The sequence below is a fragment of the Trichomycterus rosablanca genome, chromosome 21 (assembly GCF_030014385.1).
Source record: "Trichomycterus rosablanca isolate fTriRos1 chromosome 21, fTriRos1.hap1, whole genome shotgun sequence".
Classification (NCBI taxonomy): Eukaryota; Metazoa; Chordata; class Actinopteri; order Siluriformes; family Trichomycteridae; genus Trichomycterus; species Trichomycterus rosablanca.
The window spans coordinates 15,927,157-16,071,335 of NC_086008.1; the positions used below are offsets into that span (position 1 = coordinate 15,927,157).

At 38.0% G+C, this 144,179-nt stretch overlaps 3 protein-coding genes, 1 long non-coding RNA gene and 1 pseudogene across 7 annotated transcripts; 2 read left to right on the top strand and 3 right to left on the bottom strand.

Annotated features, from left to right (window-relative positions):
- Positions 1-5,456: 5,456 nt before the first annotated feature.
- Positions 5,457-34,669, bottom strand: LOC134335473 (acyl-CoA dehydrogenase family member 10-like). The gene is made up of 12 exons (XM_063018010.1): positions 34,594-34,669; positions 33,084-33,232; positions 31,866-32,054; positions 29,342-29,500; positions 19,664-19,823; positions 16,378-16,501; positions 16,220-16,288; positions 13,087-13,265; positions 12,094-12,244; positions 10,397-10,539; positions 8,002-8,166; positions 5,457-5,997 (listed from the first exon to the last, which is right to left on the bottom strand). The coding sequence occupies exons 1-12, from the start codon at positions 34,634-34,636 to the stop codon at positions 5,888-5,890; spliced, it is 1,641 nt and encodes a 546-aa protein (XP_062874080.1). The 5' UTR covers positions 34,637-34,669; the 3' UTR covers positions 5,457-5,887.
- Positions 34,670-48,790: 14,121 nt separating this feature from the next.
- Positions 48,791-73,136, bottom strand: tmem116 (transmembrane protein 116). The gene is made up of 7 exons (XM_063018327.1): positions 73,071-73,136; positions 72,472-72,518; positions 63,093-63,156; positions 59,291-59,416; positions 59,192-59,207; positions 49,111-49,190; positions 48,791-48,973 (listed from the first exon to the last, which is right to left on the bottom strand). Exons 1-7 carry the CDS (start codon positions 73,134-73,136, stop codon positions 48,791-48,793), a joined length of 582 nt encoding a protein of 193 aa, XP_062874397.1.
- A 12,415-nt stretch (positions 73,137-85,551) lies between these two features.
- Positions 85,552-88,679, bottom strand: zgc:153044 (uncharacterized protein LOC751678 homolog). 4 transcript variants are annotated; one of them, XM_063017868.1, is made up of 3 exons: positions 88,658-88,678; positions 88,214-88,416; positions 86,828-86,941 (listed from the first exon to the last, which is right to left on the bottom strand). In XM_063017868.1, the coding sequence occupies exons 1-3, from the start codon at positions 88,665-88,667 to the stop codon at positions 86,912-86,914; spliced, it is 243 nt and encodes an 80-aa protein (XP_062873938.1). In that variant the 5' UTR covers positions 88,668-88,678; the 3' UTR covers positions 86,828-86,911. The 4 variants fall into 4 exon arrangements, with proteins under 4 accessions (XP_062873935.1, XP_062873938.1, XP_062873937.1 ...); XM_063017865.1 differs by lacking the exon at positions 88,658-88,678 and having other exon boundaries at positions 85,552-86,941; positions 88,214-88,301; XM_063017867.1 differs by lacking the exon at positions 86,828-86,941 and having other exon boundaries at positions 87,805-88,416; positions 88,613-88,679.
- A 6,250-nt stretch (positions 88,680-94,929) lies between these two features.
- On the top strand, positions 94,930-96,326 carry LOC134335733 (uncharacterized; annotated as a pseudogene).
- A 21,680-nt stretch (positions 96,327-118,006) lies between these two features.
- LOC134335532 (uncharacterized) lies at positions 118,007-118,932 on the top strand. The gene is made up of 2 exons (XR_010015610.1): positions 118,007-118,247; positions 118,534-118,932. It is a non-coding gene; the product is annotated as an uncharacterized LOC134335532 (long non-coding RNA).
- The last annotated feature ends 25,247 nt before the right edge of the window (positions 118,933-144,179 follow it).

Sequence of the window (144,179 nt, forward strand, 5' to 3'; positions counted from 1 at the left end):
TTTTTGTTTTTATTTTCCCATCTAAACAATTTCAGTGTGTTTTTAACTGAACTGCACTCTTCCTAACAATGTCTTGCTGGCCATGATGGGCCACAGGCTAGCACATGCCTCCGGTGACATGCATGAAGCTGCTGGCCATAGTGAACTTCTACAGAGAACCTCAATACGTATGCACCACTACTGCCTCTGCATTTATCAACAATCAAGATGACCAGATGAGTACCTAAGCAGGTGCCACACTAAGATTTTATAAAATATCTTGTCAAAACTGGTAAGGTTACATAAGAGCAAGGGTGGCTAACCAATCAGACATGTGAAGCCAATCAAAAAGAGCTACGAGATATGCATGTATGCACACTGTTGACCACACAATGTGTGTAAATTTCCCTTAACAATAATGTCTATTAAAACAAAAGAGGCGATTAAAGCATGGTTATTACTAGGGCTGGCTCGATACCACTTTTTTATGTCCGATACCGATAGTGCAAATTGAGTATCTGCCAATACCGATTTCTCCTCTCAAACAACTAAGCAGTAATACACTGCCTGGCCAAAAAAAAGGTCACCACCTGGATTTAACTAAGCAAATAGGCAAGAGCCTCCCATTGGATAATTACTGCATGGGTGATTGTTTCAGCTGGCAACAAGTTATTTAACCCTAACTGATGCAGTGAGTAGCTTCTCATTTGTTAAACAACCATGTCGAAAGACACATCCTGTGGTCATGGAAAAGATGTGAATCTGTTTCAGAAGGGTCAAATTATTGGCATGCATCAAGCAGAGAAAACATCTAAGGAGATTGCTGAAACTACTAAAATCGGGTTAAGAACTGTCCAACGCATTATTAAAAAGTGGAAGGACAGTGGTAAAACATCATCTTCGAGAAAGGAATGTGGTCGGAAAAAAATCTTGAATGATCGTGATCGGCGATCACTTAAACGTTTGGTGAAATCAAATCGTAAAAAAACTACAGCAGAACTCAGGGATATGTTTAATAGTGAAAGTAAGAGCATTTCCACTAACACAATGTGAAGTGAACTCAAGGGATTGGGACTAAACAGCTGTGTAGCCTTAAGAAAACCACTTGTCAGTGAGGCTAACCGGCAAAAACGGCTTCAATTTGCTAGGGAGCATAAAGATTGGACTCTGGAGCAATGGAAGAAGGTCATGTGGTCTGATGAGTCCAGATTTACCCTGTTCCAGAGTGATGGGCGCATCAGGGTTAGAAGAGAGGCGGCTGAAGTGATGCACCCATCATGCCTAGTGCCTACCGTACAAGCCTGTGGGGGCAGTGCTATGATCTGGAGTTGCAGCAGTTGGTCAGGTCTAGGTTCAGCAACGCTATGTGCCCAAAGAATGAGGTCAGCTGACTACCTGAATATACTGAACGACCAGGTTATTCCATTAATGGATTTTTTCTTCCCTGATGGCATGGGCATATTCCAAGATGACAATGCCAGGATTCATCGGGCTCAAATTGTGAAAGAGTGGTTCAGGGAGCATGAGACATCATTTTCACACATGGATTGGCCACCACAGAGTCCAGACCTGAACCCCATTGAGAATCTTTGGGATGTGCTGGAGAAAACTTTGCGCAGTGGTCAAAATCTCCCATTATCAATACAAGAGCTTGGGGAAAAATTAATGCAACTCTGGACAGAAATAAATGTTGTGACATTGCAGAAGCTTGAGGAAACGATGCCACAGCGAATGCGTGCCGTAATCAAAGCTAAAGTCGGTCCAACTAAATATTAGACTGTATGACCTTTTTTTGGCCAGGCAGTGTAATACGTCGCAATGCACCATGGTTAAACTAGTTATCTAAATAACAACGCTCAGACTGTGAAACAAATATTCTAAAGCAGGCATGTCCAGAGTCCGGCCCGTGGGCCAATCGCGGCCCGCGATCGGATTTTATACGGCCCACGTCTTCTGTCTTAAATTGTATTACTTGTGGCCCGCCAGCACAGTCAAACAGAAAAAAAAATTAGCGTCGCTGTCTGATTAAAACACTTTTAGTGGTTTTCACTTTTTTTACACGTGTTGATTTTGGTATAAATCTCTGTCTGTCCATAGCAGCGAATATCAAAATGATTAATGAAAAGATGAATGAAATCACTCAATCTTTTTAACGAGTATATCCATTGGCTGCTAGACCTGTCCATCAAACCGCTTATCTCCTCCTCCCTCCCCTCCCGCTACTGTTTGAGAAAGAAGCGAAACTCGTTTGCTCTCTACAGTTTATTCAGGTTATTCAATCACATGGTTGTAAACATGATTTATATTTGTGATGTTTGTAGTTTTTTAAAAACACATTTGTATCTGATATTTATATGGACTAAGCGTTTACACGGACTGTATTAATTAACACAATTGAACTTTTTTATAGCAGTAAATAATAATGATTTACAAAGTAAAGATATTGTCATTGTTTCAGGTATTTATAGGTATTTAAATGGTAATTTAGAACAGGATTCTATGGTTCTGTATGCCAGGAAATACTCCAAAGGTAGCCATGCATTGTTATAGTTTAAACCCAAACCATGTTTGGCACCTGAATGTTTACATTTGGTTGTTGTTCGCTGTGTGGAAAATAAAATGATTAAATAACAGCGTATTATATGCATTTCAGCCAGCAGGGGCCGCAGTCGCACCAGTTATGAGGACCTATGATCCAACTTTCTTACCCTCTAACCCTGAACAACAGTCAATCATTGTTCATACAGCCGCCCAGCCTAGTCGGAAGGCAGAGCTGAGATTCGATACGATACGATGTATTCGAAACCCCAACTCTGGTGAGCTAGCGTACTTTACCGCTGCGCCACCTGAGCGGCCTGCATATTTTATTGTTTAAAATAATGTCATCAGGGACTGTTGGCCCTCGGGCACTTTCACATTATCAAATCTGGCCCTCCTAGAAAAAAGTTTGGACACCACTGTTCTAAAGGAATAAATACAGAACCAACAACATCACACTTATGCAAAACTGCTGTTTTTATTTTAACTTTTACACACAGAACATTTAGCAGTATTTTTGGCTTGTTTAACAAAATTGGAAGATGTGGATGTCAATCAAACGCGATGGGCCAGTTAGAATTGAGTTGAGATTTTGCATTAAAGTTCTGTCACGTTTTTAGATTATTAAAAACCAAAGCACGCTTATTAAAAAACCCTGCTGGATTTTGATGAGGACATCTGTGGATAAATGGGAAACGGTGTAGTTTGTTTTATTTCATAACGCTAATGGATAAATCGTTGAGGATGTGAGAGATCTTCAAGCCGGGACAAGATTTTTTTTTATCTTAGGTGAGCGATGTATCATTTATAAAGCGATTTGTATTGTGTTTAAACAGTGTTTTTAGATGTGGCAGTAGTAGATGATTTTTTAAAATGCTAAAAGTTTAAGTAGATCAGGGAGTTTTAATTTCTGAATGGCTGTTGCAGATGAGTTGTAGATCAGTGGCACATGTTAATGATGTCATCATGAGTGAGTGGCGATAAACGGCGCTCTGTTGAAACATACTGTATCTTTCACACAAACAATGGCCTTTACATTAAGTGTTATTTACATTAAGCAACAGTATCGTATTGGATTACACGTTTTGTTCCTTCCGATATCCGATCCAGTGATTTGGGCCAATATCGGACCAATACCGATACAGAGTATCGGATTGGTGCCAGCCCTAGTTATCACAGGCAGTGGCGGCTGCTGGTCTTTCAAAGAGGGGAAGCTCATTGTCGGCTTACATCATAAAATTAGTCAATTTATATATACATAAATTCTGCCCTCCGTTCCTTTCCTCCATTCGACTGATCCTCCAATCATCTTGCAGAAGCTCAGCGTCCAAACTCTCAGCGTCTGGGGGCGGGACAAAATCGTGGCATTTATCCAATGACCAGCGAGTTTCGAAGCAATGAAAAAAACTTTTTCACGCAGTCCCATTGAAGTGAATAGACTTCTACAGGCAAATGCATTGACGCTGCGAGAATGTATGAGAAGTTCGAGTCAGTCGATTTGTGATAAGTATCTGATTCTGAACGAACTCGTCTTTGAGATGAACGTGTTCTAACGCATTTGTAGTCAATGAAATGTTAACACAACTGTACATATTTGACCATTTAATTTTTTACATTTTAAGGGAAGCTGAGCATCCCTTGCAGTCTTAGAGAAATCGCCACTGATACAGGTATAGTATAATCAAACAATACTCACCCAGCCACTATAGAACAACTGTTCACCTGCTTCATGTAATTATCCAGCCAATCATGTAGCAGCAGCACATTTATACAATGTTGTACGTGTATGACAACATTTCAACAATAATTGAATAAAAAAAATCTCCTTTCCTTCTTCTTAATATATAATTATTTTCTGTAATTTTGTCCAGTACCAGTTTTTATTTGACAATTACAGGCTCACCCAAAATGCTTAAAAGGATAAAGTTATTTATTCCCAAAAATAAATACAGTATCATCATTGTAGAACATATCATTTATTCTTCTTAAAACTTACTAGATTTCACAAACAATAATAATGTAATCCAAACTTTTATTCAAACCTTTTGCCTATTGTCTGTTTAATCCAGAGCTCTTTCTGACAATATACACTGATCAGCCATAACATTAAAACCATCTCCTTGTTTCTACACTCACTGTCCATTTTATCAGCTCCACTTACCATATAGAAGCACTTTGTAGTTTTACAATTACTGACTGTAGTCTATCAGTTACTCTGCATAATTTTTTAGCCTGCTTTCACCCTGTTCTTCAATGGTCAGGACCCCCACAGGACCACCACAGAGCAGGTATTATTTAGGTGGTCATCATTCTCAGCATTGCAGTCACACTAACATGGTGGTGGTGTGTCAGTGTGTGTTGTGCTGGTATGAGTGGATCAGACACAGCAGCGCTGCTGGAGTTTTTCAATACCGTGTCCACTCACTGTCCGCTCTATTAGACACTCCTTCCTAGTTGGTTCACCTTGTAGATGTAAAGTCAGAGACGATCGCCCATCTATTGCTGCTGTTTGAGTTGGTCATCTTCTAGACCTTCATCAGTGGTCACAGGACGCTGCCCACGGGGCTCTGTTGGCTGGATATTTTTGGTTGGTGGACTATTCTCAGTCCCGCAGTGACAGTGAGGTGTTTAAAAACTCCATCAGCACTCCTGTGTCTGATCCACTCATACCAGCACAACACACACTAACACACCAACACCATGTCAGTGTCACTGCAGTGCTGAGAATGACCCACCACCCAAATAATACCTACTCTCTAGTGGTCCTGGGAGAGTCCTGACCATTAAAGAACAGCATAAAAGGGGCTAACAAAGCATGCAGAGAAACAGATGGACTACAGTCAGTAATTGTAGAACTACAAAGTGAAGCTAATAAAATGGACAATGTGTGTAGAAACAAGGAGGTGGTTTTAATGTTATGGCTGATCAGTGTATATCTCAAACCTTTTTTAACCTAAATAGTAAATAAAACACAAGAACTATGAGGAAACTCATGTCTACATTAAAAAAAATCAGATAAGGTTTTCTTTAAAAATCTGGAAGTGGACATACTGTAACAGAAAAAAAAATGTCAGTCACATTTTAAACACCCAAGAGTCCATAATTTTTCCTCAATCTTTTCTCACAAATAAAAACATGACAGACTTTCTTGTTAAATTATTAGTATCTTTTGATACTATGGTTGCAAAAACACAAAGTGCTTTTGAAGTTTACCATGTAATCAGCATAGTCAAAATTCTACCTCATGTAACTATAATGATCGCTACACAAAATTCCTTTTACCCGACAGATGCGCAATACATTTTCTTAAACTGTTTTTATAGAATTAAGTGTCATGTTAAATGTGAATATATTGAATGTAGTTCATATCTTAGGTACTTGCTGCTTTGGGCAAAGCATTGAAGATACGAAAGCCCTCCATAGTGGCAAAGTCCCATGCCTGTTTCAGCAGGTGTTCTATGTGACTTTTGCTTGCAATACCTTGACAAACAAGAAATAAAAACAAAAAAACCATAGTTTAAACAAAAGCAATTATTTATATTTAAAATCAATACAGCTATCACAGTCCAACATATTGCTATTATAAAGCACCCCTGAACAGGTTATTTAAAGCCAGCATAGTTAAACCGATCAACCATAACATTAAAACCACCTCCTTGTTTCTACACTCACTGTCCATTTTACAGAAGCACGTTGTAGTTCTACAATTACTGACTGTAGTCCATCTGTTTCTATTCATGCTTTGTTAGCCCCTTTTCATGCTGTTCTTCAATGGTCAGGACTCTCCCAGGACCACCACAGAGCAGGTATTATTTGGGTGGTGGGTCATTCTCAGCACTGCAGTGACACTGACATGGTGGTGGTGTATTAGTTTGTGTTGTGCTGGTATGTGTGGATAAGACACAGCAGTGCTGATGGAGTTTTAAATCACCTGTCACTGCTGGACTGAGAATAGTCCACCAACCAAAAATTATCCATCCAACAGTGCCCCGTGGGCAGTGTCCTGTGACCACTGATGAAGGCCTAGAAGATGACCAACTCAAACAGCAGCAGTAGATAAGCGATTGCCTCTGACTTTACATCTACAAGGTGGACCAACTAGGTAGGAGTGTCTAATAGAGTGGACAGTGAGTGGACACAGTATTTAAAAACTACAGCAGCGCTGCTGTGTCTGATCCACTCATACCAGCACAACACACACTAACACACCACCACCATGTCATTGTCACTGCAGTGCTGAGAATCATCCACCACCTAAATAATACCTGCCCTGTGGTGGCCCTGTGGGGGTCCTGACCATTGAAGAACAGCATGAAAGGGGGCTAACAAAGCATGCAGAGAAACAGATGGACTACAGTCAGTAATTGTAGAACTACAAAGTGCTTCCATATGGTAATTGGAGCTGATAACATGGACTGTGAGTGTAGAAACAAGGTGGTTTTAATGTTATGGCTGATCGGTGTATAGCTGCAATAGAAAAATAATACTTAAATGTACCATGTTGATGTGTAAAAAAATTAAATCAAAAGAATTAACAAAAGTCTAAGTTAACAGAAAGAATATTTATTAATACATACAAGCAATTGAGAGGTTAAATGAAAAACATCTTGACAAATATGTATGTGCACTGTTATTTAACCCCAGTACTTAGTACTTGTTGGAACATCATTTTACCTTGATAACCTCTAAAAAGCAAATTCCCCTGCAAAAAGCTTCCAACTCACTGTATGGCTTTTGTGCTGCGACTGCTTTAAATCCCACAAAAATGTACTTTGAGATTTAATACTGAAAGCTAAGAGGGCCATTTCAGGATATTCTAGAACTGATTCCTGAACAAATTGGTTGACTTTGAAGTTTGGGATCATTGTTTTCCTGGAAAAGCCTGGTTCCAGTCTTTATCAGGTCTTTGTCCTGATGAGATTGCTAAGGCCTCTGGATGAAATTCTGGACTTTCTCCCACACCCATCTTATCTCTCAGCTTTTGTGACAGCTCCTTAGTTTTCACCATGTTTGCAATACATCTAAGGGTGTTGCTTGTATAATACATCACAACTACAGCAAATTTAGGGTGGTTATTAAGTTCCCAATGGTTTCATGTTTTCACTCAACTTTATTGACTAGCAGCTTTATTGACTAGCAGCTGGTTTTAAGTCATGACACTAATAACAAATTATACAGCTACACTAAAATAAATCATTTTATTTGCTGTATCGCCTAAGTGATAAAGACTTAATTCAAGGGAAAACTATGTAGAAAAAGTTTAAATTATTTTTTTACTGGGAGGTTAAATATTTCACAAAGAGAGAGAGAGACAGAGAGAGAGAAAAATCTTTTTTAAAATATACAGTACGTTCTCTATAATCTGGGAGTGCTCTGCAAGTCCCATATTAAAAATCATGTTTAAGCTGTGCTGACTAATTTGCATTAGAACAATGATATCTAAGTAACAAAGATGACTATTTACCATTTATTTTAATATATTACCTTTGAGAAAAGTTGTATGATTTGTCTGTAACATAGCAGCCTGTTGGAATAAGCAGAAGGCCATGTAGAACTGCCAGTTCGGGATATTCTCCAATCCCATGGTCTTGCTGTACAACTCAAATATTTCCTGTGTGTTGGGAATGCCCATCAGGTCAAGTTTGTTCCCTAAAAAAAATTTAAACAACAGTTATTGTACGATTATCTGATAAAAGTGTCTGTCTGATCTCTTGCTCATAATACACCATTTGATTAACTCTTATTAAATGAAAGAGGAATGTCAGCCCCCTGTCTCTCAGGAAGTGGATACATATTTTTAAATACTGCTTTAAATACAATGAGAGATGGTGGTGCTGGTGGGAAACGAGTATTTTAACCACTTTTTTATTTAACTTAATTCCAGGGCATACAATTGCAATCTATGTCATATCAACATAATACATTTTGTACAACCCCAAATCAGAAAAAGTTGGGACAGAATGGAAAATGCAAATAATAAAAAAACACAGAGTTTCTTACATTTACTTTGACTTTTATTTCACTGCAGACAGTGAAATACCTTAGATATTTCATTTATTAATAAACATCCATTCCTGCATTTCAGGCCTGCAACACATTCCAAAAAAAGGTTGGGACAGTAAAGCATTTACCACTTTGTAATGTTGCCATTCCTTTTCACCACACTTAAAAGACGTTTTGGCACTGAGGATACCAAGCGATTTAGTGTTTCAGGTTTTATTTTGTCCCATTCTTCCTGCACGTCTTAAGACGTGCATCAGCACGGGGTCGTCGTTGTTGCATTTTTTGTTTCAAAATTCTCCACACATTCTCTATTGGAGACAGGTCAGGACTGCAGGCAGGCCAGTCCAGTACCCGTACCCTCTGCTTCCACAGCCATGACTTTGTAATGTGTGCAGCATGTGGTTTTGCATTGTCTTGTTGAAAAATCCATGGACGTCCCTGGAAAAGATGACGTCTTGAAGGCAGCATATGTTGCTCTAAGATCTCAACGTACTTTTTTGCATTAATGCTGCCATCACAGAAGTGTAAATTACCTTTGCCAAGGGCACTGACACAGCCCCATACCATGACAGACCCTGGCTTTTGGACTGTTGCTAATAACAAGTCTGGATGGTCCTTTTCGTCTTTGGTCCGGAGCACACGGCGTCCATTTTTTCCAAAAAAGACCTGAAATGCTGTTTCATCTGACCACAATACACGTTTCCACTGTGTGATGGTCCATCCTAGATTCCTCGGAGCCCAAAGAAGTCGACGCCGCTTCTGGACATGGTTAACATAAGGCTTCTTTTTTTTGCACAGTAAAGTTTTAAGTGGCATTTGTGCACGTAACTCCATATTGTAGTGCTTGACAAAGGTTTAACAAAGTAATCCCTTGCCTATGTGATTATACCAGCTGTTGTTGAGTGGCGGTTCTTGATGCAGTGCCGTCTGAGGGATCGAAGATCACAGGCGTTTAGCTTAAACTTGCGGCCTTGGCCTTTACGCACTGAAATTCCTCCCAATTGATTTAATAATTTCATGATATTATGCACTGTAGAGGGAGAAATATGCAAATCCCTTCCAATCTTTCTTTGAGGTACATTGTTTTTAAACATTTCAATAATTTTCTCATGCATTTGTGGACAAACTGGAGGTCCTCTAGCCATCTTTGCTCATCAAAGGCTCAACCTTTCCTGGATGCTGATTTTGTACCAAACCATGATAACAATCACCTGTTGATATCACCAGTTTGGAATGACATCATGATGTTGTTTTTCCACCTCATTACTAGCCCTAAATTGCCCCTGTCCCAACTTGGGTTCAAACTGTCTGAAATCAAATAAAAGTCAAAGTAAATGTAAGGAACACTGCATTTTTATTTTATTTGCATTTTCCATACTGTCCCAACTTTTTCTGATTTGGGGTTGTATTTCTGTATATGCAGAATTTTGACATTGTACTTATAAATAAACAAAAACGATGTACAGTTGTGGTAAACATTGTTCGCACACCTATATATTAAATGTTAAAAACTCCTGAAATTAAGTGTTTAGTAAGATTGCTTGGGTTTAGTGCAACTAACTATTAAGGAAACGTGTGATGTAGTATTTTAGAAGAGCAGTATATCTCAGACATTAAGTGATCCCAAGACCAAAGCAGCTTCAACAATTTTGAAATGGCACAACCTTGAGCCTTCCTAGAGTTAGCATCCACTCAAACTTTGGGCCACTCTTGGCTTTGGGCCAAGAAGCACCTTCATAAGGTAGTTAAAAGAATTCAATGATCATCTTAAAAAAAATCTAAGATCTAAGAACCTGTTGGTCAGACAACATTTTTTGCAACACTCATAATTCATAAGTCAGGCTTTTTTGGCAAAGTGGCAAGATAGAACTTTTACCTTGTTGTTCAGAAGAAGGAGTCCAGTAGAAGGGGATACAACAGGAGGCAACATCCACAAGGGGATCTCCAACAGTGGAACAACTCCAGCCCAAAACTGCCTTCACGTCAAGGGTTTCCGAGTCAAAAACCAGCTTGTTAAGGCTGTAGGATATTAAGAGAGAGAACAACCAATGAGATTATGGGTGTGATTGTATGATGGTACAATGGCAAATGTTTTTGGGTAAACATATGCTAGAAATCAGCTAAATTTTTGCTATTGGCTGTTTGGAATATTTTAAAGGGTACAAATAAAGGCTGTTGTATAGTTATGCATGATAGTGCTTGATAGTTGCCTATTACGTTTGATTTAGTAGTTTGTTTAATTTCATGTTATTTAAACCATTGGACTTCACCCACTCCACTGCATAAATAGAGTGACTATCCATTGCAGTGCAATAACTGACATACTCACGTAGGCCATTCTAAAGTCTAGGTATCACCTCTTGACCGATGCTGAAGTTAATAATTAAAATCTCTGCAAGATATGGAGGTGCTTGACAGAGACATTTTCATGTTTTTTAAATGTCAGAATTAGATTATTCAAAACTACAGCTAAATTTTGGATTAAACTATTAAAAAAAATACAAAAAAAGTACATTTCCGAAAAGATGGGACATTTCATAAAATGCAACAAAAACATGAATTTCTGATTTGTATTTAGCTGACAGACCTTTAATGTTTTGGTTGACCAACTTGATTGTATTTTGTGAAGATAACCACATTTTGAATTTGAGGCCTGCAGGGTTGGCATAGTTCAAAAAAACATTTTTCAATGCAATATTGCAAAAAACATCTACCATCAATAGACTGTGAACAGATTCTGAGAATCCAGACAAATCTCATTCTGTGTACAGAAATTACAAAATACACTGCTAAATGTGTGTGACCTTTGAGTATTCACGTGGCATTGCATGAGAAACCATCATGGTACTGTGATAAATATAGCCACATGGGCTTGGAAGTTCTTGGAAAACCAGTTAGTGCAGTCCTTAATGCATTAAAAAAATGCAACCTGAAACTATATTAGGCAAAGTGAAGGCCCCATGTCAATTGATTGCAAAAACACCACTAAATGCTTTGGGCCCAAGCTCATCTCAGATAGACTGAAAGACAGTGAAATGTGTGCTGTGGTCAGATGAGTACCTATTTCAACTAAATAACTAACTAAAAACATTGTTTTTATTGCATTAATTACAATTTCTAAATATTTTGGGATATTAAGTTTGTGCAAGACAGGAGAAGCGTCTGACCAGAATAATAATATTCCCATGGTTAAGCATGGAGGTAAATAGGTGATACAGTGGGGATGTTTTTGCTGCTGCAGTAACTGGCAATCTTGACAGTGTGAATTGAATCATGGTTTTACAGAAACATCAAGGCATTTTTAGGGGAATGTAATGCACTTTGTGGTGAAATTGAACCTTTGGTTAATAATTACACTTTCCTGCAAGACAATGATCCCAAGCATACTTGATTAAGGAATCAGTTCTGAAATATCCTGGAGTGGCCTTCTCCAAACTCCAGATTTAATGCCCACTGAACATTTTTGGTGAGGTTTAAAGGAAGCAGATGCAGCACAAACCATCATGTCTAGTACAACTGCAAAGTAAATATTTAGACATATTTTGTCTATAAGTTTATCTATAAGTATCAAACCTAAAGTTTCCATGTAGAAATGTCATTCTCTGCTGTTTAGGAAGATGTAAGAGGAGCCACTCTATTAGTCGGTCCATGACTGGAAGGGGCTGAACTTCTAAAGCCTTCAACTGCTTTGCCAATTTCTTTACTTCAGATTCCATGAAGTCACCTAAAATACAAGGCAATCAAATATTTTAGTGAATCTAAAATAAACAGTAGAGTTCGTGGAAATAACTTTAAAAATAGCTGAATACATTTATTTACAGGATGGAACAATGCATGCACAACACATGTTTTAGAATAATGCTGTTGTGATATGTTATTCCACAACACACCAAGCACTTTTGCATTGTTTTTTTAAATATTTTGTTTATGCATTTTCTCCCCTTTTAGCGCATCCAATTGCCCGATTGCGTCATGCTTCCTCTCCACCAATGCCGATCCCCGCTCTGATTGAGGAGAATGAAGCTAACCCATGCCCCCTCCGACACGTGGGCAGCAGCCGTATGCATTTTGTCACCTCCACTTTGACGAGTGCAATGCGGATCAACACTGTGTACACCCTGACAGCACTCTTTTCCCATCTCTGTGCAGGCGCCATCAATCAGCCAGCAGTCGTAATTGCATTAGTTATGAGAGAGTCCCTATCCAGCTTTAATATCCCACCCATATCCCATCCCACAACAGGCCAATTGTTCATGTGGCTGCTCAGCCCAGGCGGCAGGCAGAGCTGAGATTCGATACGATGTATTCGAGATCCCAGCTCTGGTGTTTAGTGTGTGTTTTATTGCTGCGCCACCTGAGAGGCCACTTTCGCATTGTTATTCTAGGTAAAAAACACAATTTTCATGTCTTTGTATAACGTAGCATTAAAATTTTACATTTATGAAACTCAGGGGCCCAGCCCAAACCATCTAAAGCCCCAGGCCAATATTTATATTTCACACACTTTATTTTGGACTATGGTAACAAACTTTAGCACTATACACTCCACACCACATCATGTCCTACCTGACTTTATGAGGTCCTCTAGACCTGTGGTTTTTAGATCAACACTGTGTATTTGGCAAAGAGTTTTTATCATGGTCTCATATACACATCTTTTTTTATCAGGAATTACACCTGAAAGCATGGGGTCAAACACCCGACCATCACAATAAGATGTCACATAAAATGGGCTGTTGAGGACACTGCTTAAAAAATGGGGAAAAAATAGAAATCAGTGACAATACATTGTAAAGAAGTATTCTATTTACACAACACACAAGGTTTATGAATCAAGCCTAAGAGGCTAAAAGAGAATGTATAATAAGTAAAAGTGTGTTTTGTCTTTTAAACATAAGAACATTTGACAAAAAAAGTTTTTGATTTTTTAATGTCTTACTTCAAAAATGATTTTTGAAAACTTTTGAAACTGCCATTTACCAACCCACAAAAAACTTGACTAATTAAAAAAGTGTTCACAAATATAGTGAATAAAATAAAAAACAACCGAGTAGGTGCTTTGGTAGCGCAGCAGTAATACATGCTAGCCCACAAGTACTGAGAGCTTAAAATCTCGAGTTCGAATCTCAGTTATGTTATTAGCTGGCTGGGTGCCTACATAGACTCCATAGTTATCAGCATTACTAACCATGTTTGTATTCCTAAAAAATAAACCAAAAATCTGTTTACATTTCCTTTAATAAATAAGACTACATGATGGAACTACATGATGCAACTACAAGACTACATAATTATCTCTTCAACCTAAGTCTCAAACAAAAACTGGTACCAGTGATGTGGAAAACATCTTGCCTGGTTCCTGTTCCTAAGACGTCACATACTTCCTCACTAAATGACTTCAGACCAGTGGCCCTCACATCCCATGTCATGAAGGTCCTGGAAAGACTAGTGCTGTCACATCTGAGACCTCAGGTCAGCACCTTCCTAGACCCTCTGCAGTTTGCTTATCAACAGCAGGTAGGTGTGGATGATGCTGTAATCTACTTACTACAGAGGGCTTATTCCCATCTGGACCAGAACAACACCACAGTAACTTTCTTTGACTTCTCCAGTGCATTCAATACAATCCAACCTTTCATGCTGGGGGAGAAGATGGAGAACATGCGGGTGGACAAAGCCATGATCGACTGGGTCTTGGACTACCTGTCTGGAAGACCCCAGTATGTGCAACTTGGGACCTACCAGTCTGATCGCCTGGTGAGTAACATTGGAGCACCACAGGGAACTGTGCTCTCCCCTTTCCTCTTCTCCCTGTACACCACCGACTTCCAGTACAGGTCAGACCTCTGCCACCTTCAGAAATTTCTGATGATTGTGTGGTGGTCGGGTGTATCAGGGATGGGCAGGAAGGTGAATACAGGGACCTTGTGGACGGCTTTGTCCAGTGGTGCGTTAAGCACCATCTGCTCCTGAATGTCTCCAAAACTAAGGAGATGTCTGTGGACTTCAGGAGGAAGAGGATTGTGACCACTCTGTTACCATCATGGGTCAGAATGTTAAACTGATGGACACGTACAAGTACTTGGGTGTCTGGCTTGACAACAGACTGGACTGGAGGGCCAACACAGAGGCTGTGTACAGGAAAGGCATGAGCAGACTCTACCTTCTGAGAAAGCTCAGGTCCTTTAATGTGTGCAGCAAGATGCTGACTATTTTCTACCAGTCTGTTGTTGCGGGGCTTGTCTTATTTGCAGCAGTGTTGGGCTGCTCACTGGAAGGCTTCGAGTTGGTGGTCGAAAGGAGGTCTTTAAACAAACTCATTTCCATACCGGACAATTCATCACACCCCTTCCATGACCTTCTAGTCAGACTGTGAAGCACCTTCAGTAACAGACTCATTCAGCTTCGCTGTAAGAAGGAACAATACAGGAAATCGTTTGTACCAACAGCGATCTCACTGTGTAACTCATCCCCACTGTGCCGGGACATCATTGCTCACTGAGGTAATACCAGGACTATCAGGACAGACTCATGAAGCATGATCTGTCACTCTGTTTATGCCATTGCACATCTATGGATATTTAATGCCAAAACACTTTTGCAATTTTTCTATTATATTACATATTGTATATACTGTATATTTATTACATACCAACACTGTAATGCAATACTTACTTAATATTTCTTACGCACCTTGAGCCTATTCATTTAATAATTTTTATTAAGTCTTTTACTTACTTAATTTTTTTTCTGATGTACCTTGAGCTGTTGTAATACTTGACTTTCCCTCTGGGATTAATAAAGTGATCTCTCTCTCTGTGTTTTAGGAGTTAGATCACAGACTTATGACCAAACATTCTTCAAGAATTTTTGAGAGAGCGCAGAATTTATGGCCTTTATACCTTTATGGCATTTATACCTTGTCTGAGAAGTATGAGGCCTGCAGTTCACTACTGTTCCAAGCTTTTTTTCAATTATTTTTTATAAATTTTTCTCCTATTTTCTCCCAATTTTAGTGTAGTCAATTTGTCTTCCGCCTCTGGGGGATCCCCGATTGCAGTCGAGGTGGGTATATTTCTGCTCACGCCTCCTCCGACCCGCACGCAGCCCTTAACAGAACCCTTTTTCACCCATGCATTCTGCACAGGCGCCTCTATATCTGCCAATCAGGGTCCTTACACAGCGTTTGAAGACCCCACCCACATAGTCCGGTCGTCCCGCCCTAGCAGAACCATGTCTGCTGCAGGCACTGGCAATTATGCCCGCTAGATGGCACCCAGCCGACCGGTGGCAACGTCGAGTTTCTAACCGAGGAGTTCAGAATCTCGGCACTGGTGTGCTAGCGGAATATCTCACTGCGCCACCTGGGCGCATTCCAAGCTTTTCACTTTTAAATATAATGTCTCCTACTGTAGTATACCTAGAGTAGTCCTAGAGAAATCACTGTATAAAAATTTTGCTTTTTACTGTGATTCACTTTCTTTCACATCTCTTCTGGATTTTTATAGCAGTTCAATGTGCTGCTAGTTAAGAACATTAAGATAATTAACACCGCTAAAAATGTATTTAAGTGATGTTTGGATCCTACAGGACTGGCAGTAATTAAACATGGTTGTTTGGGTCTAACTATACCTGATTATGAATAAAAAAAAAACTGATTATTTGCTTAAAGCATTGGCACATGTAAAAATGTGTCTACCTAGGCATTTCAGACTGGGCTTTGACATCTGGTACAGGCACTCCTGCTTCTTTAAGAGCCTTGAGAAGCCTGCAGGAAAAAAAATTAAAAACACAATTTTATATTGGTTCATGTCTCTCAAAACCTTTGTAAGCTATGAGACATCTATTGAAGATAACCTGCACTCCTTTGTCAGTGCTGCATTATTTATTATTTTCTTCAGGATGAAACGTTGCTCTCCACAGCTCAGGAGGTATGTGGATTCTTGTAAGTGGCAGTGGTTGTAATGCATTGTAATGTTCTCTAAATGAAATATGAACAGTAAGCATCAAGAACATCAGATTTCAATCAAGTGTGATATATATATATACTCTTAAGCCATAACATTAAAACCACCTCCTTGTTTCTACACTCACTGTCCATTTTATCAGCTCCACTTACCATATAGAATCACTTTGTAGTTGTACAATTACTGACTGTAGTCCATCTACTTCTCTACATATCTTTTTAGCCTACTTTCACTCTGTTCTTCAACTGTCAGGACCCCCACAGGACCACCACAGAGCAGGTATTATTTGGGAGGTGGATCATTCTCAGTACTGCAGTGACAATGACATGGTGGTGGTGTTAGTGTCTGTTGTGCTGGTATGACTGGATCAGACACAGCAGCACTGCTGGAGTTTTTAAATACCATGTACACTCACTGTCCACTCTATTAGACACTCCCACCTAGTTGGTCCACCTTGTAGATGTAAAATCAGAGATGATCTATTGCTGCTGTTTGAGTTGGTCATCTTCATTACAGCCAGTAATGGTAGAACTACAAAGTGATTCTATATGGTATAAGTGTAAGTGTAAGTATAAGTGGAGCTGATACTTGATGGATAGATGGTGGACAGTGTCTGAAGAAACAAGGAGGTGGTTTTAATGTTATGGTTGATGGTTGTATATATACAGTATATATATATATACAGGGGTTGGACAATGAAACTGAAACACCTGGTTTTAGACCACAATAATTTATTAGTATGGTGTAGGGCCTCCTTTTGCGGCCAATACAGCATTAATTCGTCTTGGAAATGACATATACAAGTCCTGCACAGTGGTCAGAGGGATTTTAAGCCATTCTTCTTGCAGGATAGTGGCCAGGTCACTACGTGATGCTGGTGGAGGAAAACGTTTCCTGACTCGCTTCTCCAAAACACCCCAAAGTGGCTCAATAATATTTAGATCTGGTGACTGTGCAGGCCATGGGAGATGTTCAACTTCACTTTCATGTTCATCAAACCAATCTTTCACCAGTCTTGCTGTGTGTATTGGTGCATTGTCATCCTGATACACGGCACCGCCTTCAGGATACAATGTTTGAACCATTGGATGCACATGGTCCTGCAGAATGGTTCGGTAGTCCTTGGCAGTGACGCGCCCATCTAGCACAAGTATTGGGCCAAGGGAATGCCATGATATGGCAGCCCAAACCATCACTGATCCACCCCCATGCTTCACTCTGGGCATGCAACAGTCTGGGTGGTACGCTTCTTTGGGGCTTCTCCACACCGTAACTCTCCCGGATGTGGGGAAAACAGTAAAGGTGGACTCATCAGAGAACAATACATGTTTCACATTGTCCACAGCCCAAGATTTGCGCTCCTTGCACCATTGAAACCGACGTTTGGCATTGGCACGAGTGACCAAAGGTTTGGCTATAGCAGCCCGGCCGTGTATATTGACCCTGTGGAGCTCCCGACGGACAGTTCTGGTGGAAACAGGAGAGTTGAGGTGCACATTTAATTCTGCCGTGATTTGGGCAGCCGTGGTTTTATGTTTTTTGGATACAATCCGGGTTAGCACCCGAACATCCCTTTCAGACAGCTTCCTCTTGCGTCCACAGTTAATCCTGTTGGATGTGGTTTGTCCTTCTTGGTGGTATGCTGACATTACCCTGGATACCGTGGCTCTTGATACATCACAAAGACTTGCTGTCTTGGTCACAGATGCGCCAGCAAGACGTGCACCAACAATTTGTCCTCTTTTGAACTCTGGTATGTCACCCATAATGTTGTGTGCATTGCAATATTTTGAGCAAAACTGTGCTCTTACCCTGCTAATTGAACCTTCACACTCTGCTCTTACTGGTGCAATGTACAATTAATGAAGATTGGCCACCAGACTGGTCCAATTTAGCCATGAAACCTCCCACACTAAAATGACAGGTGTTTCAGTTTCATTGTCCAACCCCTGTATATATAATATAATATTATATATAATTTTTATTTATTATACTTTGTACATTTGGGAATTTACATTTACCAGTAATGTACCCAGAAAATGATTAAATATTAACATAAAACATTGTTAAAATCTCGACTGTGACCTAATGCAATTCCCATTTAATGTTAAATGAATGGGCCATTTCTGTGATGTGTTTGCTCTTCTGTCCCCTAAGCCAATCACATGCATTTAATCCAAGAACATGGCATAGTTTAATTTACTAATTTACTGTATCATTTTGTCAGATGTGAAGGTGATGGCTCAGTGGTAGTGACTGTGCAACTATATATACTGTAAGAGCAATGCAATTTTTTCCAAATTATTTTAGCCATTAACTAAATGTCTATAGTCAATAGTTAACCTAAATAGTAACCAATAAAAAAAACACATCAATAGGTTTTATGTCATTGTGCCCTAACAGCCATTATTCAATTAGATTTCAGTTCAAATTTAAGCTGTGTATCAATCGGCAAAACACATACACAGACACAATTGGCTACATCTGTCGGGAGGAATGGTGGAAGTGATTCCTCATTTTTGTTGCAATTGCAGCATCTGTATCATGCATGGAGATGGTGAATAGGGGAGGACAGGAGAAAAGAAATGGTTGGCAACTTTGTGTCACAGGAGGCCGTGTTAGTGTCCCCCTCGATCATGGTAAGGGTCTGCAGAAGTGGAGGATACAACCTGGTAACTGGATGTAGTTCATTACAGCTAAACATGCTAATTAACATGCAACTAAATCTACTTTTCAGTAGAGCTCCACATTAATATAAATTAATTAATCCAAATTAATTATAAATGCTTTTTCTTTTATGCTTTTAAATTGGGACATAGTAATATTGAAAATGAATTTATCCCACCTAAATAACAGCTTATAGCAATAATTTTTTATGGTTATCAGTTAATCGTAATCATTACTAGATTAGTAGTCCCACCATCACCAAGCCACAGATGTTGAGTCTTTAGACATGGCTCATTAAATGCTTGAGCTGTAAACATTTCCAAGTAAAACATCCACCAAATGAGTAAATGTATGAATAATGCATCCCTGTAACAGGCAAATATGAATGCTGGAAAAGCAGAACATAACTGATATACTGGTAATCTTTAAAGTTGTGGGTCTAAAATAAGCTATTGCCATATAATAGATTCCAGTATGTTTAGCACTTAATTTTTAAGTTTCTAGTGTACCTGTATATGGAAGTTGAATAGCTTTGTTGAGATATTGGGTAAGCTGGTTCATAGGGAGCTGCGAACTCAGTCTGACAGAAATAGTTTCAGGAAAAGTTTCAGATAATGATACCTTCAGCACCTGTTCAAGCTCCTTTACAGCGAATGCAGGGTCTTTGACCTAAAAAGACAGATTATGTAGTAAATACTACAAAACTGACTAAAAAACAAAACTAAACTCTAAATGAATGAACATTTTGTACAAAAAGCAAGTGAGGTTTAGCTTAAACGCTACAAAAACAGCAACAATGAATCAACATGTCTTGCTTTCCATTTTGTAACTTCAACAAATGTATTTCACATTAAGTCAAATGTAGGCATAGTATTGTTCATTATTTATTACTTACTTTAATTGACACTGGACAAAAATGACAAAGTATGCAAGTATGCAAAATAGTAATCCTAATACAAGTAGAAAGCACCTAAAAAGTAACATTGGTCATAAAACTGGATTGCAAATGACCATCACCTGACTTTTAATTACAATATACACTGATCAGCCATAACATTAAAACCACCTCCTTGTTTCTACACTCACTGTCCATTTTATCAGCTCCACTTACCATATACAGTGGGACCAAAAAGTATTTAGTCAGCCACTGATTGTGCAAGTTCTCCTACTTAGAAAGATGAGAGAGGTCTGTAATTTTCATCATAGATACACTTCAACTATGAGAGACAAAATGAGAAAAAAAAATCCAGGAAATCACATTGTAGGATTTTTAAAGAACTTATTTGTAAATTATGGTGGAAAATAAGTATTTGGTCAATAACAAAAGTTCAACTCAATACTTTGTAACATAACCTTTGTTGGCAATAACAAGAGGTCAAACGTTTCCTGTAAGTCTTCACCAGGTTTGCACACACTGTAGCTGGTATTTTGGCCCATTCCTCCATGCAGATCTCCTCTAGAGCAGTGATGTTTTGGGGCTGTCGCTGGGCAACACGGACTCCACAAATTTTCTATGGGGTTGAGGTCTGGAGACTGGCTAGGCCACTCCAGGACCTTGAAATGCTTTTTACGGAGCCACTCCTTCATTGCCCGAGCGGTGTGTTTGGGATCATTGTCATGCTGGAAGACCCAGCCACATTCCATCTTCAATGCTCTCACTGATGGAAGGAGGTTTTGGCTTAAAATCTCACGATACATGGCCCCGTTCATTCTTCCCTTAACACGGATCAGTCGTCCTGTCCCCTTTGCAGAAAAACAGCCCCAAAGCATGATGTTTCCACCCCCATGCTTCACAGTAGGTATGGTGTTCTTGGGTTTTTCTTCTTCCTCCAAACACGACGAGTTGAGTTTTTACCAAAAAGTTCCATTTTGGTTTCACCTGACCACATGATATTCTCCCAATCCTCTTCTGGATCATCCATATGCTCTCTGGCAAACTTCCGACGGGCCTGGACATGTACTGGCTTAAGCAGGGGGACACGCCTGGCACTGCAGGATTTGAGTCCCTCTCGGCGTAGTGTGTTACTGATGGTAACCTTTGTTATTTTGGTCCCAGCTCTCTGCAGGTCATTCATCAGGTCCCTCCGTGTAGTTCTGGGATTTTTGCTTACCGTTCTCATGATCATTTTGACCCCACGGGATGAGATCTTGACCCCAAGGGAGATTATCAATGGTCTTGTATGTCTTCCATTTTCTTACAATTGCTCCCACAGTTGATTTATTCACACCAACCTGCTTGCCTATTGTAGATTCACTCTTCCCAGCCTGGTGCAGGCATGGCTGGATTACTGACCGGGCCAGTGGGGCCAGCGCCCAGGGGCCCTTGAGGTCAGGGGGCCCCGGGGGGGCCCTGGCCCAAAACATTTTGCGATGCCTATCAACATTTATGATACAATATATTTTTATTTCCGAGGGCCCTCCATTTTAAGGATCCTCTGACTATTAGGGACTTTGACCCCAGGGCCTCTTCGGGGCCCTAGCCATGCTTTTGGGGCCCCTAGCCATGCTTTTGGGCCCTAGCCATGCTTTTGGGGGCCCTAGCCACGCTTTTGGGCCCTAGCCATGCTTTTGGGCCCCTTATGAAAATGGATGAGGCGTTGTGGCACTGCTCTGACTTTGACTTCTGGCTATTAGGGGTCCTAGGAAAGAGGGGGGCATATTTTTAGAGGGCCCTGGTTATGAGAGCCCCTACCAGGGGGCCCTAAAGAAGAGCAGGGCATACCATTAGAGGGCCCTTGATCACGAGGGCCCCTGCTATGGGGTCCTTGACTTCCATAGAAGTCGTTTACCATGGCTCCTTGACTTTCTAGGGACCTACAAATTGCCAGGCAAGCTACCATATTTCATAACAGACGTTTTGTTGCAAAAATGCAATTCAGGCCCTTACTTAATGTTTCTGAATTTGTATTGTTTCAAAATTATGATGTTCAATTTCTCTTAAGCGCAGAGACACAAATTAATTTAGCAATTTTGCAATTATTTAAATTTAAGACAAGCAATTTGTCTGATGAATGCTATCTTTGACACCGATTAAATTGAGTGAATTTGGCCAAGGGTGTGATTTCACTTATGTGAAAACAAGCCATTTGACTAGTTTCATGTTTCCCCTTTAATAAACAACAGTAAAGAGACCAGTGGTCACTCTAGCTCTAAAGGAATGCATGAAAGGAAAAGTGCCTTTTCATACAACAGAACTGCAAGCTAATTTTACTGAGTAGCACAATTTTGGTTTGGTGACAGATGATGAAACAGCAAGTGGTTTTGTTGTAGTAGCTGTGGCTGCGTATGCGTGTAACCCTGATATTTTGTTTGAGGATTATTTATTGGAAAACATATTTTATTCAGCTTGTTATTCAATGACTATTCAATGACAGTTTGACATGACTTGACATGTTTCAAGGCAGTGTGAAGGGGTCTCGACAATAATTAAACTTGATTTAATATCATTAACACAGCATTTTTAATATACTCAAAACCTTCCCCGTGTCCCTCTCCATGCCTCTCTCACACACACACACACACACACACACACACACACACACACACACACACACACACACACACACACACACACACACACGCATTTTTTTGTAGTAGATAGTGGCTGCCCCTCCCCCACTCTCTCACTCAGTGGTGAAAAATTGTTACATTGCCCTAAATTCCCACGGGGGCTGAGCCAATCAGGTGTCAAAACTCCTCACATTCAGACAGTTCAGCTTGCGTTCGAACTTGCTCTGTGCTTTTACTACAACTTTTACCTTGCTATTACCAGATCAGCAACCAACAGCCTTTTTAAAGGCTCATTGCCCTTTATACTGCATTATATTATTTTATAATATATATAAATATTTTTATATTATATTATACTATACAATACTATATTGCATATATTCTGTTACATTCTTTTCATAGTCTTTTCAAAGGCTTATATATTATATTATATTACATGATATAATATTATATTACTATATATAATATATTAAACTTTGAAAGGTTCACAGCCTTTTTCAAGGCTAGTGTAACGTTGCTAACTAGCAACTCACAGCTTTTTTAAAAGCTTATTGTTATTTGCATATTACATTATTGATAATAGTAGAAGTGTAAGCTTTATAATATTAGTACATACATACAATACATTTACAATAACAACAATTTATAGCTAAATAGTTATAGGTCAGCCTTTTTTTATTACATATTGTATCTGGTTCTACAATTTTGTGATTGAATTTTTTTCCTGAACATACAACATAGAAACAACATAGTAAGTATTGGATAGGAATAGGAATTTGCAAGACAAGCTTCTATATTTGCATCTTAAGAAACACTTGCCATTAATAACATGGATCCCAAACAAAAAAGTGGTGCCTCAAAAAGAAAAGCAAAAAAGATTAAGGAAGCAAATCAGGCAGATTTCATGAAAAGCGTTCCTTTGATCTCAAACTTCTTTGAGAAACCGCTGGATATGAGTGAGACAAGTATTGCTAATGTTAGCAGTGATCAGAGTTCTAGCAATGAAGATGTGATCACCACTGGCTTAGTGGCACCTGTCAGTGACTATGTACTGTACCTTTGCAGACCCAGTCAGGTGCAGAGCAGGAATGCCAGCCCTGCCAGGCTACCACAGACCAGCAGCAGAAAGACCATGAAAGGAAAGTTGCAGGTGTGTCAGACCCACAATCAGACCAGCCAGCTGCATCGTGTGAGTGTCGTTTTTCAAATGAGGAGGGCAAGGACCCCAACTCCTGGTGTGAAACGGTCAACGACCCTGCTTTATGGCCCAGTACCATTACCGACCAAGCCAAGTCGATTCTTGTTAGTAGAGGAGAATCTGCATTTCAAAACAGAAGTGCTAAGTACCCAGCCTCAGTCAGGGATAGAGGCATTGGGGGTACCAGTAGGAGCTTTACAAATGCTCTACTCAGTTGCTCTCTACCCAACGGGCAAAGTGTGACTAGGCAGTGGCTACTTTACTCTCCTTCAACTGGCTGTGTGTATTGTTTTGCTTGCAAACTGTTTTCCAGTAAGCACAATGCTTTTGTTCATGGATTTTCTGACTGGAAACATTCAGAGCGGATTGGTGAGCATGAGGGGAGTGTGGAGCATAGGGCTTGCATGCTAGCATTATATAATCACTCCAGAGGCACAGCAACAATTGATTCTGATATTGTCAAACAAATTGATGCAGAAAGACAATACTGGCGGGAAGTTTTGAAAAGAGTTGTTGCAGTCATCCAGTTTTTGGGGAGAGGGGACTTGCTTTCAGGGGAGATGATGAGCTATTAGGATCAGCCCACAATGGTAATTTTTTGGGCATCATAGAACTCTTAGCCAAATTTGACCCATTCCTAGCTGAGCACCTCCAAAGGTTTGGAGGTAAGGGAAAAGGTTCTGTGTCCTACTTATCATCGACAGTGTGTGAAGAATTTATCCATTTGATGGGACAGAGAACAAAGCAGGCAATTGTTAATGAGATCAAAGAATCAAAATACTTCTCTGTTATAGTTGACTCCACTCCAGACCTTGCTCATGTGGACCAACTTACTTTTATTTTCAGGTTTGTTAATAATGACGGACATGTAGTTGAGCGTTTTCTAGCTTTTGAGCCTATTGAAAACCATAGTGGGGACAGTTTGGCAGAGTGTGTCGTTGCTATGGTGGAGAATCTGGGCCTAGACTTATCCAACTGTAGGGGCCAGTCATATGATAATGCAAGTAACATGTCGGGAAAGTACAATGGAGTCCAAGCTCATCTTAAACAAAGAAACCCTTTGATTTGTTATGTCCCCTGTGCAGCACATTCACTGAATTTAGTTGGTGTCAATGCTGTTGACAGTAGCCCAGAAGCTGGACGTTTTTTTGACTTTGTACAGGCAATGTACACATTTTGTGCATCATCTACACACAGGTGGGGAAAGGTTTTCCGTGATACTGATATCAAACTCACACTGAAATCACTGTCAGGTACTCGATGTAGCGCACGAGCTGAGTCAACTGAGGCTCTTTGGAAATATTATGCACAACTGAGAGAGGCATTGAATGATATGTCTAAAGATATGGAGGAGAAATGTGTAACTCGAAGTGAAGCCTCTGCACTCTGTGACAAATTGGACACTTTGGAGATGGCCTTCATGGCATACTTCTGGGACACAATACTACAGAGGTTCCAAGCCACAAGCCTGCAGCTGCAGAAGCATGATATTGACATATGTACAGCTACACAACTTCTCTTGTCTTTACGAGACTTTGTGGCAGCACGGAGAGATAACTTTGAGGTGTTTGAAGGGGCAGCTTTAAATGTCACCACTGCTGTCTCCCAAGATTACAGGCATGACCTCCAGCGTACAAAGAAGCGCAAAATTATGTCTGATGATAGTGCAGAGCCAGGTGTAGCATTTAACGGAAAGGACAAGTTTCGGATCAAAACTTTCAATGTTGTCATTGACAAACTTGTGTCCTGTCTCAACCACCGTTTGAATGCATACACACACTTAACTGAGCTATTTGATGTTCTTTTCATGCCTGACAATATGTCCAACAGTGAGCTCACTTTAAAGGCTAACTCACTCGCTGCAGCATATCCTTCAGATCTGAACATGAGCCTGGCAGATTAATTGATACAATACAAATCATTCATAACAGAAAAAGAAAAATGTCCTAGTAAAATGCTCAAAACCATGATAAATTTGAATTTACAGTCAACCTTTCCAAATGTCTACATAGCACTTAGACTCTTTGCCCAGGGGCCCAGACTATCCTTAATCCGTCCTTGGGTGCAGGTCTACAATTTTCTTCCTGGTGTCCTTCGACAGCTCTTTGGTCTTGGCCATGGTTGAGTTTGGAGTCTGACTGTTTGAGGCTGTGGACAAGTGTCTTTTATACAGATAACGAGGTCAAACAGGTGCCATTAATACAGGTAACGAGTGGAGGACAGAAGAGCTTCTTAAAGAAGAAGTTACAGGTCTGTGAGAGCCAGAAATCTTGCTTGGTTGTGGGTGACCAAATACTTATTTTCCACCATAATTTACGAATAAATTCTTTAAAAATCCTACAATGTGATTTCCTGGATTTTTTTTTCTCATTTTGTCTCTCATAGTTGAAGTGTACATATGATGAAAATTACAGACCTCTCTCATCTTTCTTAGTAGGAGAACCTGCACAATAAGTGGCTGACTAAATACTTTTTGACCCCACTGTAGAAGCACTTTGTAGTTCTACAATTACTGACTGTAGTCCATCTGTTTCTCTACATACTTTTTAGCCTGCTTTCACCCTGTTCTTCAATGGTCAGGACCACCACAGGACCACCACAGAGCAAGTATTATTTAGGTGGTGGATGATTCTCAGCACTGCAGTGACAATGACATGGTGGTGGTGTGTTAGTGTGTGTTGTGCTGGTATGAGTGGATCAGACACAGGAATGCTGCTGGAGTTTTTAAATACAGTGTCCACTCACAGTCCACTCTATTAGACACTCCTACCTATTTGGTCCACCTTGTAGATGTAAAGTCAGAGACGATCGCTCATCTATTGCTGCTGTTTGAGTTGGTCATCTTCTAGACCTTCATCAGTGGTCACAGGACGCTGTTGGCTGGATATTTTTGGTTGGTGGACTATTCTCAGTCCAGCAGTGACAATGAGGTGTTTAAAAACTCCATCAGCATTGCTGTGTCTTATCCACTCATACCAGCACAACACACACTAACACACCACCAGTGTCACGGTCAGTGCTAAGAATGATCCACCACCCAAATAATACCTGCTCTGTGATGGTCCTGGGAGAGTCCTGACCACTGAAGAACAGCATGAAAGTGGGCTAACAAAGCATGCAGAGAAACAGATGTACTACAGTCAGTAATTGTAGAACTACAAAGTGCTTCTGTATGGTAAGTGGAGCTGATAAAATATACTCAACACATGGACTGGAGTATGTTTGCTTCACAGGCTACTTGTGGCTCTCACACGGATATTGACACTTACACCTCCTCTGTGCTGGACTATATCAAAACCACCACTGACAGTGTTACCACACAGAAATAGATCACCACGTACCCAAATCAGAAGCCATGGATGAATAAGGAGGTGCGTCTTCTGCTGAAAGCCCGCAACATCGCCTTCAGAACAGGTGACTCACAGGCCTACAGCACATCCAGGGCGAACCTGAGAAGGGGCATCAAAAAGGCCAAGCACTGCTACAAGCTAAAGGTAGAGGAACACTTCTCCAACTATGACCCCCGACGCATGTGGCAGCAACTCCATCCCGGTAACTACAGATGTCTCCTTCCTGAACGAGCTAAATGACTTTTATGCTCGCTTTGACAGAGACAACATGGAGATGGCTACCCAGACCAGACTCTTTGCAGACCACCAGCCCCTCTCACTCTCCTCCACAGACGTCTTCACCGCACTGAGCCAGATCAACGCACGCAAAGCTGCTGGTCCAGACGGCATTCCCGGGCGAGTGCTGAGAGCATGTGCAGAGCAGCTGACTGGAATTTTTACGGACATTTTCAACCTGTCCCTCGCCCAGGCAACTGTACCAACATGCTTCAAATCCACCTCCATCGTACCAGTGCTGAAACACTCCAGCCCGATGTGCCTGAATGACTACCGCCCTGTAGCACTCACACCCATTGTTATGAAGTGCACGTCACACGTCTGGACAATAGCAACACATACGCATGAATGCTGTTTGTTGACTTCAGCTCAGCATTTAATACTGTAATCCCTTCTAAGTTAGTCACTAAACTTGGAGATCTGGGTATTAACACCTCCCTCTGTCACTGGATCAAGGACTTTCTGACCAACAGACCTCAACGTGTTAGGTCGGGCCACACCTACTCCATCACCATCTCACTCAATACAAGGGTACCACAGGGCTGTGTGCTGAGCCCATTCCTCTACTCCCTTTTCACCCACGACTGCAGGCCTGTGCATGGATCCAATTCCATCATTAATTTTGCTGACGACACCACGGTGATTGGATGCATGACCCCATCCACATCGACGGGATAGCTGTTGAACCTGTTTCCAGCTTCAAGTTCTTTGGGACCCACATATTGGAGGACCTGTCCTGGACCACCAACACCTCCAGCTTGGCCAAGAAGGCTCACCAGCGCCTTCTTCTTCCTGAGGACACTCAGGAAACACCACCTAAATTCGGCCATCCTGGTGAACTTTTACCACTGTGCAACTAAAAGTATCCTGACCAGCTATATCACAGTCTGGTATGGGAACTGCACTGTTGCGAACCGCAAGGCACTGCAACGAGTGGTGAAAACAGCCCAGCGCATCACAGGGACTCCACTTCCACCCATTGAGGACGTCCAGGACTCCTCCCACCCTGCACACAGACTGTTTGCCCTTCTGCCTTCTGGCAGGCGCTTCAGGAGCCTCCGGACAAAGACTACTAGATTAAGCTGTTTTCCCCAAAGCTGTCTCCATATTGAACTCTGTCCCGAGCTAACCCCCCCACATCTCTCCTCCTGGCAAGGTTGCACTATAATGCTTTTTATCCCTTTTCTGCTAGGTATATCATTGGTACATACCTCATATGTACATAAATTCCATATATACCGTATACATCTGTTTACCATGTTTTATATATACATTCCTCTATCATGTCCATAGCACCTTAATCTGTATCACTTTAACCTGTATAGCACCTTAATCTCAATCTGCACCTTAATCTGTATATTGTTTTTAGCTGTATATCTTGTTTATAGTACATTCAATAATATATTTAACTTCATAGATCTTGTTCATACCACTGCTATTTACCCACTGTAAATAATGTATATCATAGATACCGTATATCCTGCACTTTCTGCTTATTGCACTTCTGGTTAGATGTTAAACTGCATTTCATTGCCTTGTACTTGTACATGTGTAATGACAATAAAGTTGAATCTAATCTAATCTAAAAAAAAAAAAATGGACAATGTGTGCATAAACAAGGAGGTGGTTTTAATGTTAAGGCTGACCTGGTATGTGCTATTCAAAAATAAAAATTGTATACACACAATGAACTGCATGTTTGTTTTAACACAAAATAAGTAATAATTTTTTGTTGAGTCATTTGTATTCTTAAATTGTAAAATATATATAGATTTGGAGTAGTAATGGTTGGCAATAAGTAAATGCATTTCTACCTGAAGACTTAAACAGTGCTCATACAGACTGGTACTCACCAAGATGCCATGCATGCCTGCTTTAACTGCAGCCTCCACATTAAAACTCAAGTCATCCAGAAAAACTGCCTCCTGAGGTGAGACTTCCAGTCTTTCAGCACACAGCTGGAAGATCCTGAGATCTGGTTTACTCAAGCCCACCTTACAAGACTCCACTATCTACAGTAAGCAAGAGAGACGAGATGTATGGAGTATGAGTGAATAAAAATGTTCTGTTTTCACATTATACATAGATCTAGTAAAAATATTATTGTAGTAAACAGAATAATTAGGGTAAATGTTGTTATAACAGAATCAAAATATTTAATTACATTTTATTACAGCATCAGTTTGAGGAGATTAAGTAAAATGTTATACAATGATGACCCAAAACATTTATGTGTAGGGCAATGTTTATTACATAATAAATAAAATTTTATACATTGTTAATGACATTGGCTAATGGTAGTGTGTGTTAAATGCAACAGATATTGGCAGACATGAATGAAAGTTACTTTGATAAGAGCCAGATAGTTATGACCAGACAACTGGGTTGAAGTATCCCCAAACAAGCAGTCAAAAAAAACAAAAAACAGCTACAAACTCCCAACAGGTTGTTGGGTTGCAAAGACTCGATTCCAAAGAACATGAAGGCTAAGGCCTGTGGTATGAATCAGGAGAAGGGTTTTTTTTTTGGCTTGGAATTGGATTTAGTGAGATGAATTGTTACAATAAACCCTTCTGTTAATGGGACTGCACAGTTGCAGACCAAAATTCCCACACAAACTTCTGTCCACCCTTAAAAAAGATCAAATGGTCTTACAAATCCTGTTTTCTCCAAGATCAGGTTGGGCACGCGTGCATTGTTTAGCTGCAAAGGAAAAGGCATCAGGATGCACTGTTGCAACGTACAAAAGCTGATGGACCGGCTGGTGATGTCCTGGTACAAGATGCAGTATTGCAGTATAGAAGATCAGCTAAATATATTATAGTACTGGTATATAAAAATTATGTGGAAAAAATATATGGTATAGCAGTATAAACTATAGTACAGGAGCATTAAGTGTAGAAACATTACAGTGTAACAGTATTTGAACAGATTGATTAAGTAAAAAGTAATTTTTTTACTGCAGTATTGCGGTATAAATACATAAAATTCTTGAAGTTATTAACATTATTTTCATTCATTAATTATTAGCATATATTGTATACATAGTAGATACAGCGATCAGCCATAACATTAAAACCACCTACTTGTTTCTACACTCACTGTCCATTTTATCAGCTCCACTTACCATATAGAAGCACTTTGTAGTTCTACAATTACTGACTGTAGTCCATCTGTTTCCCTGCATGCTTTGTAGCCCCTTTTCATGCTGTTCTTCAATGGTCAGGACTGTCCCAGGACCACTACAGAGCAGGTATTATTTGGGTGGTGGATCATTCTCTTAACTGCAGTGACAATGACATGGTGTGTTAGTGTGTGTTGTGCTGGTATGAGTGGATCAGACATAGCAGCACTGCTGGAGTTTTTAAATACCGTGTACACTCACTGTCCACTCTATTAGACACTCCTACCTAGTTGGTTCACCTTGTAGATGTAAAGTCAGAGACGATCGCTCATCTATTGCTGCTGTTTGAGTTGGTCATCTTCTAGACCTTCATCAGTATGCTGCCCACGGGGCGCTGTTGGCTGTATACTTTTGGTTGGTGGACTATTTTTAGTCCAGCAGTGACAGTGAGGTGTTTAAAAACTCCATCAGCATTGCTGTGTCATATCCACTCATACAGCACAACACACACTAACACACCACCACCATGTCAGTGTCACTGCAATGCTGAGAATGATTCACCACCCAAATAATACCTACCCTGTAGTGGTCCCGGGAGAGTCCTGACTATTGAAGAACAGCATGAACGGGGGCTAACAAAGCATGTAGAGAAACAGATGGACTACAGTCAGTAATTGTAGAACTACAACGTGATTCTATATGGCAAGTGGAGCTAATAAAATGGACACTGAGTTTAGAAACAAGGAGGTGGTTTTAATGTTATGGCTGATCGGTGTATATTAAGCACTGTAAAGAAGGAAATGTGCAAATCCATTTTAATCTTTCTTTGAGGAAAATTGTTTTTAAACATTTTAATAATTCATTAACATCTTTCAAACAAGATCTTTTGCCCATCTTTGCTCCTTAAAGACTCAGCCTTTTGGGGATACTGCTTTTGTTACAAATCATTATTACATTTACCTGTTGACATCATCTGTTAAAAATAACATCATTTGTTTTTTCTTTACTTCATTACTAGCCCTAAATTTCCTCAATCCAAATTTTTTGGGATGTGTTGCAGGCCTGAAATGCAGGAATTGATGCATAACAACAAATGAGACAAAGTTGACCAAACAAAACATTAAATACTTTGGGTTAAAACTGTCTGCAATAAAGTACAAGTTAAAATTATCTTTATTTGCATTTTTTATACTCTCCCAACTTTTTTTTCTGATTTGTGGTTGTAAAAATATACAAATATTACTTTTACCTACCACATCAAAAAGAGAGGAGTCCAGAGGAAGAAAAGATTTCCCCCCATCCAAAAGAAAGTTGTTGGTAAGAACAGCTGTTTTGTAACCTTCAGCACGCGCACACTTTACAGCCTCCATCATAACTCTAACAGGCTGTGAATCACTGCTCAAAGCCAAATGGAAGGAACCAATATGAACTTTGAAACCTGACTGAAAACATAAAAATGTGTGTGATTTTAAGATGAGTTAAAATTTAAGGAATTCACATAGATAAACTTGACTACCAATCATAAATACTGTATAACCATTATGTACACTGATCAGCCATAACATTAAAACCACCTCCTTGTTTCTACACTTACTGTCCATTTGATCAGCTCCATTTAGCATATAGAAGCACTTTGTAGTTCTACAATTACTAACTGTAGTCCATCTGTTTTTCTACATACTGTTTTTACCCTGTTCTTTAATAGTCAGGACCCCCACGGAGCAGGAATTATGTAGGTGGTGGATCATTCTCAGCACTGCAGTGACACTGCCATGGTGGTGTGTTAGTGTGTGTTGTGCTGGTATGAGTGGATCAGACACAGCAGCACTGCTGGAGTTTTTAAATACCGTGTACACTCACTGTCCACTCTATTAGACACTCCTACCTAGTTGGTCCACCTTGTAGATGTAAAGTCAGAGACGATCGCTCATCTATTGCTGCTGTTTGAGTTGATCATCTTCTAGACCTTCATCAGTGGTCATAGGACACTGCCTACGAAGCAATGTTGGCTGGATGTTTTTGGTTGGTGGACTATTCTCAGTCCAGCAGGGACAGTGAGGTGTTTAAAAACTCCATCAGTGCTGTTGTGTCTCATTCACTCATACCAGCACAACACACACTAACACACCACCACCATGTCTGTGTCACTGCAGTGCTGAGAATGACCCACCACCCAAATAATACCTACTCTGTGGTGGTCCTGTGGGGGTCTTGACCATTGAAGAACAGCACAAAAGGGGGCTAACAAAGCATGCAGAGAAACAGATGGACTACAGTCAGTAATTGTAGAACTACAAAGTGCTTCTATATGATAAGTGGAGCTGATAAAATGGACCATGAGTGTAGAAACAAGGAGGTGGTTTTAATGTTATGGCTGATCAGTGTATGCTCATAATCAGACTAGCAATGCTATTTGTTATATCTGTATCTGTTATGTATAATCTATATACAGATTGCCACAGAATACGTACAATTTGACTGCAATCTTGACTAAAGGCTTTCATGAATTCCACTGGCCCTATTTCGCCTCTCATGTACTTTTTCCAAGAGTTACCATCACCCCCTGTTTGAATAGCTTTACTTATTGTGCCAGATGGAACACCATTTTTAACTTCCCATTCTGTAACAAAAAAAGAAACAAAACAGGAAATTAAAGCTAAAAAAATCTGTTTTACTTTGTAACTATATGTCTAAAGTAATTGTTGCAAATATGTACTATATACAATATACAACTATATACAACCTGTAACATTCTACCATTGTTAAAAAAAATAAAATAAATAAATAAATAAATAAATAAAAAAAAATAAAAAATTAACTGTCTGTATAGTTATGCACATTCGGTACACAAAATGCTACCTCCGTTTGCAGTTCAACTATATGGCCAAAAGTATGTGGAAAGCCCTCCTAAGTATAGAATTTAGGCACTGCAGACAGACCTACTGCTAACAGGGAATTATCTGATCTTATCTTATAAATTATCTGATCTTTGTTGCAATAGTTTGTGGAACAAGCATTCCTGTTTCACCATGATTGCCCCAGTGCACAAAAAAAAGATGTTTTCATTTAATAACAGTGCCTGACCTCACAAGGCTTTAACAGCCTCCCTTGCTCTGGAAAGGTTACATTTACAAGTATGGAATTATGTTTATAAAAAGTCAAAAGATGTGTACAGTTTGTATGGGCAGTTATATAATGGAAATCATTTTCCAGAATTTGCTTTGTTTGGTTGTGTAAAATCAAACAAACAAAAACACATTACCAGGACGAAGTGTACAATATCTCAGTATTCCATATTGATAATGCTCACAAAAATACAGATATAAAAGCTGTCCTGTCACCAGATTTAAAACAAAAAATTACGAGGGAGTTTCGGCACTTCTATATTTTCTTTGAAAATGGTGAAGGTGGGAGGAGTAGTTGGTCATAATTGGTCATGTCTGAGAGACGCTTATAGTGTGGATTTAGTGCCATCTGATTTTCACCTTTTTGGACCGCTCAAAGAAACTTTAAGGGGTGATGATGTGAAAGCAGCAGTGCATCAGTGGCTACGCACTCAGCCAAAAACATTTTTTGCTGATGGCATTAAAAGGTTGGTACGCTGGGAAAAATGTGTCAGAAGGTGACTGTGTAGAAAAGTGATGTAATTTGTTTTTGAAATTCTTAATAGTTTTAAAAAGTGCAGAAACTTTTTGAAGAACCCTCGTAAAATATAAAGACTTTTATCATCATATAGAATCATATAGAACGCCTTTATACATTTACAGGTGTACAGTACAACGAGATTCTTTCTTCGCATATCCCAGCTGGTTTGGAAGCAGGGAGGGAGGGAGGGTTAAGGGCCTTGCTCAAGGGCCCAACAGTGGCAGCATGGCAGAGCAGAGGATTTGAACTTAACGTTTTGATTGATGACCCAACATTCTACCCACTAGGCTATCACTGTCCCATTATATTGTAGTATGAAAGAACAATACAGATTACCTTTAGCTTTAGGGAGGGGTGAAGGAATCAACACTCCAAACATATCAAATATTACAGCTTTGTGGACTGAGGAAGTCCGAACCACACTCATATGGCGATGGAAACATTTCTTCATACAAGTAAAGTGCCTCATCATTGACATATTACCTATATTAAAACCAGAACAAATGAACTCTAATTACAAACACACACAAGTTATATAAAGCAATTATATTAACATATTTAAATAAACTCTAGACAAAGCAGTGATAAACTAATTCTAAAACAGCTTGGACAGAAAATAAAATACAAACAAAATAGAAAGCAGGTAAAAACAGCACAAAGAAGAAATATTTAATGTTTTATCCTAAACATACTGATTTTGGATTACACCACATTCTTAAAAAATGTTTTTGTAGACTGATCAAAAACCTGTTAGGAAACTTTCCACAGATGCTCTCATGAGTGGGTATAAAGAAACATTATCAAATGTTAGCTCGGCTTTGCAAGAAAGTATAGGTAGAGGTTTGCCACTTTGCATAAAAACTGTCACAAAACAGTGAATTAGTTAAAAAACAATGTTTCTAAACACATTATTGAATTTAGTGAATTGAGGGATTTTACCTTCTAGATTTCATGAATTCTACAACTCCAGAGAAATCTCTCTGTTTAAAGAACAAGGCAAGCAAACAAATACGAATGCCTGTCACCTTTAATTCCTCTGAAATACCTTGGCAAACCTTTCTTAGTAAACGTACACCGATTAGCCATAACATTAAAACCTCCTCGTTTCTACATACATTGTCCATTTTATCGGCTTCACTTACCATATAGAAGCACTTTGTAGTTCTACAATGACTGACTGTAGTCCATCTGTTTCTCTGCATGCTTTGTTAGCCCCCTTTCATGCTGTTCTTTAATGGTCAGGACTCTCCCAGGACGACCACAGAGCAGGTATTATTTGGGTGGTGGGTCATTCTCAGCACTGCAGTGACACTGACATGGTGGTGATGTGTTAGTGTGTGTTGTGCTGGTATGAGTGGATAAGACACAGCAGCACTGATGGAGTTTTCAAACACCTCACTGTCCCTGCTGGACTGAGAATAGTCCACCAACCAAAAACATCCAGCCAACAGTGCCCCGTGTGTCCTGTGACCACTGCTGAAGGTCTAGAAGATGACCAACTCAAACAGCAGCAATAAATGAGCAATCGTCTCTGACTTTACATCTACAAGGTGAACCAACTAGGTAGGAGTGTCTAATAGAGTGGACACGGTATTTAAACCCACAACCACCATATGTCAGTGTCACTGCAGTGCTGAGAATCATACACCACCTAAATTATATCTGCTCTGTGGTGGTCCTGACCATTAAAGAACAGGGTGAACACAGGCTAAAAAGGTATGTAGAAAAACAGGTGGACTACAGTCAGTAATTGTAGAACTACAAAGTGCTTCTATATGATAAGTGGAGCTGATAAAATGGACAGTAAGTATAGAAACAAGGAGGTGGTCATAATGTTATACCTGATAGGTGTATATCAACAACATCCAAAAACAACTTTGGGTCAAAGCTCAGAGATGGACTAAATTAAACGCATTGGTTGCAGCATGATGAGTCGAACTTTCATATTGTTTTTGTAAATAATGGACTTTTTAGGGACATCCCTGCTTGTTTTAGCAATGCCAAACCATATAATACATGTTACAACAGTGTGGCTTCATTGCTAGTGTGTGCAGGTGCTAGACTTGACTGTCTGCATTCCACTCTATAACAAAATACCAGCCCCACTTCCAGAAAGTTGACATTATGTAAAAAGCAATAAAAACAAGAATCTGTGATTTGTAAATTCTCTTAAACATTTATGTAACTGAAAAAAGTAAAGATGTCCAATGTTTTCACTAATTATTTTATTTTGTAAATATGAACACATTTAGAATTTGATGCCTACAACACACTCCGAAAAAGTTGGGACAGAGGCATGTTTAGAACTGTGTTCTATTACCTTTTGTATTAAAGAATATTTTTAATGGTTTGGAAACTGAGGTCACTAGTTGCTGCAATTTTAAAAGGGAAATGTCTCCTCATTTTTGCTTTATAGACAACATCAGCTGCTCAACAGGCTGTTGTCGCCATTTTTCTGATTCTCCTTGTTTTACTGCGCCATACATTTCAAAAGAAGACAGATCTAAACTAAAGGCAGGCCAACTAAGCACACACTCTCCGTTTGTAAGAAGCCACGCTCATGTAGAGCCTACAAAATGACGCCTGGTACTGTCTTGCTGAAATAACCAGGGATTTCCAGGAAAAGGACATCTGACTGATGGCAGCATATCTCTCTCTAAAATGTCAATATACACCTACACTAAGTTGCCTTCATATGCAACTCACCCATGCCATGGAAATCGATGCATTCCAATAGATGTTGGCTTTTGTACTTTTTGCTGATGAGTCTGAATAGTACTTTGATGTCTGTTTTTCCTGAAAACAAGCTGAAACTTAGACTGATCATCTGACCACACATACTTTATGTGAGATGAGCAGAGAACCAGAGAATTTGAGTTTCTGAATAAAATTGTTTTTGCATAACAGTTTCAGGTTGCATTTATTGATGAGTGTTGAGTGATAACTGTTTTCTGAAGTACTCTGTGGCTGTATTTATCACAGCAGTATTATTAGCCTTGCCCTAATTTAACTAACTTTTCTCTGAATTCCATGAATCTTTCCACAATGTCATGTATGGTAGATGGTGACAGACCTAAATTGAGAAATGTTTTTTTAACTGATTGACAAAGTGCTAAACCTAAACCCATTTTTGCTTGCAAAGGCTGAGCCTTTGGTGGATCGTCTTTTTATACCCAATCATGATTTACTCAGCCGTTACCAGTTTACCTGTGGAATGTTTAAAAACACAACCAATTGTTTTGCCTCTGTCCCAACCTTTTGTGTTGCAGGCATTCAATTCTACAAAATACAATTAAGATGAAAACACTGATCAGTGAAAACACTGGGAAAACTCAAGAGAATTAACAAATCGCAAAACATACCAACTTTTCTGAAAATAGGGCTTGTACATGTGCTGCAAAATGTGTGCAATAGCACAACAACAAACGCTTACTTGATAAGAAAAGTTATATTAAGCAGTCAAAGAAAATAATCTTCACTTTTCACAACTACAACAGTTAGTATCCTTAGTTCCACATTGTTTGTTTGCATTGCCATTTACACCAATTTAACTTGTGGCAAATTGGAGTTTGACTGTGTTAGGTAACAATGATTTTCCAAAATACTCCCATGGTCATATTTATTACAGTAGCATAATAATTTCCCATGCAATGCCCCTTGAGGGCTCGGAAATTCACACACATTTGACATTGGTTTTCAGCCTTGCCCAAGATGACTAAGAATTGTCATAAATTCTCTAAATATTTTTACAATATTATTTATTATGTATGGTAGATGGTGAAAGAAATGTTCTTTTTGAACTGATTCTTTCATGAAGTGATTGGCCATGACCCATCATTGCTTGCAAAGACTGAGCCTTTGCTGGCTTTTCTTTTTATATTCAATCAAGATACCTCACCTGTGTAATTGTATAACATGAATATTCTATAGCCTTTTTACATTGTTTCCAAACATTTCTAGATTTATTTTAGCCAAATTCAACAAAAACAAAAATCTGTAATTTCTTAATTCTTTATATAAATGACAGATGTACATCAGAAATGATAACCTGGGTGACTTGATTCTATTTTGTATATATAAAACCATTTTGAATATTTTAACCCTCCACTGCACGGTGTTGCCATATGGCAACATACCATTTCTTTGCAACTTTCGAATATTTAAAAATAAACATAAACTTTGATTTGCCCTTACATGGGAGGTGAGGCATTGTTTTAACCAGTTATGTACTTGGATGGCATCACTTGACATTTATACACCCCAAAATCTTACTCTTTTCCACACTTCTAATGAGTTTGAGTCACCTGCAGAAGGGCTCCTCAAACTGCAAAGATTTCTACCAATTATGCATATATTTGCAGCATTTAAAAAAATACTTAAATAATCTGTGGTAAGTTATGATCCGTTTTTACCATGCAAATCTAGTTTATATAAAATTATTGTCTTTTTATTCAATAAATTAGGTATGTTGCCAAACAGCAACATTGTGCAACAATGGAATGGAGCCAGTGTATTCTCTAGTTACTGACACCTGAATATTTTTTAACTAATTACACAAGAGACCAAGACAGATTGATATATGAATGGAATGGTTACACTTATGTTTTTGAAATTATAAATGTATTTTTTTTGTTTAGAACATGAACCCATCAACGTTCTATAGCAAGGCTAAGAAGAGGGTGAAAAATAGGGCACATGTGGCTATTCCTCCTGATGAAAGTTAGTCTAGCTTGTTTGGCTTCAAGATAAGTGTCTGTCTTACACAGCAAAATAAGTGGTGCAGCCCAACAAACAGGAAGACCACCTCAAAGTGTTGAGTTGCACATGTATACTTTTTGGTATATTTTTAAGGACAATCAGTTCATTTTTCAATAAAATTTTTATTTTCACACGTTTGCATACTGTACAGTTTCTGATGGTTTTAACATTTTTTCCAGTGAACAAAAATAATTAAATCCATAAAAGTAAGTTGTATGATCTATAAAATTTAATGTTGTATATTAACAATACACTATATTGCCAAAAGTATTCACTCACCCATCCAAATCATTGAATTCAGGTGTTTCAATCATTTCCATGGCCACATTTGTACAAAACCAAGCACCTAGGCATGCAGACTGCTTCTACAAACATTTGTGAAAGAATGGGTCGCTCTCAGGAGCTCAGTGAATTCCACTGTGGTTCCATGATAGGATGCCACCTGTGCAACAAGTCCAGTCGTGAAATGTACTCGCTACTAAATATTCCACAGTCAACTGTCAGTGGTATTATAACAAAGTGGAAGCAATTGGGAATGACAGCAACTCAGCCAAGTGGTAGGCCACGTAAAATGACAGAGCGGGGTCAGCAGATGCTGAGGTGAATAGTGCGCAGAGGTCACCAACTTTCTGCAGAGTCAATCGCTACAGACCTCCAAACTTCATGTGGACTTCAGCTCAAGAACAGTGTGTAGAGAGCTTCATGGAATGGGTTTCCATGGCCAAGCAGCTGCATCTAAGCCTTACATCACCAAGCACAATGCAAAGCGTCAGATGCAGTGGTGTAAAGCACGCCGCCACTGGACTCTAGAGCAGTGGAGACGTGTTCTCTGGAGTGACAAATCACGCTTCTCCGTCTGACAATCCGATGGACGAGTCTGGGTTTGGCGGTTGCCAGGAGAACGGTACTTGTCTGACTGCATTGTGCCAAGTGTAAAGTTTGGTGGAGGGGAGATTATGGTGTGGGCTCGGCCCCTTAGTTCTAATGAAATGAACTCTTAATGCTTCAGCATACCAAGAGATTTTTTACAGTTTCATGCTTCCAACTTTGTGGGAACAGTTTGGAGATGACCCCTTCCTGTTTCAACATGACCTCAACCCAACAGAACACCTTTGGGATGAATTAGAGTGGAGACTGTGAGCCAGGCCTTCTCATCCAACATCAGTGCCCGACCTCACAAATGCGCTTCTGAAAGAATGGTAAAAAATTCCCATAAACACACTCCTAAACCTTATGGAAAGCCTTCCCAGAAGAGTTTAAGCTGTTATAGCTGCATAGAACGGGCCGACATCATAATAAACCCTATGGATTAAGAATGGGATGTCACTCAAGTTCATAAGTGTGTGAAGGCAGATGAGCCAATACTTTTGGCAATATAGTGTATATGACTATACCATTTCCGTTGCTGCACAATGTTACCATATGGCAACGTACCAAAAGAACCCCTTAAAATAAAATAAAAAATTAAATATGTAAATCTAGGTTAATTTTAGGTGATAAAAACACTGTATTTTTTATTCCATGACGGGAAAATAATGTGTGTAGTAGAGGGTTAATTAAAATTTTTCAACAATAAGCAGATAAATTGGTATTATGATTGAATATTAAAGGATGATTCACCAAAGGCTTAGTTTTTGCAAGCACAGATGAGCTGTGTTTCACCACCTTTAATTTACTTAAAGAATTGTCAATCAGCCTAAAATAATATTTCTCAACACATTACTCAAAGAGAAATCAATTATTTGCAAAAAGACCACTAAGTTCTCTGGGCACAAATTTATTTCTAGTTAAATAAAAGAAGTGGAAATGTGGGTAATGGTCAGATGAGTTTATGTTTCAGTTTACTTTGGGGGAGAATAGACATCCAGTTCTCTGTGCCAAATAAGAAAAGTATAGATTTTTCACTGAAAAGTGCAAAGTCAACCTCTGTCATAGTATGGGGGCGTATGTTTGGATTTTTAGAGATAAATACGCTGCCCAGAAACATCTTTTCTCAGGAAGTCTATGGTTATTTCAGCAAGTCAATATCAGGCCTCATTAATATAACAGAGCGGCTTCATAGATACAGCGTGTGAAGTCTTGTGTCAATCAAGCTGGTCATTAAAAATAATTTTTAGTCAACTCAAACAGGTGGAATAGAGGCTGATTGGGGTATATCTTTTGACTTACATATATGGCTAAAGGTATGTGGACAACCCGCTAAATCACTAAATTTAGGTGTTTTAGCCACACTCCTAGCAAATAGGTGTTTACAAATTATTAAGAGGAAATGTATTTTATGTTTGTGACTTTGTAGCAACAGTTTGACTGTGCCCTGTGCACAAAGCAAGGTTAATAAAGATCTGGTTTATTAATTTAATATGAAAGATCCTCTGTAGCCCTGACTTCAATGCTACTGAACACCCTTGGAAGAAATGACTTGAGGGCCAACACTGTACTTTATGCCCATGGATTTAAAATAGGATTGTCATGGTGTTATTTATACATACCACTAGCTAACTGTATACAAAGCAGTTGTATGTAAATACCTCAACTATCTGTGTACAACAGTTACAGTAAATAATGCTTTACCGTTACACTTCATCAGTTAGAATTTAGTTATAACCCTATAATTTTTTATGCATTTTACACCAATCAGCCTTAACATTAAAACCACCTCCTTGTTTCTACACTTACTGTCCATTTTATCAGCTCCACTTACTATATAGAAGCACTTTGTAGTTCTACAATTACTGACTGTAGTCCACCTGTTTTTCTACATACCTTTTTAGCCTGTGTTCACCCTGTTCTTTAATGGTCAGGACCACCACAGAGCAGATATAATTTAGGTGGTGTATGATTCTCAGCACTGCAGTGACAATGACATGGTGGTGGTGTGTTAGTGTGTGTTATGCTGGTATGAGTCGATCAGACACAGCAATGCTGCTGGAGTTTTTAAATACCATGTCTCACTGTCCACTATTAGACACTACTACCTAGTTGGTTCACCTTGTAGATGTAAAGTCAGAGACGATCGCTGCTGTTTGAGTTGGTCATGTTCTAGACCTGCAGCAGTGGTCACAGAACGCTGCCCACAAGGCACTGTTGGCTGGATATATCTTTGGTTGGTGGACTAGTCTCAGTCCAGCAGTGACAGTGAGGTGTTTAAAAACTCCATCAGCATTGCTGTGTCTGATCCACTCATACCAGCACAATACACACTAACACACCACCACCATGTCAGTGTCACTGCAGTGCTGAGAATGACCCACCACCCAAATAATACCTACTCTGTAGTGGTCCTGTGGGGGTCCTGACTATTAAAAAACAGCATGAAAAGGGGCTAACAAAGCATGCAGAGAAACAGATGGACTACAGTCAGTAATTGTAGAAATACAAAGTGCTCCTATATGGTAAGTGGAGCTGATAAAATGAACAGTGAGTGTAGAAACAAGGAGGTGGTTTTAATGTTATGGCTAATCGGTGTAGCTGTTAAACATAAGGTGGGTACAACACGTGTTATTCAAGCAACGTTTAGTCTCTTTACAATACAAAGCAAATATATATGTATATAAACACGTCAACTAACTACACAAAGCTTTTATATATAAATACGCTAAATAATTGTCAGGTAACTACACCAGGCAATACGTTTTATCGTTACACTCCATCAGAAAGTATTTAGTTATCTGTTATCAAAACCATTATATTTATATTAAATAACTTTTTTACGTAGTATCACTTCACACAAACCTGCTGCACATTTTTAGCTGTTATACATTCAGGTGGATACAAAACATATTATTCCGGCAGCTCGGAGTTATATGACGTGATCTTATCAAAATAAAAGTCTTCACTTTGCCGTGGTTTGGTTGTAGCTCTTTTATAAAAGTAGTTTAATTGTAGTGGTCGTTTATGTGTACACATTTTTATTCAAGTATTTTTATTAAAATTATATTGATAACCACTTACCCCAGTTGGTCAGATGGGTCAAAAAAAGTCCTGGGACTTTGCAAAAATGCAATTGGTTTCCTCAGTTCCCATATGATTAAAACTAAAATTGATAGGAAATGTGATGAAACGCAGTGGTAAAGATGTCTCTGTACCTCTTTTTTTAACCACTTTGCAGGCATCAAATTAAAAATTTTAAAGTCAAGTGAAAACATTGGAAATACTTTTTGGCTCTACTATTTCAGGCATATTGTGCCAGGTAACCTAGCAAAGAAATTTGAAGATTAATGTCTAGTTATTTTATTTAACACTCCTAGACATCTAGCTAAGTGATTCCCAATTCGTTATTGGTTAGAAACCAGCACAAAAAAAGTTGTGTGGATGTTAGATTGACCATTAATATAAAAAAAACATACAAAAGATTGAATGACTTTGTTGCACGTTATGGGTCTTTGTTGACACCAATAATCAATATCAACAGCTGAGAAATACCACCCATTCACACACACACCCCTATACCTAGCGCCTCTCCACCCCAAACACTTTCCTACATCTCCACCACAAATTTTGCAATTATTGCTATAACTGTTTCCCTTTACTGGTGCTTTTATTTTCCTTCAGTGTTGCTTAAATAATTAAATTTTTATTCTTTTTCTTTTGTTTTATTAGTGTCATGATAATAAAGCTTGATCACTGATATAAAATCTTTTTTTTTTCTCAACAATTAGAACCAGTAGGACCCAGTTTTGGCAATATGGGACTTGACCTGCAGTTTGATTAGTTTCAGCAGGTCAAAAGTCACACTAGTGTAACTTTTTCTCTGTGCTCGTTTACAAAAGAAGTAGTTTGTCTGCACCCATTTAAAAATACACAGAACAGTGGTCTTTGCCAAAATTGCTAAGAAAGCCCAAGCTTTTACCTTTTACTGACAGAAAATGTAGGTTTAAGAATCTCAGAAAAACATAATGGACTACAAAGAAGGCAATAATCTAGGCAATTATTTTTTTATTTTTTGTTTTGAAAGAAAGATCTTTACATGATGATAATTTCCAATGCCTTTATTCTTTTAAGTGCCAGTGTGTGTTGTACTTCCAGACATCTACACAATTATTGAGAATAAGGATTGTGTGAGAAAAAAAAATACCGTATGTCACTTTCTTCTACTTATTCTGATAAAACAGAGGTATTACTTGTCGGATTCAAAGCCACAAGGGACGAGTTGTTTAACTTGGTGTATAACATTGATGCTTTCTCTGTGATACCCAGCTCACTTGAAAAAAAAACCTTCTCCTTAATGCACAAATTGGTAATATGACTAGAATTTATTTCTGGGCAAAGCGAGGAACATTATCAAGGACGTTTCTCATCCTAACCATGGACTTTTCACCCTACTTCCGTCTGGCAGGCGTTACAGGAGCCTCCGCTCTCGTACCAGCAGGCTCAGGAAGAGCTTTTTTCCTGAGGCTGTAACCCTGCTAAACTCCAGCACACCATTGTAAAAATATCACTGCACTTTGTACCACATTTAACTCTGTACTTTTTACAAATGTTTCATCTTGACTTGACAGTATTTTGCAAATTTGCACATGGCACTATTGCACTGTTTACACCAGCACAATTATAATGTATATACTGTATATACTTGCTATACTTATATACTTCACTTTATTTATTCTCATTCGTTACCCATTCATGTAGCCACTTTAGTCACCTTCATTACTCTGTAAATACATATTAGTCTATTCACTGTACAATCATCATTATCTGTTTAATAGTCTTAATATTCTGTTTAATAGTCTCATTATTCTTGTATGTCTCCTTATTTCACTTATCTGGTCACTTTTGCACTTTAACTGTGTATTATATGTATATAATCTCTATCTTGCACTTCTGGTTAGATGCTACTGCATTTCGTTGGCTCTGTATTTGTATACTCTGCACAATGACAATAAAGTTGAATCTAATCTAATCTAATCTAATCATTGCTATGCCCTTCTACCAAATGGTCTGGTAGATCTATAACCAAGCCCCTGTTGGTTAAAAATGCAACAGCTCAGAAGCTCTCATGCTCTGGCTCAATTTTATTTGATATGTTGGGTCATCTGGTTGTGCCGAGTTTTGGCCCATTAGGACCATGAATGTCCATCCCAAACAAAGCTGGTCAAAGAGATTATTCTTCCCAGACTAAAATGCAGGATGATGAAATCTTATTACCTTTTTTCAACTTTTTTATTATGACTGTTGTTCTAGTTTATTTAATCTGTATTATCTGTTTATTTACTTTAGTTCTACTTCTTCCAAATATACACCGATGAGGCATAACGTTATGACCACTGACAAGTAAAGTAAATAACACTGATTATCTCTTTATCACGGCACCTGTTAGTGGGTGGGATATATTAGGCAGCAAGTGAACATTTTATCCTTAAAGTTGATGTGTTAGATGCAGGAAAAATGGGCAAGCGTAAGGATTTCAGCGAGTTTGACTAGGACCAAATTGTGATGGCTAGATGACTGGGTCAGAGCATCTCCAAACCTGCAGCTCTTGTGTGGTGTTCCCAGTCTGCAGTGGTATGTATCAAAGTGGTCCAAGGAAGGAACTGGCGACAGGGTAACTGGCGACAGGGTCATGGGCGGCCAAGGCTCACTTGATGAGCGTGGGGAGCGAAGGATCCAACAGACGAGCTACTGTAGCTCAAATACACAGTGCATTGCAGTTTGTTGCGTATGGGGTAGCAAAAGGGGGAGATACAGTGTATCACAAAAGTGAGTACACCCCTCACATTTCTGCAAATATTTCATTATATCTTTTCATGGGACAACACTATAGACATGAAACTTGGATATAACTTAGAGTAGTCAGTGTACAGCTTGTATAGCAGTGTAGATTTACTGTCTTCTGAAAATAACTCAACACACAGCCATTAATGTCTAAATAGCTGGCAACATAAGTGAGTACACCCCACAGTGAACATGTCCAAATTGTGCCCAAAGTGTCAATATTTTGTGTGACCACCATTATTATCCAGCACTGCCTTAACCCTCCTGGGCATGGAATTCACCAGAGCTGCACAGGTTGCTACTGGAATCCTCTTCCACTCCTCCATGATGACATCACGGAGCTGGTGGATGTTAGACACCTTGAACTCCTCCACCTTCCACTTGGTGTTCCAATGTGCCAAGGAACACATTGACTGGTCCAAAGAGAAATGGCTGAACATTTTGTGGACTGATGAAAGCAAAATTGTTCTATTTGGGTCTAGTGGCCGTAGACAGTATGTCAGACGACCCCCAAGCACTGAATTCAAGCCAAAGTTCACTGTGAAGACAGTAAAGCACGGTGGTACAAAATGATGATATGGGGATGTTTATCATACCATGGTGTTACGCCTATTTATCGCATACGAGGGATCATGGATCAGTTTAAATATATCAGAATACTTGAGCAGATCATGTTGCCCTATGTTGAAGAAGAAATGTCCTTAAAATGGGTGTTTCAACATGACAATGACCCAAAACATCTTGGTTACAGACAAACAAGATTGAGGTAATAGAGTGACCAGCCCAATCCCCTGACTTCAATCTCATAGAGAACTTGTGGGCTGAAATCTGAAACGTGTTTTTTTGAGGCAAAACCCAAAATTGCAGAAGAACTGTGGAATGTAGTCTAATCATCCTGGACTGGAATACCTGTTCAGAGGTGCCAGAAGTTGGTTGACTCCATGCAACACAGATCTCGGAAACAATTGTTCTGCCACTAAATATTAGTTCAGTAATTTAAAGTAAAGTGAAACCTCAAAAAAAATTTCATGTTATAGATACATTTTTTGAGTTTTTAAAGAAAAATGCTGGCACTGCTATTATTTTGAACAGCCTAATATTCATTTTTCTTAATTTTCTGTAAAGGATTGACACAAACTGACTAAATTTTGTTAATGTTTTGATTTAGAATTGAAAGTGTAGTATTTTCAGTGCATTTGCATTCATGGAAATAAAAGTTATTATAATGATTTTGTGCTTTATTCGCTTTTTTAAAATCACTATTTTTTTGAACACCACTGTGTATATATATATATATATATATATATAAGTTATTATAATGATTTTGTGCTTTATTCGCTTTTTTAAAATCACTATTTTTTTTAACACCACTGTATACTACGGTGGCGTAAGGTTGTCTAGTTGCAGGACAACCTCCATTGGCAATTCTGAAAAAAACATACATTACCTGACCTCGAACATAAGCCTTTAGGGATTCCCAGATCATAGAGAGATTTATGTCATGGGTGATATTAATATCCAGAAAACTTATAATATCTTATTCGAGAGTGCTTAAATGAAATCTTATTGAAAGTGAAAGGTTATTATATTGGCATTACAATTATATTTAAAGTGAAATGTCTGACCCAATCATTTACCATTGCTTAGGTGTCCTGTAAGAAAGCACCATGCACCCATAGACCTGCTGGATGACATAATACTCTGGTCCTGCTGAGTTGATTGTTTAAACCCCTGACATTCCAGGTTATGAAGCTGACTACACTTTCATTACCAGGTGACATAACTGAAAGTAAGGAAAGAGACTGTAGTGATACAGAATGGTTTACATACGTTCATGCCGTGACTGTTTATACATGTTTATTAAGAATAAATAAATAATAATACAGGGGGAAAATAAATAAGTTAAATAAGTTGAGGCTATGTAAAACACTTCTCTTGTCAGTTACTAAGCTACTGCTCTACAGAGGTCAGCAAAATTAACATCAGAAACATCCAAGTTAACTGCATATATTAAAATGATGTCAAGCCACATGTACCACCAGTATTAGTAAATTAATACAATAATCGAGATAATACTACTTATAAGCAACTATGGCAACAGTAACAAAAATGATTCTGGAATACATAACCATGGTAGATGTTATGCACTTTCTGAGAAAAGGCTTCATACTGATGTAGCGTATGTCTTTGTGAAATTGCACCCATATGCAAGTAACCTATCCCGTGAGCACTGATACACCATCTTACCAAAACAGATGTTGGCTTTTGCACCTTTCACTAATAACAGTCTGGATGGTCCATGATCTCTTTGGCATGGATAACTCAACATTCACTTTTTCCTAAAACATGGACTCAGCACATATTTTCACAGTCTTTTGATTCATCTGAGATGAGCTTGGCGAATGTTTCTCTCTCCCCACCATGCTTTTTTGCACCTACATTTGCCTCAACTAAATTTTTTTTGAGTCATTTGTCACCAATAAATTTCTGATCTTCCAACTAATTTAATAAAGGATAGACAACAGAAGTAAACACAAATGCAGCTTTAAAATAATAATTCCATTCATTTATGATAACAATGTACTTAAATCCTCAAGTGTATTCATGTATGAAGATGTATGTATAGCACCGATGTGAAAGAATAATTGCCCCCCACCCCCAACCTAATACCCAGTTGTGCTACCCTTGGACATAACAGCTGCAATCAAATGTTTGTAAAAACTTGCAAGTAGTCTTTTACATCATTACACATTATACAACATATAATGTTCCAATACTTTTGTCCATATAGTGTTTTTATGTATACATTTGAGTGTTCACTTAATAAAAAATAACTTTACTTGACTGATGACATTTGTGCTATTTGTTGTAGGGACCTGTGTGAGGTTCCCGGGTTTTAGGATAAAATTTACTTAGTCCGCAGTTCCCTTTAAAGGCACTTTATATATGTTTCATATGTTCAGCCTTTCTTGCTTCAACAGATAACTTCACTTCCCCTTAGGGCAAGTCATAGTACAGCTTGGCCAACAGAACGTGGGAGAAGTTTTCCATCTTCTGGTATTCTTCAGACCTGCTGCATGTGTGTACTAGAAGAGTGATGGGCGTTGTAGTTTTGCTTTTGGGAGCGCAACAATGGGGTCTGGGTGTCAGCATCTCGCACAGCAGCCCTGTTTACAGATCTAAAGTGCTGCTGGGTCCAGCCATACACAAGACAGTTTAACAGACCCTGGGAAGCAGAAGTAAATGCCTGGAGAAAAGAGAGAAAAGATAACAATAAAAATTAAGAGAAGTTTATGATACAGAAAAAAGGTGTAATAGAAAAACTGTAACTGCACCAAAAACATAAGAATAGTATGATTAATTTTAACAGCTTATTTGGATTACCTGTAGAATGTATAGGGTGACTCCCACACTTCCATCCACTTCCTCAGGTTTGATTAACATTAGAATGGCCAGGATTATTGCTATAAAAAAAGGAAAAGTCATAAACCTGTAGCTTAAAGGAAAGTTTGAAAACCATTTGATTTCAGGTCTGCAAAGCTAGTGGGCTACATGCGTGGTGTGTGTAAAAATTGTAAAACATTATATTTTTAGTGTCATGGGATCTCAGGTAACGGTAAGAGGAAATGTGTTTTGGTTGATAAAATTCCAACTTCAATTAAAACTGACATTTGGCAGTTTTCACCCTCAGTCAATTTATCTGATAACAGAGGAAACAAAGAATCAGACCTACTTAGTAGTGTTGAATAAACTAATTAACAATGTTTTATTCTAGTCCCTTTACTGCTTACATTATTACAGCCCCGTGGCCAAGTAATTTGCAAACATATTGGTAGCTTTGACTTCTTTGTTTAATATGTTATACTTTCCATTTCAACTATATTAACACAATGCAACAAGCTGTTCTGCAAGGCTGGCAATTAAAGCAACTCTCACTTCTGAAGCGCAACAACAATTAATAAGACTTCATTCAAGGAATCGACACTATGAGTCCTCTGCGCTCCCAAGCCCCCTGCTGATGCTAATAACTGGCAGGTCAGCCTGCAATTTGTGTAACCCTGCTGCTCCATATGACAGGTGGGCACGTTACACTTAATGATTTTACCCTAAACAGCACTGACTTTTTTTGGTGTACCATTGGCATTTTAATCATTTTATCTTACTTTATATCTAACTGGCAAAACATTTGTCTTGTACATGCTTTTAGAGTCTCTATATTGGAAAACTGCAACTGCTGGCTGCTCTTTCTAAATAAATAAGTCAAGCAAAAGAAGGCCTGGTTATTTTATCATAGACAGCTTTTGCAATAACCTCCATATAATGCGTAAAACCCCTTAATAGTTTATCTTTAGCTTTTTTCCAGATATCCTAAAACAGTAGAGCCTTTTCTAAGCACTTTTTTTCAGCTAAGGCATGTCAAAATTCTTAGGATCTTGCAGCTTTGCTTTTTTAATATGTTTTACTTATATGTCATTTAGTGCTATGTGTTGTTAATATTATTACTGATGGCATTAGTAGACTTTTATATAAATAAGAGTTATATTTTACTTTAAAACAAGATTAAATTACACTAATTTAATTTAACACTCTTTAGTGTTGGACAGTTGAGAATAGGTTCCTATATAAACCCTGAATTCTCTCAATTTTTATATCAGATCCCAAAATCAGGGATTTCTTGTTATGTTTGCTTTTTCCTGCTTATTAAAGGTCTAGATCCAGGTCTCTGTAAAGCTGCTTTGGGATAATGTCTATGGCTAAGAGACTATAAAGAATTGAGCTTAATTAAAATCTTCATTATGTTAGTACAAAAAGTACAATGCTACCACATTTGCTACAGTGGCAAATGTTTAATCAAACAGCTTTACTACAGTCCTTGACCTACGAATTTAATTGGTTCCAAAGGGCTGTTCTTAAGTCAAAATGTTCGTTAGTTAAACCTATTTGTCCCATAAGAAATCATGTAAATAGAATTAATCCGTGCCAGACCTCCCAAACCACCCCTTTACCTAACCTTTCTAATGTCTTAAATGATCTTTTTTTGTTATAAAACAAGTATATCTTCCCTTAAATCTTAAATTATAGAATAGACATTCCTGTAATAAGCAATAATAAACAACAACACACAGTAGTACTGTACATAAAAAACACACATTCAGTGCATGTGCTGTATCATACACCATAATAAATTTCCTTTTTTTATAAAATGTATCTTCCAGAAACAACAACTCTCATATTTCTCTATTATTTCCTTCTTTATTTCAATAGTGTTGTATTTTGTAGGTGTAATTGCACGAAAGAAAGAATACTTTACGATTTCCTTCTTCTCTCTCACTCACTGTCCCCTCTGTCTGATACACAGTGACAGCTACTGGCAGGAGTAATTATACAACACTAAATATTAAAAGATTTGTTTATTTTCTCAACACTGCACTCTCTTTGCACCTTCTTTGGGGACATTTTAATATAGAATGTTCGCTCACTGTATATATATGTATATATATATATATATATATATACAGTGCCTTGCAAAAGTATTCAGCCCCCTTGAACTTTTCAACCTTTTGCCACATTTCAGGCTTTAAACATAAAGATATGAAATTGTAATTTTTTGTGAAGAATCAACAACAAGTGGGACACAATCGTGAAGTGGAACGAAATGTATTGGATATTTTAAACTTTTTTTAGAAATAAAAAACTGAAAAGTGGGGCGTGCAATATTATTCAGCCCCCTTGCGTTAATACTTTGTAGCGCCACCTTTTGCTGCGATTACAGCTGCAAGTCGCTTGGGGTATGTCTCTATCAGTTTTGCACATCGAGAGACTGAAATTTTTGCCCATTCTTCCTTGCAAAACAGTTCGAGCTCAGTGAGGTTGGATGGAGAGCGTTTGTGAACAGCAGTTTTCAGCTCTTTCCACAGATTCTCGATGGGATTCAGGTCTGGACTTTGACTTGGCCATTCTAACACCTGGATACGTTTATTTGTGAACCATTCCATTGTAGATTTTGCTTTATGTTTTGGTTCATTGTCTTGTTGGAAGATAAATCTCCATCCCAGTCTCAGGTCTTTTGCAGACTGCAACAGGTTTTCTTCCAGAATGGTCCTGTATTTGGCTCCATCCATCTTCCCATCAATTTTAACCATCTTCCCTGTCCCTGCTGAAGAAAAGCAGGCCCAAACCATGATGCTGCCACCACCATGTTTGACAGTGGGGATGGTGTGTTCAGGGTGATGAGCTGTGTTGCTTTTACGCCAAACATAACGTTTTGCGTTGTGGCCAAAAAGTTCGATTTTGGTTTCATCTGACCAGAGCACCTTCTTCCACATGCTTGGTGTGTCTCCCAGGTGACTTTTTATAGATATCTTTGAGAAATGGCTTTCTTCTTGCCACTCTTCCATAAAGGCCAGATTTGTGCAGTGTACGACTGATTGTGTCCTATGGACAGATTCTCCCACCTCAGCTGTAGATCTCTGCAGTTCATTCAGAGTGATCATGGGCCTCTTGGCTGCATCCCTGATCAGTCTTCTCCTTGTTTGAGCTGAAAGTTTAGAGGGACGGCCGGGTCTTGGTAGATTTGCAGTGGTCTGATACTCCCTTCATTTCAATATGATCGCTTGCACAGTGCTCCTTGAGATGTTTAAAGCTTGGGAAATCTTTTTGTATCCAAATTCAGCTTTAAACTTCTCCACAACAGTATCTCGGACTTGCCTGGTGTGTTCCTTGGTCTTCATGATGCTCTCTGCGCTTTAAACAGAACTCTGAGACTATCACAGAGCAGGTGCATTTATACAGAGACTTGATTACACACAGGTGGATTCTATTTATCACCATCAGTCATTTAGGTCAACATTGGATCATTCAGAGATCCTCACTGAACTTCTGGAGTGAGTTTGCTGCACTGAAAGTAAAGGGGCTGAATAATATTGCACGCCCCACTTTTCAGGTTTTTATTTCTAAAAAAAGTTTAAAATATCCAATAAATTTCGTTCCACTTCACAATTGTGTCGCACTTGTTATTGATTGTTCACAAAAAATTACAATTTCATATCTTTATGTTTAAAGCCTGAAATGTGGCAAAAGGTTGAAAAGTTCAAGGGGGCTGAATACTTTTGCAAGGCACTGTATATATATATATATATATATATATATACAGTATATATATTTATATATATATATATATATATATATTTATATATATATATATATATATATTAGGGCTGTCGAAGTTAACGCGATAATAACGCATTAACGCAATCTCAATTTAACGAGATTTAAAAAAATAGTGCCGTTAACGCACTAATTACATTACGAGATTTTTTCACTTCTAAAACTAAAGCAATTCATTTTTCACCCACGGGAGACAGATTGAATTATTCTCACTGACCACGCTCACACGCACGTTTAATGTTCTTTAGTTCCGTTTGACAAAAAAAACCCTTAAAAATAGAGCTAACAGCGAAGATAAACCGGTTACAAAAGCAGCGACCGCTGTTTGTGTTCAATTCTCTGTTCACAGTGTCGATACAAGTGATTCAAGAATCGATTCATTGTAAGCGCAGCGTAAGTTTCTTTTCTCAGTCATCTCTCCGTGTTTACTGTTATGATGAATGATGCGGTTGTAAATAAACACCAAATACTACAGAACATTTTGTGTGACTCGCTTACCTTATAAAGCTCAGGCTTAATTATACTGGTTATTACCACAGAGCGGGAGTCGACTCAGAGTCGTTTACGATTTACCGAGGTGAACCACGAACGTGCTGATAGAATCGGCTCAGATGGGATCGGACTGTATTATCTTTTTAAAGTAAATATTTCAATCAGCAGAATCGCATCGCATGTATGCACAACGTTAATTACGTGCGTTTATTAATGAACGTTTACGTTAGCTTGTCAGAAGCTTTCTCAATAATGTCTGTGCGGTGTTTTTTTTTTTTACAATTAGTGATGGCAAGCAATTGTTCCACTGCACTATTTTACACTAAAAACTAAACTATTCCATAATGCTCCAGATTGCATCATTCTAAATAGGTATCGGCGTGTACAAAAATACATGTACTTGTACTCGGTTGGGAAAAAATGGTATCGATGCATCCCTAGTGAAAACACACTCACTTCGTGTAGAAACGTCCATCAAACCATCGTCACGATACAACCACAGAAAAGTCTGTTACAATAACTGCGCATCTGACATATATACGAAGTCAAGGTTCTCTGCTAGATAGTATTACTGCCTAATATGTGAGTGAATAAAACTCCCTTACAGTTTTCTCTTGTCCCAGCAGTTTTTAACATAAGTACATTTAGCATAAATATGTTCACCAATTTAATTGTAACATTTCACTTAAAATCCTTGTTTTCTATAACATTTACACAGATTTTTTTTAATGCGATTAATCGCGATTAACTATGTAAAATTCTGAGATTAATCGCGATTAAAAATTTTAATCGTTTGACAGCCCTAGTTTTTTGTCATTTAATCTTAATTTTGGTCTTACTTTCTGTTTTATTCCAGTGTTTTGCCAGTGCTAACTGGGCTATTAAGCTAACTGTTCACGTTACAAGCACATTAATGTTCCCTACATAGTGCACTAGATTGTGTATCGGATAACGCATTCATGTTCACTACATAGTGCACTAGACAATATATTAGACAATTGGTTATGTTCCAATTTCCCCTAAGTTACGGGTTCTCTAAAACCATAATTATAACACAAATCCAGTCCGAGTCAATTAGGAGTCAACAAAGCAAATTGCAGCTTAGTGACACTGACTACATCCCAAACCACATCCTATTGTACTAATATACTATATGTACAAAGATGGATACAACCCAATTCAATCTTAATCAGTAGGAAAGAAATTCCTTTGTTTGGAATTTTGTTTGTATATATTAAAACTATTTTGTTTAACTACAAAAAGACACACTTTGAAAAGGAAATACAAGAAAACTGGTATAGCAAACCACTGGGTTATAACTAATAACCATTAAAAGTATCTTAAATACACTGATCAGTCATAACATTAAAACCACCTCCTTGTTTCTACACTCACTGTCAATTTTATCAGCTCCACTTACCATATAGAAGCACTTTGTAGTTCTACAATTACTGACTGTAGTCCATCTGTTTCTCGGCATGCTTTGTTAGTCCCCTTTCATGCTGTTTTTCAATGGTCAGGACTGTCCCAGGACCACTAGGGAGTAGGTATTACTTGGGTGGTGGATCATTCTCAGCACTGCAGTGACACTGACATGGTGATAGGGTGTTAGTGTGTGTTGTACTGGTATGAGTGGATAAGACACAACAATGCTGATGGAGTTTTTAAACACCTCACTGAGAATAGTCCTCCAGCCAACAGTGCCCCATGGGCAGCGTCCTATGACCACTGATAAAGGTCTAGAAGATGACCAACTCAAACAGCAGCAATAGATGAGTGATTGCTTCTGACTACATCTACAAGGTGAACCAACTAGGTAGGAGTGTCTAATAGAGTGGACAGTGAGTGGACACGGTATTTAAAAACTCCAGCAGCACTGCTGTGTCTGATCCACTCATACCAGCACAACACCACTAACACCACCACCATGTCATTGTCACTGCAGTGCTGAGAATGATCCACCACCTAAATAATATCTGCTCTGTGGTGGTCCTGTGGGGGTCCTGACCATTGAAGAACAGAGTAAAATGAGGTTAAAAAAGTATGTAGAGAAATAGATGGACTACAGTCAGTAATTGTAGAACTACAAAGTGATCCTATATGGTAAGAGGAGCTGATAAAATGGACAGTGAGTGTAGAAACAAGAAGGTGGTTTTAATGTTATGGCTGATCAATGTATATGGGCAGTTGTAGCCTAACGGTTAACCCTCAATGTAAGTTGCTTTGGATAAAAGCATCTGCTAATTGCAGAAAATGTAAATGAATATTTGTAGGCCATACTTCTATATATTCCAAGAGAAAGTCCTTTTTTAAATGTATTTACTGTACAATGCCTTGGGTTTACTGACAAATAAAGAGACTCCTCATCTCTTTGCTTTTGCATGTATTTATGTGCTAGGTTAGGATGGAATGTGGGCAAATTTTCAACACACACTTGTAATCTATACATAACTTGACAATGTTATACATAAAGTGATTTTTTTCTTTGTCTGCAGGCACAGTCTGACAAGGGTTACTGACAAACAAAATCAAGACCTTTACATCCAGCTTACTTTGTCTAATATCATTAGAATGCAAAGTAATACAACTATTGATTTTCCTAATGATAGGCTTAAACAAATGTATCAATGTTTTCCTCAGCTAAATTATTTAAAGTCAAAGTTAGTCATAAAGGCAAATATATTTTTATTCCATGCAGTGCCTAATTCTACACTATATAGCCAAAGGTATGTGGACACTGCTCCTAATTAATTAGTTAGGTGTTTTAGTCATCCCCATTGCTAACATGCATATTTATTTAATTATTTATTTATTTCAAAAATGCTTCTAACTTTGTGGCAACAGTTTGGGGAAGGCCCTTTCCTATTCAAGCTGACCTATCTGCTGCCATTAAGCAAACTTCAGCACGCTCCTGTCCACCCTTTCCAACCTTGAAATTTTTGGTTCAACATAGTTTCCTACCTGGAAGAACATTCTTACCAGGTGACATGAAGGGGATCTTTCTCTGCTATATGCAGTTTTTTAAACTGAATCCCAACAGGTTCTGTACTTGAAACTGCCCTTTTTTCATACACACTTAATATGTTGGCTCACTTAATATATAAGTCACTCACTGTGTCACCCATGGCTTTTCCTAAATTATACTCAGTTTACCATTGCATTCTCCTTTAGATACCCTAGTTTCGGCTTGTATCTCTGCATGTCTGGCAGATATCTCATTGTGAATGTCAGATTCAATTCCAGCAAGACTGGGCTGATATTTATGCCTGGGGATATATCTTCATGCCAAGATTTTGTCATCTCACTTAATGACACTCACATCAAACTATCTAGGCATGTACAAAACCTTGGTGGGGTTCTGGATAGCCAGATATACTTCTCGGCTCATGTTGCTGACCTGATCCGATCTTGCCAGTTCTTCCATTACAACATCAAAAGGATTCAGCCATTCCTTCCTCTGAAAGTCACTTCATGTCCATTCTTGTCATTTTGAGGCAAGATTACTGCAAATCCCTCCTGGAAGGTTTTCCCATGTCCAAACTCTAATTCAGAATGTAGCAGCATGCCTGATTACTTTTAATCTACCCAATCTCAAAACTTATTTGTTGTTCAGTCAAGTTGTTGTTGTGTTTTTGGCAAATGATCCGTGGTTCATATGTATATCAAACCATAGGGGATGATCCATCTGGCTTACAGAGTATCCATGGCCTGTTCACTAACTAGCAGCTTGGTGGTTTAATAAAGTAAATTAGCCTTGCATTTACACAAATGTTTGACAAATTTAAACTATTAAAACAAACAAAACAGTAACAATTTCAGCAAATTTTGCTAACTTGTAGTGGAATACCAAAATGTTTACTAGGAAAGCACTTCTATCTTTAGTGTAGATAAGAGCATCTGCTATATGAAGTAAATGTAAGTAAACTCATGGTCAAGTATCCACATACTTTTGCTCATACCCATTTGCATTCCACACAACTTATGATATCGAACCACTGAATATGCTCTCCACAAAAAAAAAAAAAAAAAAAAAAAGTAAAAGTATGTCAGATTGTTTTTTATTTTTATTTTACATATCTGGACCTAATTTGCTGCTCTAATTTTTTCCTGTCTCATTTATTTGACTTTTGTGATTTTTTTTAGGGTTCATAAAAGGCTACATCAACAAAGAATTTAGTAAAAATAAAACACATCAACTACAGTACTGTCAACTTTAGCAAAAAATCTAATTATCAGTCTGATATATAACCGGTTAGAAAAGGTTAGACTCGCTCATGGTTTATTAAAAATGTAAACATAATGAAAAGCCATGAAGCAAACATGAAGACAAAAACAAAGGCCTTTTGCTCCACAACAAGTCTTTCACATCCAAACTCCAATTCTTATGTGTGCTTTCATGGCTCATTGTTTCTGCTCTGACTGTGTTAATTTAAACCATACAAAGCAGACCACAGAACACTGCAAACAAGCAGCAGCATGTAGCATTATATTGCCAAAAAGCTTACCTGACACAAACAAAACAATCCAACAGCTAAAATGATTAAAGACCCAATTCTGCAACTCAGGTTTAACTTGTAAGCGACTCAACACAGTTAAGGAACACCTTTCAAACTGCAGTGGATAAAACAAAAAGACAGCTTGGGTGGCGCAACAGTCTCAAGCTCTCAAGTTTTAATTCCCAGGCTGGGCATCCAAACCTGGTCCGGCATCCAAACAGGCACATTTGGCTGTGTTTTTGAGAAGGTGGTTGATGGGGTTTTATTGCTGCTCTACATTTGCAACCTTTTTTTCTTAAGACTCCACCACTGGCAGGTAAAAAGATGTGGCTGGCTACTGCACACATAATGAAGATGGCATGTGACAGGCTCAGCTCTCCTCTGCCAGTGTCTTTTAAAATTTGTAAGTATTTGTATGGTCAGCCAATAATGTTGAAATTAAAGGCCTGGCTTGCAACAGAAAAATGGTCAGTAGGAATGAGGTCAGAGCTGTGTACAGAGTAGTGTTTCTCTACAACAAACGTCAGTCATTATGAACCTCACTTTGTGCATAAGGGCACAGTCATGACATAAGAGACATAGGCCTTAGCAAAATGTTGCCACAAATTTGGAAATATTACATTTATTTTGATAAATGTATAGCCAGTGTTACATATGTTCATTTATTCCAAAACGTTTAAAAATATTTAAAAGTTATGATAAATTAAAACATAGCTTACAAGACACCTATTTACCTTACGCTATGTTTGAGTTACCAATTGACTATCATCCTCTAATAATAATTTGAATGTAGGCCAATTATTGGTTAATTTAGTTTAAATAGTGTCAGTGACCACCATCAGCTGCAGTCAGTGTTATTCAGTGGTATCAAAGCTTGGTGTTAAGGCCTGGCAGGTGAAAGAGTTTTAAAATTGTTTAACCTAGTCAATCAATGTATGAGAAGGTAAAAACTCTTTGAAAAAATACCAATAACAGATCAGTCACTGAAGTCATTTCTTATGTACCCAGCTATGTTTTGTAATAAGGGTTAAACAGATTTACAGCAGTGTGAAAAATATTGCTAGGCTGATATGTTTGCCTATTTTCCCAACAACTATAGCTCACTCTAGTATTTTTACGTTGTACTATTTGATGTAGTAGTTTGTGATTTTGAACAACACTGGCTATTTTTTATAAGTAGACTATTGGCACCTTGTAATTTGGCATGTTATGTTCCTTGTGTAGTAGGTATATTTATAGTTACAGAGAACTAATAGCAAAATCGTGTGATAATTACTTAGTGCTAGTTGTGAGTGTGTAACAGCCTTTACCTGATGCTGTGTGGTCCTATTCAGGGAAACAATGTCATTGGTAATAAACATCCTGTATCTTGATGAACATTATAAAGTACAGATGCTGTTACTATGTACCTGCTCCACAGTGTGGAGATTGTAGCAGATATATGAATCACAGGGGTTGCTGAAGAGGAGAGCTCCAATTAACCAGCTCAAAGCCAACAACAGGTCTGTTAAACTTAAAAAGAACAGTGGCTGAATCTGTAACACATTAGAGTATAATTTATTTAATACCAAAATCCTGGTAGTCAGTTTCAATACCAGTAAAATTTTATCATTTTCTATACAAATGCGACTCCACAACAGAAACAGAAATGCTATAAAAAGTAAAAAGTTCTTGTTTATTACCTATATCATTAAAACTATTTAAATTGAGCAACTATTATTAAATTGTGCATTAAGTCCATCACGGTACATTAAACAATAATTTTCTACTTAAACATAGGGGTAACTTACAGTGGCTAATCCACCTTCAATTATGATTAACTGACTGAGGTGGTAGGATAAGAAAAGTAGTGCCAGAAAGAAACCAACATGGAGCATGCGAAAATCCACACAGACAATAATGGAGTTCAGATTTAAACCATGAACACAGCAATATGTGGCAACAATGCTTTCTCCTGGCCATACGCCACCCAGATAAAGTATTTTTTATTTTTTATTTTTTTTATTTAGCACGTCCAATTTCGTCCCATCTATCATCCTCTCATTAGTGCGGATTCCTGCTCCTGATTGGGGGCTGACGAGGCCATTCCACGCCTCCTCCGAAACGTGCACAGCCAATCGACCGTCTTATCACCCACACTTGACGAGTGTAGCGTGGCAGAGTACTGTGCACGGAGGATCACACAACTCCGCCACACCCCCTCCCGTCTCCATACAGGCGCCACCAACCAGCCAGCAGAGGGCGCAACCGCCCCGTTCCTGAGAGAGCATCCCCTTACGGTCTTAAGTCCCGCCCCCCACCCGGACAACAGGCCAATCGTTGTCCATAGCCGCCCAGCCTCGACCGTGAAGGCAGAGCTGGATTCGAAGCGACGCTCCTTCGAAATCCAGCTCTGGTTGCAGCGCGTGTCTTTTACCGCTGCGCCACCTGAGCGGCTTTACCGGTTATTATTAATTATTTTAATTAATAATAAAGTATTAATTAAAAGCTATAAAACACATTTATGGAAAGACATGCTGTTTATAGCAGGGGTGTGTGCACAGATAAAGCAGACAAAATGAAAAGGACCATCCAGACTTTTATCAGCAAAAAGTTCAAAAACATGAGTGGCTTGCATATGTGGGAGGGTACCATTGTCACCAGCTATGTGGTATTATAGACACAGAGTGCATGTGCTTGACTGACCTGCCTAACAATATAATTACCAGTAAAACTTGATAATTTTCTATACATTTACATTTTCAGCATTTAGCAGATGCTTTTATCCAAAGCGACTAACACAATGAGCGGAACATGATGAGCAATTGAGGGTTAGGGGCCTTGCTCAGGGACCCAACAGTGGCAACTTAGTGGTGGCGGGGCTTGAACCGGCAACCTTCTGTTTGCTAGTCCAGTACCTTAACCACTGAACTTTCACTGGCCTGTGCATACTGTGTTAAGAGTAGATCAGAGAAAATATTGAAACATTAAAATGAACTCTTGTTTTTTTTTATAATTTTGAATGAATTATTTTTATTTGAGCACACACATAACCCCCTTTAAAATAATCAATAAATTAGTTTTTAGAAAAATAATCATTAGATTAAGCGATAAAAAAATTAGCAGCCATAGAATTAAATACTTACATACTTAATATATACAGTGTATCACAAAAGTGAGTACACCCCTCACATTTCTGCAGATATTTAAGTATATATTTTCATGGGACAACACTGACAAAATGACACTTTGACACAATGAAAAGTAGTCTGTGTGCAGCTTATATAACAGTGTAAATTTATTCTTCTCTCAAAATAACTCAATATACAGCCATTAATGTCTAAACCACCGGCAACAAAAGTGAGTACACCCCTAAGAGACTACACCCCTAAATGTCCAAATTGAGCACTGCTTGTCATTTTCCCTCCAAAATGTCATGTGATTTGTTAGTGTTACTAGGTCTCAGGTGTGCATAGGGAGCAGGTGTGTTCAATTTAGTAGTACAGCTCTCACACTCTCTCATACTGGTCACTGAAAGTTCCAACATGGCACCTCATGGCAAAGAACTCGCTGAGGATCTTAAAAGACGAATTGTTGCGCTACATGAAGATGGCCAAGGCTACAAGAAGATTGCCAACACCCTGAAACTGAGCTGCAGCACAGTGGCCAAGATCATCCAGCGTTTTAAAAGAGCAGGGTCCACTCAAAACAGACCTCGCGTTTGTCGTCCAAAGAAGCTGAGTGCACGTGCTCAGCGTCACATCCAACTGCTGTCTTTGAAAGATAGGCGCAGGAGTGCTGTCAGCATTGCTGCAGAGATTGAAAAGGTGGGGGGTCAGCCTGTCAGTGCTCAGACCATACGCCGCACACTACATCAAATTGGTCTGCATGGCTGTCACCCCAGAAGGAAGCCTCTTATGAAGTCTCTACACAAGAAAGCCCGCAAACAGTTTGCTGAAGACATGTCAACAAAGGACATGGATTACTGGAACCATGTCCTATGGTCTGATGAGACCAAGATTAATTTGTTTGGTTCAGATGGTCTCAAGCATGTGTGGCGGCAATCAGGTGAGGAGTACAAAGATAAGTGTGTCATGCCTACAGTCAAGCATGGTGGTGGGAATGCCATGGTCTGGGGCTGCATGGGTGCAGCAGGTGTTGGGGAGTTACATTTCATTGAGGGACACATGAACTCCAATATGTACTGTGAAATACTGAAGCAGAGCATGATCCCCTCCCTCCGGAAACTGGGTCGCAGGGCAGTGTTCCAGCATGATAATGACCCCAAACACACCTCTAAGACGACCACTGCTTTATTGAAGAGGCTGAGGGTAAAGGTGATGGACTGGCCAAGCATGTCTCCAGACCTAAACCCAATAGAACATCTTTGGGGCATCCTCAAGCGGAAGGTGGAGGAGTGCAAAGTCTCGAATATCCGCCAGCTCCGTGATGTCGTCATGGAGGAGTGGAAAAGCATTCCAGTGGCAACCTGTGAAGCTCTGGTAAACTCCATGCCCAGGAGAGTTAAGGCAGTTCTGGGAAATAATGGTGGCCACACAAAATATTGACACTTCAGGAACTTTCACTAAGGGGTGTACTCACTTTTGTTGCCGGTGGTTTAGACATTAATGGCTGTATATTGAGTTATTTTGAGGGAAGAATAAATTTACACTGTTATATAAGCTGCACACAGACTACTTTTCATTGTGTCAAAGTGTCACACTTTATAAATAACACTTTAATCTCTAGTCAGGCAAAATGTCATTTTAATTAAAATAATTTATTAATAAGTATTAAACAGGTATGGACTATGGCTTATCAGAAGTTCTGCATACCTGGAATCAAGTAGAATGACAAGCATGTATTACATTCAGAGTAAATTGGTGTAAACTAACTCTGTGTTGTCGTAGTTACGCACACAATAAGTTGCAGTAGTTGCAAATTTTTTATCCCTGCCAAGCAGAAACTATGCCCTATCCAGTGATTTTGGTCATAATCATGACTGATTAAGTTTTTAGAAGTAGCTAAAAAAACCTTGTCCTATTTCCATTAACACAAACAATAAGGGTTTGCGCTGGTCAACTCCTTAGCTCCTTAGGTCAACTTTAATTAAATATCATTAAATATTAAAAAATATTTATGCATTAACATAATACTTTAATGTTTTATTGTAGAGAGCAGTGACCATAACATATGTGGCATGATTTAATGCGATGAAACTAAAAATCTTACCTCAGATGTTCTAACAAGTTTTTGTATAACAGCATAAAAGATGATGGAACCAGAACCTAAAATACTAAAATTCAAATTTTTACCATTATTGGTATTAAAAAGATATATATACACCAATCAGCCATAACATTAAAACGACTTCCTTGTTTCTACACACATTGTCCATTTTATCGGCTTCACTTACCATATAAAAGCACTTTGTAGTTCTACAATTACTGACTGTAGTACATCTGTTTGTGGTGGTGTGTTAGTTTGTGTTGTGCTGGTATGAGTGGATCAGACACAGCAGCGCTGCTGGAGTTTTTAAATACCGTGTCCACTCACAGTCCACTCTATTAGACACTCCTACCTATTTGGTCCACCTTGTAGATGTAAAGTCAGAGACGATCGCTCATCTATTGCTGCTGTTTGAGCTGGTCATATTCTTGACCATCAGTGGTCACAGGACGCTGCCCACGGGGCGCTGTTGGCTGGATATTTTTGGTTGGTGGACTATTCTCTGTTTAAAAACTTCATCAGCATTGCTGTGTCTTATCCACTCATACCAGCACAACACACACTAACACACCACCACCATGTCAGTGTCACTGCAGTGCTGAGAATGATCCACCACCCAAATAATACCTACTCTGTGGTGGTCCTGTGGGGGTCCTGACCATTGAAGAACAGCATGAAAGGGGGCTAACAAAGCATGCAGAGAAACAGATGGACTACAATCAGTAATTGTAGAACTACAAAGTACTTCTATATGGTAAGTGGAGCTGATCAAATGGACAGTGAGTGTAGAAACAAGGAGGTGGTTTTAATGTTATGGCTGATTGGTGTATGTTAGGATGAATCTTTTGTCGAGAGGTCCTGAAGAAAGCAGTCAGAGAATCCAGAAAGTACTCTTCAAAACACTTTATTAAGTGTAAAAAATGATCTGTGGATATATGTCAGAGCTAAGCCGATCGGCGCTCTTTTCTCCTGCAATCTAGAAAAACAACAGCCAAGAAAGAGACACGGCGTCTGAGCGCGCCCTTCTTTAAAACTAGTCTAGGCTCCTCCTCCGCCGCTGCTGTTGGAGCCAATGAAATGTGCTAAAAAGCCCAGGGCTCCGCCTCCCCCCCCTCAGTAGGAGTCAGGGAGGGAGCCTGGCCGGCGCCATTTTGAACAAAGGGAGCATGGCCGGTGCCATTTTGAACAAAGGGAGCACGTGGGTGAATGCCGGAACACTTCCCATATTAAATGTACGTTTTTATGTTCCGAAAATCCTAACCTTCCCCCCTTGAAAGCATCTTAATGCATTCACATTAACTTTTAACTATAGGTTAGGGGTTTCTAGATTCCAGGAGAAAGGATAGCCGTCAGCAACCCCCAATTTAACCCCTTCTGACTACATGGCCACTGGGCTGAATTTTTACAATAAAACGTTTCTAAAAATAAAAAGGCTACCAGTTAAACTAAATGAACCGTACCTATCGCAACAGCTCCTAACCCTAAAACAAACAAACAAACAACAAAAATAATAAAAATAGGAAATCAAAAAGAGAAGAAAAAATAAAAACAATGGGTGCGTAGCTTCTACAGGAAGTCCGCTCAGGTTGTCCTCCACCGGACGGAGCTGCAGATATTCAGAAGGGGCCCATAGCTCCTGTTTCTCTGCATAGCTTCTACTGTCTCATGGATTCTCCCCTGTCGGTCTTACCTGTTTCCGCAGCGGCACAAACATTTAAACGATGAAACACAGAGAATATCTTTTCTAAAAATAGCAGAGTACCAAACATATATACATCATACACAATCCTGAGCTAACCCCTTGCGTTTTGTAGCTAAACTATGTGTGTTGTACTTAACTAGTGTTCTCAAAGATGATCTGCGTGTCTGCGAACTATATGTTTATGTTTTTCCCTCCTAGTCTAACCAAATCCTTTCTCTTCTTCTTGTTCCGGTGGCTCCTCTGGACTCGTCTTCCGCATGGTTGGTTTCGTCGGGCTTTCTGCTGTGTTTTTGTTCCCTGTAGGCAGGTCCAGTTAGTGGCACTTCTGTCCCTTGGAGTGGGTCTTCCAGTCCCCTCAGTGTCTGCCTCTGCCAGTCCTTCCAAGTCTCCTTCCTTCATCACGGTGTGTGATCAGTAGTGCTGGTCCTCTCTCCTCGTCTTGTCTGGTCGGTTATACCTTTAATTAAGCAGAGTTAGTAGCACTTATACTGCTCGAAGTGGGTCTTCCGGCCCACCTTCAAGGGTATCCTCCTCATCATCATCTACATGATATCTAGACAAATCAGCCAACATCATCTGGATAACTGGTGGATCCTGCCCCCCTCTGCTTCCTCTACTCACTATATCTATTACAAATCTTCCCATTAACACCCTGATGCACGGGACACAACAACCACATACCACTAAAATTGCCGTTCCCACGCATGCTGACATCACCAAACTCGCAATAACTCCCTCCCATGGTCCAAATATCCCTTCTAGCCACTTGACCCATCCATTGTCTATCCCTGAATTTTCCTTCCATTCTCGTGACAAAGCCCTCAATCCTTCCAAAGCTCGTGTCACACTACCATCGGGTGCAGTATTATTGGGGATGAAGGTGCAACACGATGAACCCACAATCTGGCAAACTCCACCTTTCTCTGCCAACAACATGTCCAACGCCATTCTATTCTGTATGGTCATAAGTGAAGTCTGGCCTAGCTGGTCTCTCAGTCCCTCAATGGCCTGAACACTGAAATTAACAAATCTCTGCTGATTGTAATAGAGATAGTTTATCCAGTCTACATTCTTATTGATAGTTACCCACCAAAAGAGTGCGCTTTCAAACCCTGCAGCAATCTGGTTCCTAGCCTTAAATTCATCTGGGACCCCCCTTGGGACCCCTATACCATCAATCCACACGGTCTTGTCGAAGGATCCGCCAGGTTTGACCTCTCGGGTGTTTCTTCGATGGCTGTGGTGATTGGTCAGGACGTCCCCGGCATCCTCCACTCCGTGTTGCTTGTAAATTCTAAAAGGCATATTCAGAAAGACCAACGCACACTCACCAGACCAATTCCCATGCAACCTTCGCCGGATCCTCATATCTCCACACAACCATACTAAATCCGCCCTACTGAATTTTTGTGCATTCAGCTGGCTGCCTGTATAATTCCCATCACTATCCAAGATAATGGTTTCCTTACACCATCCCTCTGAAAAATGTCCCCTGTTTATCGGTCCTGGTTTGTTGCTCCTGAAACAGGTGTAATTGTCTTTATAAGCTTTGATGTTGTTTGGGGTTGGTTCCTGAGTTAGTGGGTGAAACATGGATAAATTCTCACACCCTACTGGCTCAATCTCATTGAACAATGAGAGTAGGCATGTCCAATTTCCTGAAGTTACTGGATGTGTGGCCAAATTAGGTTTTTCAGCTGCGCAAACAAAGCAGTTATCTATCTTCACTGAAGATACTGAGTACTTGACCCATTCCAGTCAGGTATTTGTGTCATCATAACCTGTTTCTATAGTCAATTGGTCCCTCCATGCCATCTCTGATTTGACTATTACCATCATCTCTTCCTTATCTACAGACGATCTCCTTGTCCCTGTCTTGGTCATTCCTTTATTTTCTAAACATAACACCGCCATCAATCCCCACAGTACAACAATACTGTCTGGACTTGTTCCAACCTGCTGCAGTCGTATTGTCGAACTGCCAAACTACTTTGTCCCTTAAGACAACTCAATTCCACTTTACACAATTCCTTCCATTCTACCTTACTTTTTACTTTCCATTCCAACTTACTTTTTACTTTCCATTCCAACTTACTTTTTACTTTCCATTCCACTGCTTAAGTTCACCTGGACAGATTATTAAAAAATTGTTTATGTGTAACACTTAGAACAAAGACACACAAGTACAACACAAACAATACCTTCCACCCCCTTCTTATTTCAACAAACACATACGTTGTCTCATACAACACATAGACACATACAAAACATAAATCCAATAAATTCTTCAATCCAGTCACCAATCCTCAATTTTCATATATCTACGTATAGTTGGTTTTTGTATTGTTTATTAGTTGGATGCAACTTGTCCTCTCCTTCTGAGAGGCTAGTGCATTATTCACAACATTACAAACCCATCTGTCCGCACCAGGTTTCCCACGCTAAAACCTTGGTCAAAAAACTTCGAAGGGCCCAATTTTCTTCCCTGAATAAACCACCTGTTTATTCTGAATAAACCTCTTGTTTATTTTGAATAAGCCTCTTGTTTATTCTCCCGATTTACAACTCTCTATGTAAATCCAACTTACACCTCACTGTGTAAGTTCTTAAGTCTCCAGCCAACAATAAAGAATACTAAAACCTTAGCACAATTGTGGCTAATAAATCACATCCTGCTCTCCATAACTGCTGCCCCCAGCTGTGCAGCTGCGCCCAGCTGGGCTCACACACCCACCCCAATAAATGTGGTAAAATCATAAACCAGATAAAAGCCAGGAGGGAAAAATGGTTAGGACAGGTTGGTGACTAGGGATACGTGTCACTTTACGAGCATAAGGTCTTGACAAGGGGTATAAAAAACCTTTTGCATGCACAGGTCGGGGTCTGTGCTTCAACTTTCCCTGAGGGGTGAAGACTCAGAACGCTGCAGCCTGAGAGCCTGGGGAGAGCCGATTTCTTTGTAACTTTTCAATAAACCTCTTAATTAAAAAATGAGTGAGTTGACCTGATCAATTAGCTAGAAAAGATTCATCGGATACAACACAAGCATCAAATATTAACAATTGCCAATTAACAATTTCCAAAAAATATTACCAATTAAATTGAATCTTACCGAAGGAATTTTACAAGCAATTATATTTAATCTCCTGAGACCCGAGCTTTGATTTTTTCAATGCATTTTTCCTATTCCTTTTGTTTTTAACCTTATTAGTTGGGCGACACGGTGGCTCAGTGGGTAGTACCGTCGCACACTGTCACAGCAAGAAGGTCCCCCTCCGCGGAGCCCGCATGTTGTCGTGTGGGTTTCCCCCGGGTGCTCCGGTTTCCTCCCACAGTCCAAAGACATGCAAGTGAGGCGAACCAGAGACACTGAACTGTCCATGTCTGTGCCTGATACAACCTGAATCTTGTGCAATGAGCAACCACCGTTTCTGTCATAAATGTAACTAAAGTGCAAAACATAATGTCAAACAAACTTTATTAGTGTTCTAGTACTTTTGCTACCACTAGATGGCAGACAAAAAATGTCCACTAATGGGGACAATCGGTCTAGGTTTAGCAGGTCAAGGAATAAGGCATAACAAAACCAAAATGTAATGTCCTCATATGTGACCGCAGGGTCGCAAAAGGTTAATCTCACCTGAGTCCAAGCAAGCAGCAGCGCTGAGAGATACTACAGATTGCTACAACTCCCTTTTCTCTAAACAGGAGGTAAGGCTGAAGATTACCTTCACCAGGCGTCCCTGAATCTGCATGCATATCCGTAGGTCTGCCAGTCCAGCTGCCCCAGCACAATGTATCACAGGATTTAATACACAAAGCAGCATATTAAACATAAATTCTTATTCCTGCCATAGTACTCCTGCCATATTTAAACATAAACTCTCATTCCTACCATTATACTCCCCCCTTTTTTCAAATTTTACAATCAAATCTTGAAAATAAAACATTAAATAAACCTAAACGAGATCAGTGTGGAGACTCCGCATATGCAGAGACCGACCCCTCTTAACCTCTTTCCACCAGATGTGGGCAACTGAAACAAAAATAATAAAAAAAATTGACGGCAACCAAGCATTAAATCTGCATTTTTGCCTGTGTCCAATTAGAATTTTGTCCATTAAATATTTTCAATCCATGTCTTTGTAGAGTTGTCCAAACAGAATTTCAAACGGCCTAAAGGCACATTTTTTTTATGTTTATCTCATGCTCATCTGTATGAGAGTTATTATTTTCAGTGTTTGGTGCCGATTTCCCTCTTCACAGCTCCTCCAGTAGCTGGGTAATAGACACAATGTTGTCTCAGTTCAAAAGATTATTAGAGACAGGATGTCCCTCACTAGGAGCCCTTGTTGCATTTGGCAGGTTTTTATTATCTAGATTTGCATAGATTGTTTTATTGTGTCCCCCCTGTTTGACACATGGTTCTACTCATGGGTCAATTTGGTATGGTATAGTATTTTAATAAGACATGGTTTGCCCACTGGACATCTCCAAACATCAGGAGACACACAATCAGAACCTTCTAAATGTGTTTATCCTGTTGGAAAGCACAGAATTTTAAAGTTAGTTCAATCAAAGTCTGGTGTTAGCTGGACCTGTAAACAAATAATGTCGTTAGTGAGCAGTGGAAGGTGTGCAACAGCTTTGTCGGCAGTGTCACCTCTGGCATTGTCCTGTAAAATTGGAACAAAACTTTAGAATATGCACAATTTACAAAATGGCTCTCTGTTTGGGCAGCAGAATTGCATCCACAAGTTGTGCAACAAGGTATGGTGGGCGATTTCCAAATTTAAATTAGTCAAAACAAGACACTCTCCCACCAAATACAACCAATTGTTCGATTCCATATGTGAAAGTTTAGTTCATAAACATGTAAGCAGTTTTGCTTTCAGCCAGTCTAGAGGCTGTTATTAAAGCATGTAGTTCAACAGTTTAAGCCAATAAATTGAATAGGAGGGACAATGACACAAAGTATCATTTGCTAAAATTTTAACTAAGCCCACTTGTTTCCTGTCTGTTGCAGCATCTCTGGATGCAAATCCTTTCACAAACATTTCCAATTCAGGATTCCTATCAGGCCCAGAAAAAAATAGATAGAGTAATACAGTCATGATGTTCACCATCTTCCCTGTAGTGTATGAGCCACATCCAGATCCTCACCAGTAATACACCTTCTCTACAGTTACTGGCCCTAATTTTAGGCCTGACAACCGTACCTTGCATTTTACCTTGTTTTCTTCCCCTACTTGCTCTCCTCCAGCTGCTATCTTCACTTCCAATATCTTCCTCCTCTTCTTCTTCTGATTTACATTTACATTTTACAAATCCCAGAAAAACAGCCAAAAACATCAACAATGAAAGGCCTCACCTGTAAACTTCTGAACCCTGCAACAGTCTATGAAATCTCACTCTTTACAACTACACAATATTTTAGAAACAGTAACATATTAGCTTTTACCTTTTACTTGTATTCAGCATTTGTACACAGAGAAAAACACGACATCACTCTCAAATAAACACAAGCTTTGACAGTATATAATCCAATATATCAACACATGTCTTAATCAGAGGTGGAAAGAGTACCAAAAAGTGTATTCAAGTAAAAGTACTATTACTTTAATTAATCTTTACTTAATTACAAGTAAAGTTACTACTCAAAACATCTACTCAAGTAAAAAGTAGAAAGTAACTCATTTGGAATGTACTCACAGTAAACAGCAGGGGGTCTCCTCTGTGTAATGCAAACAGGAGTGGATACAAACCTTACAACAGTAGTCTTTAATTCAAATGCAATAGAAGAAACGTTGATGCAACCATTAAAACAGTTAGGGTTGTGTAATGTGTCATTTCAAATGACATAAAACTTTTTCAAATTGTATAACCACTAGCGACGTGTCGTAAAATGATTTGAATCTATGAAACGGCTCTTCTAACCGAAACAAAGGAACCGAGACAGGAGTCATTATGTAAATATACGGCTCCCTAAAAGGAACCGAGACAAAAGACTCGACTCCCCGTCGCAAAACTCACTGGATTCTTTCAGACGCCACCCACATTAAAACACACTTAATAAGGTACCATAACAAATACTTCATCTTAACTCAGTTATCTTAAGATTATAAAATTAAATTAAATTATAAAATTAACTGCAGCACTTACCCAATCCAGGCATACAAAGACAAAACGGCCGTTGGACAAACATAACACGCTGCGCACATAGAGCCAAAATGGCCGACGGACAGAAATAACACGCTGCCCATTCAGAGCCAAAATGGCGGATAGACAGAAAACCACGCTGCGTTCCCAAGACCAAAATGGCGGATAGACGGGAAACCACGCTGCGTTCCCAAGACCAAAATGGCGGATAGACAGAAAAGCACGCGCAGCGCTCCCAGAGCCAAGATGGCGCCGACGAACAAAAGCCACACGTTGCACTCCCAGAGCCAAGATGGCGGACAGATAGAAAAAATACACGTGGGCAAGATGGTTGACAAACAAAAGATAACAGATAAAGTGAACTGCTCACCCACGGTTTCACCCGCGGTTCGCAGACAAATACACACAGAAACACTGACAAACAAACTCCTGATGTACTATTTACGAACCGAATTTAGAATTTAGAATAATCAAATTATTCCAGCCCCGTTCCCAAAACAGACAGGCTAGTTAGAATTTAGAACGATCGAATTAGGCTAATTCCGTTACCGAAACAGACGAACTAGCCGAGTCCCGTTTCCAAAACAGCCAGACTCCTTTGAGATTAACAATCAAATTACCCGAATTCCGTTGCCAAAACAGACGAATTCGTTAGAATTTATTACACTCGAATTAGGTTCGCTTCGTTACCAAAACAGACAATTGTGTCCCGGGCCCAGCCGCTGCCGAACACATGGCGCCCTGTACAGTTTATTTAGACCGGTCTGGTTCAACCTCAGCAATCAGGAAACATACATTTTAGCTCTAGCATATATTCACAGTTTTAAACTATCTAATGATACTTTAGTAATTTAATCAGACACTTACGGATTCCGAGATTCACTTTTACACTCAATACGCTAAATAATAAATGCAGCTAATATATATACAGAGAACATCTGTTTACCTTGTATAGACGCGTCTTGTATTGAGTATAAAAGATCCTCAGAATCTCCGGTCTTAGCTCAATCAGCTGAATCAATTTTGCTGCTACTTCAGGTTTCTACGACCGTCCTCTGCTACCATCTGTTAGGATGAATCTTTTGTCGAGAGGTCCTGAAGAAAGCAGTCAGAGAATCCAGAAAGTACTCTTCAAAACACTTTATTAAGTGTAAAAAATGATCTGTGGATATATGTCAGAGCTAAGCCGATCGGCGCTCTTTTCTCCTGCAATCTAGAAAAACAACAGCCAAGAAAGAGACACGGCGTCTGAGCGCGCCCTTCTTTTAAACTAGTCTAGGCTCCTCCTCCGCCTCTGCTGTTGGAGCCAATGAAATGTGCTAAAAAGCCCAGCGCTCCGCCTCCCCCCCCTCAGTAGGAGTCAGGGAGGGAGCCTGGCCGGCGCCATTTTAAACAAAGGGAGCATGGCCGGCGCCATTTTGAACAAAGGGAGCACGTGGGTAAATGCCGGAACACTTCCCATATTAAATGTACGTTTTTATGTTCCGAAAATCCTAACATGTATATATCCAGGTAATTTACCTTAAAATAGCCATTGTCGTTTGAATCCATCGCACCGCTTGGTACACCTTCACAATTAAATAAAAGCATGATTAATATTATATCCCCCACCCCACCCTATACACTAATTCTTTTGCACAGTGCAGGAAGATGTTAAAAGTTGGTGGTGCTCGATACAGTAACTCACTTTTGGACCAATTCTATTGCCTTATAGTTGTTTCATAAGTGCAGCATGATATAATGTGCTTCATGGTGCTATATTATTTAAATACCTTTTCATTTGGTTACATTGTCATTTACATAACATTTAAAAAAAATTTCTCATTCCATCTCTTCGTTTAAGTTGTGGGAGAAGGTGGGCGCGCGCTTCCACCGCTGATGTTTATGATCCATTAGTTAAACTGAAAATTAGTATTTACTAACACAAGCCAAAACACATACCACAAACACAAATCTCATCTTTGGTAAAGTACCATTTCAAAACATTTACAAAGCAAAGTGTAAATACATTTATAAATACAATTATACTTAGAGGAAACAAGACTTTCACTGTCTCTCTAACATTATATACAAAATTTAAAAAGGAACATTACAACTAGAAAAGTAATTTATCTACTTACAGATGACCAGTCCTCGGTCGGTACAGTGGTATTTAGCTGAGAACTGTTAGAGAAAAGTAAATTCATCTCGCAGTAACTGTTCAAAACAAGCAACACGCAGCCAGGAACATTTACTAAAGCAATAAGCCAAGAGAGACTGTGCGTTACTGCGATTTTATCACGGGGAAGGTCGTTTTGGCACGACGCGAAGCGGAGTGTTTTAGTAAATGTTCCTGGTTCCTGGCATAACATTCACTTTTTCTTTCCAGTGGCGTATTAATATGGAATGATGTGAGGTGGTCATAGGTGTGGGTTTATCGGGGATTTTACAACAGCTTCAAACGCGGCTCAGCCAATCAGATTTTAGGACCGGAACTATCCGTTTTATAATCAACAACAACAGCAACAGCTTGTCCCTCCACACGCTAGTCCACATCCTCAACTACATAAACTCCTCCCACTGCGCGAGGCCTAAGAGCGCCATCGGTATTTCTCTCGACAGCTTTATTTAATTGCTTCGTGCATTACTGATTTAAAAAAAATCCACATTTTTAACTCTAGAGCAAACGTCTACCCCATTTCCAAAAAAGTCATGAAAATCAGGAAAATTTAAATGAAAACAATCAATTTGATACAATTTGGATGGTCCCTTTTTTTTACCCAGTAAGCATGACATCTATTATTTCCAAAAACAACTTGAAAGGTGAATTTGTCAGACCAGAACATCAGTTTACCTCAGATGAACTTGAGCCCGGAGAAGTCCGTAACTCAGTGGTGATGGTATTGGACGAGTAATCAGAAGGTTGCCAGGTTAAGCCCACCACTGTTAAGTTGCCACTTTTGGGCCTATGAGCAGGGCCCTTAACCATCTATTGCTGAAATTGTATTCAGTTATAGATGTAAGACTTTTTGGATAAGAATATCTGCTAAATACCACAAATGTTAGATGCTTTTAGTAAAATCTGAACTTTTGTAAATGCAGCAATAAACTGTGATTACTTTTTAGTCTATTCAGATTTTTCCGAACATTGTTTCAGTTCATTTGTGTTTTTAGACTGTTGTCTAGTTCTGTAGGTCAGTATTACTAAGACCACCAGCTAAATGCTATAAATGTTAATGTTTTCCAAAGTATTCCTGAGCCTATATGAATATATTCATTACAGAAGCATGTTGTTTTTTTAAATGCACTGGGCTGTAGCTGGTAAAATCCCTACATTCCTTGCAATTGTGCAGGGAAACACTGTTCTCAAACCGCTGGACTATTCATTTTTTTAAAAATCCTTGCTAGTTAACAACTGATCCTTTCATTAACACAGCCAGAATAAAAAAGAATGAGTGATTTGGTCATTCTTTTTAACCTTTATTTAACTGCCAAAAACAGGAAAGTTTTCAAATGTTTTCACTGATCAATTTCAAGGCATTTTGTAAAAAGAAAATTTAATGCCTGCAACACACTCCAAAAAATTGGGACAGGGCAAAATTAAAGATAAATAATTATAAAATATTCAAATTACAGCATTCCATAATAAGCATGTTAACTGGTAACGGATGAGGAAATCATTATTGGTATTAAAGGAAGATCCACCAGTCTTTACAAGGTATGACAGGTCATGGTTCACCACTTTGTGCTAAACTTTAGGAAAGAATTGCAGATTTGGTTAAAAAAAAGAATAGATTTCTTAATGCAAGATCGCTAATAATTTTATCTTTCATCATCCACTTTTTATTATATAATGAAAAGATTCTCTTCATGGAATTTGGATAGCTTTTAATTCATGTAAGGCAAAGTTGGAAACTACTGTTAAATGTGCGTGTCTTAGGCAGCGTTGCAGGAGACACAGTCATGCTATAAAACAGCATGGGCTTGGAAGTACTTCAAAAATCCAATGCCACCTAACGCAATCTGCCACTGCATCAAGAAATTCATTAAGCAAGGCTTCATTCTGTACATGCTACAACCGTAGACACAGACTTTGTGTGCTTGACTGGCCTGCCTCAGTCCAGATCTGTCTCCTATTGAAATCGCATGGTGCAACACGAAGGGGAGAATCAGATGACGGCAACCACAGACGGTTGAGCAGCTGAAGTCTCGTATCAAGCAAGAATGGACAAAAACTGCACTTGCAAAACTGCAACAATTAGTGTTCTCAGATACCAAAAAAAAGAACAATGTTGGAACACAGGGGTAAACAGATCTGTCCCAACTTTTTTGGAGTGTGTTGCCGGCTTAAAATTCTAAATGTGTCCATAAAGTGAAATCAATGAAAATGTTGGAAATCTTTTCTCTTTTCTTTTATCAGTAAAATAAATAATCAAGAGAATTAACAATTTTTTTTTTTTATTACAAAGCGTCCCAAGTTTTCTGGAAATTGGGTTATTTAAAGCTCACATGGTAAAATGCTAAATATCTCCTCTTTGAGCTTTTATCAATTAAACTTGTAAACCTACTATGTAAAAAAAGATTACATATACACTAGTACACAAATTCCTTTAATTTATTTATTTATTAAATATTTTAATAAAGAAATACATTTGCCTTCAGAACACCCCTACTGTGTGATAACCAAATATACATGCCACCAAGCTTCCATTTAGATTAATGACTAAGGTAATTTGACCCCTGTATCATATTTATATCCCAGAGAAACAGAAAGCCATAAAAGACCATTTAGAGCAGGAATGTCCAAAGTCCGGCCCGCGGGCCGCGATTGGCCCGCGGGCCGGACTTTGGACATTCCTGCTCTAAATCGGATTTTATATGGCCCGCGTCTTCTGTCTTAAATTGTATTACTTGTGGCCCGCCAGCACAGTCAAACAGAAAAAAAAATTATTGTCGCTGTCTGATTAAAAACACTTTTAGCGGTTTTCACTTTTTTACACGTGTTGATTTGGGTATAAATCTCTGTCTGTCCATAGCAGCGAATATCAAAATGATTAATGAAAAGATGAATGAAATCACTCAATCTCTTTAACGAGTATATCCATTGGCTGCTAGACCTGTCCATCAAACCACTTATCTCCTCCTCCCTCCCCTCCCGCTACTGTTTGAGAAAGAAGCAAAACTCGTTTGCTCTCTACAGTTTATTCAGGTTATTCAATCACATGGTTGTAAACATGATTTATATTTGTGATGTTTGTAGTTTTTTAAAAACACATTTGTATCTGATATTTATATGGACTAAGCGTTTACACGGACTGTATTAATTAACACAATTGAACTTTTTTATAGCAGTAAATAACATGATTTACAAAGTAAAGATATTGTCTGGTAACTTGATTGTTTCAGGTATTTATGGGTATTTAAATGGTAATTTAGAACAGGATTCTATGGTTCTGTATGCCAGGAAATACTCCAAAGGTAGCCATGCATTGTTATAGTTTAAACCCAATCCATGTTTGGCACCTGAATGTTTACATTTGGTTGTTGTTCGCTGTGTGAAAATAAAATGATTAAATAACAGCGTATTATATGCATTTTTTTTATTTATTTATATTTTTCAAATCTGGCCCTCCTAGAAAAAAGTTTAGACACCACTGACTTAGAGTTATAAACATTCAGGTGAACTTAATAAAGTAATAATAAATAGGCATATGCTATACCCGGAATTAAATGTAAAAAAAGTTTTATGTGGGTGAAAAATTAAGCCAAACATCCATAACCAAGTGTATTTCTTACATAATTATTAATGCTATTTAATTTAGTACATATACATCTCAGACATGTACATATACAGTCAAACCGGAAGTCTGCACACCCCTTTCACCTTCTTCACGTTTTATTATGACTCATTCTGTAATATATTAAGTTGTTTATTTTTTGCCTCAAACATCTACACACAATCACCAATAATTACGAAGTGAAAACAGGGTTTAGAAAATATGCAATTTTATTTTACTGACAAAAATGGTTTATTTAGGGGTTACATATCTATGGCTGGGCCAGTGACTGGGCCAGTGATAGCTCAGTGGTTAAGGTACTGGACTAGTAAACAGAAGGTTGCCGGTTCAAGCCCCGCCACCACCAAGTTGCCACTGTTGGGTCCCTGAGCAAGGCCCTTAACCCTCAATTGCTCATTGTGTTCCGCTCACTGTGTAAGTCGCTTTGGATAAAAGCGTCTGCTAAATGCTGAAAATGTAAATGTAAATATCTGTACACACCCTTAGCTTAATACTTGGTTGATGCACCTTTGGCAGCAATTACAGCTTCAAGGCGTCTTGGGAAAGAAGCTACGAGCTTGGCACACTTGTTTCTGGAAATTTTTGCCCATTCCTCTTGGCATATCCTTGCAAGCTCTGTCAAATTGGATGGGGAGCGTTCGTACACAGCCATCAGGTCTTGGCTCTGGCTGGGCCACTTAAGGACATTTGCAGACTTTCTCTGAAGCCACTCCTTTGTTCTATTGGCTGTGTACTTCGGGTCGTTGTCATGTTGAAAGGTAAACCTTCGCCCCAGTCTGAGGTCCAGAGCGCTCTGGAGAAGGTTTTGTCAAGGATCTTGGTGTATTTAGCGGCATTCATCTTCCCCTCTATCAGGACTAGTCACCCCAGTCTCGCTGCTGAAAAACATACCCACATCATGATGCTGCCATCGCCATGCTTCACTGTAGGGATGGCATTAGCCACATGATAAGCGGTGCCTGGATTCCTCCAGACGTGACACTTGGTATTCAGTCCAAAAAGTTCAATTTTGGTTTCATCAAACCAGAGAATCTTGTTACTCATGGTTTGAGAGTTCTCTAGGTGACTTTTGGCAAACTCCAAGCGGGCTGTCATGTGTCTTTCACTAAGCAGTGGCTGAATAATGGTGGCCACTGTGCTCTTTGGGACCTGTAAAGCTGCAGCAATTTTTCTGTACCCTTCCCCAGATCTATGCCTTGACACAATCCTGTTTCTGAGGTCTGCAGATAATCCCTTTGACCCCATGGCCTGGAGTTTGCTCTGATATAAACTGTCAACTATGGGACCTTATAAGGGTTGGCTAATAAGTGATTGGTCCCCAATCATGTCCAATCAATTGAATGAATTTACCACAGGTGGACTCCAATTAATTTGTAGAAACATCTCAAGCAGTATCAGTGAAAACAAAATGCACCTCAGCTCACTTTTGTGTGTCAAAGTGTGTGCACACATATGACATTTTACATTTTGATTTTTTATAAATTAGCACAAATGTCTAAAAACATGCTTTCACTTTGTCCTTGTGGGCTATTTTGTGTGGAATATTGTGTCAAAAATGAACTCAATCTATTATAGAATGAGTCTGTAATGTAATCAAACGTGGAGAAAGTGAAAGGGGTGTACAGACTTTCCGGCTTGACTGTCTATATTTTGCCAAAAAGATATTTTTTGTTTAATTTGACCAAAGAACATGACTCCAGTCAAATTCCTAGTAGCATTTAGGAAACTCCAGGTGTTTAGGTTTGTGGTTAGTAAAAGGAAAAGCTTTTATTGGCAAACTTTCCAAATATTCTGTTGGCATGGAAGTGTCATTTGATTGTAGTTTTGGAAACTTGGTGAACTTGGTGAAGATGCAAATTTTCTTTCTCTCCAACAGTGATACTTGGGGATTTTTTTCTTTGCTTATTTTACCATCCTTTGCACTGTGCTTGAGTGCAAAACAAACTTGGGCCTACCCTCATCCAAACAGGTTTGTCACAGTGTCAGTTGATTGGAACTTTTTAACCTGAGTCACCTTATATACTGTATACACAGATATGAAACAAGGTTACTGAAATCTACTTCTGGAAAGGGTAAGCCATTGCTAAAGCTCTCAGACTATAACAACTGTGAAAATATCCACATATGAAAAAAAAAACTTGGAACAATGGTGAACTGTTCCAAGTAGCTGGCCTACCAAGATTTCACCAATATTGCATTGATGACACATCAAGGTCACAAAAGAATTCAGACAAAAATCTAAAAAACTGTAGGAATCACTTGCCTCAGTTAATGTACATGATTTCACAATAAGAAAGACTAGGCAAAATGGCATCAATGGGAAAGCTGCAACTCACAAACCACTGCTGACCAAAAAGAACACAAAGGCTTATCTCACATTAGCCAAAAACATCTGGATGACCCCAAGACTTCTGGGATAATATTCTGTGGACGGATAAATCAAAGGTGGCATTTTTTGGAAGACAATGGGCCTGATACGTATAGCTTGAAACTAACACTCCATTTCACGTTAGGAACATAATCCCAACAGTCAAACATGGTGGTGGTAATGGTCTGGGGCTGCTTTGATTCTGCAGGACCTGGACGACGTCGTAATTAGTGGAACCATGAATTTCACTTTTCATCAAAAAATCCTGAGGAAGAATGTCTGCCTGACAGTTTTAACCCAAAGATTAAGTGCAGTTGGGATATGAAGTGGGACAATGATCTGAAGCACACAATCAAGTCAGTCTCAGAATAACTTAAAAAAATTGAATATGTCCTGGCCTGATTACAATTATGATGCTGTCGCAAGACTTTAGGCAGGTCTAATGTAGACAAAGTAAAACAATTCTGCTAAGAAGAGTGGGCCAAAATTCCTTCACAATGATGTAAAAATAAATGTTTGCAAATGTGTGATTGCAGTTGTTACTTTCAAAGCTGGCACGACAATTACTTGTGATATACACTGACAGGCATAACCTTATGACCACATTCCTAATATTGTGTTGGTCCCCCTTTTGCTGCCAAAACTGCCCTGACCCGTCGAGGCATGGACTCCACTAGAACCCTGAAGGTGTGCTGTGGTATCTGGCACCAAGATGTTTGCAGCAGACCCTTTTACTCCTGTAAGTTGCGAGGTGGGGCCTCCATGGATTGGACTTGTTTGTCCAGCACATCCCACAGATGCTCGATTGGATTGAGATCTGGGGAATTTGGAGGCCAAGTCAACACCTCAAACTCATTGTTGTGCCCCTCAAACCATTACTGAACCGTTTTTGCTTTGTGACAAGGTGCATTATCCTGTTGAAAGAGGCTACAGCTATCAGAGAACACCATTACCATGAAAGGGTGTACATGGTCTGCAACAATGCTTAGGTAGCTGGTATGTGTCAAAGTAACATCCACATGGATGGCAGGACCCAAAGTTTCCTAGCAGAACATTGCCCAAAGCATCACACTGCCTCCACCGTCTTGCTTTCTTCCAAAAGTGCATTCTGGTGCCATGTGTTCCCCAGGTAAGCGATGCACATGCACCCGGCCACGTGATGTAAAAGAAAACATAATTCATCAGACCAGGCCACCTTTCTTCCATTGCTCCGTGGTCCAGTTCCGATGCTCACATGCCCATTGTTGGAGCTTTTGGCTGTGGACAGGGGTCAGCAGCATGGGCACATCTGCGACTATGCAGCCCCATACATTGCAATAAGTTCCTCAGCAATTTCAGCTACAGTAGCTCGTCTGTTGGATCGGACCACACGGGCCAGCCTTCGCTCCCTACGTGCATCAATGAGCCTTGGCCGCCCATGACCCTGGTGCCGGTTTTGAAAGATACTGACCACTGCAGACCGGGAACACCACACAAGAGCTGCAGGTTTGGAGATGCTCTGACCCAATTGTCTAGCTATCACAATTTTGCCCTAGTCAAACTCGATAAAATGTTTATTTGCTGCCTAATATATCCCACCCACTAACAGGTGCCATGATGAAGGGGTAATCAGTGTTATTCACTTTACCTGTCAGTGGTCATAATGTTATGCCTCAAGCTTATATAACTAAACAAAAAATGTTAAAAAAATTACTTTTAAACAAGTTGTAAAATGTAATGAACAAAACTGAAATTTATTGTGAGGAAAAAGTTAGGACACCCCCACATAGTGATGGATGGATGGATGGATGGATAAATAGATAGATACTTTATTGATCCTTTGCAGGAAATTTCTTTGTTATAGCAGCTCACATCAGACAACAACTTCTTGCATACATACAACATACAACATTTACTAACAGTATAAAAACAAGCAATACAAATAAAAATTTACAATATGATTCTACCATCAGAAAGAGACTGCACAAGTTTGATTTTCATGGGATATGTGCAAGGAGGAAACCCTTGCTGTCAAAAAAACATCAGGGCAAGACTAAAGTTTGCCAGAGAACACCTAGACAAAGACCACGACTTCTGGAACAATGTGTTTTGGACAAATGAATCCAAAGTTGAATTATTTGGTCACAGTAACAGAGCAAACCAAACACAGCATTTGAGCACAAGAACCTCATACCAACTCTGAAGCATGGAAGTTGAAATGTCATGGTTTGGGGCTGACAAACTGAAGCTGAAGCGGAAGTGGACCATGCAGCATGACAATGACCCAAAACATTCCAGTAAATCCTCCAAGGAATGGCTCAAAAGAAAGAAATGAAGAGCTCTGGATTGGCCAAGTCAAAGCCTGGATCTTAATCCTATTGAGATGCTGTGGGGTGATTTAAAACCCCTCAAACCTCACACAGCTGAAGAAATTCTGCATTGAGGAGTGGGAAAATCTTTTTCCCAGTCGATGTCAGAGACTGTTAGATGGTTATATGTAACGTCTAATTGAGGTTATTTCAGCCAAAGGGGGAAATACCAGCTATTAGGGCATAGGGTGTCCTAACTTTTTCTCACAATAAATTTCCATTTTTGTTAATTGCATTTTACAACTTGAGTTTAAAAGTATTTTTTCAGTTTTATTTGTTTAGTTATATAAGCTCCATCTCTCAATACTGTTTAAATGAAGCTCAAATGCCCATTTGTTTAAATATGTTCAAAAAGACAAAGGTTCTCATGGGGTGACCTAACTTTTTCACATGACTGTATATCACTCCAGAGTTTTATTTTCATTTTTAAGAGACAATCTTAAATAAATGCCCAATGGAAGATTCATTTCACAAGCCAACTAGAGAAGCAGTGTTAACCATGTCTTAAATATCTAATGTGCGTTTACTCCTTAATGTTCTCTACGTTTGGGTTTGGTGACTTTTTCATTAACTGTGTTAAGATGTTGTACTTGTGCCCAACTTCAGTGGTATTGACAAATGGTGATCACTCAGAACCTATTGATCTCCACCGAGGAGTCAAGTCAACTTTAAGTCAAGTCAACTTTATTTATATAGCGCTTTTTACAATAGACATTGTCTCAAAGCAACTTTACAAAATCCAGGACCAACAGATACAAAAAACCCCTGTTGAGCAAGCCGAGGGCGACTGTGGCAAGGAAAAACTCCCTGAAAATTACAGGAAGAAACCTTGAGAGGAACCAGACTAAGCAGGGCCCATCCTTCTTGGGTGGCCTGGAGGATACTTTAAATAAATACACGATTTACACGGAGCATACAAACACAGAATTAAATGATCTAAAAGTTATAACTGGTAATAAATAGATAAATAGATAAATAATAATAGAGTTGTTCTTCGCTCTAGTCTTCAATAAAGTCTGTAGTGATTTCTTGTCATTCTTGGTGCAATTACTCCAGACCCGTCACATCCGGCAGGAGCAGCATAGTTATAGTTATCACGGCAGTCTCGACTTTAATCCTTAACCTCGGCGGGTAAACAGGTTTCCATCAGAATGCCTTTGGAGTAAAACAACAAAGAATGTAGTTAATAATGTACAATGCTAGTTGAGTAAAACAGTTTTACAGAGAGTTTAGACTCCGGCAGCCCTAATTATTACAGCATAACTAAAAGTGAGAGCGAGCAGGTAACAAGGTCATGAAGGCTTTCATAGGACATCAGCGCCCACCTCTCCTACCCAAACCGGAGTGATCGGACAAGAGAGGCAGAACGACAGCAACCCAACATCCCTGATCACCACAAGTTTCTATGACCAAGAACCCCCAAGCTCTGCGCCTTTGTCTATATTAATCAAAAGCCTGAGAAAATAAATATGTTTTCAGTCTAGACTTAAACATTGAGACTGTGTCCGAATCCCGAACAGAGGCAGGAAGATTATTCCAAAGTTGTGGAGCTTTGTAAGAAAATGCTCTTCCACCAGCTGTGGTCTTTTTAATTTTAGGAACTATAAGTAACCCTGCATCTTGTGAACGAAGTGGACACGCTGGGCTGTAGTGATTAATAAGTTCACTCAGATACTGTGGAGCCAGACCATGTAGCGCTTTATAGGTTAGTAAAAGTATTTTGTAATCAATGCGGAATTTAACTGGCAGCCAGTGTAGAGATGATAGAACAGGACTAATATGATCAAATTTTTTAGTTCTAGTTAGCACTCGAGCTGCTGCATTTTGAACTAACTGGAGTTTGTGTATGGATCTACCAGAGCATCCAGTTAGAAGAGCATTACAATAATCTAACCGAGAAGTTATAAACGCATGGATCAGTTTTTCAGCGTCATTAGCAGATAGTATATTTCTTATTTTAGAGATATTACGCAAATGATAGAAAGCAACTCTAGTAATATTATTAATGTGTGTATCAAAGGAAAGATCTGAATCTATTGTGACACCCAAGTTTTTTACATCTGGGCTGGGAGTAACAGAGAAAGTGTTTAGGTTAAGCACCAGGTTAGCACTTGTCTCTTGCAGTTTTAGAGCCAACAAGTAAAACCTCAGTTTTATCTGAATTAAGTAAAAGAAAATTACACGACATCCAGTTTTTTATGTCGTTTACACAATCTTCAATCTTACTGATTGTGTCAGTATCATTTGGTTTGGCTGATATATACAGCAGTGTGTCATCTGCATATAAGTGAAAATTTATGCCATGTTTATGAATAATTTCACCTAGTGGAAGCATATAGAGTGTAAATAATAGCGGTCCAAGTACCGACCCCTGTGGAACACCACACTTTACTTTTGTAGTTTCCGAGCATTTATTATTTACATAAACAAATTGAGAGCGGTCAGTCAGATATGATTGAAACCAAGAGAGTGCGAGTCCTTTAACACCTACTGTATTTTCTAGCCTCTCCAGTAAAATGTTATGATCGACCGTATCAAACGCTGCGCTAAGGTCTAACAGAACAAGAAAAGAGACACATCCATTATCAGAAGACATTAACAACTCGTTAACTACTCTAATTAATGCGGTTTCGGTACTATGATTGGGTCTAAATCCTGATTGAAATTTTTCATGAATACAATTTTCATTCAAATAAGAACATAATTGTTTGGAAACTACTTTTTCTAATATTTTAGAGACAAAAGGAAGGTTTGAAATTGGCCTATAATAAGCTAGTACATGTGGATCAAGATTAGGTTTTTTAATCAGGGGTTTAATAACGGCACTTTTAAACAATTTAGGTACATACCCAAGGCTAAGGGATGCATTGATTAATGTAAGCAGGGGCTCTACAATAGCTGGGAGTAAATCTTTAAGTAAACGAGTTGGAACAGGATCGAGTATACACGATGATGACTTTGATGATTTAATCAACACAGTTAGTTCATTTTGGGAGATTGGATTAAAGGAATTTAGTTGGATTAACTCGTTACTATTATCACCAATGCTGCTCATACTTAACATTGGCAAGTGACACACTTTGACTCTGAAGTCGTATTTTTTCTATCTTGTCATTAAAGAATTTTTAAAAATCATTGCTGGTACAGTCGGGCGGTATATTAGATTCAGTTTCATTGACGTTTTTAGTTAATTTGGACACTGTCTCAAAAAGGAATCTAGGATTGTTTTTATTTTTCTCTATTAGGGACGAATAATATAAAGATTTAGCTTTTATAAGTGCATGTTTATACTCAGTTAGAGCATCTTTCCAAGCAATCTTATACACCTCCAGTGTAGTGTGACGCCACTTGCGTTCTAATTTCCGTGCTGCTTGTTTAAGTGCGCATGTGTGGTCATTGTACCATGGAGCAAGTTTTTTCTCTCTAATCAGTTTAGTTTTGAGTGGGGCTACGTTATCTAAGGTTGTGTGCAGTACGGTCTCTAGGTTTTGAGTTGCCTGATCTAGTTCTTTAGGTTCTGATGCTGATCTATTTGGTAATTCTGGTAGGCAGTTTATGAACGCTGCTGCAGTTGCAGATGTAATAGTGCGCTTACATTTAAAACGATTTGGTTGCTGTACCTTATTGGACAGGGACACTTCATAAATTAGTAGGGAGTGATCAGAAATTAAGTCATTCTGTGGTACAATTTCCAGCTTGTCTATGTTTATACCATAAGTAAGTATTAAATCTAAGGTATGTTTACAGCAGTGAGTGGGTCCCATTACATTTTGGGTGATGCCTAAGGATTCTAAAATAGAATCAAACGCAATTTTGAGTGGATTACAATTAAAGCTTTCTTAGTTGATAAGACTAATTTAGAAAGAAAATCGGCAAATTCGTTAAGAAATTCTGAGTAAGGGCCAGGGGGTCGATAAACAGTAACCAGTTTAAACATACTAGTTTTATCAGATGAACATTTATTGGCTATGTCAGAGATAAGAACTTCAAACGAGTTTGTTATGGGAGATGATTTTACAGTAAGACCTATGTCTTTATCATAAATTGTGGCTATTCCTCCACCACGACCACTAAGACGTGGCTTATGTTCATAACTGTAACCCGGAGGAGATGCTTCATTTAAACTTAGATACTCATCAGGTCTAGCCCAGGTCTCGGTTAAACAAAGTGCACTAAGACAATTATCTGTAATTATTTCAATTGCAATTACTGTTTTGCATGCAAGTGACCTGATGTTTAGAAGTCCTAACTTTAGTTTAGCCTTACTAGGGTTTTCATGATGCTCATTTAGATTAATTTTAATTAAGTTATTATGACATACTTTTTGATTTAGTTTTGGCTTACACCTGCCACGGTAAACAGACACAGTCTCAATGGTTTGTGACCTAAGGATTCCGGGTGACGTCCGATGGCGACTCGCAGACAGTCGGTTAGGCCTGTTTGTCTGCTGCCTAGTCTTGGCTCTGGATAGTCATTTAACACTATCTGCCGCTACACTAACGCGGTGGTAAAGCCTGTCACCTATGCTGCAAGAAATGCAAGCAGAACCCTCCCACGTGGGGTGGACACCATCCCGCAGCAAAAGACCAGGCCTTCCCTCAAAGGTGGACCAGTTATCTACAAAATCAATGCAGTTTTCTGAGCACCATTTAGACATCCAGCGGTTCAGCGACAACAACCTGCTGTAGGTTTCGCCACTGGGTCGAATCGGTAAGGGGCCAGAGCACACTACTGCCTCAGACATCGACCTAGCTAACTCACACACCTCTTTAACATTACTCTTAGTAACCTCAGACTGCCGTAAGCGAACATCATTAGTGTCGACGTGGATAACAATCTTCGAAAATCTACGATTAGCATTAGCCAGCACTTTCAGATTTGCTCTGATGTCAGGCGCCCTGGCCCCCAGAATACAAGTGACTATGGTTGCTGGTGTCTCTATGGGGGTTGCAATACGCACGTGTCGGAGCTGAGAATCTCCTATAACCAGAGCACTTACATTAACAGGCTTCTCAGCGGGTGGGTCACTGAGTGGGGAAAACCTGTTGGACACGTGCAACTGAGATGGTTGGTGCTTTGCCCTACGACTATGTCGCCGAGACGTCACCCAGTCGCCCCGCTGTGAGGACTCTAATGCCGGAGTCTGGGGTTCTGTACCTGAACTGCTGGCATTCGAGACTGCTACAGCTGAAACTAAGCCCTCACTAGTAGTAGTCTGTTCTAACGCCCGAATGCGCCCTTCTAACACTGAGATCTTCTCCGTCAGACTAACAACTAATGTACACTTATCACACATAAAGTTATCACTAAACACGGAGAAGGAATAACTGAACATGTTGCACTCGGAACAGGGATATAAAGCTCCTGCTGGGGCCATAATAACAGTACTTAGCTTTAGAAGATGAGTTGAAGTTGATGTTTATGTTGGTTTCACCGGCGCTTCTGCTGGTAGTCACAGAAAAACGGCTTTAATTCCGGACGAAACAGGCGATGATGAGCTGAAATACAAAAACCAACAACCAAACAACACAAACGCGCTTCGTTCGGATAAAACGGCTGTAATTCTAAAGGAAAACGGTGTTTAGCGCTCATGTACAAGACAAATAAACAAAACGCGGTTCCTACAGACAGAAAACGGTTTTAACTCCCCACAAAACAAAGGTGTTTAAGCGCTGAACTACAAAAACAAACAAACACAAACGCGCTTTGTTTCCGGCAAAACCGGAGTGAGACGGGGGACCCTCTGTCTCCTTTACTTTTCGACATTGCCTTGGAGACATTAGTTGTTGGGATAAGGAGTCACCCACAGATCAAAGGCATTAGGCTTGGGGACTGGAGTGAAAGCTTGTCTAGAGTTCCATAATGCACTATTAACTCAAAGTATAGATTAATACAATTCAAAGTGCTTCACAGATTCTACTTTTCAAAAACCAGATTAAGTAAAATATATGCTTCTGTTTCGCCTTTGTGTGATAAATGCAAAACTGCAGAGGGCACTGTAGCTCACCTTTTTTGGTTTTGTCCTGTAATGTACAGCTTTTGGACCAATATTTTCTCACTGCTGTCAGATGCATTTAATGTTCACATTTATCCCAATGGTGAACAGCACATCCTTTCTGATTTCTATGCCTATAGCGCAGGTTATATATGTGAAAAAGATACATTTTAAGGCACTTCATCCTAAATAACATAATTACTTTTAATATCATTATTACATAATAAATTAATTACATAGTTAATAACTATCATCAATACTGATAAAAATATATTTAGGAAAATGCTATATATTATACAAACTATCGCTCATTTACCTCAGCTAATAAAATGCAGATTTAAAAAACAACATAGAGCAAATCAAATATGAAACCAACTTTAGATTTTATTATTCAGAAATTAATGTCAAATGTTCAAACTGGTGTTAAATCTCGGATTTCCTTCTCATATAAGTCTGGAATTTGTCCCAAGGGCGACGGCACCATGACTACTGAGCTGAATCCTCGTAATGAGCGCTCATAATCAATTAGCTGCTTCCAAAAACCACTGTTCGGTCTAATGATCGGTCTACATGCCTTCACCATTCTGTGTGCATCAAGCAGCGACATATCGCAGTGCTTTATAAGGTAAGCGAGACAAAGCGCTGCAGAGCGACTCACTCCGGCATTGCAGTGCACTAACACTCTACCAGACTCTTCTCTGATCTGCTTTATTTTATCTGAAACTGAATCAAAATGTTCTTGTAGCAAGGCTCCAGAAGAATCAGCCACGGGTACCTGCATATATTCAGCTGACGAAATGCGTGTCGTGCTAAATTCCTGGGTAGCGTTTATGATGCAGGTCATTTTAAAGCGGATTAAAACGGAGCTGTCTTCGGCTGTCTTCCTGCTGGCGATGAACAGATAGTCAGTTATTTGTCCGAGTCCAGCCACTCGCACTCCAGACACCGACATGATGTTTACATCCGACTGCTTGTCACCTTCAGAAAGAACAATCCGTTAGAAAATTAACTTGTACAGCTGTTAAGTGTTTGCTTTTTAGTCACGCAGAATTGTTTGTTTGGGATGATGTGAGCTAGCCAGCTAACCAAATTTACAGAGTACGTGTGCGAACACATGAGAAAATATAATGAAACGTGTAGAAAATGTGATGAAATATTTGCACAAAATACTTACTTATATGGCGTTTTAGTAGAATGACATGGTCATCATACTACTTACTTTTCGGCATCTTCTTCTTTGTGTTTTATCGCAGTTGGAAAATTATTATATTGTGCATTACTGCCACCAATCGTTAAAAAAAAGACAGGGTGGTCTTTTAAACTGCATTAAACTGCATTTACTTAAATAGTCACCTAAAGATCACATCACACAGCATTTACAGCATCATGCATGGTATAACAGGAAGTAGTTTTTTGGATTTTTGGATTTTTGGATTGCATAAATAGTGCTTGAGTTAGAGATCTCAGACACATGTCCACCACAGAGGAGAAAAAAGAAAATTGCTGGGTCTCAGGAGGATATTGCCCATATAAAGTGAACTTTATTTAAAGTGAACTATATATAATAATATAATATAATAAAATGAAATATACATTATATAATAAAAAATTATGTTATATAATAAAAAATATATCTCATGCCGACTAAAGAAGTGGTTAGGCGGCTCTGCAAATAAGGCATGGCTGCTGGTGGTCAGGTTGGTAATGTCAGTTTTAATTAAATTAAAGTCTGGAGTAAAATGATCAAGCCCTTTAGAATACTTGCATTGCTTTACTTATTATTACATATAGCTGCTATGCATTAATATACTTAAATTAAAGTATTCCCTTTACTTACCTGAAGTGCTGGGAGTATCTGTATGTACAACCCCAAATCAGAAAAAGTTGGGACAGTATGAAAAATGCAAATAAAATAAAATAATTGACTTTTATTTGATTGCAGACAGTTTGAATCCAAGATATTTCATGTTTTGTCTGCTTAACTTCATTTCATTTTTTAATATACCTCCATTCCTGCATTTTAGGCCTGCAACACATTCCAAAAAAGTTGGGACGGGGGCAATTTAGGGCTAGTACTTTGTGTTTATGCAAAATGACAACAAACGCTAAGATCACTGACAGTGATCACTGGAGTATGTAAGTGTTGAACCTTCTTTCTACCAAGAATATAGATAGTCATAATTACTGCTTTAATAAATACCTCCTCATGCATGGCACTCTCTCAACCATATAGACCTATTATCAATACAGTCAACTTTAGAATTCTATTTTATTTCTCCTATTCTAAAATATTCTGTACTCATGTTACACCTAACTTCATGTATATATACTTTTGCATTTGAGCAAAGAGGTAGCGCAGCGGTTTACATAAGATGTTGCATAGATATTGTTCACAAAAGACGCCCGACTCCTGTTAAGGTTTTCAAGCCCATTGACACACAGCAGCAGCCCCGGTTCTGGACTGCTTTGCTTGGAGGGGACAGTAAAAAATAATGGGTGGGCATGTCGTTAATCATATTTTTAAATCCAGAACTTTATTCAGGGCTTGATTTGTGGAGGGACGATGACAACAGAGCTAGTGATACTGGTTTAATTGAAATATGAGGTAAAGAAATAAACTGGTGGTGTCTGACTCGACATGGAGGAGCCCTCAGAAGGCAAGTTCGGTTGATTTGTTTGAATTCAGAAAACTCTGCATTATAGGTTATCTTACAATGTATGTTTATTAGATGCAAAATTCACACAAAAACATACAGAAAGGTATCAAGCAAAGTTAAGTCTGGCAGATTAGCTGCTACTAACTAGCAGATAACTGCTAATAAAAGAATTTTAAAAATATTAAACGTAAGTAATATTAAGCAACAAATCACCACGTTAAGCAAACGTTACCATGTGGAAGTGAGTTTAAACTCAAAGAAGTGTTTTAAATTGCCCTGATATGTAATCGCCTCTCCTGTTCACACTGACAGAACCTGTCTGCGCTACTGAGCTGCTCAAAGCAGTCTGCCTGTTTTATATGACTCAAAAAGCCAATCAGAAATAAGCAAAGAAATAAATTCACACTGAACAGCAAAATGTGCAGTGGTGTATAAAGTACCTGAAAGCCATACTTGAGTAAAAGTACAAGCATCTTACTAGAAATGTCCTTTGATAGAAGTAAAAGTCACCTTTTAGAATATTACTTGAGTAAGTCTTGAAGTATATGATGTTTAATGTACTAAGTATCAAAAGTAATTTGATAATCTAAAATTGAATCTAAAGTTCAAAAGTTCATCCAGATATGTTAGTAAATATTAAGAAAGACTGCATGTAAACTGTATGAACTGTGTCTATTGCTGTAATGTAAGATATAGGAGTGTTACCATCTGATAAATCAATGTGGTGTGAGGTTTTATTCCACGTTGTTTCAGTTTGGCATGTAATTTTAGTCTATGAAAGAATGATGAAAGATATAAATCATTCTCATTCTTATTCTTGAATAGTTTGAAGCAACTGTTGAAACTGACCTAAAAATCTGATGTGAATGTCTACTATTCTTACTCACTCAGTTTCAACATGGTGCATTCTGACATATTCTACACAGCAAAAAGTTTACTGTTAAATTCAGTGGTGTATAGTAACGAAGTAATAATACTTCGTTACAGTACTTAAGTAGTTTTTTGAAGTACTTGTACTTTACTGGAGTATAAAAATTTTCGGCAACTTTCACTTTTACTCCACTACATTTTCTAAAGAAATTGTGTACTTTTACTCCGTTACATTCGCTGTATGTAAATTCGTTACTCGTTACTACAGAATGAAAGTTAAATGATGTGAGATGTGTGACGGACTGCACCTGCGCTTGTGAGTTACACGGTGGTTAAACACATTAATGCGCATGTGCAAACGTTCTCTAAAAGCTATCGGAGTTTTCTAAAAGTGCGTCGTTCACCCAAAGACACGCAAATATGGAGATTTCAGAAGCTCCCCGTCCAACACACTGATGTAAGTTCACAATGATTAACAAAGTAAAGCTGCAGCATCAGCGGTTTTTTAATATTATTAGCATTAACATTGTTCAGATATCTACCTACCATTTTTACCCATTACATTCCAACCACAAATAAAACGTTTCACTAAATTTGTTTGGAATTCATTGACTGCAAAACTCATGAAGACACGTCCATTATTTTTAAAAACTCACCTACGGACAAATATTTCCTCAGATAACTTCTGTATTAGACCAGTAGAGGAGAGATTCATGGTGCTGAAGAACATGCAGCACGTCTTTAACCCTGTAATGATCTCAACAAGAACTCAACTTATCCAACTTATTATTAATGATTTTTCAGCTGTTGGCTTCAAGTTAGAAATGGTGTTTTCTTAAAGTAAGAATACCAATATTTTTTTAGTTTAACACATGCCATTCAGTGAGTAGATACAGCTCAAAAAAGATTATTTAAATACAGCTTATTTTACTCAAATATTTTGATTTAAATTAATGGTTGAACAGATCATTAAAGGGATAAAAGTGCCACACGTTTTGTTAAACTCTCTTGAGTTTTGCTTTAAATTAATTATGCCAAAATAATTTTTTGTTATTGAAATATACTACCCAAATAAAAAAATGGGACAGTATAGAAAATGCAAATAAAATAGATGCAGTGTTTCTTACATTTACATCGACTCACATTCTAAAAACGTTGGAACAGGAACATTTAGGGCTAGTAATAAGTTAAAAAAACAACCAAATAATGTCATGATTTCAAACAGGTGATGTCAACAGTTGATTATGATCATGAATTGACACAAATCATGTTCAGATGAAAGGAACAGGTTAAAGAGGTTAATTGTTAAGGTGGTTTACAGGCTTAAAAAAACAATCTTTATATTTAAAATGACCGCTTCCATTTATACTAGCATTTACTTTTACTTCTACTTTTAATACTTAAGTACATTTAATATCAAATTACTTTTGATACTTAAGTACGTTATACATCAGATACTTTTAGACTTTTACTCAAGTAATATTCTAAAAGGTGACTTTTACTTCTATCAAAGTAAATTTCTGGTAAGATACTTGTACTTTTACTCAAGTATGGCCTTCCGGTACTTTATACACCACTGGTTAAATTAACTCCTACATAGTTTATTTTAACACTTTTTCAGGGTTTATATAGCTCCACACTCTCCAAAGTTAATTTAACACTTTCAAAGCAGTCAAAGTAAGATGTTAATAAAAATTAGAATAATCAACACCCATAAACAAACAAATTTTCACAACATTTATTATCTCCCTTACAGTTATTTATAAAGTTGTACAAACATTCATTTGCAACATAATATGAACATTAAATATCGAATGGGTTAAGAAATGTAAGCTCAAATATTTTCAGCTAATTCCCTAAATGTGTGATAAAGCTAATCAAATTTTTTTTTTGTGTGAAAGCTTGTATGGCAACGTCAATGTCAAAACTCAAACCGATGTCACTTTAATTACATTGCCTTTTTTAGCATATGGATCCCTGAGGAAAGGGAATAGCATCACTATCCCAAGAGCATACTCTTCTCTTATTGCTTTAATGTGATGTTGATTTGGAGGAGAGATTAAACTAGTAATTTACATGCAATTGTAATGTAGTAAAAGAGCAAAAAAATTAAAAAGAGTATGAAACACACATACTCATGATTATCAATCATATGAGCTACCAGTACACTAACTATTCTTCTGTAATCTGTTGGAGTTTCTGTTGTTTGGTATTATGGAAGTACTTCTTCTCCACCAGACCAGTCGTCTAGTACCCATTCAGTCAACTAATAAAAGACAAAACATGATAAAAGTTTTATGAAACACAAGTTTTTAATGAGAACCAAGCTTTGTTAAGAAAACCTGTTAAGAAGAAACTGCATCTGGTGTATCCTCAATTCTTTATCTCTTGTTAGAGACCTTATCTAAAATTACATTAACATTTTCGGCATTTAGCTCTTATACAGAATGTATAAGCTAATGTATAATGTATTATATATATTTAGCTCTTATACAGAATGACTTACAGAAGTGCTTTCACAGATTTCTCTACTCTAGTTTAAGTAGACAAAAGTCCAAGGATACAAATCTGCTGAAACTCAGATAGAACAAATGTTTTTTTAATAAGATATAGACGGTTAGTAAGTGCATGTTATTGCTCAGCCAAAGTGCTTAGTAAACAGGTGAGTTTTTAATCGTCTCAGATTTACGAACAGACAGGGGAAGTTTGTTACACCAATTAATTACCATTGCAATTAATTACCAATTAATTACAGTTAATGCAGTTAAGCTGAAGCTTAAATCAGGCATCTCAGAGGCAGAAAACAAGGAGTTTGTGTTCCTGTCCCTTTGCATCCTTGTAAATATTTTTTTTAAATATGGCTGGCAAATCTCTCAGTGACATGTAAAATGACAGAGCGGGGTCAGCGGATGCTGAGGCGCATAGTGTGCAGAGGTCGCCAACTTTCTGCAGAGTCAATCGCTACAGACCTCCAAACTTCATGTGGCCTTCAGATTAGCTCAAGAACAGTGTGTAGAGAGCTTTATTGAATGGGTTTCCATGGCTGAGCAGCTGCATCCAAGCCTTACATCACCAAGCGTAATGCAAAGCGTCGGATGCAGTGGTGTAAAGCACGCCGCCGTTGTTTGTTTGTAGCCATTAGCTAAATAACTTTTTATATACGTATATTTTAAACGTATAATTTAAACGTTAATCTTCCGCTTGTAGTTAATATTGAGTTTTATTTTGTCTATCGTAAAAAAGCGCTTGTGTTTACTAATGTAAATCCGTGCTTGTTTTCGAAGTCTGTTACTAGGAAACTTCTGCTACTGGTGTCCGAAGCCTGTTTTAGTTTGTTTGTTTTGTACTCCAGCGCATAAACACCTTTTTTGTCCAGAATTAAAACCGTTTTCTGTCCGCACGAAGCGCGTTTGTGTTTGGTTGTTTTTGTACTTCAGCGCTTAAACACCTTTGTTTTGTGGGGAGTTAAAACCGTTTTCTGTCCGTAGGAAGCGCGTTTGTGTTTGTTGTTTTGTACACCAGCGCATAAACACCGTTTTCCTTCAGAATTACAGCCGGTTTTGTCCGAACGAAGCGCGTTTGTGTTTGTTTGTTTTTATATTTCAGCTTATCAACATCTGTTTCGTCCGGAATTAAAGCCGTTTTTCTGTGACTACCAGCGGAGGCGCCGGTGAATCCAATTTAAACAGCAACTTCAAATCATCTTCTAAAGCTAAGTACATTTCTTTGTTACAATGGCCCCAGCAGGAGCTTTATATCCCTGTGTCCAGTGCAACATGTTCAGTTATTCTTTCTCCGTCGTTAGTGATAACTTTATATGTGATAAGTGTAGATTAGTTGTTAGTCTGACGGGGAAGATTTCAGTATTAGCATTCGGGCTTTAGAACAGAATACTAGTAGTGAGTGCTTAGATTTAGCTGTAGCAGTCCCGAATGCCAGCAGTTCAGGTATAGAACCCCAGACTCCGGCATTAGAGCCCTCACAGCGGGGCGACTGGGTGACGTCTCGACGACATAGTTGTAGGGCAAAGCACCAACCATCTCAGTTGCACGTGTCCAACAGGTTTTCCCCACTCAGTGACCCACCCGCTGAGAAGCCTGTTAATGTAAGTGCTCTGGTTATAGGAGATTCTCAGCTCCGACACGTGCGTATTGCAACCCCCATAGAGACACCAGCAACCATAGTCACTTGTATTCCGGGGGCCAGGGCGCCTGACATCAGAGCAAATCTAAAAGTGCTGGCTAATGCTAATCGTAGATTTTTGAAGATTGTTATCCACGTCGGCACTAATGATGTTCGTTTACGGCAGTCTGAGGTTACTAAGAATAATGTTAAAGAGGTGTGTGAGTTAGCTAGGTCGATGTCCGAGGCAGTAGTGTGCTCTGGCCCCTTACCGATTCGACCCAGTGGTGAAACCTACAGCAGGTTATTGTCGCTGAACTGCTGGATGTCTGCTGGTGCTCAGAAAACTGCATTGATTTTGTAGATAATTGGTCCACTTTTGAGGGAAGGCCTGGTCTTTTGAAGCGGGATGGTGTCCACCCCTCGTGGGAGGGTGCTGCTCGCATTTCTTGCAGCGTAGGTGACACGCTTTACCACCGCGTTAGTGTAGTGGCAGATAGTGTTAAATGACTACCCAGAGCCAAGACCAGGCAGCAGACAAACAGGCCTAACCAACTGTCTGTGAGTCGCAATCGAACGTCACCCGAAATCCCTAGGTCACAAACCATTGAGACTGTATCTGTTTACCGTGGCAGGTATAAGCCAAAACAAAATCAAAAAGTATGTCATAATAACTTAATTAAAATTAATCTAAATGAGTATCATGAAAACACTAGTAAGGCTAAACTAAAGTTAGGACTTCTAAACATCAGGTCACTTGCATGCAAAACAGTAATTGTAAATGAAATGATCACAGATAACTGTCTTAGTGCACTTTGTTTAACTGAGACCTGGGCTAGACCTGATGAGTATCTAGGTTTAAATGAAGCAACTCCTCCGGGTTACAGTTATGAACATAAGCCACGTCTTAGCGGTCGTGGTGGAGGAATAGCCACAATTTATGACAAAGACATACAGTAGGTCTTACTGTAAAATCATCTCCCATAACAAACTCGTTTGAAGTTCTTATCTCTGACATAGCCAATAAATGTTCATCTGATAAAACTAGTATGTTTAAGCTGGTTACTGTTTATCGACCCCCTGGTCCTTACTCAGAATTTCTTAACAAATTTGCCGATTTTCTTTCTAAATTAGTCTTATCATTTAAAAAAGCTTTAATTGTTGGTGACTTTAATATTCATTATGAGGATAAGTGTAAGCCACTCAAAATTGCGTTTGACTCTATTTTAGAATCTTTAGGCATTACCCAAAATGTAATGGGACCCACTCGCTGCTGTAAACAGATACCTTAGATTTAATACTTACTTATGGTATGAACATAGACAACCTGGTAATGGTACCACAGAATGACTTAATTTCTGATCACTCCCTACTAATATATGAAGTGTCCCTATCCAATAATATACAGCGACCACATCGTTTTAAATGTAAGCGCACTATTACATCTGCAACTGCAGCAGCGTTCATAAACTGCCTACCAGAATTATCAAATATATCAGCATCAGAACCTAAAGAACTAGATCAGGCAACTCAACTTAAAGAGACAAGTTGTCTGTCTAACCTGGTGCTAAACCTAAACACTTTCTCTGTTACTCCCAGCCCAGATGTAAAAAACTTAGGTATCACACTAGATCCAGATCTTTCCTTTGATACACATGTCAATAATATTACTAGAGTTGATTTCTATCATTTGCGTAATATTTCTAAAATAAGAAATATACTATCTCTTAATGACGCCGAAAAACTGATCCATGCGTTTATAACTTCTCGTTTAGATTATTGTAATGCTCTTCTAACTGGATGCTCTGGTAAATCCATACACAAACTCCAGTTAGTTCAAAATGCAGCAGCTCGAGTGCTAACTAGAACTAGAAAGTTTGATCATATCAGTCCTGTTCTATCATCTCTTCACTGGCTGCCAGTTAAATTCCGCATTGATTACAAAATACTTTTACTAACCTATAAAGCGCTACATGGTCTGGCTCCACAGTATCTGAGTGAACTTAATTATTAATCACTACAACCCAGCGCGTCCACTTCGCTCACAAGATGCAGGGTTACTTATAGTTCCTAGAATTAAAAAGATCACGGCTGGTGGAAGAGCATTTTCTTACAAAGCTCCACAACTTTGGAATAATCTTCCTGCCTCTGTTCGGGATTCGAACACAGTCTCAATGTTTAAGTCTAGACTGAAAACATATTTATTTTCTCAGGCTTTTGATTAGTATAGACAAAGGTGCAGAGCTTGGGGGTTCTTGGTCATAGAAACTTGTGGTGATCAGGGATGTTGGGTTGCTGTCGTTCTGCCTCTCTTGTCCGATCACTCAGGTTTGGGTAGGGGAGGTGGACGCTGATGTCCTATGAAAGCCTTCATGACCTTGTTACCTGCTCGCTCTCCCTTTTAGTTATGCTGTAATAATTAGGGCTGCTGGAGTCTAAAACTCTCTGTAAAACTGTTTTACTCAACTAGCATTGTACATTATTAACTACATTCTCTACAGTATTGTTTTACCCCGAGGGCATTCTGATGGAAACCTGTTTACCTGACGAGGTTAAGGATTGAAGTCGAGACTGCAGTGCCAACGATGCTGCTCCTGCCGGATGTGACGGGTATGGACTAATTGCACCAAGCATGACAAGAACTCACTACAGACTTTATTGAAGACTAGACCGAATGACAACTCAATTATTATTATTTATTTATTTATTGCCAGTTAGAACTTTTAGTTTATTTAATTCTGTGTTTGTATGATTTGTGTAAATCCTATTTATTGACAGTATCCTCTAGACCACCCAAGAAGGATGGGCCCTGCTGAGTCTGGTTCCTCTCAAGGTTTCTTCCTGTAATTTTCAGGGAGTTTTTCCTTGCCACTGTCGCCCTTGGCTTGCTCAACAGGGGTTTTTGTATCTGTTGGTCCTGGATTTTGTAAAGTTGCTTTGAGACAATGTCTATTGTAAAAAGCGCTATATAAATAAAGTTGACTTGACTTGACTTGACTTCTCTGGAGTGATGAATCACACTTCTCCGTCTGGCAATCCGATGGACGAGTCTGGGTTTGGCGGTTGCCAGGAGAACGGTACTTGTCTGACTGCATTGTGCCAAATGTAAAGTTTGGTGGAGGGGGGATTATGGTGTGGGGTTTTTTTTCAGGAGTTGAGCTCGACCCCTTAGTTTCAGTGAAAGGAACTCTTAATGCTTCAGCATACCAAGAGATTTTGGACAATTTCATGCTCCCAACTTTGTGGAAACAGATGGGGGTGACCCCTTCCTTTTCCAACATGACTGCACACCAGTACACAAAGCAAGGTTCATAAAGACATGGATGAGCAAGTTGGTGTGGAAGACCTTGACTGGCCTGCACAGAGTCCTGACCTCAACACGATAGAACACCTTTGTGATGAATTAGAGTGGAGACTGTGAGCCAGGTCATCTCATCCATGTTCATGTATATATATATACAGTGTATCACAAAAGTGAGTACACCCCTCACATTTCTGCAAATATTTCATTATATCTTTTCATGGGACAACACTATAGACATGAAACTTGGATATAACTTAGAGTAGTCAGTGTACAGCTCGTATAGCAGTGTAGATTTACTGTCTTCTGAAAATAACTCAACACACAGCCATTAATGTCTAAATAGCTGGCAACATAAGTGAGCACACCCCACAGTGAACATGTCCAAATTGTGCCCAAATGTGTCGTTGTCCCTCCCTGGTGTCATGTGTCAAGGTCACAGGTGTAAATGGGGAGCAGGGCTGTTAAATTTGGTGTTTTGGGTACAATTCTCTCATACTGGCCACTGGATATTCAACATGGCACCTCATGGCAAAGAACTCTCTGAGGATGTGAGAAATAGAATTGTTGCTCTCCACAAAGATGGCCTGGGCTATAAGAAGATTGCTAACACCCTGAAACTGAGCTACAGCATGGTGGCCAAGGTCATACAGCGGTTTTCCAGGACAGGTTCCACTCGGAAAAGGCTTCGCCAGGGTCGACCAAAGAAGTTGAGTCCACGTGTTCGGCGTCATATCCAGAGGTTGGCTTTAAAAAATAGACACATGAGTGCTGCCAGCATTGCTGCAGAGGTTGAAGACGTTGGAGGTCAGCCTGTCAGTGCTCAGACCATACGCCGCACACTGCATCAACTCGGTCTGCATGGTCGTCATCCCAGAAGGAAGCTGACGCACAAGAAAGCCCGCAAACAGTTTGCTGAAGACAAGCAGTCCAAGATCCTAAAACTTGTAAAGTTTTCAGTTTCCTGATTGCATGTGAATCTGTCCTGTTTCTGTCTAATTTTAAGAAATTGTTCTATATTTGTTGTTCTCTCTCATAATTTAGCTAATTTTTAATGAACTGTCTTATGCTGCTCTCTTTGTTTTTATCTTAATTATTCTTGATGTTGATGTACTATTTTGATTTTGTACTATGATTTGTATGGTGTATGTACGTATTTGTTTTGATTATTTGTCTTATGTAAAGCGTCTTTGAGTATCTTGAAAAGCGCTATATAAATAAAATGTATTATTATTATTATTATTAAGAACATGGATTACTGGAATGCCCTGTGGTCTGACGAGACCAAGAAAAACTTGTTTGGCTCAGATGGTGTCCAGCATGTGTGGCGGCGCCCTGGTGAGAAGTACCAAGACCACTGTATCTTGCCTACAGTCAAGCATGGTGGTGGTAGCATCATGGTCTTGGGCTGCATGAGTGTTGCTGGCACTGGGGAGCTGCAGTTCATTGAGGGAAACATGAATTCCAACATGTACTGTGACATTCTGAAACAGAGCATGATCCCCTCCCTTCGAAAACTGGGCCTCATGGCAGTTTTCCAACAGGATAACGACCCCAAACACAACCTCCAAGATGACAACTGCCTTGCTGAGGAAGCTGAAGGTAAAGGTGATGGACTAAACCCAATTGAGCACCTGTGGCGCATCCTCAAGTGGAAGGTGGAGGAGTTCAAGGTGTCTAACATCCACCAGCTCCGTGATGTCATCATGGAGGAGTGGAAGAGGATTCCAGTAGCAACCTGTGCAGCTCTGGTGAATTCCATGCCCAGGAGGGTTAAGGCAGTGCTGGATAATAATGGTGGTCACACAAAATATTGACACTTTGGGCACAATTTGGACATGTTCACTGTGGGGTGTACTCACTTATGTTGCCAGCCATTTAGACATTAATGGCTGTGTGTTGAGTTATTTTCAGAAGACAGTAAATCTACACTGCTATACAAGTTGTACACTGACTACTCTAAGTTATATCCAAGTTTTATTTCTATAGTGTTGTCCCATGAAAAGATATAATAAAATATTTGCAGAAATGTGAGGGGTGTACTCACTTTTGTGATACACTGTATTTATTTTATTTTATTTTTTTCTCATGACACTCATTTTTTATAAAGGTGATGTTGCGGTGTATAGAACCAGTGCATCTTTGAGGGTTTTTTTTATGGGAAATTGGCTGCATTTATTGTTTTTGTGCACACAAAGTTTAAGTTGAGAGCTTACGTTCGTAATACAAAAAGGACAACACAACAACATTAAGGAAACACGAATACAAAAAGGACAACACAACAACATTAAGGAAACGCGAATACAAATAGGACAACACAACAACATTAAGACAACGCGAATACAAAAAGGACAACACAACAACATTAAGGAAACGCGAATAAAAAAAGGACAACACAACAACATTAAGGAAACGCTAAAAAAAAAAGGACAACACAACAACATTAAGGAAACGCGAATACAAAAAGGACAACACAACAACATTAAGGAAACACGAATACAAAAAGGACAACACAACAACATTAAGGAAACGCAAAAAAAAGGACAACACAACAACATTAAGGAAACGCAAAAAAAAAAAAGGACAACACAACAACATTAAGGAAACGCGAAAACAAAAAAGACCACACAACAACATTAAGGAAACGCGAATACAAAATGACAACACAACAACATTAAGGAAACACGAATACAAAAAGGACAACACAACAACATTAAGGAAACACGAATACAAAAAGGACAACACAACAACATTAAGGAAACGCGAATACAAAAAGGACAACACAACAACATTAAGGAAACACGAATACAAAAAGGACAACACAACAACATTAAGGAAACACGAATACATTTCCTACAACAGAAATGCTCCCGATCACTAGAGGGCACCTCCATCATTTTTATCTGTATAAACATTGCAGCAAAGAAGCAAGAAGCAGAGCAGCGTAGTGCAGAGAATCTGGCTTCGGTTTAACTTTAATGTTCAGTGATATGATTCTTAATAAAATTGAGCTTTCTAGTGTCGGCGGTTTGACTGTATAGCACCTTTTTGTTTTTTTAAACATCAGGCAGCAACTAGTTTGCCAAATTTCTAATATAATTGCAAAATTAACTAACTTGAGCTTTAAACAGACTGTGCCACGCTTTTAGAGTTTAATATGTTTTAATGTCATAAACCATTTAACAGTATATTTACAATGTATTAGTTAGTTATAATTAACCATTTTAAGCGTACATATTCATGCCCATTAGTTTAATATTCAACATTTGTTCGACATTCGCATTCTGGTTTAAATAAGTGCTTGAAAAAACACCTAAGACTTATTTTATGAATTCTTACACATGAAAATAGGCAGCATACTTAAAAAGCAATTTCATTTTAATTTTAAGATTACGTCTATTTACAAAAAAAAAAAAAACTAATGGAAATGAGTCGTGTTCATAACAATTTGTGCATTTTTTTTCAGAAAAAGATATCTATTAAAGTGTCATATAATTTGATGTATTAATGTCAAACAAATTTTTATATACACACATTGGTGTCTCTCACCTACTACGAACCTTGTACAAGACAATACAAAAATTGTATTTCTTTTATAAAAAATTAATGGTGCAAATAAAAATAAATACATCTAAATCTTGTATTATTTGATTAGATTAATGTCAAACCATTTTTAGACACATACATGGACACAACTGTAAAATATAATTATTATACAATTATTGATCTTAACTAGAAATTAAAATAAATGATTTAATAATGTAAAGAAGTTTGTAGGTGAGGTGTATGTACTGTATGTGTATATATAAAATAGTTTACATTAATAAATGTAATCATGTCAAATAATTCTATAATTTACAATTATCCTATATGAAATGAGGTAATATATCTGGTATTTGTCATGTATACATATACAGATGTGCAGTACAATCACCATAAAAAAATTTTTATCTTAACTATAAATTTAAATAAAATACAACTAAAAATGTAACTAAAAAAAGTTTGTAGTAAATGAGAAACATTGATGTTTGCACTAATAAATGAAATTACGAGACCTGCATAGATTAATTCATCTCCAATATAAAATGATCAGATTCATTGATCTTTATTTAAAATTAATATAAAATAGTTTGTAGTAGGTGGAAAACATTGATGTTTTTGTATAAAAATGACTTGACATAAATTTATTAAAAGCTGACTTTTATTAAGAATCATATCACTGAAAGTTAAACCGAAGCCAGATTCTCTGCACTTACGCTGCTCTGCTTCTTGCTTTCTTTGCTGCACTGTTCATACAGATAAAAAATGATAGAGGTGCCCTCTAGTGACTGGGAGCATTTCCGTTGTAGAAATTGTATTCGTGTTTCCTTAATGTTGTTGTGTTGTCCTTTTTGTATTTGCGTTTCCTTAATGTTGTTGTGTTGTCCTTTTTGTATTTGCGTTTCCTTAATGTTGTTGTGTTGTCCTTTTTGTATTTGCGTTTCCTTAATGTTGTTGTGTTGTCCTTTTTGTATTCGTGTTTCCTTAATGTTGTTGTGTTGTCCTTTTTGTATTCGCGTTTCCTTAATGTTGTAGTGTTGTCCTTTTTGTATTCGTGTTTTCTTAATGTTGTTGTGTTGTCTTTTTTGTATTCGTGTTTCCTTAATGTTGTTGTGTTGTCCTTTTTGTATTCGCGTGTTTCCTTAATGTTGTTGTGTTGTCCTTTTTGTATTTGCGTTTTTCCTTCATGTTGTGTTGTCTTTTTTGTATTCGCATTTTTCCTTAATGTTGTTGTGTTGTCCTTTTTGTATTTGCGTTTTTCCTCAATGTTGTTGTGTTGTCCTTTTTGTATTCACGTTTTTCCTTAATGTTGTTGTTTTTGTATTCACGTTTTTCCTTAATGTTGTTGTGTTGTCAGCATTTGTTTGTTTTGTAAATGTTTTCGTGTTTTGACTCAGCGGGCCACCGTACATTGTCAATGAAGAAGTGCACTGTAAAAAAAACCCAGTAAAATTCGTATGCATACTGTAATCTGAATTACAGTTCCTTACCGTTTTATTAGAAAGCAGTATAATACTGTTAAAATGTAAAATACAGTAAAATTCTGGCAGCAGGGTTTCCAGCCATTTACTGTATTTTCATTCTTTTTATTTTTATTTTTTCATTGGGCCAAATGAAATAAACACACAAACAAGATTTAAAAATACTTAGATGGTATGTATCACATACATTATTTATTTAATAAAATTACAACACAATAACACAATCTCAGTAGAAACACTGAGTTGTGGGATGTCCGTGAAGTTGGCCCCCCATTTGGTCAGAAATGGAATATAAATATTATTATTAATAATTAATATTATATACACTGTTCATACAGATAAAAAATGATGGAGGTGCCCTCTAGTGACTGGGAGCATTTCCGTTGTAGAAATTGTATTCGTGTTTCCTTAATGTTGTTGTGTTGTCCTTTTTGTATTTGCGTTTCCTTAATGTTGTTGTGTTGTCCTTTTTGTATTTGCGTTTCCTTAATGTTGTTGTGTTGTCCTTTTTGTATTCGCGTTTCCTTAATGTTGTTGTGTTGTCCTTTTTGTATTCGTGTTTCCTTAATGTTGTTGTGTTGTCCTTTTTGTATTCGCGTTTCCTTAATGTTGTTGTGTTGTCCTTTTTGTATTCGTGTTTCCTTAATGTTGTTGTGTTGTCCTTTTTGTATTCGTGTTTCCTTAATGTTGTTGTGTTGTCCTTTTTGTATTCGCGTATTTTCTTAATGTTGTTGTGTTGTCCTTTTTGTATTTGCGTTTTTCCTTCATGTTGTTGTGTTGTCTTTTTTGTATTCGCGTTTTTCCTTAATGTTGTTGTGTTGTCCTTTTTGTATTCGCGTTTTTCCTTAATGTTGTTGTGTTGTCCTTTTTGTATTCGCGTTTTTCCTTAATGTTGTTGTGTTGTTCTTTTTGTATTCGCGTTTTTCCTTAATGTTGTTGTGTTGTCAGCTTTTGTTTGTTTTGTAAATGTTTTCGTGTTTTGACTCAGCGGGCCACCGTACATTGTCAATGAAGAAGTGCACTGTAAAAAAAACCCAGTAAAATTGGTATGCATACTGTAATCTGAATTACAGTTCCTTACCGTTTTATTAGAAAGCAGTATAATACTGTTAAAATGTAAAATACAGTAAAATTCTGGCAGCAGGGTTTCCAGCCATTTACTGTATTTTCATTCTTTTTTTTTTTATTTTTTCATTAGGCCAAATGAAATAAACACACAAACAAGATTTAAAAATACTTAGATGGTATGTATCACATACATTATTTATTAAATAAAATTACAACACAATAACACAATCTCAGTAGAAACACTGAGTTGTGGGATGTCCGTGAAGTTGGCCCCCCATGTGGTCAGAAATGGAATATAAATATTATTATTTGTTTGTGCTGCGTTTGTGCTGGCATCGTTTTAGAGAAATTAAGTATTATATTTTATTACCCGTGACGTCACTCAGCCCCCCATCAGAGGCCAAATTGCACCAAAAGCACCTCATTCGTTTGTGCTACGTTTGTGCTGGTTTGTGCTGCTAAAAAAACATTTGTGCTGTTTTAATTCTCAAGTTATAGGCTAAATTATTTTTGTTATATAAAGTGAGAACACTTAGCCCCTAAAAATGTTCAAATTGCATCAAAAGCATCTCATTCGTTTGTGCTACGTTTGTGCTGGTTTGTGCTGCTAAAATAAATATTTGTGCTGTTTTAATTCTCAAGTTATAAATCCATAAATATTGGTCTAGTGACGTCACTACGCCCGCCATTAACGTCCAAATCGCACCAAAGGCACCTCATTCGTTTGTGCTACGTTTGTGCTGGTTTGTGCTGCTAAAAAAACATTTGTGCCGTTTTAATTCTCAAGTTATAGGCTAAATAATATATATTTTTCATAAATTGAGGACATTTAGCCCCAAAAAATGTTCAAATTGCACCAAAACCACCTCATTCGTTGTGCTACGTTTGTGCTGCTAAAAAAACATTTGTGCTGTTTTAATTCTCAAGTTATAGGCTAAATAATATATTTTTTTAATAAATTGATAACATTTAGCCCCTAAAAATGTTCAAATTGCACCAAAACCACCTCATTCGTTTGTGCTACGTTTGTGCTGGTTTGTGCTGCTAAAAGAAACATTTGTGCTGTTTTAATTCTCAAGTTATTACGCTATAAATATTACACCCGTGACGTCACCAGCCCCCCCATTAACGTCCAAATTGCTAAGAGAAATATTTGTGCTGTTTTAGTTGTCAAGGCTAAATTATCTTTTTGTTTATTAAGTGAGGACACTTAGCCCCTAACAGTGTTAAAATTGCATCACAGAGTGAAATTTATTATAATCAAATTACCTTTAAAAACCTTTAACCTTTTAAATGTTAAAATGTTATCCATAACATTATCCATACACATGTTACACAGCTAAATTGATTTGTGAATTCCAAATGTTAATGTTATTTCAAAGGTTTTACATGCTTGTGGGCCGTCAACAAGTATATTCTATCTACAGACTCACTACAGGAGGGGGTAGTGTGAATAACCAAAATGTAACATTGCTTAAAAAAGTTTAGTCACAGCAAAATTTCATGGTTTGTGTTATAGCTCTGATGTCTTTGTTATTCTATTTATATAGGTCTTCAAACCAGAGTAAGGAGTAAAGGCCTTAACAAGACCACCCAGTAATGCAAGAGAGAAATCAGAAACAACTTCTTTTGGTACAGATGCTCCTCCTCTGAGCCATTCAGAGACCCAGTTTGATATGGCGTTAATGTCATGCCGCTCAGACAGCATTTGCACCACTGGGATGTGAATAGAAGTATCTCCGTGTGAGGACAGAACTCCTTGATATGGAAATATACAGTATATCCTGATGTTTCTGTTGGTCTAGTGAGCCTTTTGACTACTGTACCTGTAGCATCAAAACTTACACTTGAGTCTTTACTAGTATTTTGTAGACTAGTAGTTGAGAGGGGGTCCAATAATGGCAAATAAGAAATTTGTCAAGGCCGATGTCATGAATACTGCCCCTATGAGGCACACTATTTTATTAGATGAGGGGGAAAGGATGGGGTGTTTGTGTCCTACCTCCTTATCCCCTTTCTCTTGTTTGGCTTTTCTTAATGTACTCAGGCTTGGTAGGTGGGTAGGCTCTGGGTTACCAAGTTGCATTATCTTGTAAGCAGTGGTGTATAGTAACGAAGTAATAATACTTCGTTACAGTACTTAAGTAGTTTTTTGAAGTACTTGTACTTTACTGGAGTATAAAAATTTTCGGCAACTTTCACTTTTACTCCACTACATTTTCTAAAGAAATTGTGTACTTTTACTCCGTTACATTCGCTGTATGTAAATTCGTTACTCGTTACTACAGAATGAAAGTTAAATGATGTGAGATGTGTGACGGACTGCACCTGCGCTTGTGAGTTACACGGTGGTTAAACACATTAATGCGCATGTGCAAACGTTCTCTAAAAGCTATCGGAGTTTTCTAAAAGTGCGTCGTTCACCCAAAGACACGCAAATATGGAGATTTCAGAAGCTCCCCGTCCAACACACTGATGTAAGTTCACAATGATTAACAAAGTAAAGCTGCAGCATCAGCGGTTTTTTAATATTATTAGCATTAACATTGTTCAGATATCTACCTACCATTTTTACCCATTACATTCCAACCACAAATAAAACGTTTCACTAAATTTGTTTGGAATTCATTGACTGCAAAACTCATGAAGACACGTCCATTATTTTTAAAAACTCACCTACGGACAAATATTTCCTCAGATAACTTCTGTATTAGACCAGTAGAGGAGAGATTCATGGTGCTGAAGAACATGCAGCACGTCTTTAACCCTGTAATGATCTCAACAAGAACTCAACTTATCCAACTTATTATTAATGATTTTTCAGCTGTTGGCTTCAAGTTAGAAATGGTGTTTTCTTAAAGTAAGAATACCAATATTTTTTTTGTTTAACACATGCCATTCAGTGAGTAGATACAGCCCAAAAAAGATTATTTAAATACAGCTTATTTTACTCAAATATTTTGATTTAAATTAATGGTTGAACAGATCATTAAAGGGATAAAAGTGCCACACGTTTTGTTAAACTCTCTTGAGTTTTGCTTTAAATTAATTATGCCAAAATAATTTTTTGTTATTGAAATATACTACCCAAATAAAAAAATGGGACAGTATAGAAAATGCAAATAAAATAGATTAGAGTGTTTCTTACATTTACATCGACTCACATTCTAAAAACGTTGGAACAGGAACATTTAGGGCTAGTAATAAGTTAAAAAAACAACCAAATAATGTCATGATTTCAAACAGGTGATGTCAACAGTTGATTATGATCATGAATTGACACAAATCATGTTCAGATGAAAGGAACAGGTTAAAGAGGTTAATTGTTAAGGTGGTTTACAGGCTTAAAAAAACAATCTTTATATTTAAAATGACCGCTTCCATTTATACTAGCATTTACTTTTACTTCTACTTTTAATACTTAAGTACATTTAATATCAAATTACTTTTGATACTTAAGTACGTTATACATCAGATACTTTTAGACTTTTACTCAAGAAATATTCTAAAAGGTGACTTTTACTTCTATCAAAGTAAATTTCTGGTAAGATACTTGTACTTTTACTCAAGTATGGCCTTCCGGTACTTTACACCACTGCCTGTTTTTACCTTTAGTAGTCACAACACTAGAAATTTGTATTTGCATCGTGTAATTTAAAATTACATTTAAAATATTATATATTGATATAAAAAGAAGTGGGTAAATTACGACGGCGTATTAGGGCCACTGTAAAAAAATATTTTCGATTTCGAGATTAAAGTAAAAATCGCACGGGTCTTAGTACCTGGATCGGTACGCAAGCGCTGAGGGCAGCTTATAATGAGTGTTATTGTGGTTAATCAATAACCCGCTATTATTTTTGGTTGTTTATATTTTGCACTTCCATCCACATGACATGACGACTAAACCTGTCAATGCAATCATTTATAGCGATGCCATACGACTTTAGTTTATCGTACAGTCCATAAGGCTCGGTTGAAGTACTGGCGACGACGCAGACGCTGAGCGCACCGTTGTCGCACGTTCTTCTAAATAAACCCAGTTTATAGCAAAGCCATTTCAGCGTCCTATATAATAACAAACTGGTGCTGATGTGCAGGAGATCGAGGGTTTCTTTATTTGTGAAACCGATATGAAAGTATAACAAATCATCAACATCCCTCATTTTAACACAAGGAGGATGCTATGGCCATAATATTTCGACTTTAATCTCGTAATTATTTTGACTTTAATCTCGTAATTATTTTGACTTTAATCTCGTAATTATTTCGACTTTAATCTCGTAATTATTTTGACTTTAATCTTGTAATTATTTTGACTTTAATCTCGAAATCGAAACTTATACGACTTTATTCTCGAAATCGAAACTTATACGACTTTATTCTCAAAATTGAAACTTAAAAAAATATTTTTCTTTAAAGTGGTCCTACTAATACGCCGTCGTAGAGAATAGCAAATGCATGAGACGCTAAATTTTGTAGCATCTGCGCTGTTACTAGTGAATCAAACAGGAAAATTAGTTTCTTCTGCCAATTTTATTGTAAGCCAAGAACCATCTAAAAAAAGTTTTAAGTTTTTGCTTAAAGAACCTCTCTTTAAACAATGCAATAAATGACAAAAAAGAAACAACATGTAACATTAAATGACTGATGTTTATCTAATTAAAAATAAATAAATTCTGGACAGCTGATGAGCCTAATTTCTCTTGCGATATGCGTAATGCATACAATCTGAGTAAATCAAAAGTTAAGACTCTCATATTGATGAAACAATTTGATTATTAGCAACAGAAAAATTATATCAGCAAAAATCTAATCTCTTACTTTGCTTTTTGCCATAAAATGTGGAATATGAGATGGCAGCCATTTGGAAAAGAAAGTCCATGAGCTCTGTTTGCCACACCCCCACAAATGTGATATCGGTAAAAAGCCCATGATGTACTCTATACAGTACAGTAGCACTGTTACTGATACTTTGTTAGTGATATTACAAATTGCTTTTTTTGAGTAAGCCAATCTCCATGAAGCGCTCTTTAATTACAGTTATTTAGTGTTTTTGAACATTTATTTTACTTTGATAATATTAACATTACAAAATCATTTTCAGCGTCAGACAAGCAATCAGAAGCGCTTTAAGCAGAATTCTGTAGATTCTGTACATTTGTTGATAGACATTGATCAATGTATTTTTATCATCAGACGAGAAGCGATTTCTCGAATGTTTTTTTTTTTTTTTTTCTGTTACTGTTACTTTGTTAGTGAAATTACAAATTGCTTTTTTTTTTGAGTAAGACACTCTCAGTGAAGCGCCCTTTAATTACAGATATTTAGTAATTTAGTGTTTTTGAACATTTATTTAACTTTGATAACATTACCATTACAAAATGCATTTTTAGCGTCAGACAAGCTATCAGAAGCACAGTTCTGGGAGTGTTTTAATGTTTTTGTTCATTCCTTGTACTTTGTTTACAGTGACAGTAACAAATTTTTTTAGGCATAAGAAAACATTACTAAAGCTCTTTAAGCACAGTTCTGCAGTGTTTTAGTTTTTTTGTACACTATTTTTTATATACTGACAATACAAAATGTATTTTCATTATCATACAAGCTCATTTAAGCATTCTAAACATTCAATCCTTTGAATCCTTTGAAAAAATCAAAGTGTTTTAAGCACAGTTTCTTGGTGTTTTAGTGTTTTTGAACTTTCCTATTACGTTGTTGATAAATTCATATTAAAAATGCATTTTAATGTTAATCAAGCTTAAAAGGTGCTTTACGCAAGGTTTTGGAGTGATTGAGGGCTTTTATACATTCCTATTGCATTGTTGATACTTTACATAATGCATTTTAACTATCAGACAAGCTCAAAGTTGCGTTTAAAGGACATTTCTCGAAATTTTAAGTTTTTTTGTTCATTCCAATTAAAAAAAAGTGGAATTACAAAATTACAAGAGGAGTTTTCTGCATCAGACAAACTCACAGAATCATTTTAACCACAGTTGTGTTGTGGTTTGGTGTTTTTATAAGTTCCTTTTACTTTTGTTTAAATTAGTTTATTATTTGTATAAATCTATTATTATTTGTTAAAAGTGACATAAAAAATGTATTTTTAGTATTAGACAAGCGCAAAGAAGCGTTTTAATAACAGCTTTTGAGTGTTTTTGTACCTTCTTTAAACCTTGTTGATGGTGACATTACAAAGTGCAATTTCAAATACAGACAAGCTCACAGACGTGCTTTAAGCACCGTTCTGAAGATTTTTCGTTTCTGTGTACATTTCCATTACATTGATTGTACATTTTTTATACACTCCTATTACTTTGTTAAAAGTGACATTAAACAATGCATTTTGAGGATTAGACAAGCGCAAAGAAGTGTTTTAAATAAAAGTTCTCGAGTGTTTTAGTAATTTTGTACAATCTTTTGACTTTGTTGATAGTGCCATTTCAAAATGTGTTTTTAAATACAGACAATCTCACAGAATCGCTTTAAGCACCGCTCTGGGTTTATTTTAGTGTCCGTGTACATTTCCATTACTTTGTTGATAATGACATTACAAAGTGCATTTTCAGCATCAGACATGCTTACAGATGCGCTTTTCGCAGAATTCTGTAGTTTTAGTATATTTTCATACATTTGTTGATAGAGACATTGATCACTGTATTTTTAGCATCAGTCGACATCACAGAAGCAATTTCTCAAATGATAAAATTTTAATACTTTGTAAGACACATTTCCAAATGCATTTTCAGATTTAGACAAGCTTTCAAAAGAGCTTTAAGCATTGTTCTGGAGTTTTTAGTATCCGTGTACATTCCCATTACTTGGTTGATAATGACATTACAAAATGCATTTTCAGATTCATACAAGCTTACAGAAGCGCTTTAAGCAATATTCTGGAGTTTTTTCGAACCTGTGTACAATTCCACCATTGATTGTAGTGACATTACCAAATGTATTTTAACCTTATGACAAGCTTAAAACGTTTAGAAGCACAGCTCTGTACTGTTTTATTGCTTTTTTACATTCCTATTACTTGGTTAAAAGTGACATTAAACAATGCATTTTCAGGATTAGACTAGCGCAAAGAGGCGTTTTAATTAATAGTTCTTAAGTGTTTTAAGGTTTTTGTAAAATCTTTTTACTTTGTTGATAGTGACACTACGAAATGCATTTTCAGCGTCAGAAAAGCTATCAGAAGCGCTTTAAGCACAGTTCTGGAATTTTTAAGGTTTTTTTTTTTTTGTTCATTCCAATTACATTTTAATAGTGGAATTACAAAAGGAGTTTTCTGCATCAGACAAACTCACAGAATCATTTCACCCACAGTTGTGTGGTGGTTTGGTGTTTTTATACTTTTCTTTTACTTTGTTCAAACTGATAATAAACAATGCATTTTTAGAACTTTAAATGCATTTTAAAAACAGTTATTTGTGTCTACAAAATGTAACTCAGCGTCAGACAAGCCCAAAGAACCGCTTTAACCGAAGTAATGTAGTGTTTTAGTTTTTTAGTCCATTCCTATTACTTTGTAAATAGTGACGTTAATTAATGCATTTTAAGCATCGAACACAATCACAGAAGCCGTTTTGGAGTTTTGAGTGTGTTTTTATAGTTTATAATTTATTTAATTATGATCTGTTAAACTTTCATTAGGTAGGAGTCAACTGGGCCAGACATGTGCCTATTTATGCCAAAGTAATGAATAAAGACCCAAAAGAGGTTTTAAATTGGATGACTTCCTCCAAGTGTACTACTGAAGAAAAAGTAACAGTAACCAACCGGTGTACCCAACCAGATTTTGAGGATGAAGGCTGTACAGAGAACTTTGTTGATAGTGTCATTACAAAATGCATTTTCAAATACAGACAAGCTCACAAAAGCGCTCTTTAGGCACCGTTCTGGAGGTTTTTCGTGTATTTATACATTTCCATTACATTAATTGTAGTGACATTACCAAAAGTATTTTAAGCGTATGACAAGCTTAAAGAAACGTTTAGAAGCACAACTCTGTACTGTTTATTATACACTCCTACTACAGTGGGACCAAAAAGTATTTAGTCAGCCACTGATTGTGCAAGTTCTCCTACTTAGAAAGATGAGAGAGGTCTGTAATTTTCATCATACACTTCAACTATGAGAGACAAAATGAGAAAAAAAAATCCAGGAAATCACATTGTAGAATTTTTTAAGAATTTATTTGTAAATTATGGTGGAAAATAAGTATTTGGTCAATAACAAAAGTTCAACTCAATACTTTGTAACATAACCTTTGTTGGCAATGACAGAGGTCAAATGTTTCCTGTAAGTCTTCACCAGGTTTGCACACACTGTAGCTGGTATTTTGGCCCATTCCTCCATGCAGATCTCCTCTAGAGCAGTGATGTTTTGGGGCTGTCGCTGGGCAACACGGACTCCACAAATTTTCTATGGGGTTGAGGTCTGGAGACTGGCTAGGCCACTCCAGGACCTTGAAATGCTTTTTACGGAACCACTCCTTCGTTGCCCGAGCGGTGTGTTTGGGATTATTGTCATGCTGGAAGACCCAGCCACGTTCCATCTTCAATGCTCTCACTGATGGAAGGAGGTTTTGGCTTAAAATCTCACGATACATGGCCCCGTTCATTCTTCCCTTAACACGGATCAGTCGTCCTGTCCCCTTTGCAGAAAAGCATGATGTTTCCACCCCCATGCTTCACAGTAGGTATGGTGTTCTTGGGATGCAACTCAGCATTCTTCTTCCTCCAAACACGACGAGTTGAGTTTTTACCAAAAAGTTCAATTTTGGTTTCATCTGACCACATGATATTCTCCCAATCCTCTTCTGGATCATCCATATGCTCTCTGGCAAACTTCAGACGGGCCTGGACATGTACTGGCTTAAGCAGGGGGACACGCCTGGCACTGCAGGATTTGAGTCCCTCTCGGCGTAGAGTGTTACTGATGGTAGCCTTTGTTACTTTGGTCCCAGCTCTCTGCAGGTCATTCATCAGGTCCCTCCGTGTAGTTCTGGGATTTTTGCTCACCGTTCTCAAGATTATTTTGACCCCACGGGATGAGATCTTGCGTGTGGCCCCAGATCGAGGGAGATTATCAATGGTCTTGTATGTCTTCCATTTTCTTACAATTGCTCCCACAGTTGATTTATTCACACCAACCTGCTTGCCTATTGTAGATTCACTCTTCCCAGCCTGGTGCAGGTCTACTATTTTCTTCCTGGTGTCCTTCAACAGCTCGGCTTGGCCATGGTTGAGTTTGGAGTCTGTTTGGAGACTGTTTGAGGCTGTGGACACGTGTCTTTTATACAGATAACGAGGTCAAACAGGTGCCATTAATACAGGTAACGAGTGGAGGACAGAAGAGCTTCTTAAAGAAGAAGTTACAGGTCTGTGAGAGCCAGAAATCTTGCTTGTTTGTGGGTGACCAAATACTTATTTTTCACCATAATTTACAAATAAATTTTTTTAAAATCCTACAATGTGATTTCCTGGATTTTTTTCCTCATTTTGTCTCTCATAGTTGAAGTGTACCTATGATGAAAATTACAGACCTCTCTCATCTTTCTAAGTAGGAAAACTTGCACAATCAGTGGCTGACTAAATACTTTTTGGCCCCACTGTACTCATGGCTGGATTACTGACCGGGCCAGCGCCCAGGCCCAAAACATTTTGCGATGCCTATCAACATTTATGATACAATATATTTTTATTTCCGAGGGCCCTCCATTTTAAGGATCCTCTGACTATTAGGGACTTTGACCCCAGGGCCTCTTCGGGGCCCTAGCCATGCTTTTGGGGCCCCTAGCCATGCTTTTGGGCCCTAGCCATGCTTTTGGGGGCCCTAGCCATGCTTTTGGGCCCTAGCCATGCTTTTGGGCCCCTTATGAAAATGGATGAGGCGTTGTGGCACTGCTCTGACTTCGACTTCTGGCTATTAGGGGTCCTAGGAAAGAGGGGGGCATATTTTTAGAGGGCCCTGGTTATGAGAGCCCCTACCAGGGGGCCCTAAAGAAGAGCAGGGCATACCATTAGAGGGCCCTTGATCACGAGGGCCCCTGCTATGGGGCCCTTGACTTCCATAGAAGTCGTTTACCATGGCTCCTTAACTTTCTAGGGACCTACAAATTGCCAGGCAAGCTACCATATTTCATAACAGACGTTTTGTTGCAAATATGCGATTCAGGCCCTTACTTAATGTTTCTGAATTTGTATTGTTTCAAAATTATTATGTTCAATTTCTCTTAAGCGCAGAGACACAAATTAATTTAGCAATTTTGCAATTATTTAAATTTAAGACAAGCAGTTTGTCTGATGAATGCTATCTTTGACACCGATGAAATTGAGTGAATTTGGCCAAGGGTGTGATTTCACTTATGTGAAAACAACAAGCCATTTGACTAGTTTTATGTTTCCCCTTTAATAAACAACAGTAAAGAGACCAGTGGTCACTCTAGCTCTAAAGGAATGCATGAAAGGAAAAGTGCCTTTTCATACAACAGAACTGCAAGCTAATTTTACTGAGTAGCACAATTTTGGTTTGGTGACAGATGATGAAACAGCGTAGTAGCTGTGGCTGCGTATGCGTGTAACCCTGATATTTTGTTTGAGGATTATTTATTGGAAAACATATTTTATTCAGCTTGTTATTCAATGACTATTCAATGACAGTTTGACATGACTTGACATGTTTCAAGGCAGTGTGAAGGGGTCTCGACAATAATTAAACTTGATTTAATATCATTAACACAGCATTTTTAATATACTCAAAACCTTCCCCCTGTCTCCCTCTCCATGCCTCTCTCTCTCTCTCTCTCTCTCACACACACACACACACACACACACACACACACACAAAACAGCATTTTTTGTAGTAGATAGTGGCTGCCCCTCCCCCACTCTCTCACTCAGTGGTGAAAAATTGTTACATTGCCCTAAATTCCCACGGGGGCTGTGCCAATCAGGTGTTGCAAGAACTTCCAAGTGAATATGCAAGATCTATATAAAACCCCAGTATCAAAACTCCTCACATTCAGACAGTTCAGCTTGCGAACTTGCTCTGTGCTTTTACTACAACTTTTACCTTGCTATTACCAGATCAGCAACCAACAGCCTTTTTAAAGGCTCATTGCCCTTTATACTGCATTATATTATTTTATAATATATATAAATATTTTTATATTATATTATACTATACTATACTATATTGCATATATTCTGTTACATTCTTTTCATAGTCTTTTCAAAGGCTTATATATTATATTATATTACATGATATAATATTATATTACTATATATAATATATTAAACTTTGAAAGGTTCACAGCCTTTTTCAAGGCTAGTGTAACGTTGCTAACTAGCAACTCACAGCTTTTTTAAAAGCTTATTGTTATTTGCATATTACATTATTGATAATGGTAGAAGTGTAAGCTTTATAATATTAGTACATACATACAATACATTTACAATAACAACAATTTATAGCTAAATAGTTATAGGTCAGCCTTTTTTTATTACATATTGTATCTGGTTCTACAATTTTGTGATTGTATTTTTTTCCTGAACATACAACATAGAAACAACATAGTAAGTATTGGATAGGAATAGGAATTTGCAAGACAAGCTTCTATATTTGCATCTTAAGAAACACTTGCCATTAATAACATGGATCCCAAACAAAAAAGTGGTGCCTCAAAAACAAAAGCAAAAAAGATTAAGGAAGCAAATCAGGCAGATTTCCTGAAAAGCGTTCCTTTGATCTCAAACTTCTTTGAGAAACCGCTGGATATGAGTGAGACAAGTATTGCTAATGTTAGCAGTGATCAGAGTTCTAGCAATGAAGATGTGATCACCACTGGCTTAGTGTCACCTGTCAGTGACTATGTACCTTTGCAGACCCAGTCAGGTGCAGAGCAGGAATGCCAGCCCTGCCAGGCTACCACAGACCAGCAGCAGAAAGACCATGAAAGGAAAGTTGCAGGTGTGTCAGACCCACAATCAGACCAGCCAGCTGCATCGTGTGAGTGTCGTTTTTCAAATGAGGAGGGCAAGGACCCCAACTCCTGGTGTGAAACGGTCAACGACCCTGCTTTATGGCCCAGTACCATTACCGACCAAGCCAAGACGATTCTTGTTAGTAGAGGAGAAGCTGCATTTCAAAACAGAAGTGCTAAGTACCCAGCCTCAGTCAGGGATAGAGGCATTGGGGGTACCAGTGGGAGCTTTACAAATGCTCTACTCAGTTGCTCTCTACCCAACGGGCAAACTGTGACTAGGCAGTGGCTACTTTACTCTCCTACAACTATTTGCCCAGGGGCCCAGACTATCCTTAATCCGTCCTTGACTGTACTTTGTTAAAAGTGACATTAAACAATGCATTTTCAGAAATCGACAAGCGCAAAGAAGCATTTTAATAACAGTTCTTTAGTATTTTTTACATTCCTATTACTTTGTTTACTGTAACGGTAATTTTTGCTTTTTAAGCATAGGACAAAGATGCAGAAGCTCTTTAGGCACATTTCTGGAGTGGTTTAGTGTCTGTGTTCATTCCCATTACTTTGTTGATATTGACATTACAAAATGCATTTTCAGTGTCAAACAAGCTATAAGAAGCGCTTTAAACACAGTTTTGGAGTGTTTTAGTTTACTTTGTTTACAATAACGGTATTTAGTACTTTTTAAGCATAGGACAAGAATGCAGAAGTTTTTTCAGCACAGTTCTGGAGTGTTTTATTGTTTTTGAAAATTCCTTTTACTTTGTTGAAAGTGACATTACAACATTAATTATCAAGGTAACACTACAATACGGATACATAACTAAGCATATACTAACACTACCAGTGTATTAACAATGTGTTAATACATCAACTAATAATTAGTGCATCATGAATTAATGATATGTATACATTAACAAATTAATGAGTGACATATGAATAGCCATTAATAAAGCCATCTGTTAACTACTAACATATTATTAAGTAATGCTGTTAACTAATTAATTACTTACTGTATTAATTAACATTCTTTCAGTAATGCACAATTAATTGTATATGTAGAGAATTGTATTTAAATGTATTTAAATTAGACACTGTTTATACATATATCAGCTTTATATATACATGTATATAGGTCAAATTATATACCTGTAGTTATCAGGTCTTGAACAACAGTTTTAGTTGGTGTTTTTGAGAAGGTAAATGGAATCAGTTTCACACACAACACTGAATAAAGCTGGGAAATGCATGGAAAAAAATATTGACATTTCTGTTATACATAACCCATCACTGACCAACTATTTTTTGGATAGTAGACCATTCTGAACACACCTGTGGCCTATCCTGGTAGTGACATGTTAATATACATATATACTCATGTAATTTAAGTAATGTAATAATTTCGTATGAAAAAGTTTTAAAACTAGAAATGTTTAAGTAAAGAACTTAACAGACGTTTCAGTCTGCACTTTGCAGTGCGCATGTGCAAAGAAGCAAAGCAGGAGGACTTTCCAGACGCAGGACTCACTCAATAGGCTCTATGCACGACTGTCTTCCGGGTTCTCGTATACTGGCAGATCAACTTCCGGTATTCATTTGCCGGTCGTCAACAAGCAGATAACGTTAGGCATGGCTCTCTTTTACACTTGTTGTCTTCAAGATTAACCTCGTCTGACAGTGAACGATTTAGACCGACCGACGCATGGTTTGTACTGCTTCTTCTAACAAGCGGGAAAAAGGATTTTAAATGTACAACTCCAGCGACATTGACAAATATGAAGGTAAGTACGTTAGCAAACATTTCCTTAGAACCATGCAAGTAGGGTAGTTGTAAACTGGTTAGTGGTTGTTTTGCTAGACTAGACAAACACTACATCTAGCTTGACAGACCAGTATTAAGATTCATGTTTTAGTTAGCTTTGAAGCATACCATTACAATTTCATTTTTATGCATATTCTGCTTGCACAGTGCCAGGTTAGGCAAGCTTTAAGATAGTGTCAAATCCCATGTATTAATGATGTTCAAACAACAATAAATATATATATGTATGTGTGTTCAATTCCCAGGTGGAGTGGTCCGGGTTCTTTCTGTGTGAGGTTTGCATGTTCTCCCTGTATCTGCGTGGGTTTCCTCCGGCAGCTCCTGTTTCCTCCCACAGTCCATAGACGTGCAAGTGAGGTGAATTGGAGATACAAAATTGTTTGATATTAAAACTTGAACTGATGAATTTTGTGTAATGAGTAACTACCATTTCTGTCATGAATGTAACCAAAGTGTAAAACATGATGTTAAAATCCTAATACAACATAAAACAAACTAAACATATCTGACTGGATATATTAGCAATTTACCCTCAATCTTTTGATTAAGTGTAAAAAGTTTTGTTCACCAATATATGAATGAGTTATCTTTTATTCATTATCAAATGTTATATGTCAGACCATAATAAATTTCCTGTCAATTGATTAATTTGATATGTTAACAAAAACATATTTGTTGTAAATGCGAGGAGGAACTTTGATTTTTTTATTCTTATGTTTATTACAGCAGGTTATCAAGAATTAAAGTCATTACAGAATTTATCAGTGTCAAGCTGGCAGCAATGGGGTATCAAATATACAGTGCCTTGCAAAAGTATTCAGCCCCCTTGAACTTTTCAACCTTTTGCCACATTTCAGGCTTCAAACATAACGATATGAAATTGTAATTTTTTGTGAAGAATCAACAACAAGTGGGACACAATCGTGAAGTGGAACGAAATTTATTGGATATTTTAAACTTTTTTTAGAAATAAAAAACTAAAAAGTGGGGCGTGCAATATTATTCAGCCCCTTTACTTTCAGTGCAGCAAACTCACTCCAGAAGTTCAGTGAGGATCTCTGAATGATCCAATGTTGACCTAAATGACTGATGGTGATAAATAGAATCCACCTGTGTGTAATCAAGTCTCCGTATAAATGCACCTGCTCTGTGACAGTCTCCGAGTTCTGTTTAAAGCGCAGAGAGCATCATGAAGACCAAGGAACACACCAGGCAGGTCCGAGATACTGTTGTGGAGAAGTTTAAAGCCGAATTTGGATACAAAAAGATTTCCCAAGCTTTAAACATCTCAAGGAGCACTGTGCAAGCGATCATATTGAAATGGAAGGAGTATCAGACCACTGCAAATCTACCAAGACCCGGCCGTCCCCCTAAACTTTCAGCTCAAACAAGGAGAAGACTGATCAGGGATGCAGCCAAGAGGCCCATGATCACTCTGAATGAACTGCAGAGATCTACAGCTGAGGTGGGAGACTCTGTCCATAGGACACAATCAGTCGTACACTGCACAAATCTGGCCTTTATGGAAGAGTGGCAAGAAGAAAGCCATTTCTCAAAGATATCTATAAAAAGTCACCTGGGAGACACACCAAACATGTGGAAGAAGGTGCTCTGGTCAGATGAAACCAAAATCGAACTTTTTGGCCACAATGCAAAACGTTATGTTTGGCGTAAAAGCAACACAGCTCATCACCCTGAACACACCATCCCCACTGTCAAACATGGTGGTGGCAGCATCATGGTTTGGGCCTGCTTTTCTTCAGCAGGGACAGGGAAGATGGTTAAAATTGATGGGAAGATGGATGGAGCCAAATACAGGACCATTCTGGAAGAAAACCTGTTGCAGTCTGCAAAAGACCTGAGACTGGGACGGAGATTTATCTTCCAACAAGACAATGAACCAAAACATAAAGCAAAATCTACAATGGAATGGTTCACAAATAAACGTATCCAGGTGTTAGAATGGCCAAGTCAAAGTCCAGACCTGAATCCCATCGAGAATCTGTGGAAAGAGCTGAAAACTGCTGTTCACAAACGCTCTCCATCCAACCTCACTGAGCTCGAGCTGTTTTGCAAGGAAGAATGGGCAAAAATTTCTGTCTCTCGATGTGCAAAACTGATAGAGACATACCCCAAGCGACTTGCAGCTGTAATCGCAGCAAAAGGTGGCGCTACAAAGTATTAACGCAAGGGGGCTGAATAATATTGCACGCCCCACTTTTCAGTTTTTTATTTCTAAAAAAAGTTTAAAATATCCAATAAATTTCGTTCCACTTCACGATTGTGTCCCACTTGTTGTTGATTCTTCACAAAAAATTACAATTTCATATCGTTATGTTTGAAGCCTGAAATGTGGCAAAAGGTTGAAAAGTTCAAGGGGGCTGAATACTTTTGCAAGGCACTGTATATGCTGTTCAGTTCAAAACCTTGTATCATGTTACAAAAGAGAAAAAAAAAAACGTCCATTTGAAGTTAAATGTAAAAAGATTTTATTTCAAGTCTTTTTAACGCCATTCAAGTGGTCTATTCATTGTGAAATGAATGTTAAACAACTGCCAGATTCACAAAACGTAAGAAACAGCAAAAACTGTTTTACACACTCAATATAGAAGCACTTTGTAGTTCTACAATTACTGACTGTAGTCCATCTGTTTCTCTACATGCTTTGTTAGCCCCCTTTCATGCTGTTCTTCAATGACTCTCCCAGGACCCCCACAGAGCAGGTATTATTTAGGTGGTGGATGATTCTCAGCACTGCAGTGACACGGACATGGTGCTGGTGTGTTAGTGTGTGTTGTGCTGGTATGAGTGGATCAGACACAGCAGCGCTGCTGCAGTTTTTAAACACCTCACTGTCACTGCTGGACTGAGAATCGTCCACCAACCAATAACATCCAGCCAACAGTGCCTCATGGGCAGCGTCCTGTGACCACTGATGGTCTAGAAGATGACCAATTGAAACAGCAGCAATAGATGAGTGATCGTCTCTGACTTTATGCCTACAAGGTGGACCAACAAGGTAGGAGTGTTTAATAGAGTGGACAGTGAGTGGACACGGTGTTTAAAAACTCCAGCAGCACTGCTGTGTCTGATCCACTCATACCAGCACAACACACACTAACACACCACCAGCATGTCATTGTCACTGCAGTGCTGAGAATCATCCACCACCTAAATAATACCTGCTCTGTGGGGGTCCTGGTCATCAAGAACAGAAAGGAGGCTAACAGTATAGAAAGAAACAAATTAACTACAGTTTGTAATTGTAGAACTAATAAAATAATCAAAGAGTGTAGACATAAGAGGTATGTTTACATAATGAAGAGGCTTTTGTTGGCTTTTTATGCTTTTGTTTAAAAACAGAGTATAAACTATAATATATATATTTACAATATTTAAATGTGCACGTTCTTTAAAAAATTACAGTCAAAAACGAATGTTTAGCTCCATCCCTTGACAAGTGGTCCAATCTCACGATACAGTAAACAGCTGATTTATGCTCTGATAGCGATCACTGTGTCAAACAACTTATTCTTTTTAACCCGTCGGATGCAGCGTTCAACATGAACCCTGAGAATGTACCGATCCACCCCGATCTTGTTTTTGAAAACACAAAACCTTCTTACTAATTTTAGAACTCAAACTCGTATATTCGCCGCTATACGACACGTTGTGATTAGAAATTTGCCGGTGTTTATAACAAACCGGAAGCTAGACTGCCCGACTAACGCTAAACGGAAACGCGTCACAGAGCTTGCGTGCATAGAGCCTATAGAAGCGTAACTATTTCTGAGTAGGTAAGTAATTTAACTTAGTAACATTTGTTAGTTGTTTCCTTAGTCGCAACTGCTTTTCATATGGCAATTTTTTTGTCTAAAGCAATAACTTTGAGTTGTCATGGTGACGGTGGACGCTGGCGCATTTGGCTGCCGCTACCATTACCGTATTTTTATTGTATTTTTTGTATTTTTTGTATTTTTTTTTTTTCTTTCATTTTCATCTTTTTATACACTCCTGTAATCACTACCGCTCCTGTCGCTCTATTTCTTTTTTTTTATCAGATAATACCTGTTGGATATTTTTTTAACATATTTTTTTAACAGATAATACCTGTTGGATATTAGATGACTATGGAGTGTGTTGGGTAATTTTAAAAGATGCGGGCGCTGGTACGTTTTAAAATGGACTTAAAATTTCTGGTGTGCCCTGCCTTGTGGTCTGGTCCTGTGCACCGCTTCCACGAGTAGCAGCTACAGCTGGTCTCCACACGCGCACGATGTTAAGGTATTCTGTCAATCAACTGAGGAAACTCAACAACTACACTACTCCATCGTGTTTATCAGTAATAAAACAACTTGGACTTTTTCGCCGGCGCCGCTACATTTATAGGAGCTCCCGGAGAAAGTTTGTTTACTCCCAGTCCGATTCCAGTCCCAGCGCGATTCCATCTATCTGGTCAGCTGTGCGCTCCGTCGCAACACTACATGCGGGGCTGGATAGAAAACGTGGAGTGGACTTCAATACTCTTCGACCGATTCCCTCAGCTAATGAAATCTCGTTGGCTCCCCCAGTCAAAACGTGCTTAATTAATGCACGCTCAGTGGGGAATAATATGATTAAATGACTTATTTACTAGGACCAATTTGGCCTTTTTGTTTGTAACTAAAACCTGGCAACGAAATATGGATTTTGTTCACCTAAATCAGGGGTGTCAAACTCATTTTCACCGAGGGCCACATCAGCATTATGGTGGCCCTCAAAGGGCCGATTGTAATGTATCCTGTTGTGATTGCAGTCTGTTGTTTTTCTTGGAGGCCGAATTCTGCATTTATATTGTCCTACTTTACCACAGACATGGCCTCATAACACAAGAGACGCACCGGTTTCTCTTCCTGAAGCACAAACTTGTTTTCATTGTCATTAAATTTCCTCCTTATGCTTAATTCTCTTACTTATCTTCTTGTACATTTTAGGATCATGTGTAAATATGTGTAACATCATCTACTGGCGGGCTGTGTCACTTTGCAGGTCACAAAATCAGCATGCATTTTGAAAGATGCAGTTTGTTTAGGATTTTACAGTGTATTTTTAAGACAATCATTCTGCCCTCACTAATAGTTTATCCCCCGTTCCCAGCTAGACAGCATCAAAATGAAGTAAAAATACAAACAATAAAAACAATAAAGAACTTAATACAGTAAAGGCACACAGCTAAACTCCCATTTTTATCAAAAAATTTTGAGAAAGTGGTAGCTAACCAGCTCACTGCTGTTCTGGAGAAATACAATATTTTTGATAAGTATCAGTCAGGATTTCGAAAGGAACACTCAACGGAGACCGCTCTTTTGAGGGTTTCCAATGATTTGTTAATGTGTTCTGATGCAGGTGAATGTTCTGTTTTGGTTTTGCTTGACCTTAGCTCTGCGTTTGATACTGTAGATCATCAAATTGTGCTAGATAGGTTACGTGACTGGGTGGGCTTATTGGGCATAGCGCTAGACTGGTTTAAATCATATTTGACTGAGAGAGGTTTTGCTGTATCTATTGGAGATGTTGGGTCAGTTTCTGTTCCACTACTTTGTGGTGTTCCACAAGGATCAGTTTTGGGGTCACTGTTATTTTCTTTGTATATGTTGCCTCTGGGACAGATTAATCAATAGTTTTAATATTGCTTATCACTTATTTGCTGATGATATCCAATTATATTTTTAATTTAAACCCTACGGAAGCGTATTTTACGGAAGCGTATTGCTGCCACACAGATAAAATAAAAAGCCGTCAGTATGTCGTTATAACGAGAAAAGGATGTCGTTTTAACAAGAAAATATGTCGTTATAACGAGAAAGGATGTCGTTTTAACGAGAAAGGATGTCGTTTTAACGAGAAAAGATGTCGTTATAATGAGAAAAAGATGTCGTTAAAACGAGAAAAGGATGTCGTTATAACCAGAAAAGTTCAAGCCCAAAGAAGCGCTTTAACCGAAGTTCTGTAGTGCTTTAGTGCCTCAGTCCATTCCTATACTTTGTAAATAGTGACGGTAATTAATGCATTTTAAGCATCGAACACAATCACAGAAGCGCTTCCAGTTTTGGAGTGTTTAGTGTGTATATTTATATTTATATTTATATTATATTATATTATATTATATTATATTATATTATATTATATTATATTATATTATATTATATTATATTATATTATATTATATTATATTATATTATATTATATTATATTATATTATATTAATTATATTATATTACACAGATCGCAAGAGAATTTAAAAGAAGGGTGTCTGAAGATTGGAGTGTTTAGCGTTGTGTGTTTGTATAGTTATATTATATTATATTATATCAATCATATCATATCATATCATATCATATCATATCAATCATATCATATCATATCATATATCATATATCATATCATATCATATCAATCATATCATATCATATCATATCATTTCATATCATATATCATATATCATATCATATCATATCATATCATATCATATCAATCATATCATATTAATCATATCATATCATATCATATCATATCATATCATATCATATCATATCATATCATAATATATTATATTATTATATTATATTATATTAATATATTATATTACACAGATCGCAAGAGAATTTAAAAGAAGGGTGTCTGAAGATTTGGGTACAAAAGCTGATTTTGAAGTCTATTAAAGTTGTGTCAGCTGTCCAGAATTTATTTTAATATGATCTGGTAAACTTTCATCAGGTAGGAGTCAACTGGGCCAGACATGTGCCTATTCATGCCAAAGTAATGAATGAAGACCCAAAAGAGGTTTTAAATTGGATGACTCCTTTTCAAGTGTACTATTGAAGAAAAAGTAACAGTATAAGCAACCGGTGTACCCAACGATTGCCAGATTTTGAGGATGAAGGCTGTACAGAGAACTTTGTTGATAGTGACATTACAAAATGCATTTTCAAATACAGACAAGCTCACAAAAGCGCTCTTTAGGCACCGTTCTGGAGGTTTTCGTGTATTTATACATTTCCATTACATTAATTGTAGTGATGTTACCAAAAGTATTTTAAGCGTATGACAAGCCTAAAGAAACGTTTAGAAGCACAACTCTGTACTGTTTACTGCTTTTATACATTCCTATTACTTTGTTAAAAGTGACATTAAACAGTAACAGTGTTTTAGTGTTTTTTTACATTCCTATTACTTTGTTTACAGTAATGGTAATTTTAGCTTTTTAGGCATAGGACAAGGATGTAGAATCTCTTTAAGCACATTTCCGGAGTGTTTTAGTGCGTAATAAGAAAAGTTCGGGAGTGTTTTAGTGTTTTTGTAAAATTCCTTAACTTTGTTGATTGTGTCATTAAGCAATGTGTTACAGCTGACAGTTACACTGTAAAAAATCCTTGTTTGGTTATGTTCTGAGAATGTAAAAATAAATGTTGGCACAACATGAATTATGGAAATAGTTGGTCCAAAATAAAAAAATGTGTTGTGCAGTCAGCTGTAGTAGTTTTACTCTTCAACTTAAAATGTTAGGTTCAGTAAACGAGTACAACTGTTTTCACTCAACATTTCAAGTCCAATGAAAAAAACTGATTTGGGTGAGCAACAGTGAGAATGAGGAAACTTCTGCGCATGCGCTCCAGAGGGACGTCTTCGCGCCAGTTTTTATGGAGAGAAGAGGACTTTCAAACAACCGTTTTATATTAACGAGGAGATTTCAAACAAGCAGTAAGTATCTTAACATAATTACATCTTATTCACGTTAAGGTGGAGGGTTTCACGAATCTGAACAACTCTGTGGTTTGTTTGATTTTGAATTGGCGAACTGAAAGCTGCAGTTTCCATCATTTTAACATGTTTTTAAACGTAACTCCACATGCCGTGGTGGCAACGTCCTCTGTGCAGCTCTTTTACTCTGTGCTGAATATTAAATAACTATAGACAGAGTCTGTTAAGCTGTGATAAAACACCGTATCAAACTAGTGACAGAGTTACTGAATCGATTCGTATGACTTTATTTATTTTCATCTGATTCAAATGATTCATTGTGGCTGTTCAAATCTAGCACCTGCAGCTTGTTGCTGAAGTTCACCGTTCCACCTCAAATCAGGTAGCAGTTACATCCAGGGTTTTTTAAAATATACCTCAAATAAAATAGTTTTTGTTATTATTATAGTTAACTCTGTACAGCCTTGTAACATCGGAGTCAAATTAAAGAATCGGTTGCGTAAAACGAACTTTCCACCACTAGTCGTGTCTATTAAGGAACCGACTCTTACACTGTTAGCGAACCGACTCTTGGACCGTTACTCTGCATTTTACTCAAATATTTTGGAAGCCTGTTGAGTTACTGCATTGTAAATAACGTTAAAGCAACTGGATGCTGCTGTCAGATGCTTCTGCATCCACATGGGTGTGTGAAACAGTGACTTAGCTTTTATAAACGTTGTTAACAAACCGTGGTGTATAGATATTTTTAGTTGTTGAAACGAGTGGAGAAATTCTAAACGCAGCACATTATGTAAGTAAAAAGCATTAATTAATTAATTCATTTAATTTGAGTAAGCTCTGTTAATCTCTGGGGAATCTAAGCAAACCTTTCTTACTTTACTTTGATTTTTACGTGCTGACTGACGTACTACAAGAACCATTTTATTCGTATGTCAGTGCTTGTGTTAATATGCAATTTCTTACACATACATGAGGCTCTGATATTATTATGTGTTCCAGAGACCTCCGCGAAGCTGGCCCCCCATGTGGTCAGAAATGGAATATAAATATTATTATTCGTTTGTGCTGCGTTTGTGCTGGTTTGTGCCGTAGCAATCATCGTTTGTGCTGGCACCGTTTTAGAGAAATTAAGTATTATATTTTATTACCCGTGACGTCACTCAGCCCCCCATCAGAGCCCAAATTGCACCAAAAGCATCTCATTCGTTTGTGCTACGTTTGTGCTGGTTTGTGCTGCTAAAAGAAACATTTGTGCTGTTTTAATTTGCAAGTTATTACGCTATAAATATTACACCCGTGACGTCACCAGCCCCCCATTAACGTCCAAATTGCACCAAAAGCATCTCAATCGTTTGTGCTACGTTTGTGCTGGTTTGTGCTGCTAAAAGAAACATTTGTGCTCTTTTAATTCTCAAGTTATAGGCTAAATAATATATTTTTTTATAAAGTGAGGACACCTGGCCCCTAAAATGTCCAAATTGCACCAAAACCCTTTAATTCGTTTGTGCTACGTTTGTGCTGGTTTGTGCTGCACAAACAATATTTTTTTTTATAAATTGAGGACATTTAGCCCAATAAAATGTTCAAAATGCATCAAAACCATCTAATTTGTTTGACATCATTTTGTTTGACGTCATCTCATCTGGATGATGTCATTGGATGTGGATTCCACTTTGCACAGATATGTCAAAGCACTCAGCCATACTGCGTATCCTCTTCAATATCCTCTTGAAACTAAACACGCAGTTTTAATTGGTTTTCATGTTTTAATTGATATTCCTGCAATATACACAACTTATGGCAGAACATAACTTACCACACGTTTGTAAACTGTGAATCACTTAACACTACAGAAATATACACTACAAAAGTATAGGTTTTACATGGCATTCTCTCTATTCATTCTTATTTAGTCGCATCAATAATTTTAATGTCAAAAGTCCTTTGATAAATAAACCAATTGTCCTTATGTGACTTCTTAACGGTGGGGCCAAAGTCTGAGATACAGGGTGGGGACCTGTTTGACTGTAAGCAGTCATTTTCAGACAGCACAACTTAAACTTAAACCCCTAAAATTTCTTTTCCAGGTAAAAACGTGACTAAAATAACAGTAAGATGACTTATTTTCAATATTTTGTACTTTATTGTCACTTTATGAAGAGAAAAGTGTCTCAGTAGACTCAACATCAGTAATAAAATACTGAGGCAGAGTTGGAGTGTTTGTTGTATGAATACAAGTATTTTATGAAGAATGCAATGCATGTCTAATTTGACATGCAGTTTACTGGTGATCAGGATTCCCATATGTGTATCACTGTAATGACACTGTAAAGAAGTAACCCCAAAGCTTCCTCGGCTCATTAACATTGTTTGCAAGAATCTACTGCAGCATCCACTTACAAAACACACAAATATATAACCCTCACCATATAACGTCATATTAGTCATTAAGGTTATACTTGTTTATCCATCTCCCTGTGCAACTTGCTGTCAGTTCTGTTAGGTCTTCACAAATCTGCATACTTTACACATTTATACTTTCCATCATGCTGCCCTGCATATTTATTGTATTAAGATGCACTGCCTTGTCTAATTACACTGCACTCATTCATTTTGTTTGTACTTTCCCTTTCACTAGATAGCATGCTGCACCAAAACCTTGGCAGAATGTCATTCTGCTCCACTATACACCACATTACCACGTTATTATAAAGACCTACCTTTCAATTATGCTCACTGGCCAGTAAATTGGGCTTCAACAACCCAAGGCATGGCATGAAAAAACATTATTTTTATGCAAGTTTTATAAAAAAAAAAAAACACATATGAGAAAGACCATTGTCCTAGCAACAAAAAGTTGGTAGTCACGTTTGACTAAGGTCTGAGCATACTTTTCTTTTGTCCTCTCCTCAGGCAACTGTTGGAAGAGACATTCCAGGAAAGAGCTTTCATAGCGCATAAACACATAATTCTCATTTTAAGGTAATTTATTGCTTCTAATAAAACCCTGTAATAGTCCTCTGAGAATTTTAATCATATTAAAGGCTAAGCACCAGCTAATATTGAAGTTTTAAACACATACATGCATCGAAAGTTGAGTTCCTAACTTGTGATTATTGATAGTTAGAAAACATTTTTTTTTACAAATTCAAGGAATACGGCTTAAAATTCTGTTGTTTTGCGTCGCTCGCGGTCTTCGGATTCTGTCACAGGCGTCGCACGTGTGACGTAGATGGTGGACAACAACTCAAGAAGTTGAATCTTAGGCGATGCAAAATGATTAAAAGGTGCGTTGTGTTTGGCTGCAATAATTCAATTCAACACCAACACCGACTTGATATTATCGCCAAATATATAAATATTATATATCTAGATAGATATATAGATGAGACAGCTTTAGGACAAATCAAATGCGTGTTTATTGATAAATACTGAACAGAGCAGGAATGCGCAATAAGAATGCGCGTCTTTTCTCTATTAAAAAAGGTTTAAATTTAGCTTCTATCCTAGGCTAGATATACACTGTAAAACGAAAAAAAAGTGTTTAGGCTAAATATTTTAAATGCACTAATCTGATCAAAATATGGTATAAATAAAAATAGAATAAAGTCTGTAAGAGTTTAAACCTGCGTTATCATGCGCGCTAGAAAAACCAACACGTTCATCTGAGAGAGGTAGTGATGTTTCCCTCAGCACTAAAACTCTCTCTGATGGTGCTCGGTGCACTAATACACACCTGTACTGCACCTGCATGCATACTTTACAGAGCAGAGGAAGTCTAGCCTGGTTATCGCGCCAATATTACCCATCTATTTAGTAGGTATAATTAATATAACAATATATACTACATTTTAAGTTATTATTCGTTTCAATACATTTTTATTCAACGAAAAAATACATTTCAAACATTCCAGCAAGACCAGCAAGAGAGAATCTGCAGGCTGCAATGCCATATTAACCGTCATTAAGTGTTTTAGAACGCCAAGGCTGTTTAAATATAGTTTAAATTACATTTATTTTATTGAGTGTGAACCATTAATAAACTTGCCTATAATTACTGTTGCCATTGCTTCCATTTTAAAACACAAAGCCTGACACTCAAAGAAAGAAAGAAAGAAAGAAAGAAAGAAAGAAAGAAAGAAAGAAAGAAAGAAAGAAAAAACGTTATACAGGCACCCCCACTGTCACTGCAGATTTATCCTCTTCATTAAATTCAGAAATAGCTTCGGAATCTGAAGAACCAGCACTGGAAAATTCGCAGTCCAAGTCAGTCATAACGGTGTAGGAGTACACTGTTGTCCACCAGTGACGTCACGCTGCAACTTCCTGGAATTTCCGGAGCGATCTCGGGTTTTTCCGTCAATTTACTTGAAATCGTCGATTTTTGAGTGAATTAAACAAGTTATTTACATTTTATTCACGTGTATGGTTTTTAACTAGCTAAAATAATGTGAAATCTTTAGAGAGGTCCATTAGGTGGTGCTTAGCCTTTAATGACATTTAGAACAAGATTGGACAGTTCTGTGAAAAATATAAAACAAACATATGCTGTACATACACATTAAAAGGCAAGTGAAAGACAAATCAACTGAAATTGAAAATGATTGCATCAAAAATATAGATGAAGGTAAAGGCAGATGAAGACAGTGACAGCTCTAATTCTGGCACATGGTCTCATGTCCTAAATGAAGAGATCTGGAACATGACCAGATTAGCCTGCATACTTAGTTTCAAGAGAGCAAAAGTGTACCCACACAGTGCATCTAAGTGCATTGACATCACTGGCCACTGTACTGCAAAATTGTCCATTTCCAGTGAGAGTCTACCAGAGGTGAGCACACCAGCAGTGCTAAAATGCAGAATTGATTACATTGATGACAGTCTTCATACTGGAAAGGCAAAGCACATGCTATCTGGAGAGAAAAGACTGCCGGTCTCTGAAGAACTCTGGCAGGGTAAAAAACTGCTACATGTGTGGCGAGCCACAGAGGCTTACAAGATAATGCCACTCGGTAACCCAGAGCTACCCACCTACCAAGCCTGAGTACATTAAGAAAAGCCAAACAAGAGAGAGGGGATAGGGAGGTAGAACACCCCATCCTTTCCCCCTCATCTAATAAAATACAGTGTGCCTCATAGGGGCAGTATTCATGACATGGACCTTGACAAATTTTTTATGCCACTATTGGACCCCCTCTCAACTACTAGTCAAAATACTAGTAAAGACTCAAGTGTAAGTTTTAATGCTACAGGTACAGTAGTCAAAAGGCTCACTAGACCAACAGAAACATCAGGACATATATTTCCATATCAAGGAGTTCTGTCCTCACATGGAGATACTTCTATTCACATCCCAGTGGTGCAAATGCTGTCTGAGCGGCATGACATTAACGCCATATCAAACTGGGTCTCTGAATGGCTTAGAGGAGGAGCATCTGTACCAAAAGAAGTTGTTTCTGATTTCTCTCTTGCATTACTGGGTGGTCTTGTTAAAGCCTTTACTTCTTACTCTGGTTTGAAGACCTATATAAATAGAATAACAAAGACATAAGAGCTATAACACAAACCATGGAATTTTGCTGTGACTAAACTTTTTTAAGCTATGTTACATTTTGATTATTTGGTGAGTCTGTAGGTAGAATATACTTGTTGACGGTCCACAAGCATTTAAAACCTTTGAAATAACATTAACATTTGGAATTCACAAATCAATTTAGCTGTGTAACATGTGTATGGATAATGTTATGGATAACATTTTAACATTTAAAATGTTAAAGGTTTTTAAAGGTAATTCGATTATAATAAATTTCACTCTGTGATGCAATTTTAACATTGTTAGGGGCTAAGTGTCCTCACTTAATAAAAAAAAAGAGAGAGAATTTAGCCTATAACTTGCAAATTAAAACAGCACAAATGTTTCTTTTAGCAGCACAAACCAGCACAAACGTAGCACAAACGAATGAGATGCTTTTGGAGCAATTTGGACGTTAATGGGGGGCTGGTGACGTCACGGGTGTAATATTTATAGCGCAATAACTTGAGAATTAAAACAGCACAAATGTTTCTTTTAGCAGCACAAACCAGCACAAACGTAGCACAAACGAATGAGATGCTTTTGGTGCAATTTGGACGTTAATGAAGGGCTGGTGACGTCACGGGTGTAATATTTATAGCGTAATAACTTGCAAATTAAAACAGCACAAATGTTTCTTTTAGCAGCACAAACCAGCACAAACGTAGCACAAACGAATTAAAGGGTTTTGGTGCAATTTGGACGTTAATGGGGGGCTGAGTGACGTCACGGGTGTAATATTTATAGCGTAATAACTTGAGAATTAAAAGAGGACAAATGTTTCTTTTAGCAGCACAAACCAGCACAAACGTAGCACAAACGAATGAGATGGTTTTGGTGCAATTTGGGCTCTGATGGGGGGCTGAGTGACGTCACGGGTAATAAAATATAATACTTAATTTCTCTAAAACGGTGCCAGCACAAACGATGATTCCTACGGCACAAACCAGCACAAACGCAGCACAAACGACTAATAATATTTATATTCCATTTCTGACCACATGGGGGGCCAGCTTCACGGAGGTGATTCCTACGGCACAAACCAGCACAAACGCAGCACAAACGACTAATAATATTTATATTCCATTTCTGACCACATGGGGGGCCAGCTTCACGGAGGTAGTTTTTTGGGCTTCTGTAGTATGCTTCAAAATTCCTATCCATCAGGAATGTATTCTGCAAACTAAAACCACGAAATAGTAACATCATTGCTTCAAGTCGATGGGTTCTCAAGCTTGAAATTTGTTTAATATGCTTTTGTGAGCTTATCTGTGCTTTAAAAGCTCTATGCTTTAAAAGCTTCTTTGAGCTTGCCCGAAGCTGAAAATAAATTTTTTCACTATAATAGGGACTAATAGAAATTTACAAAGACCATAAAACACTCCAGAGCTGTGCTTAAAGCGCTTCCTTGAGCTTGTATAGCGCTGAAAATGCATTTTGTAATGTCACTGTTAAAAAAGTACTATAATTGTACAAACACACTAAACACTCCAAAACTGTAAGCGCTTCTGTGATTGTGTCTGATGCTTAAAATGCATTAATTAACCTCACTATTTACAAAGCAATAGGAATGGACTAAGGCACTAAATCACTACAGAACATCGGTTAAAGCACTTTTTTAGGCTTGTGTGACGCTGTTACATTTTGTAGACACAAAGACACAAAAAAAAATCCAGAAATGTAAATTGCTTTTTAAGTTTGTCTAATAATATAAATTTGAACAAAGTAATAGGAACGTATAAAAACACAACAGGTTAAAAGACTTTTGTGAGTTTGTCTGATGCACAAAATGCCTCATGTAATTCCACTATTAAAATGTTATTGGAATGAACAAAATAAACGAGGCTGAAGTTAGTTACTTATTCGCGGCTTCCGATTCGTTTGGTTACTTATTCGCAGCTTCTTATTTAGCGGCTGAAGTTGGTTCCTTATTCATAAAGAGAGCGTTCGCCATGGACATTTGCTGCGCACTTTATATTTTACCGACATAAATCAACTAAATGAAGACGTGAACATAATTTTTTTTGGCTGATTCTCATCGTGATGTTGTCAATGTAAAAATGTGATTCAAATATAATTAAAATATTTACTTTGTAAAATATTTTTTTCAATTCATTCTTTCAGGCTGCATTTCCACTGTAAGGAAAACCTATTTTTATTCAGAAGCATACTGGTGGCACACTCAGCAATGGTGCACATGAAAATCTATTCAAAGGGGCAATTTCAGAAGCATACTGGTGGCATAATTCAAGTCGGGCCAGACAAATAACAAATCCATCATACAGAACTGGTCCCTCTCTGTAAGAAAAAGTTGATTTTAGACTGGCCCAAGTTCATTTTATACCTAAAATCTATAGGCAACATGGCACACTCAGCAATGGTGCACATGAAAATTGATTCAAAGGGGCAATTTCAGAAGCATACTGGTGGCATAATTCAAGTTGGGCCAGACAAAAAACAAATCCATCATACAGAACTGGTCCCTCTCTGTAAGAAAAAGTTGATTTTAGACTGGCCCAAGTTCATTTTATACCTAAAATCTATAGGCAACATGGCACACTCAGCAATGGTGCACATGAAAATCTATTCAAAGGGGCAATTTCAGAAGCATACTGGTGGCATAATTCAAGTCGGGCCAGACAAATAACAAATCCATCATACAGAACTGGTCCCTCTCTGTAAGAAAAAGTTGATTTTAGACTGGCCCAAGTTCATTTTATACCTAAAATCTATAGGCAACATGGCACACTCAGCAATGGTGCACATGAAAATTGATTCAAAGGGGCAATTTCAGAAGCATACTGGTGGCATAATTCAAGTTGGGCCAGACAAAAAACAAATCCATCATACAGAACTGGTCCCTCTCTGTAAGAAAAAGTTGATTTTAGACTGGCCCAAGTTCATTTTATACCTAAAATCTAACTGCCAACATGGCACACTCAGCAATGGTGCACATGAAAATTGATTCAAAGGGGCAATTTCAGAAGCATACTGGTGGCATAATTCAAGTTGGGCCAGACAAAAAACAAATCCATCATACAGAACTGGTCCCTCTCTGTAAAACAAAGTTGATTTTAGCCTGGCCCAAGTTCATTTTATACCTAAAATCTAACTGCCAACATGGCACACTCAGCAATGGTGCACATGAAAATCTATTCAAAGGGGCAATTTCAGAAGCATACTGGTGGCATAATTCAAGTTGGGCCAGACAAAAACCAAATCCATCATACAGAACTGGTCCCTCTCTGTAAGACAAAGTTGATTTTAGCCTGGCCCAAGTTCATTTTATACCTAAAATCTAACTGCCAACATGGCACACTCAGCAATGGTGCACATGAAAATTTATTCAAATTAACTGGCAACATGCTACATCTAGTGCAATTTAAGATTTTAAAGATGTTTAAAAGCTATACTGAAGGCATTATTAATGCATAGACAGACAAACAATAAGTCCGTCACGATCAGGTTTTTCCCTGTACAAAAATCTTGTTTTACACTGACCTGCCAATTGTGATTCCATTCATCAAAAATGTATTCCTCAAACTCAATTTCCATTGGTATTTTCAAAGCCTATTTCAGCATCTGGCCAGATCTAGTCCTCTTCTCTCAGGAAGGACAACTAATTTCATACCTCCAAATCAGATATCTTGTGCAGAGGAATATTTTTTTTAATTCTCTTTGTAGGTTAAAACAAATGTGAAATATTTAATACATTGTTTATGTATCCTCTTTAATCATCTTGTTTTAGACAGACCGCTGTACCTCAACATGTTCTTACCTAGCATTGGGAAATTGTCTGGTAGTTATGGCTATTCTTTTTGATCGTTTTCTTCCCCTATACAACAACAGAACTAGCAAATGACTACCATTATTTCTTCTAAAGCAGGCTTTACACAGTTCAACTATCCAGTAATTCTGGTTGCTTGAAACGTGTTTTAAATTAAATTGCACTTTAATTTAAGACTGTAAAGCGCAATGTCAAGTTGCACAGAAATGATGCTACATGCAAGTAGTTGCATGAAAGTTTCACCATCCAAGAAACATCTAACCATCTTTAGTCTTCACTCAAGTTCACTTCCTAAGTTGAGAGAGCAATATTCAAGAGAATATGACTAGCCAAGATAGTATAAAATGGAACATTATTTATCAAATACAGTATGCAACAAAATGTGCATCTTTATAAACATAGAACAGTCTACACATTACTCTTTCAATGAAAAGGAATGAAGCTTACACATTGCTTTATTTATACAAAATAATCAAGTTAACAAAATTTAAAAAAAGAAGAACTAAATAAGATCAGTGCTAACCAAATTATCTATAGTAATACCTGCTAAGTCTTTAAAAAATATTAGATATATTATAAAATAAATTAGTCTTACATAATTTTTCATGTTCCATGTTGACCTGGGTGCATGAATCTAAATCTTTTCACAGCAAACTCTAAGCTTCATTTTGTCTCTAACATTTTGCATAAAAAAATGCATATCCTCAATTTCTTTGAAAACAAATGAAAAATTCACGAGGATGTCAGCTCTGTCATCTTCATTGACAATCTCTTGCAAAGTGTGAAATTTGTCAAGGGCCTCTTCTGCCTCATCTCTGGTCATGTATAGCAGTGGTGGTGGTGCAACTGTAACAGAATAGACTCTGTCACAGTAGTAGGCCCTACCTTAGCTTATGAAAGGTTGCAAAGCCTCTCCAAGCCTATAGGGGGCATAGAGGTTTCTATTTCTCTGCTGTACCTAAAGAGAGAAGGAGTAATGGGCAGGGGGGATCAATTGTTTGGTGAGGCCTTCACAAATGTGGCAAGGTTTGAGGTGAAGTTTTGTTCCTAAAAGAACTTTTAAACAATCAAGAATTTGTGATTAAAAAGCAGGAGGCCTAGCCTTATAGCCTGTTGATACACCCTTTTGAGGAGCTAGTAAGCTCATCTACTCATAGTAAGTGTATATATTTATACAATGTATTAATCTGTTATGGTTTAAGCAGTGTGGTAAATAGTCACAATGGTGTTGGGGTATCTGTAATGTTTATATAACTACATAAGGTGTTTATGAATGGTTGAAGCTTAATTAATGTTATATTTTTTATTTATAGAGGGTTTTTTTCATGTGCATCTGTGTGTGGTCACCTTGATGATTTCGACCATCAGCTCCTGTTCTGTGAGTCCGATTGGATACATTTTCTAATCTACTGGTTTCATGGCGTATGGACTTTTATTCCAATTATTCATACGGAATAGGAGGACTTCAGTCAGTACCCAGTCGGGAAATATGCCAATATAGACTATACATAATTCAAAGTGGTGGATGTATGAAATGATTTTCTGAGTGTACAGTTATTTGTTGTTGTTTTTTCTATGAAGGTTATGAGAGATGATGGAGCAAATAAATCAATTTAAATGACTTGATCAGAGAGTCCTGACCTTTGAAAACTGCAATTCTTGTTGTAGTTCTGTTAACCTGGTTGCTTAAAGAAGAAAATTAGGTCCAGTGTTACACAACCTCTTCCTTGAAATGGTGTTTGTTTTCATTGCACCACCTCTCTGCCTTCAAAATCTGTTGATATATGCTATGTTTCTGGAATGAAAAAAAAGAGTACATATGTAATTTGTGCAGTGTACTTCAAAACAAATCACCAAGCACATCAATATGATAATTAGCATTTTACCTTGTATGGCTCATCTGTGTCTCTTGTCTGTGGACTATCTACATCAGCCTGTTGAAGATACATACAGTATGTAAACATAATTAGTGCAAACTGTTGTGATAGACTTTTTGTTAATCATGTGACAGAAGAAGGGTATTATACAAAGTGCATACAATCAAAACTTACTCGAATGCACAAAAGATGGCCTAATTGGCAGGTACTAGAGAAGATTCGTTGCACAACCGAAGCTGTCGCTTTAACTTCTCCATGGCCTGGTCTACTAAGTTCTTCAGCACCATCATAAAGATACCACTGATTGTCTTCATGAAGACGATGAAAACAAATGAAATGAACTTTGTTTGTGAGGTAGTATGTTATTGCAGCAGGCTGGTACCTTTTACAAAAGAAGGGAGTGTAAGACAAAATCATACTTGCTGTGTTTAACTTTACAACTTTAAATATAACAGCTGACCTCTCTCCCATGATTGTTATTGATGATGGCAAAGACACTGGATAAAGAACAGATGGCAAAAGTCCTGAAGTGGTTGTTACCATGGAGATAACCATTAAGCATGGCAGACCATTAATGAAGTGTCTGGAATGTGTTGTTCTCACAACAGTACACTGCTCCTTCTCTTTGCTGTAATACATTTGTAATGAAGTTATTATCACATACGTGTGATACATCATTAACAGCATTAATGATATCCATAGCTAACACTTAAAGAAGATATTAACTTTTTCATTATTAGAGCTAAACTGTGAGAAAAAAAAAAAGAAACTCTTACTTTTTCCTTCCACATTCACTTTGGCATTCTTCTGCCCAGGAGTCAAATGAAGTCTGTAGTGCCATGAAATTATTACATCTAAGGACAAAAAAATTAATGAATTTAATATAGTTTAATTGAATATAATTTAATTAGTGCTTAAACCTTTTTACATTTTTTACATTTTAAGTCTCAGAAGCATTTGCATTTAAAAAATCATTAAATTATAACAGAATGAAAGTAAGGTATACTCATGGAATTTCTACAAGATTTGATGATCTTCTCATTGATGGCAATGGACAGGTCTTGGAGGAACAGGTTATCTCCCATTCTGTCGCCTGGAGATAATCCAGACGGCATGTTATGAAATCTTCCTCTGTACCAAAACAATCCCAATGTTTCTTTCCTTGAAATCTTGGAAAGTTGCTAAGCCACAAAAGTTTGCCCTCTGTCCACTGTCTGTTTGAAAAATAGCAATGGACTTTAAGGAGACAATCAATCCATTTGTCTTAGTTCTTCAGAGAGTCCAGCTGTTCTTTTGTCATTGACAAGTGGATAGTATATAAAAGATTATCCACAGTGCATGTGTTGGTCATTTGGACAGTTGTTTTCTCAAATTTACCTCTCCCGGACCAAGCAGGGCAATTTTTGCTTGTTTCTGTTGTGCTTTTTGATACTGGGGCAGTGAAGTATTTTGGCCTTTTTTTGGGCAATCTCTTTTGCCATTTTTCTTTTTGACTGAGAGGCTCCTGGAAGAATTCTCCTTCAGTCACAACTGCATCTTGCCGTTCCATGTTTTCTGATTTTATGACTTTTTTTTGTTTTTTGGAAATCTTCAGTGTCACCCCCCGTACTCTACCTGCTACAAATTCATTCATTGTCTGTAGAAAGTCCCCAGGTCGGCGGTGTAGCTGGTTTCTTAGAATAACTCGTTTTGTTGTTCTGAACCAGTTCTCTACAGAAGCATTCGTATCCCGAGTTTTGTTTTTTAACATCAGTCCTGACCAAAGGGGTATGGTGCCTGTGTAACGTTTCAACACGTCCACTTACTCAGTGCAGAAGTTTGGATTTTCTGTGCATGTCTCATCACCTTCGTCATCATCGTCTTCCTCATACTTACTTCTTCCTTCACGTGCATCTTGAAAGATGTGGGCCAATATTGTTGTGAAAGGTGAGCCTTTTGTGAAACCCAAGTCATCTTGTGGTTCTGCATCAGTGCAAGTCTCCACCTCATTAGGTGTCAGCAAATCTGTTGACTGGTTTTCAATAGCTTTCTTCAGGGAACTTAAACACTGCTTGTAAGCATTTGTCTGCTTTTTTGCTGTAAAAACACAAGCAATTCTTCTGATAAGGATCTTAACTTTGGTTAGTGATACTGTATTTAGCAGAAGACCAAAGGAGTAGAGAAACAGGTCCTTAGTTGATTTCTTGGCCTTTATCTTTGAGGTCTTCACAGACAGGAGTTTCATGATATGAGCTGAGCATACATGGATCACTGTGAATTTGCACTGCTCTTTTTCTTGCAAAACCAATAAGCATCTTGTTAAGTAATCCTGAATGTTGCACTTGTTAAAAACCTGTGTAACTGCATGTATCATGGCCCAGCTAAAATCAGTTTCAACCTTTTGTGGTTGCAGCTGAATCCTAAATCCATTGAAAAAATCTCTGCTCAGGCAAGCTAACCAATTCTGTATTGTGGGAGTGCTCTGAGTTGTAGATTGTGTTGATATACACAAGGCATAATACAGAATTTTATTCGGGCAGTAACTTGGCTTTGTCACAACTGTTCCTGTGGAATCCAAGTAAAGTAGGCATGCTTTTGATTTTTGCAGGTCTCTCAATAGATGGAGTTGAGCATCAGTATAAATATGTATTATAAAAGGAGAAACACTTACATATTGCAAACTGCTGTGTTTGGTAATTGCAGGAGGTTTTGAAGTGTTTTGCAATTGCTGTAAAAAGAGGCATTCCAGATATTCATTAGGATCAAGGCGATTTTTCGTTTTTTTCTCACTTGAAATTTTCTGGAGAACAGAAAGTGATGGGACATCTGTAATGTTCCCATGGGATATTTTGTCTTCATCAGCATGTGCAAGTTTCTTCGTGTGAACATGCATTGGTGTGCACTCACCAAGTTCTGATTTTAACATTTCCCTGACCTGGTTTTTGCAGTGTTGCTTATGATATTCCCCTTGAGAATGGTGAATATTTCCTATTATCTTAACCCTTATGACGATTTCACTTTGGTACTTCTGTGGCCTTTTAGTTAACACAAGCTTGTAACTCGTACAGTCACTGAATTTGCAGACTGCTCTTCCTTGCCAATACGGGCAATTTTTTTTCCGTGAAAGGGATTTTCGAACTCTATTATACTTAAAGGTCAAAACACAAAATTTATTGACCTCTGAAATTTTACTGGCCATGATGTCTGTCCATGCACCCTTCAGAGCTGCATATTGACTGTCTTCTTCTGGCTTTATTGCCTCCCATTCTGTTCTAGACGAGGTAATCCTAAAGTCTGATGAACAGGTTGGTGTGACACGTGGTGTCTCATTTATGTTTTTTTCATCACCATCTTCATCATCATCATTGTCATCATCATCATCATTGTTGTCATCATCATCATTGTGGTCATCATCACCACCACCATCATCATCATCATTATCGTTGTTGTCATCATCACCATCATCAGCATTATTTTCAGCAAGTTCAACTTTTTCATCTGACTGAAATAATCGCTTCCTTGGATGTTTTTTTATGTGTGGTTTGTTTTCCCTTCTTTTCATTTTGTGAACATTTTGGACAATACCATGGGGAAATGACACGGATGTCCTCTATGCTTTCATAGCCCACACATATAGGGTGAAACCAGTCTTTGCAGTCATTACATTGAGCATATGGCTCATTAGGGTCATTTACCTTTTTACAAACACAGAAAACTTCCTCTAGGTTATCAGACGGGATTACTTGTTCAGCATCATTGGGTGAACTTCCCACATGATCACCTTTTTTAACTGGACAGACTGCCTGTGCTCTGGATTTTAAACGACGTCTATCCTCATGCCAAATTTGATATAGCCATTTTCTGACCCGCAACTGGTTGTTCAAAATAGAAACAGCTATTCTACCCCATACGGAATCTGGATTTCTATAGTCTTCATGATCCAAAACATTAAGATTTCTTTGAAACAGATTTATAATGGTCTCCTCGGTTTCATTTTGGTTTTTAAAATGTTTCCACGACATGGCAAAGTGGAAAAAAAAGACTGCGCTCACGCCAACTGCACTTTAAGAAAGTTCACTGACAGTTTGTTGCGCGTTTTACGGAACACCGGTGCTACACAGTGAAGGGAAAAAAAAGTTTAAAATCACAGTAAAATTACAGAGGTACAATTTTTGTAATGTAAATTTTTTGCATAATTTGTTAGCTTAGATTATGTTTTGTATATAGGTCTACATATATATAACTACTGAATAAGAATATTTAGGCAATATTTACAGCAAGACAACAGTATACTTTAACTGTTCATCAGCAATCATTTTTAAAATTCTAATTCTAAAATATACACTGTTGGTAAATAAAACAGTAAATAAAAGTATTAACTGTCAATACTGTACAAAGAGGCATAACTCACCTTTTTTTCTCTTTTCGATCCATGGTACGTATGGTTCGACTGGTTTATGTTTTGGACACAGTTATTACAGGTTTATTATTATAAATATAAATAGAAGAAATTAAAGATGTGATGCTTCAGGCCAGCATGTGGAAGAGTCCTAAAAGAGTTCATCTGTTGATGACCCTATACACATGGACTGAACCAAACAAACTGAACCAAAAATGTCCCGATCTGAGATTTTTTAAAATATATATATTAAGTTACTGTAAGTCGTGAATGGAAGTTAAAAAAAAGAATGAAAATGAAAAAAATTTATATATTTTTATGTGTATATACTGTATATTTAGGTAACAAAGATTAAAACACACTTTGGAGGCCCCCCTGAAAGGAGGTGAGATCTCCTTCATCTCACTCAAAGGGGTGTTACCAACCATAGTTGTCATGACAACCTGTGACCTTTGTGACCTGACTTGAACAGTTCTGAACTAATGTAAGAGACTTAATAGACTTAAACTTAAACCATAGACATGCATCAAATTAACATATAAGAACATCACTATACATAAAACATAAACAAGTTTCATTCACTGAAAATCAGTACAATCATTTAACAGTAATATTATGCTAGTAATTTTACTTACTAAAAAAATAGTGTCTGAACAATGTCCAAATCAAACAACATGCAGTAGATGTTGTGACACATACCTGTTTACAAATTTTTATACAACAATGAACAATCAGTATATTCTGTTCTTTAAATTCTACAGTACTGTTTAAAATACAAATTTGTGCTGACATTATCTGAAATGTATGAATTAACATGAATTTTGTACATGTTAAGTAATGTACATTGTGTTATTTTAAATGTGTTTAAAATGCATTGTGAAAGTTGCATGGATTGAAGTAAGAATATTTTTAAGGAAATTCTGTATTTTTGCGCGTTTTTGTTGAAGTGCTTTAAGCATTTGCAGTGCTTTAAATTAACAATTTGATATCTTGCAACAATTGTATAAGTATAATTTACAGTTTCTAAAATTTGAATTAAATAATAAGAATTTAACATAATTACAGTACTGTACAGTTAACCTAAGTTTTTACTGTGATGTTACTGTAAATGCAATTACAGTAAGATCAAGTTACTGAAAAAGTAAAATACAGTTATGGTACTGTAAATTTGAACTACAGTAACTTACTGGCAACACTGTTTGAAATGTCTAAAAGTGCACAAGACTTTATATTTTTGCTTTCTTCTGCCAGTATGTCACCGTGTGCTGTGTGTTTACACTCTGTTGCCCTCGTTGCCCCGCCCCGTTGTTAGCGCTCTTCACTTTACCTGAGTGTCCAAATTGGCATACTCCTCTATCCTGTTTTTTCTTTTGCTACTTACTGTGGTGGTTTCCGTTTGTGTTTGTTTGTACTGGTTATTGTTGTGGTCTACATTTGTGCCTATTTTTAAATTACTGCTAGTCAGTGTTCACTAGTCCGTGTTTGTTCGTGGTTCTGCTCATTAAAAGCTGTTTAACGCATATGCGACTTGCGTTCGTCACATGAACAAGTAGGCTGTATAGTGAAGGGCCCCCAGGAGACAGTGGCAAAGATTGCAACTTCTTAATATGATTGCCATATTCTCTCAAGTAATAAAATTTAAAAATTGCTTACAGGGAGAGAATTCTTCTTTTTGGTAAACTTGGTTGTCTAATTTGTTTTCTCTTTGAATAAATTTACATGTGCACCATTGCTGAGTGAGCCATGTTGGCAGATTTTTTAAATTTTAGGTATAAAATGAACTTGGGCCAGTCTAAAATCAACTTTTTCTTACAGAGAGGGACCAGTTCTGTATAATGGATTTGTTATTTGTCTGGCCCGACTTGAATTATGCCACCAGTATGCTTCTGAAATTGCCCCTTTGAATCAATTTTGATGTGCACCATTGCTGAGTGTGCCATGTTGCCTATAGATTTTAGGTATAAAATGAACTTGGGCCAGTCTAAAATCAACTTTTTCTTACAGAGAGGGACCAGTTCTGTATAATGGATTTGTTATTTGTCTGGCCCGACTTGAATTATGCCACCAGTATGCTTCTGAAATTGCCCCTTTGAATCAATTTTCATGTGCACCATTGCTGAGTGTGCCATGTTGCCTATAGATTTTAGGTATAAAATGAACTTGGGCCAGTCTAAAATCAACTTTTTCTTACAGAGAGGGACCAGTTCTGTATAATGGATTTGTTATTTGTCTGGCCCGACTTGAATTATGCCACCAGTATGCTTCTGAAATTGCCCCTTTGAAGCAATTTTCATGTGCACCATTGCTGAGTGTGCCATGTTGCCTATAGATTTTAGGTATAAAATGAACTTGGGCCAGTCTAAAATCAACTTTTTCTTACAGAGAGGGACCAGTTCTGTATGATGGATTTGTTATTTGTCTGACCCGACTTGAATTATGCCACCAGTATGCTTCTGAAATTGCCCCTTTGAATAGATTTTCATGTGCACCATTGCTGAGTGTGCCATGTTGCCTATAGATTTTAGGTATAAAAT

Excerpts from the sequence above, each read along its gene's own strand:
- LOC134335473 (XM_063018010.1), bottom strand. The coding sequence starts at position 34,636 with ATGTTTGGAGTGTTGATTCCTTCACCCCTCCCTAAAGCTAAAG. Across the intron at positions 12,245-13,086 it reads AGAGGACCTCATAAAGTCAG|GTGACTTCATGGAATCTGAA; the intron begins GTAGGACATGAT and ends CTTGTATTTTAG. Across the intron at positions 10,540-12,093 it reads TTTCTACATGGAAACTTTAG|CCTTAACAAGCTGGTTTTTG; the intron begins GTTTGATACTTA and ends AATATCCTACAG.
- zgc:153044 (XM_063017865.1), bottom strand. The coding sequence starts at position 86,820 with ATGGCCCCAGCAGGAGCTTTATATCCCTGTTCCGAGTGCAACATGTTC.
- tmem116 (XM_063018327.1), bottom strand. The coding sequence starts at position 73,136 with ATGAATTTACTTTTCTCTAACAGTTCTCAGCTAAATACCACTGTACCG. Across the intron at positions 72,519-73,070 it reads CGACCGAGGACTGGTCATCT|GTGTACCAAGCGGTGCGATG; the intron begins GTAAGTAGATAA and ends TTAATTGTGAAG. Across the intron at positions 48,974-49,110 it reads TCACCCTATACATTCTACAG|GCATTTACTTCTGCTTCCCA; the intron begins GTAATCCAAATA and ends TCTTTTCTCCAG.